At 36.3% G+C, this 144179-nt stretch overlaps 2 long non-coding RNA genes across 3 annotated transcripts; one reads left to right on the forward strand and one right to left on the reverse strand.

Annotated features, from left to right (window-relative positions):
* Positions 1–13009: 13009 nt before the first annotated feature.
* LOC140001821 (uncharacterized) lies at positions 13010–48209 on the forward strand. Of its 2 annotated transcripts, XR_011807371.1 has the most exons (4): positions 13010–13942; positions 32819–32892; positions 46222–46364; positions 47207–48209. It is a non-coding gene; the product is annotated as an uncharacterized lncRNA (long non-coding RNA). The 2 variants fall into 2 exon arrangements; XR_011807372.1 differs by lacking the exons at positions 13010–13942; positions 32819–32892 and adding an exon at positions 43371–43754.
* Positions 48210–51962: 3753 nt separating this feature from the next.
* Positions 51963–94553, reverse strand: LOC119715990 (uncharacterized). Its single transcript, XR_011807180.1, has 3 exons — positions 94255–94553; positions 57301–57437; positions 51963–54391 (listed from the first exon to the last, which is right to left on the reverse strand). It is a non-coding gene; the product is annotated as an uncharacterized lncRNA (long non-coding RNA).
* Between the last annotated feature and the right edge of the window lie 49626 nt (positions 94554–144179).

Here is a 144179-nt window from a genome sequence, read left to right on the forward strand (position 1 = left end):
AAAAAAAAAAAACTGACAATGGAAAATGTTGTAAATGTAGAAATAATTGTTAATGTTCCATAGGATTATTCGTATCAGCCAGAATAATTAGATGCTTTTGACAACATACATTGAAACAAATGTATAAATAAAGACTATAAAGTCTTTAACCATGGAGACTGCAAGCCCATCAAGCCAATAATTCTTCATAGTGGATATCCCAGCAATGATTTTTCTAGAAAATCAAAGCTCCACATTTTGTTCTATTTTTCTAAAAGTGCTCAACCCTTTTAAAGTCAAGCCAAATTTTATCTATGAACCTATGTGCTTTATTAAATTCTAATGTTAATGTTACATGCGGGGGGTGGGGGGGCGGGAAATCATATTGTCACGGTGAATATCAGTTGGTAGCGTTGATCTTGCAGGGACTAGGGTCAATGCCTAAAATGATTGATTTGTCAAAGTGACATAATCAAACTTATCCTTTTTTTTTCTGATTTAAGTTCTGTTGGATTATCCATATTCTTTGAAAATGTTAATATGTTTTGAAAAGGTACAGTAATATTAATGTAAGTATTAGAGAATCAGAAAACATTAAGAAACTAAATTGAACAAATATTATCTAGAAAACATGGTATAATTATCCCATAGAGAAAGCATAAACTCTCTGTAAATATACATCATATATACATATAGATAAACATATATATTCACACAAAATATATTGAATATTTTGACGTATTATCCTTGTAAATAGCAACAATATCAAAAGAATATTTAAGGAACAGAAATGATAAAAGAATCTGAAGTTTCATGTAACAAACAAAATAACAATAGTTTCAGTGTCTGTGTCAAGGTAATCCACTTTTCCTTTGCTATATAGCTTGAAGAGTTCTTTTCTAGGGAAATCCCACTGCAAATGACTATTCCATCACATGAAAATTATTGCTAGTTATTTGTGCTGAAATGTAGTTTCATGATTGGGACAATTAAGTAATTTGTTAACTAGAATTAGAAGGAATTCAGATTGGAGGAGCTGAGAGCCTCTAGGCTGAACTGCCTAAGACAGTATTGCCTGAAGAATCATTGTCTTTGTTATAAAGGAAGCTAACAGCAACCCCTGCATTTCTGCTGCTTAATACTTTTCATTATGATTAATGCTTTTGCCCTTCTGCTTGAAGTGTATCTCTGCTGTTTGGAAAGGAAGTGTCTTATAGGTAGTGATTTTTTTTTTCTTGTAATATAAAATGCAATCTGTTATCTGGTAATATATAATCTCATGAGAATTACCATTTTAATTTCACTATTTGCATTCCTTGTGAAGTGTCACAGACCTTGCACAAATGCTAAGGCCCAGATCACATCACTGCCACAATAAATTGATTATACCAAAAGTTACCCATGCAGTTGTAGTATAGTGAGAAGAAGAAGAAATATGGAATTGACTTCAATTACATGATTATATAGTGCTTTTCTCTACAGATTTTAGCCTCCTTCTGTACAGCGAGGAAACATAAAAGAGGACAGAACCTTGCAACATGAAGAGCTATGTCCTTATACCATGAACTAAAAGGACAGAAGAGTGGTGTTTTATTATGAGTGCATTCATAGCACATAATTAACATTCTGCTAAAATAATTATAACTTGAAATGGAAAAGATATTTTAAAGAAAAAAAAAATCCAGTTGATTCTTGATGGTCAGGGAGAAGTTTCTTAGTGCCTTCCATAGTGCAAAATCTCATTTGTTTATAGTTAATATTTAACATTACTCTACGGCTCACATTGTGCTTTGTTTAAAGCAACCTGAGTCACTACGTGTGACTAGAGTCACTAGGTCTTCTAGACCTAGACAGTTGGCTTTGTGCACCAGCATTAACAACTATAATTGTGTTGGTGCTTCAGAAGGGAAGAAGTCTGGGACAGTTTCAGAGGCACCTTCTTTCTTGATCCTATGTTCACTTTTTTTTCTGTTGCAAAGGATGGAAGAATCCCCTTGTTCTTCATATGGGTGGCTGATTATTAAAGTTAGTCAATCACATAGTAAAAATGAATTGCCAACATCATTGCTACGTGACTTTGTATAAAGGAGAGTCAAAATACAAATTTGGTCCTATATATTTATGTAAACTTATAAAAGAACATAACACAATTATATTTTCTAGAAAAAGTATCTCTCTTGGAGACAGGTGATACAAGTTCAATTCCTAGATGTTCTGCTTGATTGCTCAGGAAACTTATTTGGTCAGGTGGATATTAGTTTCTTCATAAAAGGGAAAGGATGCTTATTGCCTTCATGTTTTTCCTAATGTTCTTACTGAAGACTGTTGTCATTCTTTAATTGTACAAAGAAACATAATTAGACAGAAACTAAACAAGCGGACTTCTGAACCAGTAGACTTCTTATTTGTGACTGCACTTGTATAAGTGACTGCCTCCAAGGAAAGGATAAAAAGTTTAAGTATCTTTTTTCTCAGGAATAGACAAGATGTCAAAACACATGCTTAAAGTGAAACTAAACATAAATGTTTCAGCTGTTTTGATTTTTTGTTTGTTTGTTTGTTTGTTTTTCCTCTGAAATTAGAAGTCTGTCTGTTAGGATATGTTGAATTTATATATACTTTTAGCTTCTCTTCAGTCAACAATATTGTATTCATCCATGAAAAATATGTGTAAACATTAGTTTTGTAAGGTACTAACAAAAGGGTACTAAGGTATCCTGCTACTAAAGAGTGGAAATGGGTGAAAATGTTGGGTTGCTGGGACATAGCACATACTCACACAGGACTGATATTGAATCCTGTAACATGCTTCTTTCTTTGAACACTGGATTTAGCCAACAGCCTCATGAGAGAGGATGACAAACAAAAATACATCTGGATAATTCTTTAGGAAAGCAAATAAAATAACTATTAGTAGAATCTTATTTTACCATAATGTTGTAAATTTTTGCATCATTGTTGTGGTTTAACCTGGCCGGCAGCTAAGCACCACACAGCCGTTCACTCCCCCTCCCCATCCCTCTCTAGGATGGGGGAGAAAAACAGGAAAGTAAAGCCTGGGAGTTGAGATATAGACAGTTTATTAAGACAGAAAAATGATAATAATAACAATAATGATTATAATAGTACTACTACTAACAATGTGTACAAAACAAGTGATGCACAATGCAATTGCTCACCACCCACTGACCAATGCCCAGCCTATCCCCAAGCAGCCGGCCCCCCCGCCACCCCATATATTGTTTATATATATATTGTTTATATATATTGTATATATTGTTATATATATATCCACCCCTATATATTGTTTAGCATGACGTCAGATGGTATGGAATACCCCTTTGGCCAGTTTGGGTCACCTGTCCTGGGTCTGTCCCCTCCCAGCTCTTGCTGCACCCCCAGCCTGCCTGCTGGCAGGACTGAGTGAGAGGCTGGAAAGTCCTTGGCTTAGTTTTAAGCACTGCTCTGCAACAATTAAAACATCAGCATGTTATCAGCACTCTTCTCATCCTAATCCAAAACATAGCACCCTACCAGCTACCAGGAGGAAAATTAACTCTAACCTAACTGAAATCAGGACAGTTATATTCCACCTAAATATGAAATCTGCTAAAATTATGTATTTTAAACAGCTAAAACATCTAAAAGGTTCTAAATTTAAGACCTGTTTTGTTTCTTTTCGCCTTCATTCTCCCTATTCAATGTGATTGTCTCTGTTACCAACTAAAGACATTCCTGAAACTGTGCTTGAGAAGCCCTCAAAGCATCTTTAAAGTACTGATGAGTCAGAAAATAATGGGAAGCAAGAAATGAAGTAAAAATAAGGATTATTTTTTTTCAAGTGAATTGTCCTTAAACATGCCTCATGCTAGAAAAGCACAGATAAAAGAAATTTTTGTCATTGAGGATGAAAAAATTATAACACTTTTCTATGGGCTAGCAATCCACCTTTCAAGACTGCTATGTTTCTTGAAGGACTCATTATATGTTGGGATTAAAATGTTTCAGATCTTAGCATAGGCATATCTGAGGGATTCCCAAAAACCAGGATTGCTGAAATGTTCTCAAAATTAGTTGGAGAAGGATTGAATCTCAAATTTATTTTCCTTTTGTTCCAAGCATATATATGTTTGTATTGTTTTCCTGTTCTTTCTCATCTTTACATAAATGTCATAAAGGCCATTTTTACTTGTTGGTATAAGGGTATGCCTGCTCCTTTCTCAGTTTTTTCTAAGTGTTGTTAATAAAAGCCAACTGAATAGAGAGAGCTCCTGGCAATTCTAATTATAGGATAATTTGAATGTTATTGAAGGGAAAGGGAATGTCCAAATAGTGAATGACAGAACAGAACAAGAAAGGTAGACAACTGACCTTGATTACAACCTAGAATTGTCACTAAACATTACACAAATCCTTACAAACTGCTGTTTCATAAATTATTTGTGACACTTACAATAAATATTTAACTAGATCTCCTGTGGTGTATTTAAAGCAAAGTGAAAATTTCTTTAAATTAATAAGATGAAATGGTACTTATTATGGTCCTAATAAACTCTCATGTAGCATTAATATGATACCTTACATCTATACTGAATTCCCATAGGCTCATGTACTTCTGCAGATTTCTATTCATTTTTTCAGGATTTTGTTTGCTCTTTGGAACTACATTAATATGCCAGTTCATACATTTTGAGCCTTCATGTCTTTCTTTTGAGTCTTATTTATTCTTAGATGTTTATAGCATCACTCATGCTATTAATTTAATTATTTTCTTTAATATTGGCTAGAAAAGCAGTCAAAATCAGTAATGTGGTGTTTGTTTTTTGTTTGTTTGTTTTTTTAATGTAACTTCAGAAATAATTTTATAATTAGCATATTGCTATAACTAGCATGCTGACCTGAATTACTAGACAACATGTGTTTTTGATGTTGTTCCATCTGGGAGAAGAAATTAACAATTAAAACTTGGTATCATTAGTTCAGTTCTGTTTCTTTCTAAGAATAAATAAATATGCTCAGATTGTGAGAATATTCTTGTTTACTTGTTAAGAACAAGTTTTTGTTTGTTTGTAGTTTTTTGACTTTTTTTTAATTTTCCTCAGCATAACTCTAAACTTCTGCCTTCTACAATTCTGACCTTTTTAGGTTTTCCAAGAACCCCTGCTATGTTGGAGACTGCCCACACAGTTAAGCATTGCTCCCTAATAAACTAAAATTAAAATTTAAGAAAAAGGCTTAACTGTTAGTTTACCGGTAGAATCTTTCTAACAGTACAGTCAAAGTACAATACAAATCAAACAAAAAAGTCTTGCTCACTCTTAAGGTGGAGGTTGTAAAGGAAGTGATTATATGATAGGATTTCAGCATGACAAAAATTTGAGCTATTGCTTTTAAAGTCAGAAAATTCTGAACAGAGTGGTTGATTCACCTAGGTTTTAAAAGTAGCATTACAGTGCAGTCTGGCACTCCCACAATAATTATTTTTCTTCCTAAATTATGCTGTAGTATAATAAGAAAGTAAGAAGTAGATGTCTTGATGTTTGAGAGTTGTCCAAAGTGGATACATATGTATCTTCTTTCATTCCCAGAATGTCTCACCAGAGCATGCTAAATATCATAACTCGTTTAAAGAAGCCCAACTTTAATTTCAAATTGAATGTTATCTTCTTTCACAGTTCTTTTAAAATCTCATGGCTGTTCCTTTTTATATATCCAGATACAGTCCAGAATGCCTCAGTAAGGGATTACCTGGATGCATTGAAATGTGTTAATGCTCAGGTGTACCGAGAACTCATGCTTTTTATTTCCTAGGCAAATGCTCTAATCACAACTGTTATGCAAGAAATTTAAACACTGCAGGCGGTAGTGTTAGTGCGGTTGTCTACAGGACAACTCTGGCTATATGGTAATTTGCCTGGATACCTTGTAGCCTGGGAAACAATAAAGTCTCTTTCATATTGCTTTGTAAGTCTAGCCACTTAGGCTAAGTTGGAAGTACTAGCTCTAGATACCAATTTGGGACTCATGTAATTTTAGGTATTATCTAGACAGACTAAATCTCATGTAAAATGTATAACTTTGCACAAAATGACAACCTGAGCCAAATGACATTTTCAAACCCCATGTAATACTTTTTGCATGTCTGACAGTTTTGGATACAGCCAGTTTTTCCACAGGATGCAATAGTAATTTTTCACATTACATTGTACATTATTGGCAGCTTCTGTCATCCTACACAACAAATGTATCACCTATTCAGTGTTACTCAGCAAGTCAACACTCCTTAATTAGACAGAAAGGTAATTACTATAGATCTCATTGTGATGAGTTTCCTCTCTCCTCTAATGAATAACTTAATCTTTTAAGGCAATCCTTCAAGGAAAGTCCCCACCGCCATGGCAAATGTGGAGTTTGGATGCCCTAGGAATGTCTGCCCCTACAAATCCAATGTCAGTTTGGCCAGGAAAAACAAGACAAGCTTTGTTCTCCCAGCTCTTTGCTGTGTTCTGTTCATCTGACTAATAAAGCTTCTAAATGGATGCACAAGAACTGTACTAGTCTTGTTAAATAGCTTTTTTGGGGGGAAATAAATTTCTTAGAATTTGGAGATGGACAATTCTGATAAATTATTAAAATTCCAATTTCTAATCTGTTCTACATCTCAATTATTCAATTCTACTGAGGTTTCTGACCTTATATTATTTTAAAGTATTGGTTCCTTTAATCCTTGGTGAAGTTCATCTCAGTTAGAATGCTCCAGATTTTGGTGAGTTTTCCTGGTATCTTACCTATTCTGTGGAAAAATATTTTGTTTTAGACTGCCTTTCATCTCTGACATCTTAGATGTTAAAAATAGCTCTGTAAATTGAACATTTTGTAGTTGCTGGTCAAAAATAAATAAAATAAATAAAATATATAATTGATTATATCTATCTTTAGGTCCTTCCTGGGAAACTTCTAGCTATTGTCATAGGCTTTGTTTTAGTAACACCTGTAAATTTACCAGATATTTTCTTACATTTTATTTTTCAGTTATTTTCTCAGACTGAAACTACTGGTGCCTTTCCAAACCTTATCCCATCATCTTTTGGTGATAACACAAACTCAGAATGTCTTCACTGAAGTGTAAAACACAGGATTACTACCAAAATTTTGAGTGCAAAAGACTCTTTTGGTTAAAATAGTGATAGTCTGATTTTCTTTATTCTCATCAATGAAAAAAAAAAAAAAGCAGAATTCTTTTTTTTTTTTTTCATCGCAGAATTCAGACAGCGGAGACATGTTCTTTCCAGTAATTTTATACCTTTTTCAGTCAGCATCCAAATCTTAGACTTCAGTCTTCTTCCATGTACTGCAGTTTTTTGCTTTCTTATGTTTCCTTGAGGTTGCGTCACATTTGTGTTTTCCTTCACTAAATGCCTTCTTTTTAAAACAAAGAGTGACCAAGCCTCCTTGCTCACTCTTACCTCCAAAGACTGGGAGGGATCGCTGTCACCATGAGACTGTCATTTCATTCTTTCTCAATTCAGCAGAAGTCATTTTTTAAGACTGTAACAGTAGACTTAATTGTAAAGTTGCTTTTAACCATGACTGCCCTTGTTCTGCAGACTCTGCACAGTGGACAGCTGTAATGTGAGGATGTAAATGTAAAGAGAAAACAAAATATAGAGGTTCATATAGTTGCCAGAAGCATGGCATGAACTCAGTTGTTTGTTTTACTTACTGCTGTTCATTGGAAAGTGATTCAGCAGAAGACTAAGCAGGTATGGTGTTGGCCAGCGGAAAATTTTGGAATCCAGCTGCATCATTAAAGCAAATCAGAAATACTGAATAGATATTTTCTGAGTAATCAAACAGGAAGAAATATTCAGGTATTGCATTACTCACTGCTGACTTGAACTGTTTGGGCATGATCAAAATGATTTATTTTTCTACTGCTGTTCTGCAGCTGCCTGGTCTCAAAGATATGCTTTAAACTGTTTGACAGGAAGAATTGTTTGACAGGATTGACTGTATTATTTTGAATTTTAATTCTGAAGAATTGGAAATGCTAGAAAGGGGCTAGAAATAGGTTATCAACAAATGAGTAGCAGTATAAATCTTCCCTGCATCTTCACACAACATGTACCCATTGTGTTAGCTGCAAAAATTATGTGACCAAGAAAATAAATAAATAACTGAGGTTGTCAGATCACTTGCAACTTATGTAGATTTTCATATTTATAAACTAGCCTATACCTTATTGAACCAAAGAGACTTTTGAATTCATCATCACACAGACATGAATTTACTGCTGGATTTCAGACACTTACAGAATGGTGAAAATTCTTTTCCTGGAGGTTTGATGGACTGTATTTGGCAGCACAAAGCTAGAGCTGCTCCCTGCTTTATCAGCCCTCTGTACTCTGAACCATGGCTTCTCTTCATCTAAAGCCGTGATGATGAACCATGAACCTTTACCCCACCTCATCAGTGCAGGCAGAGCTGCAATTGCAGTACCGTGTACCATGGGATCTTCTTTTCTTTTTTTCATTTAAGGTCTCCTCTCTAAATTGGTGAAGAGCGAAGAATAAACCAAAACTGTGAAATTTACTAAATGCTGTGAGGCAGTGGAGCTTCCACTGTGTATTGGTGAACAGTGTTGGGGAATGTGTGTATGAGAAGAAATACATGTGCAAAAACTTCAGCAGCAGCAGAGAAAAACGGTTGTAAAGTGCAGACATTGTCTTTCAAAGTTCAAAGTATAAGTAGGAAAATATTTTCTTGCTTCACTTTTCTACTGCTTAAGAACACTTTTACAAAATCACTGTAGAAAGTATGACTCCATCAATAAATTTCTTTTTGGAGGGGATCTATGAAGCCCTCAGAATTTGTCTAGCAACTGAATCAAACAGGATAAATGAGAACTGTGGATCATTACAAATATGCATGGAGAGGCTGTATCCTTTAAACTAAAATAAATCTTATGGTTTGTGTGCATTTGCATGTGTTCTTTTTTGAATATCTGCCTTAATATATATATGTGTGTAAACAGTGCAAGACTCAAGTGGTAAAAGATAGAATGCATGTTCATGTTATTAAAATATCAAAGCAGAAGACAATGACAGATATGAGTATCACCAGTTTTCATAAACCTGAGATTTTTAGTATACATATTATCCACAGTCACCAACTTGGAGAAGAAACATAACTTAAGCTGAGCCACAGCTATATTACACAGAGTTGGAACAAAATCTTGACACCACCAAAGTAAAGGAAATTTGGTAGAGAATGCCCTCTTCTTTCCTCTTGCACTGTGACTCAGTTAGGAACTTTGCATCTAGGTTTCTTTTAACTGAAAGAAGTCAGCTTGTTATTTGGTCCAATTGTTCTGCTTTTCACCAAAAATAATGATATAAGAATTGAGACATGGCTCAAATGTAGTTAATGATTCTTGAGGCCAAATAAAATATTCTATGTATTCTGTTCTTCTCCAGTTTCTCCAGTTATAACAACAGATAGAGGGGATTTAAAAAAAAAAAAAAAAAAAAAGACATCCCTATTTTTCCATTTCTTCAGTAAACTGTCTGAAGAAAGACATATGAGATGAAGATATGAAAATAGAGCAGTTGTTTATTATTTTTTTCTCAGAGTTTTTTAAACTTTTATTTTGTTTTTATTTCTGTATAAATTAACAGTAATGCTTAAGAGACAGAACTATATATGTTTTTTGACTTATAACACCAATGTGAAAATTCACAATTTTTGGAAATGCAGAATAAAGATTCAGGCTCAGTTTCCAGTATTTTATATAAAGCTGTTCTTTCCATTTTAAATGCTTGCTTTCCTGTGAATGGTTCCTTCTTAGAATATATTTTCTGAATACAATGAACATAACTTTTTTTTAATAAAAAGTGTTCAGATTGATAGACTGTGATCTTTTGCTAACACTGTATTTCACATGTAATGGAGATATCAGCTTCCCATGTAAAACTATAACATTTACCAGTCTTACTTTGTTAATTTTTCTTTTTTATTCCTGATGTTGTTGTTCAGCACAATACAGTTCCTAAGATCTGTTATACGGGTTTGTTTGTTTGCATACAGGTAAGGTACCAACCACATTGTTCACATGCTTAGCAATCATTCTGTTCTTGCATATTTACAGGGACTGAGTGTTAAAAAAGGCCCCAGTCTGAATAATGAAACCACTTGGTACATAAAGAAAACGGTCTACTGTCCTTTCATTTAAATCTTTCTCAAATACATCCCTTTATTTGACATGTTTCTTTTAATATATGTTTATATTCAAAGAATAGCTGTAGATTCTGAAAGGTCCCATACTGGTTGTTTGATTTTTATGCTTTTTAATGGGCAGTGTTAAAAAAAAAAAAAAAAAAAAAAAAAAAAAAACATTAAAGAAGGTTGTGTATAGAGATGGAATATTAAAAAAAAATAATAATAATCTTTAGATTAAAATAAAAAGTCCATGGTAATATAAAGTGGAGGGTTACACCCCTCTCTTCATGTAGGAATCATTCCATTTGCTCTCAGATTAATAGTACTCAAATTTGTTTTCACTAATCTCTTCAAGACCTTCAACTGTCCAGTTAGGTCTCATGTTTTCTCTGGCAGAGAAATCAGGTCTCCTGCTATGATCCTGCTAAGATTTTTATTTCCTGTCAGTGCCAAGTACAGCTAGTCTCAGGATAGGAAACTGACCCTCAGACATAGAGATAAACTGTTTTTTTCAAAACCTTGTCATTAAAGAATAATTAATCACAGAAGAATATCACTACTCAGTAGACTCCTAAACTACCAAAGATGAAAATGTGCATATCTATGGAATTTAGGATGGAGAGGAATTTATGTAACCAGTAAAGCAATAAATTTCTTAGAACTTCTTTATAATACTTTAAACAAGAAGACAGAAAAATCACCTGGTATCTGAGATAAGACAGTTGATGGCTTTGATATTAATTTAAGGTTGGTAGAGATGGTTTATTTTGAGTCTTTGGCATGAAAGACTTCAAAGGTTTCTAGCTATTCCTACCACAAAATAGTTTTCCCATGATTCCACAAGTGATTTTGGAACACATTTTTCTAACAGAAATGGTACTTCTCATCCAGCTTATACATACAGTATATGCATTCTGCCATACGCTACAGTGGTAGAGTAGAGATATATATAAATCCGATGGGAAAAAAAAAAAAAAAATCCTAATGTCTTTCTTTTCTTGAACAGCCTATTGAAAACAGGAGAAAGAATATGTAGGGAACAGAAGTTCAGCCTTCTGACTGATGCTTACTTTTTCTACAGGTGTCTACGTCTTCTAAATTTTCTTGTACACTTGAATCATATGGTGTGACAGCAGCGATTCTTTTGGTTCAAATAGCTTTGTCACATCCTTTGACCATGCCTGACAGAGGTCAACATATGCAAAATAAGGACCTATGTCTTACAGAAGAAGGTGAGCATTTGGAAATATATATATATATATAATTTCCAACAGGTTCCAGTATGCCACTGGGTCACTGTGGATCAAAAACTATTTTTGTGTTTAAACCTGTATGAAAGTGCCTGTGTATCAGTAATCTCCACAAAACAGTGTGGCTTAAAAGAGAGAAAGCTTTTCAACAGGGTTTACATAAAAATAAACAAACAACAACAAAACACACACACACACACACACAAAATATTTCTTTTTCTCCTATGCTAAACTCACAAACTCACAAAGGTGTTGTTACAGAGCTTACGGAGAAAACTACATGTATTCAATATCTTTTAAAAGCAATTTTTGTGATTGCTTCTTAAGCATTCTGGGAAATCCTTGAGGATCATGGTGATGGTCATTCCACAGCGTGTCACAGGTTGTGTCTGTCTCTTTCCTCCCTCCTCAGCTATTACTCTCTCTCCCAATCTTCCCGTGATTCCCAGATATTCTTCTTTTTCCTCTCCTGTCTTGATTGTCCTTGCATACTTATTTAATAATCTTTATAGATTTCTTAAACCTTTACTTGAGTACAGTTTAGCTCTTACGCTTGTCACAGACCACTTTATCTGTTTCTTTGTGTACTCATAGCTACTTTAAATGATTTATTTTGCATAAGATGGATATGAAACCTGTCTCTGAGCCACAGCATCATAGGCCATGTTTTTTATTTTACTCATGCTGAATACTGAAGTCAGTTCATGTATATAGGTAAGAATGGATATTTATACATACATTTGAACAAAACAAGGTATTCTGACTGTTCTGTTCTTCAGCTGGAATACAATGCTTATCTTCCTCTCCAAATTTTTGGAGCATAAGGGTTATAGTTTCCATGGAAACTTGTGACAGTGTGTTTGAGCATCAAATATTTTCCTTGTTGAAGAAGTTAGCTCAGCAAAATGTACAGTGGCCCTGGATAAATTGAAAATCCAGTCTGCTGAAGCGCATATTTTAATGCAAAGGATTGCTTATTTTTACCCGGTAAACAACTTTGCAGTATCATTGCCTGTAAAGGAAAAAGTTTTAATTGTGGAGTCGTTACCAAAGACTACATGTATTTGCAGTCACAAAATTAAAAACAAAACAAAACAAAAATGCAATTGTCATTGTTGTCTTATCTTAGATATATGATCAACATGGTTTACTATAACATTTTGTCAAATAAGAGTAAGCTGATTTAGCCATGTTATTCTTAATTCATTATTGCAACTTCAGAAGTATCTGAAAGAATAGCACTTCTCCTGAATTCATTAAATACTAAATATTTAATGCATCTGAAATCCTATAAAAGTCTCCCATAAAGTTCAAGAGACATAGTGTCTCCCCTGTAAAAAGCAATACTTTGTTTTACCCAAGTTTTATGACTCTTGTGCAAACTACATCTACAACCTAGCTAACAAAAGGAGCATGGCAACCTACGAGTAACACGCTGAATATGGCACTGCATGCCTGCGGACAAAATTGCGATTTAAGTCAAGAAGCAATTTATCGGGTTCTAGAAGTCTACTTTGCCACTTAATGACAGGCAAACCCAGAAAAAAATGCAGTCACCTCAAGTCTGTTGTACCAGGGAACACTGCATCTCCAATAGCAGGCGTAAATGACAAAGCACAATGCAAGGTAGTGGGTAGTGTTTGGTTATAGGCCTTGTTAGGAAACTTTAGGGGAAATATTTGTATTGGGTTTATAAGGCAATGTTTTGGTAGCTGGGGACTGCAGGAGTGGCCTCTGTGAGAAGAATCCAGAAGCTGCAGCATGGTAGTTAAGGGCCAGTTTCATCCGGCTACAAAGGGACATACTGCTGGCCAGAGTCAAGCCAGTGTGCGATGTTGTTTGCACCTCTGAAAAGCAGATAAGAGAAAGCAGAAAGAGGTAAAATAAAATTACTGTGCAACATCAACTGGGAGAGAAAAGAGAGAACTATCCCTGCAGCCCCCAAGGTCAGTGCAGCAGGAGGGCAGGAGGTGCTCCAGGCAGGCAGCAGCAGTTCCCCTGAGGCCTGTGGAGAGGCCCCTGGTGGAGCAGGCTGTCCCCCTGCAGCCCATGGGTCCCACATGGAGCAGATCTCCACGCTGCAGCCCCCCCATGGGTGGAGGAGCCCCCGGTGGAGCAGGTGGACGTGGCCTGGAGGAGGCTGCAGCCCATGGAGAGCCCCTGCAGGAGCAGGCCCCGGGCTGGAGCTGCAGCCCGTGGAGAGGAGCCCACACAGGAGCAGGGGGGCTGGGGGGAGCTGCCACCCACCCATGGGGGACCCACGCTGGAGCAGTTTGCTCCTGGGGGATGGAACCTGTGGGACGGAGCCGTGTGGGAGCAGTGCTTGAAGAGCTGCTGCCTGTGGGCAGCCCCCGCAGGGTCAATTCAGAAGGACGGCATCCCGTGGGAAGGACCCCACGTGAAGCAGGGGCAGAGAGGGACCATGAAGGAGCAGCGAAGATGAAGCCTCGGGGATTTACCACAGTCCCCATTCCCTTTCCCCTGCGCTGCTCAAGGTAGGAGAGGGTGGATGGGGGGAAGGTATTTTCAAGGTGTTTTGTTTGTTTGTTTGTTTGTTTCTCACTGCTCTAGCTTGTTAGTAATGCATAACATATTTTATTAATTTCCCTACACTGTCTGTTTTGCCAGTGATGATAAATAGTTGAGTGGTTTCCCTGTTTTTGTCTCGACCCTTGAGCCCTTTTCTTTTTATTTTCTCCCTCTTTTACTTTGAGGAGGGGGAGTGAGAGAGTGGTTGTGGGGGAGTTCAGCTGCCCAGCTTCCTTGCTAACTACAACCACCAGAATAATAAACTAATGTTTAAATAAACTAATGAAAAAAACTAAAAAACTAAAAGTAAAAAAGGCTAGGACTGATAGGATGTCAAAGAAAAATACCCTGAGTATTTTGTTTAAGTATTCCAGCATCCTCAGCAGCTGCCATTCATCATTTCTAGCTAAGCAGTCAAGATTTAAAAGTAGAATATTTGTGAATTATTATTCACATCGGGAAACTTAAAATTTTGTGGTTGTATAGATTTTTATGTATATGTGTATATAAATAATGTGTTTATCGTGTAATTGCTTTGCATGACATTCAGAACAGTCTCTTATGCTTCGGCAAACTGAAATTTAAAAAAAAAAAAAAAAAAAGAAAGGAATTGTAACATTTTAAGATGTTGCTATATAAACAATTTTTGAAAGGCCTTACTTTCCTAAGCTCTTTATTAATACACTCAAAACAATGCAAAATCTATTCACCTCCATCATCATATCACTGTATTGGTAGAAAATAACATGATTTGGAGATACTGCCTGTTTCATAGCTACTAACTCTTCTCACAGGTTATTAGTGATAGGACTAGAGGGAATGGTCTCATGTTGCACCAGTGGAGATTCAGGTTGGAAATTAGGAGACATTTCTTCTCAGAAGGAGTAGGCAGGCATTGGAACAGGTTGCCCAGGGAGGTGGTGGAGTCACCAGCCCAGGGGATGTTCAAGGAAAGGTTGGACATGGTGCTTAGGGACACAATTTTGTGTTTGACATTGGTGGTAGGGGATGGTTGGACCAGATGGACACTGAGGGACACCACTGATCACCAGCCTCCACCTGGACCTGGAGCCATTGACCACCACTCTCTGAGTGTGCCCTTCAGGCCAATTCCCTACCCACTGGATGGTCCACCCATCAAGTCTGTATCTCCCCAGTTTGGAGATCAGGATGTGAACTTTATTCTATAATTACATTAGAGCAAGGAAACAAATCTGAAAGTGGTCTTGTGATGGATACAGATTCCACAGATAGTTAAGAGATTAATGTTGTGGGTTTTTTGTTATGTGTTATTTATTTATTTATTTTTGTTCTAGTGTATGTTAACATAGGCTGACACTGCTTAAAGTGATGATAGGACAGAAGATTAGAATGAAATAGAGGGAAAGGTTATTAATTATACAGTCTGATACAAGCTGCTGAAGCCGAGTTAGAAGCATACCTCTAAATGGAGAAATAATATATTTGACATAGAATACCTTGATGAAGTCTGATTTACATTTGAAAGCCAGTTGAGTACTGCCAGAAGGATTATTTTTTTACAAAAGAGAATAAACAGTAATGACATTAGAAGCATGAGAATTTCAAGCTATGCAGGAAGAGTCACATCAGAGGATGAATTAATTTTAACATAATTATTTTAATTTCTCTCTAAGCCTACTGAAGCTACTGACTTGATATTGTTGTACAGCTGTGTTTACTTTTTAACTCAAATTAGCTTGTAATCCCAGTCTGTCCATGACTAAAAAGCAATCTCATTTTGGCTGTGAGGTAGTGAGGTTATTTTGGGAGGCTTATTGTATTTTTATTAATCAGTGACTTACTCTCTGAAGTTATTGATATATGCTTCCTTTCTTCCCAAGACATCAGGGGGTTCTCATGACATGTATGCTGTAGGTTCAAGAAGTCACCCTCATCCCTTCCAGTCAATAGTTCACTCAATGAATTCTCTTTGCTTAGAAACATTTCCAACAACCACAAAGACCACAGTGTGCTCCATGCTGTGGAGCATAGGGGAACAATCACCTCAGCCTTCTGGACATGCTTCTTTTGATGCAGCCCGAGATAAGGTTGGCTTTCTGGGCACCAGGCATGCATCACTGAGACACGCTGAGCTTTTCATCAACCAGTACCCCTAGGTTCTTCTCCTCAGGGCTGTTCTCAATGTATTCTCTGCCCAGCCTGTATTTGTGCTTGGGATTCCCCTAACCCAGGTGCAGGACCTTGTATTTGGCCTTCTTGGATTTCATGAGGCTCATGAAGCTATACTGACACGATAAAGGTAGGATTGAGTTAGAGTGGCAAGCAGTAGCAAATTCCAGCTACTTGTAGGACAACTGAACGGATCTTTCTCAGTGGTGCTAGCAGTTGTGGAAGTGATAATCATGTGTGACGTATTTCTTTTATTTACTGGGAGGTTATGCTGTGATCTGTTTTGTGCTATTACACATAAAAGGAATCAGGAAGGCAGGGTGCAAGTAAAGAGAAGGGCTTAAAGGAGGACTGCAAGAGACTGCGAGAGGGATGAGAATAGCAGGCAGAAGACAGGCAGCTATGATTCAAAAGGAACAAAAGGAAAAATAATAACTTTTTTTTTGGTGACTGTATAAATTTGGTGCAACTTAGAAATCCACTCAGCATTGCTGTACTGGTAGGAGACTGAAGGAAAGAAGCCACCCTAAAAGCTTGCAAGAGAGATTTGCTTGTGTGCCTCCAACTTCTATTGTGCCTTAGCAGACACTCCAAGTTTTATTTATCTAACTTAACTCATTTAGAAGACAAAGTTCCAATAAAACACAACTTTTAAAATTCTACGATATTTGGTGTTTTGGTGTGTCCTGTTATGTGGTAAATATGGAAACTATCATGTCTTAGACCAACCCTGACCAACTCAAGGTCTTGTCTCAACATGTCACCAGCATGATCTGTACATATGCAGTGTATGCACAGATTAAGTGATTAATACATTTTGAAAATACAAGTTTATAATCTCGTAGCTGGTGAATACTTCATTTGAAGGTTGTTTACCCAGATACACGCCAATGCTGTGCTTCTTGCCTGAGACACAATCCCAGTTATAGCTGAGTGTGGTTTATGGCACAGTTCTGGGGAGGCCAAGATCTCCCAGCTGGGGACAGAAAAAGATTGTGCTGTTACTGGTTTTTCTTGCAATGTAGCTGAGAGTGCAGAAGAAAAAGTAATTGATTCAGGAATGAATGCCCTAAAAGTGGAAATATGGAACCAGAAGCTTCCCTGCAGTCTTAGAAATGTCATAGAAGTGTATAATTAAACAATGAACATAGCTTTGTTTTATTATGAACATAACTTTTTTTATTATTATTATCGATACTTATTTCTTCCAACCTGCATGATTTTGAAGATTATCTAATGGAATAATTATTGGAATATATTTTTTATATCTTGAAATACTACTAAATTCTGAAACTAGGATACACTTATGGAAGTACAGATCAAGTTAATACAGCAGACGATGAGTGTTTGGGATATGTAATGTAACAGTTATTTTCTACTATGAACTCATTTATTTGCTAACAATATATTTATTAAAATTGGAAGCACCTTGTTTTGACTTTATTAAATTAAATCAATTATTCTTTGGATGTGATTCTGAGAAGGTTGAATAACACCCCACCCCACCCCTTCTCCAAATCCCCTATTTTTTCTTTTTCTTTTTCTTTTTCTTTTTCTTTTTCTTTTTCTTTTTCTTTTTCTTTTTCTTTTTCTTTTTCTTTTTCTTTTTCTTTTTCTTTTTCTTTTTCTTTTTCTTTTTCTTTTTCTTTTTCTTTTTCTTTTTCTTAAGAAAAACTTCCCATGATGATCCTCCTATACATTAACCTCAATTCATACTCAGTTAATAAAGCACTCTCAGTTTATTTTTGTCTTTAATTATGTACACACTAACATGTACCAAATATGCTGCTATTTGAGTTACTCTTGTTTCTGTTTATTTCATGAATCAACTAACTTCCACAAACTCCCTTCATGTGTATATTTACAAAAGCCTCTCAGTAATTATATGCTGTGTAATAGTAGAAAGACCGTGCTTCCTTATCCTTATCCTTATCCTTATCCTTATCCTTATCCTTATCCTTATCCTTATCCTTATCCTTATCCTTATCCTTATCCTTATCCTTATCCTTATCAACATTCCACCATTACCATCACCACCAATTAATTTATAATATAATATTTTATATTTTAATTTTTGTTTGTTTGTTTGTTTTTCTCCAATATGATATTACTGGAGGGAAGAGGGTAAGAGAAAATAGTCTCCATGAAAAATCTATTTTTATTCTGTTTTTTCTGCAAAAACAATGTTTTTGAGAATCTTTCTGAATTTCTTTGCACCTACTATCCTGTAATCAGCATCTTTCCCATATTAGAGAAACATAGTTGTATGGTTGTCATCATTAGGACTAGTATATACATATATTTTACATGATAATGATTCTAATCAGGAAAGAAATGCTGAGCATATCTTTTTGTTTGATTTACCCCTTATTAATATTCTCACACAAAAAAGCATTACACAAGGTCATTAAGACTTCTTAGCTGATAGATGATAACAAGCAATTATAAGCAGGGAATCCTCACATCATAGAGAAAACTCCTTTGATCTAGTTTTATATTTATATTTGTAGTGACTTGAAAAAAGTTTGAAATGTTAATGAAAAGTTTCAGAAAATCAAAATCCGTGATAGCTTAGTTAATAAACAATAGGTCAGTTCAGAAATGAGTCTAAACTGATCATTAAAATAAATTTATGTTAATGCTGTGTGTTTTAAGAAAGCAAATCTGTCTTTCACCAAAATTGAAAGGTTATGCAAGAAAAAAAAATCTGAAAGTACACTTTCAAGATAGTAAGTTATACCTGAATAATAAGATACTGAAAAGAATTTAGGGATTATGATAATTATCACATTGAAGTTCTTTGGTGTCTTTCTTTAGTTATACAGTTTAGTTATCTAGTTTCTTGCATCAGAAAAGGAAAACTAGAGAACAATGCAGGGATGCTATTCCTTTTAGATATAATTAATAACACTGGTAAAAACATGATGTCTAGACCAGTTAAACACATTTGAAAAAGGATGTCAGCAACCTGTAAGAGTTTCAGAGAACAATATAAATGTAATCAGAGGCTTGGAAACATGTCTACTTCTAAAAATACAAAGCAAATTAATAGAATTTATCCAATAACAAAACATGTAGTTGTTCATATATGTGCATTGATGGAGAAAACACTTCAGGTTTTAGCTCATATCATTCTCTAGCAGAGAACAGGAAGATACATCTTTCCAGATTATCAATAATATTTATATCTTATAATACATTTATGTAACAAGTATATGTCAAAAGGCTGGAATCTCTCCCAGAAACCATTTATTTATGATATAAGTCAAAATGATGAAAACTGAACAGAAATGGAAAAGTAAGAAGCATATAACAACATCTGAGAAACAATTTTAAGAAGACAAATTGGGTGTACTTCTTAACTGATACTGGTGAACATCTGTTTAACTGGCAAACGTGATAAAAGTATGCTGTAGTGGACAAAATCATCCCTAGAAGAGATAATGGTGATTTAATGCCTTTGTGCAAGGTAATAGTGAGATCCCATGTATAGATATAATTGCACTTGAAAGTCAATTTCAAAGCATTATTAAATGCAGAGAAAATAATTGAATGTGATGATTAGATAGAGTGGGTACCAGAAGACCCTGACTTGCTGAACATGCAATTGATAAAAGACATCATTGTTTTCTGTGATTTTCCTTTTCAATACTTTCAGGGATGGTGACTCAAATCACTTCCCTGGGCAGCCTGTTCCAGTGCTTCACAACCCTTTCAGTGAAGAATTTTTTCCTAATATCCAACCTAAGCCTCCCATGGTGCAATTTAAGGCCATTTCCACTTGTCCTTTTGCTTTTGCTTGGGAGAAGAGACCAATCCTCACCCCACTAAAACCTACTTTGAGGTAGTTGTAGAGAGTGATAAGGTCTCCCTTGAGCCTCTTTTACTCTAGGCTAAATAGCTTCAGTTCCCTCAGCTGCTACTCATAAATCTTGTTTTGTAGACCCTTCACCAGCTTCACTGCCCTTCTTTGGACACACTCCAGCACCTCGATGTCCTTCTTGTATTGAGAGGCCCAAAACTAAACACGGTAGTCAAGGTGCAGTCTCACCACCAGAGCTGAGTACAGATGGACAATCACTTTCCTAGTTCTTATGGCCTATTGCTGATACAAGCCAGGATGCTGTTGGCCTTCTTGGCCATATGAGCACACTGCTGGCTCATATTCAGCCGGATTTTGACCAATACCCCCAGGTCCCTTTCCACCAGGCACCTTTCCAACCATGCTTTTTCCAGCCTGTAGCACTGCATGGGGTTGTTGTGCCCCAAGTGCAGGACCTCACACTTGGCCTTGTTGAACTTCATACAGTTGGCCACAGCCCATTGACCCACTTTATCCAGATCCTTCTGTAGAGCCTTCCTGCCCTCAAGCAGATCAGCATGTGGTGTAATGAGATCAGTTTCAGTGACACAAGAACTAGATGCTCGTTCCTTAAGCAGTCCTGGGTAAGTTGAGTTGTTTACAGGAACAGTTTAAATCAAAGGACTATGTTCAGCTTCATAACATATGTTCCTAGATGTGAACTGATAGAAGAATGAATTTCAGATTTGTACAGTTGACATAGGCAAAAGATATTTAGAGGTCAGTTGCTTTTAAAATATCATGTTATATAGAGAGTGATGAATAAATATGAACACATACAATGAGGATTGAAATGTTTTTGCCTGGCTTTATAAATTAGGTAAACAAGGTAATAGCCTTGAGGAGCACAGGCTTCTCTGATCTTTCTCAGTCTGTGCCGTCTGCATTCTTATTAAATAATCAGTGGGAAACAGATGGAGACTGAAAAACAGCTCATCTTCAGTGACTATGAATATTTGTGCACTTTTTTATATTTTATTATTATTTTTTGAGTGAAGAATGACTACTGAGCAAGTAGCATTTTTTTAACTGGCTCATGTTGATCAATGTAAGTGTATCTTGACTCTCAAGGAAACTGAATTATAAACACTGCTGCTGTCCTTCCTGAATATACTAATAAACCCAGCAAAATAAATTACTACAGTCCGTGGCATTTGACTTAACCACCCCAAATCGTCTCAGTCATTCCATATCTAAAATTAACAATGTCATAAGATATTATTCCTTTAAAAGTTTTGGACTTTTTTTTGGGGGGGGGGGGGGAAAGGGGACAGACAAAAATGTGAGTTTGTTTACCTAGTAAATGTCACATATATGAAAACTATTAATTGGAAAATGAGTTTTAATTTAATTCATTCCGTTTTAATTATATTTTTAATATGCAGTTTTTCTTTCCATGACAGTAATCATGTCATAGGAAGCAGGAGCAGCATTGATAACAATCTACATTGCTGTATTTCTTGCTAAGGCTGTACTTGTATTTTCAAGGTACAATTTGAAGTAGCTGTTGTGAAGGGCAAGGAAAAGATATGCTTTAGGTAACAATTCTCTCTGATTTTCTTTCATTCACTTCATTCTTCTACATGGTTCTGCAATATATTATTCTGGATGCAAGGTCAAGTATCCAGAAGCTGGAAACACCACAGTTATAGTTGCTTTTATAACTATAATTAGGCGTCTTACACATGAATTACTAAGGGGATATTTGATAAATGATTTTCTAGTTCCATGGCTGTAAAGAACACTGAAAAAAAACACTTAAGAGAAGGGAATTTTGGTAGAGAAGGTACAGAATAAACCATTCTGAAAACAGGATAATAACAGCATATATATATATATATGTGTGTATGTGTGTATATATATATAGATAGATAGATAGATAGATACAAAGTTGTAGACTAGAAACAATGAATGCCTTTGCCAGGTACTCAATGAAAGAGGAAGGATGATTATATATAATGACAAGAATGCCAAGTTTTTGAAGTTTTTCTTGCTGAGTTTGTAGTTTTTAAGACTTTCATGCTTAGTAAGTTGCTGTGATCAGAAGCTTAGTACAGCTAATGGTGTATATCAGTGTGGAAACTGAAGTAGAGATAGCTTAGATTTGCTAAATGGTCTTAGATTAAGTGGATTTACAGAAATTCATATAGGCTACCTAAGGATTTTTTCATCCTTGTGTACTTAAAAAAATAATCAGAGTTTGTAAAGGAAGGGAAAAATTCCAGAAAATTAGGCAGTAATATATATTTATACTGCTTTTAAACAAAAAAAGGAAAGAAGAAAAGATATGGGGATATTAGGTAGTTCAGCATACTGTTGTGTTTTTAACCCCAGCAGAAAGCTCAGCACCACATGGTTGCTGACTCATTTCCCCTAGGTGGGATGGGGGAGAGAACTGGAAAGGTAAAATTGAGAGAACTCATGGGTTGAGACAAAGACATTTAAGTAAGTAAAGCAGAAGATGCATGCACAAAGAAAACAAAAACAGGAATTCATTCACTGCTTCCCATTGGCAGGCAGGTGTTCAGGCATTCCCAGGAAAGCAGGGCTCACAATGTGTTACGGTTTCTTGGTTTCAAATTCCATCACTCCGAATGTCCCCTCCTTCGCCCCTCCTTCTTTGCCCCATTTTTTATTGCTAAGCATGACACCATATGGCATGGGACATCCCTTTGGTCAGTCTGGGTCCCAGCTGTGTCCCTTCCCAGCTCCTGGTGTGCCCCCCAGCCTCCTCGCTGGAAGGGCAGCACAAGAAGCAGAAAAGTCCTTGGCTCTGTGTAAGCACTGCTCCGCAGCAACTAAAAATAGCTGTGTGTTATCACCACTGTTTTCATCAAAAATCCAAAGCACAGCTTCATACAGACCTCCACAAAGAGAATCAACTCTGTCCCGGCCAACTCTATCTCCTACCTTCATTATATAAAAAATAAGTGAAAAACCCCAAAACCTAGAAATATGTATATATAAATATATATTAAGTGGGGAATGAGTAACAGCCAACATGCACCTGTCAAGAGCAAAACAAATCAAACCAACCCAATTTCTTTTTGTGATGGTAAAAAAAGTTATTTTGAAAGGAGTTACAATTGTCACACACCTTAATGCAGAATCAGAGGACAGAATGACTGCAACCTTTTCATAAGCAACTCGGACAAACACTATCTAGCTGAAACCGTAGTAGAAGGGTACACAGATGGTTAAATAGTGTTGAACAGATAGTCCTCAGACTGAAAACTGCATCAAGCAGGGCAGCAAAGGAAATCTGTCCTACGTCTTTTACTCAGTATTGTAATTAGCAATTTAGACATGAGACGAGAAAATTGTTAAGCAGTTTGTAAAGGATATGAAAATGCAAGGAAAAGCATTGGACCTTTGAGTACATTAAATGACTTGGAAACAGTCCAGTGGAGAGTAACAAGGTTGCTCAACAAGGTTGCTCAAAGAGATGAGAAAATGTTGAAATAATTGGGATTGTTTAAAACAGAGAAGAGAAAACTGAGAGGATGACATGATAATGATCATCAGGTATGTTTAAGGTTGTCACTAGGAAAAAAAATAGACTGCTGTGACCACAAGGAATAGGACAAAAAGTAATGGTCACAGAGCCATCCAAGCACATACACTTTAAATGATTCTATTGATCCCTGCAGTTACAGACATGCGCTGCCAGAATTTAGAAATCTATCACCTACTTACTAATTGAGACACGTAGCACAGCACCTATAAACTAGATCTGAATCTATTAGTCAAACCAACATACTGTCTGTGTGGAAAGAATTTCACTGCGTGAGATATTGTCTCATCTGTGAGATCTTTTTATATTCTTTTTTTTTTTTTTTTTTTTTTTTTCTGGGGGGGGGAGAGGCGCCGCAGTCCTCTGACTGATCACAGATACAGCAATAACTGCAGCAAAAGAATCACTTACGAGAAGTTTGTGGTTTAGAGTACCATGATATTCAGATTTATTTTGAAAGCAATTTATATACACCTCCATTTATTTCGGAGTAACTGGCTATTTTCAATGTGCTTTAATGGGCAGGATTAGTCATGATGTGCAAGTGAATGTCAAGAAATGCTTGTTCTTTCTGCTAGATTTCACTAATGTAGAAACAATCAATCAGCACCGCTCACTTAATTCCTAGTCTACAATCTGTTTACAGTGGAGCATTTGTGATGTTGCCTGTCAGTTCGCATTACCTTTTGACCAGTCGCTTCCCAAGAATGGCACTGCCAGAAGCAGTTGACTTTGACAGTAGCAGTATATTCCATAGGCCACTCTAATGCGTAAGTTAGCCTTTTCACAGTAGCCCCAGTGAACTATGCTAACTTTTAAAGACAATTAAAACTAGGCAGCCTCTAGGGTTCTGTGACTTAAAGTAGATTTGATCAAATATAATGAGCTTTTAGGGCAATTTCTGAAATGTAGTTTCAAGTAAAATTCAACTGTGATCAAATATTACATTCTGAAACAGAAAGTAGCCTAATGGTTTAAAAATATTATATAAACCCTTTTTATTAAACATCCTCAGATCCCCAACTGCCCAAAAATTTGAAATATGATTTTTCTTTGAATACGTTGTACCTGTTATATTCTTCAATATAGCAAAATCTATTATTTGTTGAGCCAGGATAGATGAAACTGAGCTGAAATTTCATGTCATCCTGTTCATAACTGATTTCTCTTTCAGAAATAAAATATTGTTTGTTCTTGAAAATTCCTCTCACATCATGATTCTAACTATATAAATATTTTAACTTATTGAAAGTTCTAATACACATTCTGTTTTTCCAAGGTACTAACATTCTTTGTAAAATAAGTTGCAGACCAATTACATAAGAGTTACATGGAAAGATTTGTGTCTAGGTAGTACCTAACAATATAACCTTTAAGTGATTATTAATTCAACAGTGTAATTCCTGCATAAATGCTACTACACAATATCATAAACGTGTTCTGAAGAATGCTGTAAAGCACTGCACCACACTGCTGGTGTGTCAAGCTCCAGCCTTGGTGCTTACACTAGCAAATCCACTCCATCAGGTCTGCATTTTAAACTGTTTTCTTAATAATGGTGGAAACCAGAATTCCCCTACATATTAACGAATGTGCTGCTAATGACCTTTACATTTTTGTGGGCTTTTGCAAACTTTGATTCAGTGGCAGAAGTTAAAAAATAGGTTTTTCTTACAAGTTTTGTGAAAAAGCAGGTAGGAGGACATGAGTGGTGTTGGAAAGGAAATAATCCACCTTATACCCCAAAGACTAGACACAGCAGTCATTGAAAACCAGGATCACAGTTTTTTGTATAAATGCAACAACTTATTTAAATTTCCAGAGATATTTTCCAGACAGTTTACCTTTTGTCAAACTTAATTTTCATCTGATTTTTTTTATTTGTGTACAAGTCATTTTCTTTTACTTCCTTGATTCCAATTATATTTCAGGTGGAAAACAAATTATGAAAACTTATTTGAAACAAAAATTTGAAAATTTGAAAACAAATTTGAAAACTTATTCAAAAAACAAGCAAACAAACAAATAACAAACAAATAATAAAAAAAAAAAAAAACACAAAGCAAACAAAAACTCACAGAGAACTTTCCTGAAATTTGGCAGTAATGCAGTTTGCGACTGCCAAAAGTACCTTTCAGATTTCTAATGAAAATCTGGTTTGGCTTGTGTAAGTTATACAAGCTAAAAAAAATTAAAAAAAAATCCTTATTTAGTAAGAAATGTTTTCAAAAAATGTTGTCTCTAAAATGTCATCAGACCTCCTTCATGTTACATTTAGATGGGACAGTAGCGCACCATATTATAAACCTCCTCTCTGTCTTTGGCATCCACCCATGCAATGGAATCCTCTTTATTGCAGGATTTGAATAGACACACAAATAAATGATGCTGAAATCGTGGAGAAGAGAACTGGTGCAAGAGTGTGGAAGTGACATGGAGATGCAAATCAGAAAGAAGCATAGAATGGAAAAGGATAGCTTCAAATGAAGCTGGGATTGTTGTCTTTCACAGCTCTAGCATAAAGCTGTCTAAGAAATTTATGTTTATCTGTATTCCGTTTCCAGCCCATAGCAGTTTTACATCTACTTGTTCTTGTCCCAACAGTGTTTTCATTTAATAGCTATTATTTCTCCCTGGGCTTATCCCTCTGACATTCTAACAAGCAGCAATCGTCTCTTTTCTCAACTTTTCTTTATTTAAATATAAATAAATAATAAAATTTAATACAATAAACATTCATTATCATAGGATAAGCTCTGGCTAGAAATTATTTTATATTTTTTTATGGAGAAATATACATAGAATGAGACCATAATTTTCTTTAACCTGTTTTTCTGAATGAGATGCATTTGGGTATTTTGACTTATGGAGTTCACACATTCCAAAGTAGAGGGCATGCTGTGGCTATCTGGTAGACATTATTCTAATAGCAGTTTCAGATAGCAGTCTGTCAAATATAAGGAATCCGCACCAAAACCATTAAATCTCTACAAGACAAAAAGAAACAGCCAATTTGCCAAAGTTACCACAATTAAAATAACAGATATATTTTTTTGTGATCTCTCATATGTTGATGAACATATAAGTGAGTAATGTTCATGTTTATTCTCTGTAGATAGTTATTTTTTTTTTTCAGGAATTAAATGGTGGAGGAATACAAAGGCTAATTATTTATACATATTGATCAGCTATTTAATTTGTCATTTTTATACCATATAAAATGAGTTAGGGCTACATACAGCATTAGGATGAAACATGACAGAGCATTTTGGAAAAGAAAAAAGAAAGAGAGAGAGAAGGTAGAAGAGAGAGGGAGAGAAAATGAAAGAAAACGGAAGGGAAGGAAGGAGGGAAGGAAGGAAGGAAGGAAGGAAGGAAGGAAGGAAGGAAGGAAGGAAGGAAGGAAGGAAGGAAGGAAGGAAGGAAGGAAGGAAGGAAGGAAGGAAGGAAGAGAAAGAGAGAGAGGGGAGAGAGGGAGAGAATCTGGCTGGAATTATAAAGTCCCTACCTTAGAAAAGCTTTATATACTTCAAATTTACCAAGGATAAAATGTGAAAATTTATGCTATTTAACCCTGTTCTGCTTATCTTGCCAGACATACTCAGGTGAAATGTAATATACTTCTTGGGCTGGCTTTCAAATAACCTGGGGCAACCAAAACAGAAGCACTCAGAATAACAATTTGTTTTGCAAACAAATTCTGAATGTAACATCTGGAAGTGAGCACATTTGTGACCATGTCCTTATGATTTTAATGTTTTTCTTTTTTTTTTATATGAAAACATTTAATTTAAAATAATTTATTACCATAAGGAACTAAAATATTTATCACAGATAAATTGCTTACAAAGGGGATAATTTGGCAATAACTGCTTACTGTGTTAATTTCTGATAAATCACGAATAGTCTTTTTTCTTGGATTTTTAATAAACTGCATGCCGTTTCATAAATATTCTGGATGATTAATCCCCCACACTCCTGGGAGAAAGCAAATTCAGTTTTGACTTTTAAGATATTTCTAAAGGTTTGCCACCATTGCTACATGAAATACTATTTAAATTATTTGAAAACTCATTCAACTCTAATAACTTCTCGTATTTCATCTAAAAGGTGTGACACATTTCAGATAAAATGAAATGCATTGAAGTGTTTCTGTTCTTATATATAGTATATAAATGTTTCCTTTACTTACTTCTTGCTTCCATCTTTTGATGTAAATAATTTCAGTTTTCATATGTGGCTATATAATATGTATGATATAAATCTTTATTAATTTTATTTTAAAAATTGGAGCTATACTTGAAAAAGAATGTTTAAGCACTTTATTAACTTAGATAAAACCAGATTTTAGGGTCATTAGCTAGAATATCAGTAATGATCAATAGGACTTATAATTACTCTAGAAAAACATGTACATGGAGAATAGGAAAAATGAAACATTGTTTTAATTAGGGAAATCATGACCAACCTTCTATACAATCTTCTTTCATTTCTGAACCAAAGGAAATATGATAGCTTTGTTATCATAAGGAGAAATTATTCAAGTATTGTAACATGTATATGAAATTAGGGGAAGACAAAACTTAAAGTAGTTGTGTTTATGTGAATTATTGTGATCTAGAGATACTCCCGGGGAACTTTCCCTCTGTTCAGCTTGGTTTAAGGTTCAAAGTGATTTAATACAACTTGACAAAACCTTAGGCAATCTCAGAACAAGAGTATAGTTCCTTAAAAATGTTCAGTCATGCCTTGATGCCTCTTAAAGTATTGCTTAAATGATTTTCAGGCTTTCCGAAAGTTTAGCCTTGTTCATGAAGTTTCATAGATGATAAGATTTAAATCTTAATCTGTTCCTCTCTTCATATAAATTCAATTAGTTGTTCTGCTACTATGACTTTTCCTATCCTTCCATTTTGCTGAAATTCTTCACATACTTCTTCTTCTTTCATCTACTTAAGTATTATTCTCTTTGCTTTCGTGACCTTTTTAATACTCTCATATGGCCAAAGGGATGAGTAAAATTCCTCATGACTTTGTAGTCATACATGAGCTCTAATGTTAGTTTCTTTTTTTATTTAAAAATCATTATTTCTGTCAACAAGCTGATCAGAGATAACAGTAAGCTTATACTTGTCTATATCAGTTTCTTACAGTGCTTAAAACAATTAAATGTTATTTTTTCAGAGCAAATTTCCATTTTTTAAGAAGTGGCATTTAAATTCCAGCAAGCAGTGGATAATACAGACTGTAAGACATATCACTTTTGAAGACTGAAAAATAGAATACATTTGAGGGTTGACATGTATGCAATAACTGTGTAACAGTTCTAAAGTCTGGAGTTCATTCTGTAAACACGGCTGAGAGGCACAGATATTGGGTGGAGGGAGGGATTCACCCTCCTCCATTACAGTCTCAGTTAGGGTGCTGGGTGCTGTGTTAAAAGACCAGTCTTCCAGCTGATTCATGGCAGAAAGGCCAAAATCTAATTCGAAGAAGAAAACTGACTTCAGTGCCATGACTAGCCCTTTCTCTATAAAACCATATAAGGATATGGAAAAACATTTCCGTGATGAATCCAGCAGGCAAGCCTCTGTTCCAAGGCTGACTTTCTGTATGAACTTGTGCTAAACTTCTGTATGAACTGGCGCTGAATCTAGTTACCTGTGATTTAAGTGTTGAAAGTGCCAGACAGCAATCACATCTGCTTACTTCACAAGGCTGCTCAGCACTTTACAAAACGAAGTGAGGTAAACTCCAGAGCCACATCAATCATTTGAGTGGCCGTGTCCAGTCTTCCTAAGAAGACCTTAGGAAGCCAGTGTTTCTCTTGGGATTTGATACACCTAATTTCAACTGAAATTGTATGTGGCAACTTTCCTTCTTTTGTTCATCTTCTGGTTAGAACATTACTCATGTCCTAGGAAGGTTCTCTACATTATTATGAAACCCAAGTACCTCCTTTCTTCACTGTTCTTGTTAAAGCTGAACCATGTAGAAGCCTTAAGCCAGGAAGAGAAAGGAAGAGAGTAAACCTGACATTAATCTATGAGTCCGAATTTTCAGCTGCATCAGAATAAGCAAGACTGAATTTCATAGAATTATAGAATCATAGAATGGCTTTGGTTTAGAAGGGACCTTAAAGATCACATCACTCCATCCCCCTGCCTTGGGCAGGGACACCTCCCGCCAGAGCAGGTTGCCCAAAGCCCCATCCAGCCTGGCCTTGAACACTTCCAGGGATGGGGCATCCACAGCTTCTCTGGGCAGCTTGTGCCAGGGCCTCACCATCCTCAGAGTAACTTCAGTACGCTTTTTAAATTTTAAACCATTGCTCCTTGTGCTATACTATACTCCCTGACAAGGAGTTGCTCCCCAGCTTTCCTATGCGCCCCCTTTTTTTGAGATGTCCTTTTTTTTTTTTTTTCAAAATGTTTGCAAAGCATCAGGGCTTAGCCTTGCCAGGCTTGCCCTCTGAACTTTTTTTACCTGCCTAGAGCCTTGTTTTTGCCATGTTTGTTTAGCCTTTCTTTAGCCATGATGGGATTTTTTTCTAATTGATGAGATAGTTGTTTTTTGTTTGTTTTGTATTGGTTTTGTTTTTTCCTTTGCTTATCTTGGTATAGTAGAATCACAGCTTTATCTAGACAATAGTAACAAGCATTTATTCTATGTAAAATGAGATGTTTTCAATTCCTGAAATCACCTCCTAGTGATGCAGGCCTGGTACAATAGCACACAGGATGTGATGTAGAGCAATGCAGGCATGGGGTACAGACTTTGCTGGAGACCTTCTGGCTATAAACAACATAGCTATGGTCATTTAAAGAAATGTGAACCTGGAGAAAACTGATTTTAGGGCTAGCAGAACAAATTAGAAACAAATGTGTATTTTTTTACATATAATGGTTAATTACTTGCCTACACTAGAAGCATGCAAAAGTGGAATACTGTGTTTAATATGAAAGGCCCAGTTTTATAACACTGTGACAGCATGTTCCCACCAAGTTCAAGAACAGAATTCATGTGTTACTGCATTATATCTATCATCCTATGTTCCGGACATTGTCTTGGATTTTCCTAAACAATACTTCGTAATAACAGAAAGAAACATAAATTTATCTTTTTATGAGGACTTTATTAAGCTTTCAAACATAGACAAGTACAATACCGTGAACAGAAGGAAAAAAAAGAAAGTGGCAACCCCAAACTCATTCAGGTGGTGCAGTAGACGAGTGTTGCATACCAAATCAATCTCTACCTCCGCTTCCTCTTTTGAAAATTTTGCTGTCACAGGACACTGTCAGTTTTTCAGTAAATGAGTACTTACAGTGCTCTATATGACACCTCACCACAGAAATAGTACGGCCTTTGCGGTTTGGGAACATACTGATTTAACGAAAACAGAATATTATAGAATACTCCAATAAAATTCCACTGACAAATGCTTATACACCATGAGTAGGGTACAGCCATTTGGTTATACAATCTGCTGCAGCATTAATGATGTATTATTGATTAGCTGACCATGGTGAGTAGACAATTGCTTTAAACAGTGTAAAAATGTTCAGGGAAAGAAAAATCATGTCCATTTGTGACAAGCAGTTATTTGGACAGAAACACTGACTGAAAAAGTCAAAGAGGGTCAACCAAGTTTAGTTTTAAGTATAATGACAGAGACCTAAATTTAGTCTGTGGGCTAAATCCCAGGGTCAAAAACATTTCCCTTGAAGGACTGAATGGTATGTTCCAGGGTGACTAACATTCCTGGTACTGTTCCTATGCAAAAATTTTTGCTCTATGTAGGGTTACAACAACCTAAATCCCATGTTCCAACTTATTTGGTATAGCAAAGATGGAAAAATTACTTAATGTAACATAAAAGTAGCAATTCTGCACAGAGTCTATAGGAAAATGGAAAGCCATTTAGGCCACTCTTTAGGCCACTCATACTTTATGTATACTCAAATATTTCTGGACTGCTTGTGCTGCTGATCACTGAGATACAGCTATTTTCACAATGCAATTTGAACAATTGCAAGTATTAGCCAGCTGTACTGTGGAGCAATCTGGTTTTCATCCTTGTTGGTGCAGATGGCTCAAGTATTGGAGAGTACTTATAGACAGCTAAACCCAGAGATACATATATCTGGGAGACTGAAATATTCTTCTCAACGTAAAAAATGCCAGATTGTTTCAAATGATGAGTGTATATTGTGATCATTGGGAAAGCTCAAAATTACTTAATAATATCAGAGGAATGAAAGAATGCAGTGCAGAGCGTTACCTAAAAGATCCGCCACCCTGAAGTGGAAATGTCACAGAAGTAGTAGGTGTGGGCTTATTTGTTTTGTTTTGATCTAGAAAAATTCCTTTAGTAGAGAATATTTTTTATTTTTTCCAAAGAGAAAGTATTGCTTGGAGCTATTAAAAGTTGGAAGAGCATCATGTTTTGATAAGAATGGTAATTCCAGATTATACATCTCTCTGTCCCAAAGCCTATCTTTGGGACAGAGACAGGACAAGAGAAGGTGTTGGAGAAAATACAAGAGTTGGACAAATATGTGCTAATTCTTCACTTCCCTGAAATAATATTCTAGCCCCCAGTGATGTGTGTTTGTGAGACTTTTAGAACAACAGGAATTGTCTTTGGTATTCAGTAGCTTCCAGCCATACATTATCAGTTATGCCTGCATGCAGCCCTTGATGAAGGGCAGACACATCAGGTATCGAAGGACTATCTATGGTTTTGTCCCTTCCTTGCCTTCACTTTTCAGTAACAGCATCACATTAAAATATATATATATATATATATATATATTTATATATAATAAAATATCCCCAGGAGTTTTCATTGTACCTTCTTGTGTTTGCCATATAATAGTTTTCTACTTCTCATGCACCTGCAATAATGTAGCTGTAGACTGATCTTTGTGAGCAATTATTTCATGTTCAAATGGCTTGTGAGTGTCTTTAATTTTAATGACGTTTGTATGATTTATGTTAAATCCTTGAGGCACACCCTGATTGTATCACAGGTATTGGTACTTCTGTCAGTTTAAAAATTTTATCCCAGCTGAAGTTTAATGAGGTTTGTAACTCCCTGGAGACATTTCCTGGCTATTCATGGTTTGAAAGCTATAACTATTTTAACCATGTGCTGAACCTCCATTTCACAAATTCTGTGTGCTACAATAAACAGAATGTGAGGGAGGAGGTGTGTGTGTGGGGGGGGGGGGGGGGAATAAGTTGTGGCTTTTGGGTCTGACTTGTGTAATTCTCCTGGAACTTTTTATTTTCTGTCTTCTCTTGTTTCAGAGTTTTAATTCATCAGTCTTCTCATTAAAACTCACAACAGAATGCAGCAGAATGCAGCAGAAAACTCCAGGATGGTAAAAAATAGTGTTTTCATTATCATGTAAAGCTGCCTAATATGTTAAAATTCAGATTAGGTACTCTGGGAAGAAGTGGTAGTTTTATACACGAAGGTTCGTGATTTGTTATGGCAGAGACCAATTTGTCATTTATGGCTTATCTTGTATCATTTATCTTTATTTATCTTGTATTTTTCTTTTCCCTTCTAGCTGAAATATAAAATGACCAGAGAGGAAAGGCATTAAAGATTTGTTTGAAAAGATCAATTGCACTTCAATACACTTACTTTGCTTATTAAAATGAAAGTTTACAGTTTTATCAGTTGTTTGACATATGCAAAAAAAAAAAAGGTATTCCAAAAAAATCAAAATAAAATAAAAACCTCACAGAAGCATCACACTTTTTCTGATTATTACACAACAGTAGACAAAAAATAAAAACAACAACTTTTTTACAGAGACAGAATATGTTGCAGATTAATGATTGTTATTTGAATCTACATTTTAGTTCATTTTGCTTCAGGACATAAGTTAATAGGATATTGATGGCATTTGAACTCAGAACTACGTGTTCTGTAAACAAAGACTGTGTAAATTCGAATAGGTCATTTTACCACCTGATCTCTATACCTTCTACATTTTGTGAAAACTATTACCAAAAATAGAAATACCTAAAAAAGACACATGTTTTTTTTCGTTTCCCAAAGATGAATTTTCCTCTTTTACAGAAACTACGCCTTTGGTCCTGTAAAGACTTAAACAAAACAGTATGGTTTGTTACTGCATTCTTTTGGCCGATATTGAGCCTTTTTTTTAATTATAATTTTCAAGTGGATCAATTCATTATAAAAATACTGCTGTTCAGCCAGCTAGATTCTTAACATGCAAATTGGTTAGTGGGTTCTGTTCCTTTTGCCAAGGAAATGACTAATATATTTAATAACATATATATAATCATTAGAATAGAGTAGAATAGAATAGAATAGAATAGAATAGAATAGAATAGAATAGAATAGAATAGAATAGAATAGAATAGAATAGAATAGTTCAGTTGAAAGAGACCTTCATAGATCATCTAGTCCAACCGCCTGACCACTTCAGAGCTAATGAAAAGTTAAAATATATTAATGAGGGCATGTAGTAGATGACCAACACATATAATAAGTTATTATAAATATACATGTTAATTATGTAATATATTATATAATAGTACAAGTCTGTATTTTCATGAATAAAAGCAAGATTTTGGAGGTTGGATCAAAAAAAGTTCATTTGCAGAATATATTACTCTCCCACTGGGAGTTATTGCAAAGAGTAAAAATAGTACTAAAAGTTTACGGTTTTTTATGTTGTTAACTCTTGGAATTTGTTCTAAGCAGTTAAAAAAATAGTACTGTTATTTCAGTGGTATAGTTTACAGTATGAATCTGTATGCTGTATGAAAAAGATGATAAAGATTCAATTTGCACTCCCTTCTTTTAAAAATATCCCAATTTTTTAAAACCAAAAATAATAGCAAATATATCATATTTTTCAAGGCATACTTTTATTCAATATGCAAAAGTAAGTTTTAAACGCAGTGTGACATCATAATAAGAAAATATCCTTATTAAATTCTTAGGATAGTGGGAAAAAAAATTAAAAACTTCTACCTCTATGTATGCTTTCTTACTCTTCCATCAGATCTTGCTTTTTGTATTTGTTATTATCTCTCTTATTTAAGAAATAACCCTATTATGTCTACAGGTTCTTCTGTTGTTCCAGTTGTTTGCAATAATTGCTTGTAATTGCTTGCGGCACTATTTTAATAAACCTAAGTTTCCTGAGTTCATAAATTTCATTAGAGAACTTATAGTTCTCTAGTAAAGAAATGTAGTATGAGTAGTTTAGAAGCCAATGATCTGTCCTGTTTTACACAACACTAATGCACACGTTCAAGGTCCACTGAATATACCAAAACTGAAGCATACCCTTTCAAGTTTTATTATACCTATATCTTTTTCAATCATAAAATATTAAATATATATATCTACACATATGTTTTATATATATTTCTTGACTTCCCATTAAAGCTGATATTGGCCGTCATCGCAATCATTTTGCAAGGACACTCCGTGCAAAAGAAAAAAAATAAATAAATTCTGGGTGACTGGTGCTTTGGGGCAGAGTTTACCATCTCAGTACCAAATTAGGAACTACTTCAACAAACAAGAATTTGTTGAAACACATTCCCAGAATAAATAAGGAAAATGAAAATATGCCACACTTTCAAGATAATGTGCTTTGAAAAACAAAATATCACTAGACCTTGAAACTAAAATTAGAGTTGCTAAGTTTTTAGGATTGGAGAATGGAAAAGAGATGAGCTGTGGTGGCAACAGAAACCAAAGTGTCTGATTCAGTCCTTTACAAAAAATTGTGGAAACTAAGGATTGAATAATGGCAGAAAATGATACAGCTGGTGACTCACTACATCTAGGAAAAACACGCAAGCTTAGACCTGTTTGAGGTCAGACTAGTAATTTTCACATTCTGAATTCCTTCAACAATTGTGGAGGATTTGTCTGTTTTGTTTCAAACCTTGTGAAAAAAACAGTGAATTTGGAGTGCCCTGCCTAATGGTTGTACACGATAGAAGCAGTATTTGATTGTGCTAGGAAAACATCTCAGCTAAATGTGCTAGTTCAAAATTGCTGCAGAAAGGTGCTTAGCTGCATGTGAAATATACAGAAACAGTTCTAGCCCAAAGGCAACAGGATGAAATGTTCTAGCAAGTTATCAGTTTGTAGTTTCTCAGTATATCTGTGGTAATACCAGCAAAATCAAAGGAACAGACTAGAAGCCCTTTTCAGTTCCACGTTCCTAAGTATACTGAAATGTTTACTCTGTAATTTATGCCATGTTTGGTCTTTTAGGAGAGCTGAATACATCAGACACTGGTCAAGAAAACTTATCCATGCCTACACTGCCCCAAGGCATGAGAGGCAGAAAGCAGCACAAAGGCTGCTGAAACCATTTTGCCTGTCTGTAAAATGTTGGTCGTTAATAACTGTATTGTAGGCAGCCTCACAAGCACTGCTCTCTGCCTTTTGAAGTGCCACATATTAATAGTCAGTCTATTGAAAGGCAAACACCCTTCTCCACATAAAGTGTGCTCAGTATTTCAATGAACTGAATATATTTTAATTTTTCAAAGATCGTTTCTTTCAGATTTTTGATAGTGCTTGTGATTTATTCATGACAATAGCATAACATATAAAAGACCATTTTAATGAAGGTTAGTTAGATTATCTTGGATTATAGCACTCTGGTATGTAGAGTTTCTGCTGCTTTTTAAAATAAAGCAGGGGGGTGAAGATGGAATCAGGCTTTTTTATTTGTTTTGTTGTTTGTTGTTGTTGTTGTTGTTTGAAGGGCTAACACTGATTTGGCAGTCTTATGCAAAAATTGCTACATCTTATCATATTGTTTTCTTGTATCTAAGACACCAGCTAGCTGATTCACCACTGAAAAGGGTGAAGCACACCTTTTGGCTGACATTGCCTCTGATATTATAATACGGGAACAAAAGAAGAGCAAGCCCCATCTATAATGATTTGATTACACTTTCAGAATGTGCAGATTCCTCAAAGCTTCATAAAGAAAAGAAGCTGATTTCAATTATTCCTCTGTTAAAAAGAGAGAGAGAGAGAAGCTTTCTGCAGTACTGGTAAAGTTCATGTTTTAATCAGGTTGCACAAAAAAAATAAATAAAATAAGCCCACATTATGTTTAACTACATTTCTCTCTTCATTCTTTTAAGGAAAAAATAAAAGACTGACTTTTTTTTTTTTAATTGAAAATCTTTAAACAAAATCTGCTGTGGTTCTTTAATTTAAGGCACAGACATCCATAACAATTATTTTTGTAATCCTATTAGCTTAGAGACAAATTTATCCCAGATTGGTTTTGTTTTAAAATTAACTTGACACTTGTACAGATCACAAACCTAATCTCATTCAGAGCTTTTTCTATCTCTTTACATGATCAAGCTTATGCTACAATATAAATCTGATGAAATTCTTCACTTTTACTGAAGCATGATGTAATCAAATTCCAGCTTCCTTTGCTTTATTTTAATGATTGGTTTTGAGCAGACACATCTACTGAAATCTCCAGTGAAATTGCTTATTTATGGAAATTCATGTAAAGATTAATTTTTACTCCTTAAGTCAACAAGCTTGCTAACTTGTTAATTTTGCTTTATTATTCTTTTATTTGGAAGTTGGTATTCTATCCTGAAACAGACAAAAGGCATATTCACTCAGTTCATGTATTTTGGCAGACTTTGTAAAGACTTGGGGCTATTTTCTGAGGAAACTCTTTATATCCAAGAGTCATATATTGACCTTGTCTATCATCCAGATGCCCACCCAGCCTTCCCTCACTCCCACTTCCTCCCCTCACTCCCCTTCCTCAAAAGCACGAGGGCTGAAAATAACACGGAAAACCTTATGGGCCAAGATAAAGACAGCTTAATAAGAAAAACAAAAGCTGCATGAGGAAGCAATGCAGGAAAAGATGCAATGGGCACAAACTGGAAAACAAGAGCTTGAACATCCAAAACCACTTCTTTAGTGTGTGGGTGACAGAGCACTAGCACAGGGTGCCCAGAGAGGTTGTGGAGTCTCCCTTCCTGGAGGTCTCCAGAAGCTTAAAAAGTCCTGGGTAACCTGCATGATGGCCCTGCTGGAAGAGGAGGGTCACACCAAATGACTTCCAGAAGTCTTCCAGTTTCAACCATTCCATGAATCCATGAAGGCAAGCAAAAACAAGAACTTCATTGACTACTTCCCTGGAACTCAGGGCCTCAGCATGTGAAGTGGTTGCTTTGGAAGGTAAATGCCATAACCAAGAATGCACCCACTTCATCCTTTCCCTCAGCTTTTATTGCTGAGCAGGACATCACACAATAAGACAATCCCTTTGGTCACTGGGGTCAGCTCTCCTGGCTGCGTCTCCCCCCAAGGCCTACTGGCCTTTGGCACAGGGCCTGGAAATACAGCCTTGACACTGTGTGAGCAGTGCTCAGCAATAGCCAAAACACTGCTGTGCCATCAGCCTTTTTAGCCACAAATGCAAAGCACAACGCTATATGGGTTGCTATGAGGAAAGTTAACTCTATTCCTGCCAGGCCCAGTACACCAAGGAACTGTAATTATTTATGTATTCAGATATCTGACCTTTGTGTGCCGTCTTCTATCCTCCTTAGTTCAACTGAATTGTAAAGTGAGGCTGTGGATCTCAAAAAGCTTTAGGGGATAAATTTGCACAGTAACATAGTAAGCTCAGCCTAATTAGATACATTAATGATCAGGCTTTTGGTACAAAGCAATAGTGATTGTTTTGCTAATTTTTGTCACGCAAATAAAATGCCAAAGATCTTGGAAACAATTCAGAGGAGGACTTATTAAGGATAAAATGGAAAACATTAAAGTGGTTTTGGGAGGGGGAGGGAATTAAAAAGAAAAGAAGTTATTGTAGGCTTCCTGGCAGTCTTATTAATTTTGTTTTCTGCATTGTAAATTTAATTAACATAATCCCATTTGAAGTGCAACATTTTACATGGAAGAAAAATATCCTAACGATTGATCTTAAAAAAAGGGAGGAGGGAAGGAATTAAGTTAAATTGTATTACAAAAGCTTAAGCAACATATGCTCACTGACTTTTCACTGAATAAAGTAATAAGATTAATATTTAATTAAAGAACATCAAGAAAAAATTAGCTTCTTTGCATTTTGTGGCTGTGTCTACATTCAATGAAATTGATCACTTATTTATTTTTTTCTCATTGAAAGGCCTGGGTAAAATCAAGCCTCTGTTACAATTATCTAAAAATGGCTGATTGTCAACAAGACACTGCACTGGTTGGGGCATTCTTCCAGTCCCACTGTTGTTCAAAGTCATGGGACATATCCACCAAATGATGTTTTGTGTCACACCTTGTTGCATGTAATGCATGCCAAGAGATTTTTGTTTCATTTTCTTCCCCATTGCAGCGCACAAATTGCTTAGAATGATTCTGTTAATTTTCTGGATAAAGAGAGAGTGTATGGAGGTTTGTGTATATATGAGTATTTACTTTTAACTTTTGTTCTGAGGTAGTTATATTTTGAAGGATAGAAATGTGTGTGCTTAATATATCTTGATCTGTCATTAACTGAGTGGAAGTAAGGAAAGTAAAACTTCATAGAATAAAATCTCAGCCTTTACAGTTATGAACATTCAAACATTGTGCTCCTAGAAACATGACATTTGATTTTAAAGTTCTCCATTTTTTTTAATGAAACTGTTGAAAGTCTCCTATATCTGCTAAATTCATATTTGTGTGTGTGTTAGGCACCTTCTTAAGCTGTTCTCTAAACCATGATAATCAGAAAATTATTTAATAAGAGCTTAGATTTGTATCAGTTTTTGCAGAACTATAGCCCAAGAACTGAAGCAAGAAAATACTCTTAAACTCAAAATAAAATTAAAAGAAATTATTTTGATAAAATAATCCCTTACAATATTTACTGTAGAAAAATTCTGCAGTTGCACAGAATGGCTTTGAATTAAGGGCATCAAATTTCATCCAGATGCTGTCAAGTTCTCTTTGAAAAATACCATAATCAATCATCCATAATGTTCCCGTTAATCTTAGAATCAGAAGAGACAGAAATGGAACCACTTTAATCAGATGCTTACTACTGAGTAGTTCATGATAATATATTCTCTAGTATCATAGCTAGAGTAAATGCAATTTTAAAAATACTGCAGTAAAATGAATAATAAAGTACAGGAAATCAGAAAGTTGGGCAAAGTTCTGTAACAAATACTTACCCATCAAATATCTAATGAAATTTAATATTTTTGTGATATTTTGGTGTTATCCTCAGAATGACATGCAAGAAGAATGGTTTAATCAAACTAGTAATAACATGAACATCAGTTTAGAGATCTTTTCAGAAATATACTTGGAATATAAAATATTATCTTTGAACTATGAAACCGGGGGTATCCCTTCCTGGAAAAAAATAATCCAAAAGAGTTCAACAGATAAAATTTATAGTAGCCCTTCCCTTTCCAAATATATTTTTTTAATTCCCACTGCTGCACATCTATATTATTTGTATCCTTAGTATTTTTAACTTATACACTGCTTACATATACATTGAAATAATGCAATGGTAATTTGGGAATAAAATATTTGTACTTCTATCAACAACAGGAAAGGGAAGGGAAAGAGGAAGGGAAATGCATGCAAAATCTTCAGCACTGCAGTAGTACCCAGACCTGACTTGTACAGGTCAGCATAAAAGAGTATGACATGAATGGATCAGATTTGCCCAATGGAACCGAGGAAAGCACAACACTAATGCTCAAAGTATTAATGGTTAAATAGCTACAATTCCTAAAAGAGCACTTCTGAAGGAAGAGAAAGTTAAAAGTTGTCTCTATTCATTAGTATTGAAAAACATACATAATTTCCTTAGAGATACCTTAAGGGAAATATATTTTCTCTAGTCCTTCCACATTTCATGCACACAGAAACCTGTCACCAGTTTTCACCTTCTAGTTTTTTTAATTCACTTTTGCATATAAAGTAATGTATTAACAGCTTCACAGAGTAGCATTTGAACAACAGCATACCATTGGTAAAGCTTCACATTCAGTCCATATATTCAGCAGACAGTGTTATGAAGCTAGTAGGAAGGGCACATACTGCACTGAAGAAGCAATTTTGGTCCAAGTTAATTAATTCATCACAATAAATCACTGCAACAGAGCATATCTTGTTAGCTTCAGTCATACTAATACTAATCAGTGGTTCATTAGCTTTAAAAATATCAACCTGGTTGAGCCATCATTGCTCTGCACAGTAGACTAATGAGTCACATTAGACAGAATGCTACATGGCACATATCAAAATTGCTTTTGTCCATTATCCAAGTTACAGCACAAAAACTTACAATAAAATAAGTGGTAAGAACACTCACTTATACAGCGATTTAAAAAAAAAAAAAAAAAAAAAAAAAAAACACTGGAACTGACCCAAATTTTTGGTGCCTTATTTTGCTGCTAAGAGCTACTGAGCCCCAGTCCTCCATACCTTGTACATGCAGTGTTGTGATTCGTGCTAAACAAGGGAGTTCAGGTTATCTCAGAAAAAAAGAGTCAGGACCCATCCATCTTTGGTTTGCCAATTATTTGCTCACTCCCAAGGTGTGAGTTTTACTGTAAAATTTAGACAAAGAGAATAAACCACAAATGCAATAATAATTTGTTATTATAATGCAAAAATTAAAAAGTCTATGTCATATCAAAGAACACGTCTGAAGCATAAATACATTCAACAACTTCAATAAATGTGTGTCCTGCAATTCCTGCAATTACTACGGTCACATTAAGGTGAACTTTAGCTAGTTCAAGATGCTTTTTGTGCTCCAAAAGGACTGCAATTTTACAATGAAACAATGTTTAGTTAGATTCATTTCTCCAGAGGTTTCCAGGTATCTAAACAAATTAAATTAGAAGAGTACAAGCAGAGCAAAGGGGCTCAGCATTCATAAAATGTGCTCTTTATACCTTTAAAAGGTACTCATTACATTCAGCCAAATGCATTAGATGTAGTTTTTTGAAAGACACAATTATGCTTAGTCTATAAGTGCGGGCCTAAAAGAGACTTTGCTAGTTTCTCAGCACAGAGCATCAAGTTGATTTAAATAGAGAAAACATGTAAAAGAAGTATACGGTTCTAAATTCAGGGGAATTTAATGAGAGAAAGAGGTAGCTGAACATCTAGCTGTGTTCACAGCTTGCAGACTAGTCAATTCTCAAATTAAGGAGGAGGTTTGCTGGGCATCCACCTCATGTTTCTTCACATGGCACCTGAAATGAAATGCAGCTGGGAGCATGGCATTTGTAACAGAGGAAAAGGCGAGCAATCAGCAGAAAGAAAATCTCCACCAGTAACCTAGTACTTTGCATGTATGTGTGACTGGGTGTCTCCCAGTCAGACATCGCTGTGTACATTCCAGTCCACCAATACCTGCAATGTATGAATTTCCCATGTTAAGTTTCTGTTAACTTTAAGGTCTGTATTTTCTATCGGTATAATTTTTATTGCTATCATTAGCAGCTACTAATGAATGTGTAGCATTCGAACAATTCTATGTGAGCTATTGCGTGTTTAAAAACATGCAGTGATTTAAGTACATGTCATTGCAGTGTGGATCTTAGTGTCTTACCAATGATTCTGATCTTAGAGAAGCATTGCAATTATGGGATATATTCTGACAACCTAAACTACTCTTCAAATTGAATGTAAAGCCACCATCCTCAAAATAGATGTATCTAACCTCTCCTAGGATACATGCCAGCAGATGCATGCCAGTGGACTGTCACTGAATGTTTCTAATTATTAGATTATTATCAGATTATTTTGTAATTGAACAGTTGTGGTGGTATGCAGAAGAGCTTCCAAAAAAAAAAAAAAAAAGTCGTGGAAATTGATAGGTTAGTTACCTCCTATTTGATTTTATTTAGAATTTTCTATTTTTGTTTTCTTTGATTAGCTCAGTTCAGTGGAGTATTCCTTTGATCTCAAACATTCAGAACTGAACTGAGCATAAAATCCATCTGTGTTAACCTCCTCCAAGGCCAGAATGCAGGTTGAGCAGTGAGTGCCACAGACCTTCAACTCAGTGCTTCATGCAAAGGTCAGTCTTTTCCCTTGCTTTGTAATTCTCTATTTTTCTCTTTCATTATCAGGGTACCAGGACTGGTCATTTTTCTCCTAAAGTGTAATTTGTATCTACCTGGAGTTAGATGAAAATACTTACGTGACATGCATCTACTTCAAAAGATTTGTCAATCTGTAATCACAGCTTTGGATCTCACATGACTTTCAGAGATGCTGCCCATACTGCTGTTAAAGGCTGTCTGTTCAGTAGTTTGGAAAGTATCCTTCATCAGTGTCTAACACTAACATTTTATACAGTATGAACCCAGCCATTGCAGGAAATGTGAAAGAGGTGAGAGCAGTAATCATGCAAAAGGTCCCATACAGCTGGAAGTGTATGAATCACAGTGAAGGTGTGGCATCTACAACCCTAAGTACAGCACACCTTAAGTGCATGTTGACACCTTTCCTTTGGGTGACTGGAGTATCTTAGTGTCTTATATCTTCTTGTCTTTATTCTTTGAAATGTTGCCCTTTACCTTAGTGGCTTTGCTATATTTATCAACCACAGAAAAGATGATGAACAAAATAGAAGGAGAAATGAAAATAAATCCTATCCTGACAGCTCTGTGACATTGTTTCTATCTGAATTTATTTTTAAAAATGCCGCATCTTAGCTTGAGTATATATATATATATATACTGTTAGAGTAGAATAGAGTAAAAAAATAGAATAGTTCAGTTGGAAGGGACGTTCAAGGATCATCAAGTCCAAATGCCTGACCATTTCAGGGCAAACCAAAAGTTAAAGCATATTATTAAGGGCATTATTTAGGTGCCTCATGAGCACTGACAGGCATGAGTCATCTGCCACATCTCTAGAAAACCTGTTCTAGTGCTTCACCACCCTCATGGTAAAGAAATTACTTTGTTGGTTACTGGAGAGGCCAGGAGGTCCAACCAGCTCCTGGAGGTTGGTTGAGAGTCCATTTGTGTGCGTGTGCACACATGCAGCAGGTAGTGAGGGGCAGGTAATCCCCGCTGGGCAAGCTGAGTGTCCAGCTGCTGGAAGGATCCTATCCTAGCACAAGTGTGTACATTCTTTTCCACCAAGGGACCTCCATCCTGCTCAGCCAGAGAGAAGAGAAGGATCAGGCCACTGGCACTGTTTGCTCATGTGAGTGCTGTGTTTTCTGTCTGCCATCTGTGTGTACATCCATATATGTACTCCATGTGTGTGTGCCATTAGGGAACACATGCTCAGACTTGCTGCCGACCAGACCTACATACTGCAGCAACTGCAGCAACCTCACTTCTATTGGGCTTTGGGATTTGCCAGCTACTAAAAATTTTACATAAATCTGACATATGGGGTGAGAAAGAGCGAAGGTGTCAGTCAGAAGGAAAATTTCAGGCTCTTTTCTTTTCTGTAACAATGTCTTAGGTGTATGCAATGAATCAGACATCCTCCACCTCAAAGAATAAGAGTATCACCTCTATGAAATCTCCAGGTACTAATGAGCAGATATGACTCATGCAATTGCTTGCCAAAGAATAGGGTATGTCTCTAGCAAGCCTGATGACAGAATTTGGATCTGTATGTAATAAGACAATAGCACCAAAGACTCACAGCAACCCAGACCTTGGCCTCTGCACCACTATTAAAATGTTCAAACTCATAAAAGAAAGATCTATATTCTCTACTTAATGCCCCATGGAGAGTAAATAAGGTAGAGCTACAGCAGAAACAGCCTCTACTGTTGCCGTACACTTATGTATTTGACATTTTTTTCTGTCTGCTCACATGTAAAGAATCATGCTCAGTGTTTTGCTGTTTTGTTGTTTGTTTGGTTGTTGTTGTTGTTGTTGTTTTGGCTGGTTGGTTTTGTTTTTCTTTCATATAAGACAGTTTTTGTTTCCTGCCTACATAAACACTCTCAGTCTGCAGGAATCTGTCAGGTTGAAAGAAGGGGATTCAGGGATTTCTGTGTTCAAGTAGATGAAGATTGCTGTAAAAAATATTCCTGTTTCATTGGTCATATGAGACCAAAAATTTAGTGATGCATGATTCTGGCACGAATTATGCTGTATGGTGCAAAATGTTTTAAGAGGTGTAAGTTCTGACCACATTCACATCCCTTTCTATGTTATGCTTAGCAAGGAAAAAGAAAGAAAGAAAAACAACCTGTGTAAACATAATGTCAACTACTTGTCACTTTATTGCAAGACTGATACTCCCTGAGCCCATTATACCCTCCACATTGTTTACACAGTGTTCCTGGAGATTTTGAACAAATTATCCTCATCATATTAGAATTTCTGTAATGCTGGTGCATGCTCAGTAAATTATAAGAGAAATCAAAAGTAAATGTAAACCTAAATGTATAAAAGATGAGTAAATCAAAGATAACCACTGGAAAAAAAAATGCACTAGTGAGTAGACTTTTAAGTATATGCAATGCATAGCATTAATTAAGCTTTTTGGAGGAAAAATAATATTTCAGCATCAGATAAAAACAAAATTAATGCTGTAGCAGAAAGAACAGAGCCATCTGCCTGCTTACTGATGTAAAATGGGGTCTTAGACAGTTAAATGGAAGATGGGTTTAAAATTTTTACTGGAACTCTAGCACATTGAAATGGATTGTTTCTCTGACTTCCAGTACGATTTAGTAATACTTCTTAGTGCTTTGTTAGAAAGACTGAAAATAATGCTTAGGAAGCTATGTATATGGAGGTCTCTATTCTTCTTTAGAGACAGAACTTGTATTTGGGGTCCAAACTCCAACTAAATAATTATTCCTTCAGATAGGAGATACCATGATGGATCATGCATTACATGTAGAAGAAATAATTAGCATTTTAAGATAAAACAGTGCTGTTTCTTTAATCATGAATGTTTACAGTTAACCTTCTCTCAAAAAGTAGCTATAAGAGCTAAGTACTTTTTAAGATCCCTAAGGATTATTCTGTTTAAGGACTCCCTGGTAGTAAAGACATAATTCAGAGCAGGGTTAGATGTGCAAAATTCTGCCACTTCACCTAATTCTAGGCTTCTGCTACAGCAGATATCTATATGTGAGATAGTGGTCTAAACTCCCTTCATAGTCAGAGGAGAGTAAAGAGTACTTCCAGAAGGTGATTCATCTGTCCTGTTTTAGATGTCAACCTTGGGAGGAGATGAATCACACTTTGGAAGTGCCTGTTTCTGTCCTCTGACTGTAAAGGGAGTTTAGATAATTAGCTCAGATGTGGATGTCTAAAGTGTAAATTCACAAAGCGTGGTGAGTTTAATCCCACCCCTATTTAGACATTGAGTAGTGTTTTCCTGCCTGTATTGTCCCATTGAAATCAATGTAAGTAGCAAAACAAAATACCAACGTGCAGACCCTTTACTTCTGCAGAATTTACAGGAGCTGTATAACCTTTGATTAAATATACCAAAGCTCCAGAAAGAAGAAAAAAAAAAAAAGCGAAAAAGCTATGTACAGTTGAAACTGCAGGGAACTCATGGTAAGCAAACAAACAGTTCTATTGGAAGTGGAATTAATGAAGCTTAGGTTCCTATGGATTTGTGTCTCGTGGTTAATTTATTTTATAAGTGAATTTTAATAAGGCTGCTGTTGAAATTCACTTCTCATTAGGTATCAGAGATTCTGCAGAAACAAGAACAGTTATGACTACCTCAACCGCAGGAAAAGCTTCAGTGAGAAGACATGCATTATTGACATTGGAGCAACTGTGCAGGAAGGAGCTGTTGTCTGAAAAATTGATTCTCTGGTGTCTAGTAAGAGCAAAAGGCTTTTTTTTTTTTTTTTTTTTCCTGTGATTTAGCTTTGCTCAGGTTTTGATGGGGGTCTCTCCTCCTTACCTGGACACCCAGTAACATGAAATACATGGGGATTTTGAGAACCTTACTGTTCTGTCAAATTTAATCAAAATTTGCCAGCTGGTATTTGTCAGAAGTTATTAGTGGTAAACCAACAAACACACCCAGGGGTTTGCTTAGATATACCTGTGCATTAACATAAGAAATCAAGGGACAACTCAGGAAGCAATTTGTTTAGGTCATTCTTAAGATCCTTTTAGAAAGCTAATTACTGAGGACTTCAGTTTTACATCTTATTTGAAAGAAGGCTCCTCAAGTCATTCTACATCCCCTGATACCATGCTGAGGCCATTAGTTCAGCACTAACAAAGCAAGGTGCCACCTGCTGCTCTTCAGATCTCTCGCATCAAAGTTGTGAAATGACCTGACCCAGGATGTTTAGTATTTAACCACTTGATTTCAGAAAGGTCTAGGAAAAAATATACTGCTTTCTGTAACATTGTATTCTCAAATTAAACAAGCTTTCTCCAGCTCAAGCTTTCTGTTCATGAGCATTCAGATATATATTTTAGATTTGTGTTTTTTGTTTGTTTGTTTCTTTGTTTTTGTTTACTTGTTTGTCTTTTGTGTTTTGTTTTGATTTTTGGTAGGGGTGGTTTTTTTCTTTTAATCATTATCAGCTATTTTCACAGCATCTTATTTCTTTAACTGCAAGGATATAGAAATGGATATATTTTGTTATGGTTTATTCAATGTTTCTGAGAAAACAAACTGAATGTACTTTTCTCTTCTCTTCACAGCTTCTTGTTCTCCTGTTTCTTAATCAGGGAAATGACATGTGGTGGCTGTGATAGTCTAATTACTGGAATAAATTCATGATGAAGCTGTTACTCCATGCTGCAATTCACTGCCTTTGTCAGACACTATGGCAGCCTACATGATAGACTCCAAACCACAGGAAATTTCAGGCATCTGTATGTGTATCTAGGTATTTTCACTGCATGCTTCACTAAGGTAGCAGAGCACTTAGACTGAAGTAGCACTGCAAAGCTTAGTGATTCAGGCAATAAGCAGACAGCTTTCTGCTGATGCATGGAGAGGAAAAAACATTTTAACAAAGATAAAGTCTGAGAGTAGAATATAGGCTGGTATAGTGAACAATTGCTCTTGAAGCTATACGACTAAAATGTTACGAATACTGTTCGGGCATGTAAGTATAAAAGTGGTATATGAGAGTGTGACATTGTGACTCTTCACAGAATCACAGAATGTGTGGGGTTGGAAGGGCCCTCTGAAGATCATCTAGTCCAACCCCCTGCTGAGCAAGATCACCTAGAGCATGTTGCGCAGGATGGCATCCAGGCAGGTCTTGAATATCTCCACAACCTCTCTGGGCAACCTGTGACACAGTAAAGTGCCCCCTCATACTGAGCCAGAACCTCCTGTGCTATTTATTTGTGTGGCTGGACAAGCACCTGCTAATAAACATAGAGTATTGTTTAAAATTAGTTCACCCTACCTTTAAACAATTTTATAGATATGAACTCAACATTTGTTCTTTGATCTAATTAAAAAAAAAAAAAGGAAAAAAAAAGGAAAAAAAAAGGAAAAGGAAGAAAAGTCACTTTACATATAATGCTGTGGAAAGTTGGATGTCTGTCTTTAGTAACATATTCAAGAGCTAAAATCAATTGCAACTCAGCACTTCACTAAATCTTCTTAGCTGTAGTGATCCATGCTTATTCCACATGAATCAAAACATGATGGAAGAAGGAAGGAAGGAAGGAAGGAAGGAAGGAAGGAAGGAAGGAAGGAAGGAAGGCAGGGAGGGAGGGAGGGAGGGAGGGAGGGAGGAAGGAAGGGAGGGAGGGAGGGAAGGAGGAAGGAAATGAGGGAGGGAGGGAGAGGACATGCTGAAGAGAGAAATATCTTCTGTAAGTGCAGCCTACAAGTTACCATTTGCCCCATCTTTTCTTCATGGGGACAATATTATTTTTGCATCAATTTAAAAAGCTACAAGGCATCTTTAATCTTGTTTCTAGATTAATTGTGGAGTGTTGTATTTGTTCTTGAATTTTGTGTTCTACCCTGAGAGTTCATTATTTGCCTTCTTTGACACCAGAACTCTGTGCTTTTAGTTTCCACTGAAATGAGTATCATAGAATTTACTGAAATGCAATTACAAGATTCTCGGTTTTATGGACCAAGACTGGCACCTTCTGGTGAGCCAGAAATTCACTGCATTAAATTCACTGCAGAAATAAATATCTTCAACCATTCTCTCACAGACTGTGCTTTCAACCAGTTATTATTTAGAGATATTCCAATTTGTTACATCCATTTTACACATTGACTTTAAACTTTACAAGTTATAATAAATCATGACATATGTGCATGAGTAGATTTACAAGTAGGCACATGAGCCTGGAAGTTTAACACTTAATTTATTAATTAATGGTCCTCAGTTTCAACAAATGATCACAAATAAATCAATATTTGTTACTAAGACTAGCAAGTTGGATAATGTAGTAGACTGATGAAAGATACTGAAAAGTATTTCAGTTTATGGAACAACAGAAATACAATGTAAGCTTGAAAAATACAGTTACTGAAAAACTACAATTTATTTCAATTTTTTTTACCATTATGCTCTATAACAGTACAGACACATTTACAGAAGCTGGATTGCTGGTTATTTTTACAAGCAGGGGATGACAAAGAAGATATTTTACATGCATTTAGGATTTGTTTATTTGAATTACTGCCATGATTAGAATGCTTCTGTCACAGGTTATCAGCTGCCAGCAGATACTGAGATAAACCTCAGTATTTTGCTGTGCACACCAGAATAACCCATTAAGTATCTATGACAGCACACAGAAACTCTTCTGTGGAGTTATTCAGATAGATTTATTATTATTATTATTTATTATTTAATGTTAAAGTTATAAATACGAGGGAGAGAATAAACATTTCTTGTTTTGTGGTCAGACATTTTAGCTTTTTGTGTTCAGTAGCCATTGAAAATGGGAGCAGAACATAGTCTCCTTGAAAAGTTGCCCTGGTTGTCTACAGAAGCAGCTTTCTAACATTTCAGGCAGAGATTGATTTATGCCCTCTAATCCACCCCTACTGCACTATGCTATAGGCAGAAGATGGCTTGCATTACAAATAGAAAGTGTCTGTAGAATGTTTAAAGGATCCTGAGGTATACCTGATTCATTCCCTGATACTTATTGTGGTATTGATACTACTCCATGATCTAGTATGCTGCAAAAGTTGTATGGGCTTTTTCCATTCATTAATTTGCTCATCAAAATTAAGATTTTTTTTTTTTTTTTTATCATAGATAAATTTCAATTTCTTCCTTCCCCTAAGCAGTAGAATCAGCCACTCATCTTAAAGGTGATTTCAATTAACCCAGTTATAAAAACTTAAGTTATTCTCCAAAAACATTTTATTTTTATCTTACTTTACTGCCAGTTTCATCATTGTTTTTCATCATTGTTTTTAAGACTTCTGAGAATTACTTGTACAATATAAGAGGTTAGCAAGTATACCAGCTTCTTTCACATAACTCAAGGAACAGTCATCTCTTGGCAATTATATTTGATGACTACAGACCCAATTAATCAGTCTAAATGGTTCCATGTCCAGTCTTCCTATCCCTTGCATCACCCAGTCTCATCAGATTTCTGTTGAATTGCATCCCACGCTCATTCCTACTACCTCTCCTTCCTGCTATGCCTGCTTTCCACATCTATTCCTAACCATGTCAGAACAGAGAGATAAAGAAGACAGTATACTAATTTGTAGTTTTTCCATCTCATTCAGACAATACCTGGCAGGAGGCCATTCACATTGAGAATAAGGCAACTTTCTGTCCTTGAAATAACAGCATAAAAGCTGCCAACCAATTGTGTTTGATGGGACATTATCACTGGATAAATTGTTTTCCTACAGCAACACAATTCACTTTTAGGATTTACTGCAGATAAGTATAATGGGAAGGTTGTGACAGTAATAGGGAAGAAGAGTATGATAGTATTAATTTGAAATATTTTTGTTTTGTCAACATAAGAATACTTGATGGAGATCATTCCTTTGGGTATGCAGTGTATTTCAATATTAAGAACTCTAGTAAAATCAAGCCATGCTTCTAGAGGTGATTAGCTAGGAGACACAGTTTTACCTGTCCTCTTCTGCATCATTGTCTTCACTTTTTACTATTGCTCTCAAAAACTTACAAGCAGCTACATTTATACTGTCTAAGAGTACACAAAAATTACCATAGCATGCCATCATGACAGCATTCAGTATTTGTGTTTCCTTTTCAATTATTATGGACCCATCATTATAAACAAGACATCAAGCATTTTATTCTGAAAATAAGAATCACATCTTTTTTATGTCTTATTTATGTACATCTTTTTATGTCTTATTAGGAGAACCTTTAGAGCTTAAAATAAATATCTGCAGAAGGGTTTAATGTTGTTAGGAGGTGAAATAATGATGAGTGATAAGCTTTGTTTGTTACCTAGACACTGCTCAAGAGCCTAGTGCCATAATTGCCTGCAGCAAGAAAAAACACGTTTGTCTCTATCTCTTCAAGCAACAGTGAAAAATAGTCACAGACAAGTCGCTAAGTATTTTTCATAACCATTTAACATCTGCTTTCATACATGACAAAGGTTTTAACATTCATTAGAAGGGGTAAGTAGGGTGTCACAGGATCACGCAGAATCACAGAATGGTTGAATCTGGAAGGGACCTCTGGAGACATCTGTCCCTGCTCAAGTCAGGACACCCAGAGCCAATTGCCCAGGACCACATGCAGATGATGTTCTGAAGAGGAATGTCTGTTTTGACTGTTTCAGCCAGTTAACAGACATGCCCTAACATTCTGGCTACAATGTAGTTCATCAATTATTTTTGAAAATACTAAAAGATATAGAAGTTGCTCCAGATGTTTCCCCCTTAATTCTTCAGCCTCACGGGACATGTCAATGCCCACTCTCCATGCAACTGTTCTAGATATCTCAGTGACAGAAAGAAAGAGAAGGAAGGAAGGAAGGAAGGAAGGAAGGAAGGAAGGAAGAAGGAAGGAAGGAAGGAAGGAAGGAAGGAAGGAAGGAAGGAAGGAAGGAAGGAAGGAAGGCAGGGAGGGAGGGAGGGAGGGAGGGAGGGAGGAAGGAAGGAAGGAAGGAAGGAAGGAAGGAAGGAAGGAAGGAAGGAAGGAAGGAAGGAAGGAAGGGAGGGAGGGAGGGAGGAAAGGAAAGGAAAGAGAAAGAAAGAGAAAGGAAAGGAAAGGAAAGGAAAGGAAAGGAAAGGAAAGGAAAGGAAAGGAAAGGAAAGGAAAGGAAAGGAAGGAAAGGAAAGGAAAGGAAAGGAAAGGAAGGAAAGGAAAGGAAAGGAAAGGAAAGGAAAGGAAAGGAAAGGAAAGGAAAGGAAAGGAAAGGAAAGGAAAGGAAAGGAAAGGAAAGGAAAGGAAAGGAAAGGAAAGGAAAGGAAAGGAAAGAGGAAAGGAAAGGAAAGGAAGGAAAAAAAGAAGAAGAAAAAAAAAAGAGTGATGAGGAGCAAAATGGAGCAGAAGAGACTTTCTGTTGTGAATTTTAATGCTATATAAGCATTAGCAGCCCTGAAGACTACAGCTCTCTGTCTGCAAAACAAATATAGTACAGGCAGGAGTAGCATATGTTTTTTACATGTTTCCTTAGAGACTAAACATACTGGAGAGTGCTGTCATTAAGTGAGGCAACAAGTGCTAGTGAATAGGACATGGGACTGCAAGACCTGACACTGATCCTCACTTGATATAAATTACTGTATTTGTTTTATACCTCTGCTGTCTCTGTGGGACCAGAACAATTTACCATTGTTGAAAACTGATCCAAGAGACCTAAGTTTGTTCCTGACAATACTTTTGAACTGCTGTATGTGAATTTGGATATTTCAGCTTTCAATCTAAAATAAGGACACTGCTTTGTAAAATATGAAAATATATAAAAGGAACTGTGTGAGAAAGACATCATCATTGCTATTTGAAGTAAAACCATTCGAGTCCTAACAAAGGATATCTGCCATTTTTGTTACCATGGAAAACTTAGAGCTACAAAGTGAGCTCATATGTGTTCTCCTCACCTGAGCCTAATGGATGCTCAGTGAAAGCTGGGGGAACTGGCCATGCCCTGACACTCCTTTCTCCATTCATATTGCTTTCTTTTCCTGTCCAGGCCTCAAGTGTATCATAAAGTTTTGGCATGTATTTTGCAGGATGTTAATGGGGAGTCTGGAGCAGAGGCTTTGTGCATTTTCATAAAATAAAGTCTGTTTTTATTTTATTTTTTTCAATTGTGGGAATTGGACTAGATTTGGACTAGAGTAGAATAGATGGCTCAGCTAGTTCTTCTCCAAAGTCATGCTTTTATTTTTCAAAATACATATTTATGACTCATATGCATTGCACATGACAGCACTGTGACTGTTGTGGAAATCATGTGAAAAACAAAACAAAACAAAACACAAAAACATTTAAATGGTTGTGGTAAAGATTTTCATAAACCCTGAGTTATTTTTCATATATTCTATTTCCCAAAAAACATGTAAGGAATGTCTGCCTCAGTGGACAGGCAAGGGTAGATGTGTACATGACGATGTGTAGAAAGAGAAGTAATAAATAACTACTAAAATCTTAATACAACCGCCTTAGTTCAAAGAACAGATTCTGTGAGTAGACTCTGATCAGCTTGTTTTAGGCAGGCAATTTTGCAGACTGACACAGAACAGTCACTTATGTATGCCAGTGTAATTTAGAATACAAACATGAATTATGTAACTCTTAACCCATTCAATCTATATTTTTACAAGTCTTCTCTCTGTTGTAAATACACCAGTATTTTGTCCACTTTTATTTAAATTTTCCTAGCAACAGAACATCTATTGCTTCTTTTGTGAAATCATTCCCATGGATAATAAATCTCCCCTTTGATTATTCAGTCAATTTTTTTCTTTTCATAATTTGATCCCTATGCTCCTTTTTACAACTCTTTTTATTATGCTATAAAACTTTGCTGTGCTCCTGGTTGACTTCATACTTTAGTGATAGACTAGTAGTGTATGCCCTGTTAGCTACTTTTCAGCCATGTTATAGGACTTTGACTTTCTTGTAAACTAGCCCCTCAGTTATTATTTTTACCCGTCACTAAACATTCTTGTGTCCATCTGTATATTATGTTAACTAGGTGCCTAGAAATGTGTTATATAAAAATAAACATTTTTAATACGTTCTGTTAATATTTCTATTCCTGTAAAAGCTGCTCTTTCTTGGACTGATAACTAATTTGATGGTTTGTATTTCTTCAGGACCTTTCCTGACATTACCATTCCTAGGTATCTCCTCCCTATATCCTGGATTCTGTTTTCTCCCAGAGCTTATAACTTGATCCTGTTTCTAATGCTTCCATACGTTCCTTCCCTTAGCATTTTCTGCTGTTATTGATGACTACATTGCTAAGCACTGTAATAAAATCTCTACACCTACACTTTTTCTTTTTTTTTTTTTTTAATCTCTATTTGCTGCCTTTGTTTCATTAATGAAATATCTTCTACCACTCCTTCAGTGGTCCCTGTGTTCTCTATTTGGAAAATTCTGTAGTGTGATTTTATAGTATGTATCCCATAGAAGTCCACCTATATAAGTTAAATTGATTTTTTCTATGATAGCAAGCTCTACTATTATTGCACTACTTTTCTTTAATACGATTTCTTTTTAATTCTATATTTTAAAAAGCCAAGCACAATTTTTATCCAGATGTTTTCTTTAAAATGCATGTTATTTATTGAAGGCAAACATGTTACTTTCCAGGAGCTATAAAGTGTGAGCCTTCTGTTGGGAGAGAGGTAACACTTCTTGGGATGCCAGCAGGCAAACACATGTGCTATATCCAGATTCTTTTGGTACAAAGGATTCCTTCCTCGGAACATGTCTGATAAGAAAAAGAAAAAAGAGGTCAAGGAGGAAGCAGACATCACATCTTCACTGTGTACCAGTCTATAACACTGTACAATGTCAAGGATCCAAAGACTTCATAACCTGAATACAAGGAGATCCATTATGTCCCCATGGGGATTTCCAGAGGGAATTACACCCTCCCAATGCCTCTGAGAACTCCACCGGGAAATATGGAAATATTTCAGTTTGACCTCCAAGGAAAAGGTCTGTTATTCTCAAATGTGTCATCAGTAGCTGTCATTCAGGTAAGATCCTCCTTGTATCCAAAACGAAAATCTGAATCTATTTGGAAATCTGAATTTCTAACTTTCTTTTCATTCTCAATACATATATATACACATTTATATACATACATATATATATATATATATATATATATATATAATAGGTATCAGCCTCCATTTCTTTATTTTTAAACATGTAATAGCCTTGGTTTTGCAACTTTTTCTTTTTTCTTTCTTTTTTTTTTTTTTTTAATAGAATATGCAGTATGGACATGAGACATTTATTTCAAAGTCTTATGATTCACTGGTTATTTACAAGAAGTTTCTGAATTCATAATGTCACTCTGAAAGTATTTGAAATATGAGTCTTTACTGTTAGCAAGGCAAGAAATATATACTGTATCTGGATATGAAGTTGTTAATTTGTCAGGACTTTAATACTCTTTACCTCATATGTAAATGAACATATTAGGCACAAGGACCAAGATGTATGCCAGTAGCCAGGGGTATTTATTTTAATTCATTCAATCATCCTTCATCTAGAAATTTGGCTGATTTATATAACATGGGATGATTTTCAAAAATTCTTGATTATAAAGACATTCTTGATTATAAGGAAAGTTGTTAAGGGTTCTCTGGGAGTTGTGATTCTGAATAAAACACAATGATATGCAGGTTATTTAAAAGCATTACTTGTAAATATTGAAGCTTTCATGTCAAAAGCTGAAGCTAAAAATACATTCATACTTAAACTTTGCTTTTGGCGGGAGCTGAAGTGCAGGAAGTCTGTCATTACTTAGTCATTCACCCTTAGGAGCAATCAAAGAACAAGGTAAGCTAAAATGACTAACAGGAACAATGGCACAATTGAAAGCCAAGTAAATATAACAAGAGCATTGACTGTTAATAATTATTGTTTGTTTGTTTGTTTGTTTCTGTAATTGATATGCTATGGAATAATAAAAGCATAATCCATAGTTGTCTATTGCAGAAGGAAGAGCTGAAAGACAAAAATTGAATTGCATAGCAATACCTGTATGTCAGATCATCTTCTAGCTTACATAGTTGGTCTGAATTTATGGGTAGAGTTGGGCATTTTTACACAACTTAGATTTTCAAGACTGTTTTGATTTAAAGAGGTTATGAAAACAATGCCCACAGCATCTGGAATCTGGAACAGTTGAGCTAAAACAAGGACAGTGAGCACTGTGAATCACTAAGTGCCAACATGTGATCTCATAATTAATATTGTCTATATGAGGCCACCTGCCTATTGTCAGCTGCAGAACCCATCCCTCATTCAGTGCCTCCGAAAGTGAGCACATCCTCTGCTGGATGAGTCATCGTGACTTCATGGAAGTGAGTGAAGCCATGGCAGTCAATACCAGATACGTATTACTCCAATCAAAATACTCCCCTTCTTACTGCAATGGGATTTGGATCAATACCAGAGTTAATAAGTGAGCACATTATACTTGGAGCCAAAATTAGAAAGAAATCTTATAATTAAAGCCATGTATTTGATCATAAGTGCATTAGAATTCATTGTCAATAATGGTAATAGACCTAACGAGCACACGTCTTACTTCACATTAATAGAGATGCAGGTTACTTGCTGCTATTTGTAAGTAGTTGCTGATTGATTTCCAGGTCAAAAATGGAAAGGAAGGTGGAGGGGTGGGGTGTTACTTACTCCAGAGATTTCAGAATCAAATTAAACTGAAATTTAGGTTAACTCTAACATTTATTTATTTATTTATTTACTTACTTATTTTAAAGAAAGAATGGCCCAAGTACTTAAGAAAACCTAGCAACTGATTTACCAGTGCAATCACTCTGCTTTTTTGCTATGGTAGTGCTCTACTTCCCAGTCCTTTAGTAGGAAGTAGAAATGTAGCCTACAGCTATCTGCAACAGAGTCAGTCACTTCAATTTAACTTTAAAAAAATCTGGCTGGCAGACAGGGAGCTGGTCTCCACAATGGTGATTTTACAACAAAGCACGTGTGTCAGGTAAAATTATATCTGGCAACTAGATTTCTACCACATTATTCATCCAGCCAGACAAATAGAAATATTTCTACAGTCCATTCATTAGAGGCTATTCATTTGCAATTCACAGTAATTTTTCATCTGTTTCGTGTAGTTTACAGCATTCTGCTACACACTGTGATAGAAACCTACTCCTGTGCTTTTAATTTCAAATTTCCCATTAAGAAACATTTGCTCTTATTATCTCTTTGTTAAAGGGAGTCTGTTAAGGTTATTGTAGATATTATTCCAAACTACAAGAATGCCATCTGATAGAACTGAACCCCTTGATCACTTGTCTCATTCCCTTAAAAATCTGTGCCTGGGTGGTCAAGCTGTGCCTCATAAGCTCAGTCATAAACAGGTCCACAGCAACTTCTATCAAATGAGATAGCAGCTTGCTTTGCAGAGCACTGAAAGATCTCACTGGAGACAACAGAATGTACAAAATTAATGAAAGCAAATGCATTTAGCAGATAATATGTACATTCTCAACCCACAGTGAGATTCATCTTATCAAATTTAGCAATCTAAGATTGTACACTGAAATCTAAGATGGTGGTCTAGAGTCCCTTTACAGTCACTAAAGAGAAACAAAAGTCTCACTAAAAAGAAATAGGTATGCCTACCTCGAATCATCCTAGAAGATTGCTGGAAATGCCATTTAATTCCCCATGCTAGGTGTTTTCTTATGGTTGGAGTAGTTAATTAACTTCTTATGGGAAGTTAATTGGTGTCCTTGGTGAGCAGACATCTGCAGCAGCACCTGAAAATAAGTTATTCAGGAAGAAGTTAGAGGAAAAAAAAAAATGTGAGGGGTTTATGAAGTGTTAGGGGAGGAAAAGTTAAGATATAGGAAACACTGGGAACAGGAACATGTAATTACTGTGCTGGGGTAGAAATCTAAAGCCAAAAAAAAAAAAAAAAGAGATCTATAAAGAACTGGATTGTGTTTGTTCTGCTGCTCAGGGAACAGCAAACATCAAAATGGCCTCAACATAGATTTCCCCTGAACCTTCGAACAGTTCCTTTGAATAATAGGCCCTTTATAGATTTCATAGAATCAAATTCTTTCAGTAGTACAATATAATACACCAACCTTTCAATATTTGGCATGGCACTGACTTTCATGAAACCGAGCTGTCTAAAGCCCTGCAGCAACGCTGAATCAATGGCAAAGACTCTTAGTGAAGAAAGCAGACACAGCTGCCCCTATTGACACTCTCAGCTTTTGCCACCACCATTTCAGGTCTCTTTGTCCTCATAACATGCACTGGGTCACATGCTGCTGGGTCACCTCTGCTGGGTTAATCATCTCCTTTTACCTTTCTCCTATTTGTATACACCTTCAAAAGACTGTGCCAGAGGAACTGAAGACCTATGACCTGGTCAACAACTGGAAAAAATAATAAAAAAAAAAAAATCACAGTTTTCCCAACAAGAAGTTTTCCAAGCAGCAATAAAGAAGAAACAGCAAAAAGATCTGGCATAACCTGGCTACATAAACACTAGCAAGCAAATCTCATGCAAACAAAACAAACAAAAAAAGCTGTATACAACTGGGGAACAGGAACTTGGGCCACAACCATAGTTAGCACAGCTGTTCCTATATGTATCATGCTACAGAACTCTGGTGCTGGAGGTGGAGCTCCTCATGCTGATGCTAGGCTTGAGGGATTTTATTGTGCAGGCAGGTTCAGGACATATAGTCACAGGGCATCCTGTCATGGCCATGGCTCTCTACTATAGACTTTGAGGATTCCCTGTGTTTTAGCAATCTACTCCAAAGTGGTATTCATGATATAGTTGATGAGAGTCCTCTCAGAAGAAAAAAATATAATCTGCCTTTTTATATAGCAGGTATTCTGGACAGTTCTTATCCCATGCGAATTAGAGTATTCTACAGAATAGTACAAAGTACATGTAACTGCTGTGTCATCGCAAACATTAATCCCTTTGCCAGGACCACACATGAACACAAAGACAAGAAAAGACAAGTGTGAGCGCTGGACCTGAGCACCTGCATACATACACACTGTTGTTAACTACTTTTATTTATACACTATTCTGCTTGGGCCATAAAGCACCAAGCAAATGAGCAAATGAGTTAAGCCTATGAGTTTGAGCAAGGTATGTACTAGGGAAGCATGTGTCACTGAGTTGCAAGTGGCTGTGGGATAGCTTTTCTGCCATGGTGTGTATCTATTTTTCAAGACAGACACAGCATAAGTGACCTGACACTTGATCAGTTTAAACATGAGCTTGTGGCACCACTTGACCTGACAACTACAGAACACCCTTTAGGATAATTATCAAAGACAATTATCACAGAAGCAGTCTCAGAACACCACAGGAGCATTCCTGTTCCCATCAGTAGTACATCACTTTTTATATTTTTTGCATGAAAAGTTCTCTCCCTTGTTTAATTCACTGCTACCTCCCAGTCTTTCCAGACATCCCTGTCACAATTTTTTCAAATTAGCTCTATTTCTGTCTGCCATATTTCCTTTCTTTTCTTTCCCATCAATGGTCAGTCTCTTTTTTCCTTTTTTTTCTTCCTTTTTTTTTTCCCTCTATCTAAATTTCGCTTTTTATTTCCCCATTCCACCATTCACTTAGCCAAAAAGACTCAAGGAACATGACAATGACTAATATGACATTAGTATGATTACTGTTTACTGCTTTGTTATATTTTATGTCATAGAACCATAAAATCACAGAATATCCCAAGTTGGAAGTGACCCACAAGGATCATGGAGTCCAACTCCTGGCTCCACACAGGACCACACAAAAATCAGACTATATGTCTGAAAGCATTGTCCAAAAGCTTCCTGAACTCCAGCAGGCTCAATCACTTCCCAGAGGAGCTTATTCCACTGCTCAACCACCTTCTTGTTGAAGACTTTTTTCCTAATATCCAGCATGAACCTCCCCTGTCCCCTGTCTGCACGCCATTCCCTCAGGTCCTGTCACTGTCCCCAGAGAGCAGAGCTCAGCACCTCTGCTCCCCTCATGAGGAAGCTGCAGGACACCATGAGGCCTCCCTTCAGTCTCTTCTCTAGGCTTAAGAAACCCAGCTCCTCATACATCTTCCCCTCCAGACCTTTCATCATCTTCATAGCCATCTTTTGGACACTCTCTAGTAGTTTTATATTCTTCTTAAATTGTGGCACCCAAAACTGCACACAGTACTTGAGGTGAAGCCACACCAGTGCAAGGAGAGTGGGACAATGATTTCCCTCAGCTGGTCAGCAATGCCATGCTTGATGCACCCTAGGACGCAGTTGCTTGCTGAGGCATACTGTTGATTATTCAATCTGCTGTCAACCAAAAACCCCTCATTCTTTTCCACAGGGCTGCTCTCCAGCCTCTTGTCCCACACACATACAGCCAAGGTTGTCCCATCCCAGGTGTGGAATCTGGTACTTGTTAAGCTTCATGCGGTTGATGATTGCCTAGCCCTCTAATTAGTCAAGATCTCTCTGCAAGGCCTTTCTACCCTCAAGAAAGTCAACAGCTCCTCACAGTCTAGTATAATCTGCAATCTTCCTCTGACTTTGTCTCAGTTTTAGATTATAAACTCTTGGGACAGGAACTGTCATAGTTTTAACTTTTCATAGTGCTTGCTTTAGTGGAAACTTGTTCTCCATTTTCCTTACATGGTGAAATTTTTGAACAGTAAATAACATTATTGGGAAGATTAGGTCTAAAAAAATAAGGCAGAAAACCTACAGGCCAATGGGAAATGCAGGTTCAGTTCTCTAGTCTACCATAGACATTGTGTGAGCAAGCTACAAAGGCTGGAAAAGTACTCATATCAATCATTTCTCAAACTCTGGAGAGCAACATACTGAGAAAACTGTCCTTAAGACTGTCATCATAGAAAACCAAAAGAGATCGCTATCCCACAGTATGGAATTAATTTGAATAACTTAGGGGAAAGAAGTGTGAGACTTTGAAAATGGAGAAAGCAACATTTAAATCTACCCACTATTCAGTAAGTTACTAGTGGAAGAAATGGAAGCCTTGAGCTGCAAGGCTTTAGGAAGGCAGGTAGGTTGGTGAGTTCAGAAAAAATTGTGAGCACGTTGGTTCAATTAACATCAGCAGATGTCTACTGACACAGGAAATTAATGCAACCAAGACAAAGGTTACAAATACTAGCTGAAGGACATATCTGGCATCAGTTCTTTAAGTCATTTGATTTCAAAAACAGACTACTTTGTCTCTGGCTCTTCACCAGTAAGAAACAAGAAATGGCAAGGAATCAACAGTACTGCAAGTGTTGCAAACTGTACTAATGATTCGTGGCCAGATGTCTTCAGTGGAAGGAAGCAGGAAAATGACAACTCTCCCACTGTCATTTATGCTTACTCTAAACTTTTCATGCAGTTACTGATTGAAAGCCATGAGTTTTTATAACCAGTATAAACTACAAAGATCCAAACCCGGTGTAGATAGCTCACTATAAGTATGGATAATCCACAGAATTTCATTTGTTACAGTGATTTTATTGTGAACAGAAGATGAGCACAGCCCATTCAAAATCTAGAGCAAAATTATCGTGTAAAATCAGCTCATTCCATCTGGACAAAATTTTATACTTCCTTTAGACAGGTGCTGGTTTAGGTTTATTTAAGAGCTTTGTACCTAACTAGATATCTTGTTATAAAGTGTGAATTATATACATTATTCTAAAACCTATGGGAAACCTTCTTCAGTGTTTTCTTTATATTGGCTCTGTATAATGCTTACAAATAATTAAATTATGTGCTGTCAAGAAGTGCTCCAATAAAAGATGGTCTAGTTATAAATAAGTCTTATGCTGATACAAAATGTCATACCAACCAGATAAACAAATCTTTTGTAAAGTTCAAAAGTCAGTCAGTTCCATATTAGAAGTGAATAACTTTTTTTTTAATACCCGTAGAAAGTTATATGCTTTCCAAAGATAAACAAATACTAGTCAAATTTTTGTAGAAGATTATAATTCTACAAAATCAAAACATTTCATAGAAATTACTTCTTTTTTCCAGCATCTCCGATAGGAAATAATAAAATTTTCATTTAGGATCCTATTTTTTTCTTTATTAACAGTATTTTTCATCTTGTTTTTCTGAGATATAGAAAATTATATTAGAAAAATATAAGACATCACAAAATACCCCAACAAATTAGTACTATAAAATTCAAAGGAAATGTTCTGGAATATTTTGTTCTATTTTTGATTAAATACTTTGAAAGTCTAGCAATTCCCCTAGAAATGTACTTTTAAATATATACATATATACACACTATCTAAATGTATATCTATTTGCATTGCTGCCATTTGTTTTCTTCCAGAATACATCCTTGTTTACATGATGACTTAAGAGCCTTACTTTTGACAGATATTAGTCAAATGCCAACCTTTGATGTAAGTACAAATAAAATGGTTTCACAACAATGAAATCAAGTAATCAGAATGCTGTGCATGATCGTATACACTATTGCAAGCTTTGCTATAGAACAGTTTGGTCACATAATTCATTATCATTTGACAATGACATTTTATTACTACTGTGCTGAAACATTTTCAACAGTGCATTTAACAGCGTTCTGACAAATAGTCAAGTACAACTCTTTTATTTTTATTTTTTTTTCTTCCCAGCTCTACCTCTATCTCAGTGATGCATTTAGAACCTGCTCTAAAGCCCAAAGTTAATCAAAGAGGCTATACTGACCTAAGTGCTTTTGTGGAATTGCTCTTAGAGGGGTACTATAAATACATATCTTGTAGGATTAGTGTGGGATAAATGTGAACTGGTGACAGAGAGTATTTTTACATTAGTTTTGATTGGAATGTTATTGGAGGGAGGGGGGTGTATTGCCACTGGCAAGGATGAAATTGATTAATATAATCTAATTATCAAATAGTTTTATGGCCCTTCATTTTTGAAGTAACATGTCAACACTGTGGATATTAGAACATGAGTGATTCCAAAGTATCTCTCTGAGTTAGCCAAGGAAGTATTTCAACAGAGGATGCTCTTGAAAACTTTCTGATTTAACATGAGAGCAATGCCAGAATTTGTTTTGTTTCTGTTGATGTGTATAAGCTGTAGTTTTGAAAGGCATATGTGGAGTTAGAAGCAGCAGGGATGTAATCACTGATGAGTGCAAGATGCCTGAGGCAAATAAGGGCTTCAGTGCCTGTCCTTCAGGGATAACTGAGGCAGAGGTGTAGGAATGTGCCTGAAGGCTGACAGGGAGAAGGTGAGAAGGAAAAGAGGTTTCTGAATACATGGACCTGGTATGTGAACACAAAACCTGTACCATGCACAAGGAAAAAGAACCAGTTAGCAACTTTTTGATGTCACATAACAGTGAAATTTGTTTCTATGCTAATTCAAGCATGATAAGCCTTGATTTGTCGGTATCCTAATTAGTTACACTGCTATAGCCATTGAAATGTTATCATGTTTACTTATTTCAAAATAATAATAATAATCGAGCCTGCTAATGCCATGAGTGCATGATTAAAACATGAGGGGAAGGCAGCAACCTAAAATGAAAATATGTAAGAAATACAGATATACTAGAGATGTCTGTTTCAGACATCTGAAAATACTTAATAAAATCTGAGTATTTCAGTGTTACAAACTCTCAATCCAACAGCTCTTTTCTGTACTAGAAATACATCACACTCAGATTCCTCCAATGGATCTGGAAATAAAAATGGATAAGAAAACTGATGGTCATCAAAGTGCTCACACAGAAGTATGTTTTTCTTCATCTTTATTTAGCAACAAATCCTCATCTATCTATGTTTTCATGTTTGCTCTTCAGTAGGCCTGACCTAGAACAACTGTGACCAAAAGATACAGAGGTTCTCTTTCAAGTCTGTGAGTAAAAACCTTCTCGGCTCAAAGTTATTGACCTGAAATGCAACTTCCCCTTACATGTGCAAACATAAAAGTGTTCTAATATTATTTGTTCTATCAGTACCTTCACAAAATTCCCAGAGTGGCACTGGCATCAAACATCTCCTCTCTACTTCTCCATAGGTCACGATTTTTCTCTGCTATAATACACAGTTATTTGAAAGGAAGTCCAAGTAAAAGTATTTTCATGCTGCTACAAGTAATTTTGTTATCATAATTCCTGATCCCTCCCTTGTCCAAAAGCATTTTTAGTGCCCCCCACTCTGAGGAAGAAAAAATAGTAAGGCAAATTTAAAATTACAGATGAGTTAAGGAATTTTAAAACTATAATATTTAGAGTCATTTGATCCAGATGGATATTGTTTGTTTTTCCTCCATTTTACTTAGTTTATTTAGAGGCGAGATAGATAGATAGATAGATAGATAGATAGATAGATAGATAGATAGATAGATAGATAGATAGATAGATAGATAGATAGATAGATAGATAGATAGATAGATAAAGGCATTCCGCAACTACACAGAAAATAAATATTTCAGCAAGAACTTAATCCAGGTGAGAAGGTAAATTTTCTCTTTAGAGGCACAGGAATGTCAATCAATGATTAAGAAACCTCAGAAAAATACAAAGAGCTTTTAGTCAGATTACAGAAGAAAAAAAGTCAAAAGCTTATGTGACAATTCTTTCCTGGTAGTTAAGTTCTATGTTAACAAAAAAGTTACAAATTTGCTCTTAAAGTTCTCAACCTGTAAGGTTTAATAGTACTAAATCTGCTTTCATTATCTGCTTTCATTTCAGAATTCTAACAGATGATCTGTAAAAGCTTTTGCAGTGATGATTTAAAAGGAAAACTGTTCAATAAAAGTATAAGCTCTATTGGATAATACAAGAAGAATACCTAAGCTGACTATATATACAATGACTCAATACAAGATGTAATATTTTACAGTAACATTGATTAACCATTTGAACAAGCTGCTAAAAGATTTGACAAATATTTGTAATATAAATACTTTAATATCCAAATTAGATGTCTGTTTAAACATAGATGCTCAAGTTCCCAGGCTCAATGTTGTTGCTATGTATGATAGGGAAGATTATTCGCAGCATGAGTGCTGTCAGAATTCTCTGGTCTGTTTGCCAATTTTTATTTTTATTTTTTTCATAGAATCATAGAATCATAGGTTTGGGTTGGAAGGGACCTTAAAGACTAGGTAATTCCAACTCCCCTGCCATGGGCAGAGACACCTCGAACTTATTGAGGCGCACCTGGGGGACAAAGCAGTCATTGGTCCCAGCCAGCATGGGTTTGTGAAGGGCAGGTCCTGCCTAACTAACCTGATTTCCTTTTATGATAAGATCACCCGTATGGTGGACCAAGGGAAACCAGCTGATGTGATTTTTTTGGACATCAGCAAGGCTTTTGACACGGTTTCCCATAGGATCCTACTGGACAAAATGTCCACCATACAGCTAAATAAAAACATCATACGATGGGTGAGCAATTGGCTAACGGGCAGGGCCCAAAGGGTTATGGTAAATGGGGCTGCGTCAGGCTGGTGGGCGGTCACTAGTGGGGTCCCTCAAGGCTCCATTTTAGGGCCGGTACTTTTCAATATTTTTATAAACGATCTGGATGTAGGAATAGAAGGTATTTTGAGCAAGTTTGCCGATGACACCAAACTTGGAGGAGTTGTGGACTCGAATGAGGGTGGAAAGGCCTTGCAGAGGGATCTGGATAGGTTGGAGAGCTGGGCGATCGCCAACCGCATGAAGTTCAATAAGAGCAAGTGCCGGGTCCTGCACCTGGGACGGGGAAACCCTGGCTGCACGTACAGACTGGGCGATGAGACGCTGGAGAGCAGCCTAGAAGAGAGGGATCTGGGGGTCGTGGTAGACAGCAAGTTGAATATGAGCCAGCAGTGTGCCCTGGCAGCCAGGAGGGCCAACCGTGTCCTGGGGTGCATCAAGCACGGCATCACTAGCAGGTCGAGGGAGGTGATTGTCCCGCTCTACTCTGCGCTGGTGCGGCCTCACCTCGAGTACTGTGTGCAGTTCTGGGCACCACAGTATAAAAAGGACATGAAACTGTTGGAGAGTGTCCAGAGGAGGGCTACGAAGATGGTGAAAGGCCTGGAGGGGAAGACATACGAGGAACGGCTGAGGGCACTGGGCCTGTTCAGCCTGGAGAAGAGGAGGCTGAGGGGAGACCTCATCGCAGTCTACAACTTCCTCGTAAGGGGGTGTCGAGAGGCAGGAGACCTTTTCTCCATTAACACTAGCGACAGGACCCGCGGGAATGGGGTTAAGCTGAAGCAGGGGAAGTTTAGGCTTGACATCAGGAGGAAGTTCTTCACAGAGTGAGTGGTTGCACACTGGAACAGGCTCCCCAGGGAAGTGGTCACTGCACCGAGCCTGACTGAATTTAAGAAGAGATTGGACTGTGTGCTTAGTCACATGGTCTGAACTTTTGGGTAGACCTGTGCGGTGTCAAGAGTTGGACTTGATGATCCTTAAGGGTCCCTTCCAACTCAGGATATTCTATGATTCTATGATTCTATGATTCTATGACCTCCCACAGGACCAGGTTGGTCAAAGTCCCATCCAGCCTGGCTTTGAACACTTCCAGGGATGGGGCATCCACAGCTTCTCTGGGCAACCTGTGCCAGTGCCTCACATCTCTCTGAGTAAAGAATTTCTTCATAATACCTAATCTAAATCAATCTATCTTTTTCTTTTTTTCTTTCTTTCTTTCTTTCTTTCTTTCTTTCTTTCTTTCTTTCTTTCTTTCTTTCTTTCTTTCTTTCTTTCTTTCTTTCTTTCTTTCTTTCTTTCTTTCTCTCTTTCTTTCTCTCTTTCTTTCTCTCTTTCTTTCTTTCTTTCTTTCTTTCTTTCTTTCTTTCTTTCTTTCTTTCTTTCTTTCTTTCTTTCTTTTTCTTTCTTTCTTTCTTTCTTTCTCTCTTTCTTTCTCTCTTTCTCTCTTTCTTTCTTTCTTTCTTTCTCTCTTTCTTTCTCTCTTTCTTTCTCTCTTTCTTTCTTTCTTTCTTTCTTTCTTTCTTTCTTTCTTTCTTTCTTTCTTTCTTTCTTTCTTTCTTTCTTTCTTTCTTTCTTTCTTTCTTTCTTTCTTTCTTTCTTTCTTTCTTTCTTTCTTTCTTTCTTTCTTTCTTTCTTTCTTTCTTTCTTTCTCTCTTGTTTAAAACCATTACTTTTTGTTCTATCACTACACTCCCTGACAGAGTCCTTCTCCTGCTTTCCTGTAGGCTCCCTTTAGGTAATGCAAGGCCCCTGTGTGGTCTCCCTGGAGTCTTCTCCAGGCTGAACAACCCAACACTCTCATCCTGGTTTCAGAGGAGAGGTGCTCCAGCCTCCTAATCATCTTTGTGGCCCTCCTCTGGACTTGTTCTAATAGGTCCATGTCCTTTTTGTGCTGGTGGGTCTGTTGTTTCTTTGTTTGTTTCTTTCTTTTGTTTGTTTGTTTGTTTGTGTGTACTTTTTGGTTTCAGTCAGTGATTTTTATTTGAGAAAACTGTATTCACATTCAGTTTGAAAAGAGGTCTTCAGAAGATTCTCAAAACATATTCATTTTTACTATGATAAGTAAAAGAACTATAGTTATGTATATGTGTAGTGTTTTAAATATGTTATGTATATATGTTGCCTGATATATCATAAATGTGAAATGGAATAATCTACCAAAGTAAATTGGCTGACAATGGACATATGGTTATTAAATCTGCACATTAAAAAAAGAAAACAGAAAACACATTGTAAATCAGTCCAAATGAGGCACTAAAACTTAGATCATCTTAAAGAATGGAGAAATAGAAATTATATTAAATAAATATTAGAAGATACATTGTCACATATATAAATAGCATTAAATTTTTTTTGCTGTCACCAAGAATCTTCACATTAAAGCACAAGAGAAACACCTCCTATGCTAATCAATCATGGAATGGTAATGATTCTTCAGCGTGATATCCAGATAAGGGAAAATTCAATCCAAAAAGTCATCAAGTAACAAACTAAAGTATTAATAGATATTTGAAAAAGAAAACACCATATATGAAAGCCTTCACACAACTGTGGCTATTTGCTATCAAGATACATTTTATTAAGAACAGTAAGAACTGTTGGGTTGATCTTTGGCTCAAATTGCTAAAACATTTTAAGGTACATGGAATTAAAAATTAATCTAAACCCAGCTCTTCAGGCTGAAATACTTCCTTTATGCAGGTAGGTATCAGTGGTAATTTCAGACTGAAAGGATAGTATTTAGTGAATGTGAGGTTGCTTTTCTGACCACTTTCTTCAGAATAGAAGCAAATCTCAAGTCCCATTTTAAGTATCACAATGAACTGAGACACAGAATCTCACCACGTGTCTTGTAAGGAGATACTCTTTTTTTTTTTTTTTTTTTTTTTTTGAGAAAAGCTTTAGTTAACCTTCATTTTCTTCATTTATAGGATGACTATGATTCAATGATTTAATATTTGTTTTATTCCTTTTGTTCAAGGGGAAAAAAAAATGTTTAAGTTAAGGGAAAAATGGATCCCAATTCACAAATGCATAATGACATAATGCCAGAGTTAGGCATAATTAAGGTATAATTATTTTATTAATTTAGCAGCTATTCTTAGGCACCAAGACTTCCCTGAAAGATCTGAATGCCAGAATACTGCAAAGCCATGGATGACTAATTTCACCTACAAACATCCAGATTATAATTGAAGTAGCTGCCTGGGAGCACAGTCTCTTCTGAATTTGCACACAAAACCATTTTCTTCAGCACAAGCTGAAAGAAATTCCTGACTGTGAATATTAAGGGAAAGCTTCTCTAGGGCTAAATTATGATCAGCGCTAAGTAAGCTCTATTGGCCAGGTAGAAAAATAAATAAATAAATATATATATATATATATATATATATATATATATATATATATATAAAAGAACAATCCTAAAAATTGACCTAACTGGCCACTATGTGATTATCCTATGTGAAGTAGCTCAGTATTTTTAGAGTTTCTGTGCAGAGCAGCTGTATTAATTATTCTGCTTTACTCTGTCCCCTAGATGCTAGAAGAACTCCTTTAGGCCTCCAACAGGCACAAATTACAATGGCTTTAGAGAACTCTATATTATACCAGGTACTCATATTGGAAAACAGCATTATTACCATTTTCACCAGCTCCATTAGTATTACATCAATTGTGATCTGTGAACCAAGAGAAGTTGAAGCAGTTTGCCTCAAATGAACATGTACCTCAAAGTACTAAGTAATAAATTTTACTGGCTACTTTATATGAGGGCAACAAATACATTCAGAAAGTCAAGCACTGAATGCAAGAAATCTGCTCACTACAGTATGTATAAACTTTACAGAAACAAAATAATGCATATGTGTACATTCTAACATTTTAAAAAATAAAAATCTATCAGATGAATAGCCTTAGAGAGAAATCTATTCCAAGCTCACTAAACTGCACTTTGGGGTAGCAATCTCAGCATGAAAAATTGAACGCCAGGGAAACTCAGCTGTCTCAGGAAGAGAGATTTTACCATTTAATTGCTGATCTACAGGTGCATTAATACAAAGAAGGCAAGTTAATAACCATAATTTTGTCACTTGTCTTTGGGCTGACTTGATTAAACTCGGGTTTTATTTCAATTTGCTGCGGGTTGCCCGAATCAGCTTGATTTTTTGTCTAGAGATTAAAACCCAAACCAAGCAGTGCAGGCAAAAACTTCATTGATTTTACACTAATTCTATGACCACTTCCTTGGTTCTGGATGTTCTTTTGGCACCTGTAGGCTAAAATAATTCAACTTTTAGGAGGAGGTAGAAGATGTTCTGCAATAGGTTGTGCAATAGCATAGACATACAGAGCAGAACTGCTGAATCATACTGAACTCTATGGTGAGTTCCTTATTAAAGTAAGAAGACTCAAGAAAGGATAATAACAGACTGAATTACTTTGTCAACACTCTATGCCACATTTCTTTTCTGTCAGTCAATTCATATAAGATTTTCACTGGTACATCTACTCCAGTTTTTTGGTTGCAATATAACTTGAAGTTGTTCGCTGAGAGCTAGACTGGGATTTCCTGAACAGTGGTATGATAATGTCTGTTTGTTACACTTGCTTTCAAATGGCCTGTTCAGTTTGGGTACTTGCTACAGAAGACAGAATCTTTAGTCAAACTTAACACATACCTTAACACAAGAGGATAGTCCTGGCCTTCTAAAGGCAAAGACCCTTAATTTTGGCACTCCAGATTAGATAAGGTGCAATAAACATACACTTGATATCTTATATCAAAGAAACAAAGATAGATAGTACTTGCTAATACAATCAAATAGCTATATACAGCTAGTTTTAGACTGGAGATAAAAATTGAAATAAAAGTGGAATACAGCACAATTTTATTAATAACGACTGAAGCAGACTCTGCTATAAATTTTCCACTTTTTCTCTGAAAATATATGTATATATAATATGAAAAATAGACAGGACGTCCAAGGTGTTAGATTTTTTTGTTTCCTTAACAAGAAGGCACTGACCAGAGCTATGGCAACATGATTAGAAAACATTTATTCCTTAATAAACTTTTCCTTTCCTGGTCAACTGCATCCCCTTAGTCTGAGTGATCAAGTTAATGTTACTACATAAATAACAAATACATAAATAAATAAATAAAATTTCAGTCAGGGATCAGGTTTCAAATCACTGTACATATATCAGCATCCTATGTTCATCAGGATTTGAAGCATCTATTGTTACACCAAGTAAACTTTGAGCAAACATCTATTAGGCATACAGTTATTTCTTATATTCTGTATTGCACTATTATTCATAGTTGCAGCTTAATAATTGCAGTGAGATGTCCATGTGAAATCATGCAACGGAGAGGTGTGCTATACTATCAGTCTGATCTCCACAAGAACTCTGAATCATTTCTCTTCCTATTTTTTACCAAATGGTTTCTATCTTCATATGAAGCAAACTTGTAGTGATGTTATTATCAGTCTCAGTTTTTGTTTCAGTTCACTTCTAGCTGTTTTTCTATTCATATTGTTCAGTCCTAGCACAATATTCAAATCAGTTTCTGTTGGAGGACATTCCTGAGTCTACTGGATTATTGAAACAAACAAAAAACAAACAAACAAATAAAAATAAAAATAAAAAAATAATAATAAAAAAGAATTCTTAATTGGTCACAAACAACATATATTCTTACCTTCTTACCAGCAGTATGGAAACCTACTTTTCAGCTGCACTCAAGTCTGATAACATCTTCTTTAAGTTTCTGTGTAATGGCTTGCAAAAAATATTATCTTCACCTAAATAACATCTGTAAAAACATTGTTCTTTTTATATATTACCTTTGTGCTGTAGTATAGATATTTATACAGGACAACAGTACAACATTGCTCTTCTGCAAAATACAATCATCTACATCATTAGCTTTATTTTACAACTTCAAGAATCAATCAGAAAATTAGATTCATATTACATAAAACACAATAACAGGTATTCAATTATCCTCTTCCTGAAAGATATTATACAATATTTTCCACATCATATTTTTATTATCCAAACTGACATTAAAATCAATGTTGTAAGAATCTTGCTAATTCAATGGCACTTTGCTGCTTAATAGAAATGTGAAAAGTAAATATTTAACCTAATAATGCTTATTAATAGTAGAAATAAATAATAATAACAAAGATCAATAGGATAAGTCTGTTCTCTTATATTAAATCTTGTCAGGGAATGTTTCCAGACACTGGAGCTTGATCTTCTGTACTCTTAAACTGATTGAATGATCCCTGACACAGTTTGACCCCAGACAGCTAAGCAGTCTTGCCAAGTAAAATCTCAGGCAGTGTTTGGGAGTTAGCATGAACCAGGAACTATCCTCAGTGGGCACGCTGCATGAGTTAATATTAGGGAATTTAATACCATGTATGCAGCTGCTCCACATTACTTGGCCTCAGTGCCAGAGAGCAGTTCCAGATACACTGAGGCTACAACTTCAGTAGTAATTAAACACAGCTGGGATTGTTTCTGACCATATTGGACATAATATTCAATTAACTTCCTCAGTGAAATTCTATGTGGTGCTTGTGTATGGGCATCATGGTCCAACTGTCTTGCTCTTTTACTTGTTCTGTATATTTTAACTTCTACTTCTTCAGACTTGCAATGAGAATTGGGAATCTGGTGGGGAATGTGCAGGCTCTCTTTTTGTAGCTTGTAAGGGGGTCAGCCTAGCAGATCTCCCTGAGCAAAGGGGTATATCACTTTATGGCATGAAAAAGGATGAGGAGGATGAGAATTTCCCGTCTTCCAAAGATATCAGTCAAACACGCTATAAAATCATATCCTTCTATTTCTTTATTGTACGTTGCATGAAATACTGGAGGAGTATGTTGCTGAAGACTTAAGAAGAGTTAACTGAAAATTTTCTTACTGATATATTTTTTTTCAAATAAAAAGACTAGTGAATAGATACATATTAGCTTTCTTTTTAATCCCAACATTATTTTTAAAAGTAAGGTTTAAATTTGTATTTAGCTATTTTGAGGGAGATAAAACATATCCTAAACATATTTTAAAAAATCAGTTGTTTAACTCCATCAGAAAATAATTGGCATTTTTCTTCCAACTCAAGATTCAAGCCACACTATTAATGCAGCACTAGGGGAACTAGAAAATTAGTATCAGTGTCAAAAGAGACTCTAACAAGTTAATAATTTCACCATATCACAAACAGAAGTATCCTATTTAATAGACTGGAGAAAACAGGGCTTGTGTTTTTTCTCCTTTCACCAGTTCTGAAAATTCATTAACCTTTAGGGAACAACCAGATGGAGCCTTGCTTTAGTTGTGTCTTTTTGTTTCCACTACATTTTTCTAATGGTTAAGCTATTTTCTCAAGTGATTGCTTGTATAGATAGAAGCCTGAATCAGTTCTATATGAAGCCCCCTGTAGAGAATACCTTTGAAGCTGAAGTTTGAAGTGAAGCAAAGAGCCTAAAATTACTCTCAGCAGACTCAGAATTAGACAACGTTGTGAGGTATGAGAGGGAAAGACCTAATGGAAAGATCTTAGACAGTAATGAAACATTTTATTTAAGTGATTTCATTGTCTGTAGTATCTTCTGGTATTACTGTATTACTCTTTATGTATTATTTTCTGAATTTTAATATTTCTTTTAATTTTTCTATTTCTATTAATTTTTCAGGGTGGAGTCCTCTTTGGAAGACTGTCACTCCTTAGCAACTTAGTGTCAGAGGGAGGATGCAATTTCCATGAAATACTAATTAGAATCAAGATTTTAGGATGCTTAATTGTTTTCTGATTTAAGTGAGATATAAACGTTCATATCAATTTAAGGCTTGATCCACAAAGATGAATTAGTGTCTAAATTACCCCAAGACCAATGTGAGTGGGACATCTACATAGGTGGTTGGGTCTGTTTTCTGAGGACTAATGTGTTGGGTTTATTTGGCAAGGTTTTGGTACAAGGGGGACCTGCAGGTTTAACCTGCAAGAGATGGAACAAGTAACTGCCCCAATGTCAGGCGAAGTCAGTTCCAGCCTTCTCCAAAGCAGGCCCCTGCTGGCCAAACCTGAGCCCACTGGCAACACTAGTGGCAACTCTGTGATAACATTTAACAGAGCAACAGAGGTTAGGGAAAGGATTGAGACAACTGTGAGATAAACAGCTCTGCAGACACCAAGTGAAGGAGTGAGGTCTGCAGAAGTTATGGGGTCTGTGTGGTACCCCAAATAAAGTGCGGCAAGCTTTAGACATTTTAACAGAGGCATTGTCCCAGAGCATCCCTAAAGCACAGAATGGGCAAACTGCACTTGTAGCTGGACTGAAATCCATCACAAGCAGTGCTTTACCCCTGTGCATTCTGGCTGGTAAGAGGGCAGAGGGGGGATGGTAACGTATGGGTTGGAAGCTAAGATATTCTCTGCCTTATGTGTTCCAGATAGATCACACAGACACCTCTGCTGGCCAGATCACACACATTTCAAGCCCAGACATGGAGGAGCATAACCTCTTTGTCAGACACACAGGAAACAACCTTAACTGATGAGCTGCCATCAGCACCACATAGCTTTACTTGCTTGGAAGGCAGAAGTCAGCAGCTCAGGAGTCAGCCAAACATCACTTGAAGTAAATGCAAATCTTTCTTCTCGTTTCATTGCATTTTGGATCCATTAATAGACAAGTCGGAACTGGATCATAGTCAAATCTATACACTAAACATATGCCTGCAGTGCATGTTAGTATTTGCACTGCAATGAGAAAGTGAGTGATGTGTTGGAGAGAGGTTTTAGTGTGGGTCAGATGATTGTATTCAGAGCTTTATAGAGAAGTCTCCTTATATTTATACATATTTATTCCCATTAAATAAATAACGTCTGGCTCTATGCTTTCACAAGCATATTCACATGCAAAAATAAAAATAAAATTAAGAACAAGCACTACAAAAACAAAAAATAGATTTATCCCTCACATTTTTTTTATTATTGTTCACAATTGTTTTTATTATTGAATAGCAACACTGCTTTGTAATGAAGAATACTTGCAAATTGAAAAGTCCCATACAGCCTTCTCATACCCAATTTTTCTACAGGTTACTGCTTCACTAATCAAATTATTTTATTTAAAAATATCCATTTTCTCTGTTATACACTGTTTGCAATGGGAGGTCACTGACCTACCTCTGTGCTATTGAATTTTGGTATAATGCTTCATTTACCTTACACAACCCACACACATATTCAGAATGCTAGTTTATACCCACTTTGTAGAGCTATCCTTTGTTCACCAAGCTTTTATCCAGAAAGCAAACTGATACTACAAACTTTAATTTATCATTATCTTATGGATCCCAGTGAGACAGAGTCCTTTGAGCAGGGAAGAATAGTTGAAGGCAATGATCTAGGGAGACTGAACTTCCTAGGGAGAATAAAAGCATACAAGCAGGAAACAAAGATATGTCAATATTTTTCATTTAGAAACTTTCTCATATTTCACACACTTCCCCCCAAACAAGAATAAAGATGTAATAAACTTAAACCATCATATATTCACTTTAATTGGATTTTTTTTTTTTTTTTTTAATATAGGTAACATTTCAACTGTCTTTTTAAGCTTAAATTTTCTGTGGTTCTTAACCCTCTTTATATTAGAAGTGATGTGTAAAATGCCGGTCCTGGTGACAATATAGAAAATCAGAGGGGCCAAATTTGTCATTCACAGCTCTGCACTGACTGACATGAAAAAAAAAAAAAAAAAAGAAGACACCATAATATACTAAGTGTTCATAAAAGCACATTTGTACACATACAACAGAGTTATGTTAAATATGTTGTAGGTTATATGAAATTAATGTACATTTTTTGCTAGAAATATTGTAATAAAAATGTTGGTTTAATAAATATTTTAAGTAACTCACAGTAGTGGTAAGATGTATACTATTCAGAGCTATAAAAACTGGATTTAAGAAAGCTATTAAATGGCAATATTAAGTCCTTTGTCTAGTTCTCAATATATATATCCCATAGCATTTGTCAAGCATTCTGTGCTTGGCAAAGGTCCAGACTGGAGTAAATGGCTGACTATCCAAAAATAATTAGTGCTTCTTTCTCCATTTGAATTTAATTCATCTGTTTTTCCAGTTCTTCCTCTCCTCAAGATGTACGAACTGATAGGAGTGATGTTATTAGTGAAGCTCACAGGCAGGTACTTCACAGGAGGGACTGTGATCCATGAAGGACCCAGACCAGAGCATATTAAAAGAGTGAGAAGGAAGGAGCAGTAGAGAAAAACTGCTGAACCTGACCTCCATTGCCAGCAATAACCAGCAGTGATAACAAGTGGACAGCCGAAATGTCTGGGGTGAAGGAGTAAACTGAAGATTAGGAAGGGGGAAGAGTCTGAAGTGAAGTTGAGGCCAGGAAAGCAACATGAAAGTGCTTTTACTTAAGTGTTTTAAGTGTTTGTCTCTTTTTCTTTCCCAAAACCCAAATTAGTAATAAAATATTTATGCTAATTGGCAATAAAATAAATTAAGTTCCCTAAGTCGGGTTTGTTTTTCCCACAACACTACAGAAGTTGGTAGGTAGGTGATTTATTTTCTTTATCCACAAGTTTTCTCACTCTTGCTCTTCCTAGGAAGAGCTAGGAGCAGCAGTGATTTGCCAGCTGGGCCAACGTTTTAGAGCTCCAAGTAAACATATTACTTCTTCCTCACTTCCTCCTATTGATGCATGTGAATTTACCCGTCTCTGAGCTCATCCTCATCATCCTTCTCTTTCGATACATAAAAAAAACATGAAATCCAAAGTCAATTGCCTGCAGTGCTTAATAACAGAACTATATGTTTCTCTGTTAGTTCACTTTTCTCCAGTAGCTCAAGCAAATGGAGAAGAGCTTGTTGCTTTGCATTCTGTTTCATTATTTTAAGGGAATGCATTGAGATAAAATATATTGGATAAATTATATAATCTTTCATCAGCAAGGAGAAACTCCTCCAGTGTTGATCTACAAGATCTACAGGATCAACAGCAACCTTGAAATTCAGCCATTGTGAAAAGCAAAGTGTATCAGGCTTTGATCTTGTTAAAGTGAATAGAAGTTTGACATTAAACAAAAGAAACTATTGCTTCGGTTTTGTATTCACAGGAAAAGCCAAAACTGGGGGATAAGAGTGAACAAGAGAAAAAGTGAATATAGTTTTGCTTGGCTACAGAGCTAAATGTACAACATGCATACATATTAATTAAAACACTGCAAAAATTTCATTTTGGAAATACTTATTACTCTTAAAAAAAAAATCCATTGTTGCTCCTTTAATAAAAAGGAGGGAAAACTGTCTTCTTGCTTCAAGTTTTCTGATATTTTTTTTTCATATGCTGAAAGCAAATTCTATTATTATAAAATTAACTATGAATAAATCCACAAAATGTTAGAAATTACTTTTTAATATTAGGACAGAATAAAAAAAAATCAGCTATGATAACCAAAGGAAAACATATTTGCATTTCTACTAGTATCTGTCCTTTTTGTATTAGTATTTACTTTGAGTATTGGTCTATAATTGACTAAAATACATATTTATCTTTCTAGGATCTGAGAATCCCGGGATCAAAACTATCTACTACAGCTAGGTAGGTTACAGCCCCCTGTGAATAGAATGAACTTTTATAAATGATATAAATCTTATATTTATTTTAAGTTTGGAATAAATTTTCAATTTGCACTGAAATGTGTCATTATTGAGGTCATGAATTTAAACTGATATAAATCTAGACAGCTTAATGAGACTGGTGCATTTGTTAGATCTTGTTCACTGGTGCAACAGGAATATTATACACACTGTCTAGAAATTTGCTTTTTCAGTATTTCATAGTTTTATCTCAGTATTGTTAGCAATCTGAATAGCATTTGGAGTTTCATTTCACCCTCATTTTACACCTTCCTCAAGAAAAATGTTTGCCCTATTAATAAGGGTTAAATGAAAATAATTTCTTCAGGAGAATCTGGATCTGTTGTAGAGATGTTGACAGATATAAATGCTCACTGAAATAATTATCTGAGTACTTGGTCTAAATTTAGTATGCCAAAATAATTTTAGTGAAATGTCTAAAGATTCCTTAACCATTTTCTCTTCCATGTTCCATTCCACAAACACATTTTTTTCAAGCTCTGTTCTTGAGAAACTTACTTTCTATGGCAGTAATAGGATTGAAAACTCTCCTGAATGCAGTTGAAGACTTGCTACTCAGGTTAGGGATGTTTAGTATTGTGTGTCTACAACTACATAACAATATGAAGTATATGGAACTTTGAGAATAATGTAATGTAGAAAATATTTACGTAACATAAGACAAAGAATCTTAAAGATCAAGATGTTAACAAAATGTCAGTGTGTTGTGTATAGTCCAGTGGCAATTCTGTTTCTTTAGAAAGACCTGTATCAAGACTTTTTAGTTCTACAGAGGACTTACCACACTCAGACAATGATCTATATTATCTGATACCCTGCTTGTAGGAGCAGCCACAACTCACTCTGAAAAACATCCTACAGTACAGAGCCAGCAGGGATTTATCTTTTGGCAAGCTAACCTTCCTAATTTCTGTCAGTCAGGCTCTAGGACTCCAAAAATAAACTGAGCTGACTCCATTGTACTGGGCATAAATGGCAACAATTAAGCCAAAGGCATTGTATCAGATTTACATGGAAAGGTATGGGTAGCAGGGAGCTGCAGGGGTGGCTTCTGTGAGAAGAGTCCAGCAGCTGCCCCATGTCAGAGCAGAGCCAGTTTTAGCTGGCTCCAAAGGGACGCGCCACTGCCCACAGCTAAGCCAGTAAGTGATGTTCTTTCTCTGCCTCTGTGAGAGCATATTTCTGTAAATCTGCTGTGAGAGCAGATTTAAGAAAGGAAAAAAAAAAAAAAAAAAAAAAAAAAAAAAAAAACTGCTGTGCAACAGCAGCTGGGAGAGAGTAGTGAGAACCAGCCCTGCAGCCCCCAAGGTGAGGGCAGGACGGCAGGAGGTGCTCCAGGCAGGCAGCAGCGGTTCCCCTGAGGCCTGTGGAGAGGCCCCTGGTGGAGCAGGCTGTCCCCCTGCAGCCCATGGGTCCCACATGGATCCATGGATCCATGCAACCCATGGATCTCCACACTGCAGCCCGTGAAGGAGCCCCCTGTGGAGCAGGTGGATGTGGCCTGGAGGAGGCTGCGGCCCATGGAGAACCCCAGGCTGGAGCTGTAGCCCACACAAGAGCACAGCGTCTGGGGGGAGATGACACCCATGGGGGACCCGTGCTGGAGCAGTTTGCTCCTGGAGGATGGACCTCGTGTTATGGAGCCACGTGGGAGCAGTTGTTGAAGAGTAGCTGCCTGTGGGCAGCCCCCACAGGCTCAGTTCGGGAAGGACGGCATCCCGTGGGAAGGACCCCATGGGGAGCAGGGGTAGAGAGGGACCATGAAGGAGCATTGGAGATGAAGCACCAGGGTCTGACCACAGCCCCCATTCCCCGTTCCTCTGTGCCACTCAGCAGGAGGAGATAGAAGATGTGGGGAAGGTGTTTTTAGTTTGCTTTTAGTTTTTCACTGTGCTAGTCTATTAATAATAGGCAATAAATTACATTAATCTCCCTTATAATTACCTAATTACCAGTTTTAAAAATATTATGGAAAACCCAATGCACTGGTGTCCATTATATTAACAATTGATATATGGTTGGATATATTAATATAGCCATTATATTATTCCTTGACAGAGGAGATTAAAGAAGTCAGGAGTACTGCTTGGGAACTGTGTGTATTAAAGACTTATACTTTTGAAGGTACTAAATATACAACTTATAAATAACAGAATGTTGGGATTGAGTTAATAGACACCATTATTTAAGATTAAAATATAGTAATAATAATCACCTATTTCTTTATCAGAAGAGATGGTTTTAGAAGCTTATAGGTGCATAAATGTCAATATTGCTGCAAAAGTATCAAGATTTTGCAAATATGCAGCACTACCATTCCATGAAAGACATTTGGACAATGAACTGATAACCTGTTTACTAACAGTCTGTAGGCTCTTAAAATCTGCGTTGCAAGATACATGAAAACAAACAATCAAAAAAACAAACATATACCTTAGCTGTGTTTCTAATGCCATCAGATGGGGAAAAGTCACCTTAGTGCAAGAATCCACATGAAGAATAGTAATGGTGGTCCTAAGCATAATACTTGAACCATCCTGCTCTAAAATTATATAAAGTCATCAGAAATTCTAGTGTCTTATTCTGCCTTTGGCGAGGGGTTAATATGAAGTAGCACAGTTACAGCAGCCGTATGTTTCTTATATCACTCTGGATCATTCAGCTGCTCTCCATTTCTCATCTACAGAAGTCACCGCCTGGTTACACGGTGAGTAGTCCCTTCCAGACTGCGTCCTAGAAAAAATCCTCATGTACTTAGTCATTATAACATACAACTCTAATATGGTCTGTACTAAGATGTAATGGGTTTAGCCTTTAGGCTTAGTAGTTTAATTTCACTTAATACCATACACAGTGTACATATACATGTACAAGTCTTTGAATCTGTTGAGCTATGACAATTTGTACTATCTGACTCCTGGCCAGAGGAGCACATTGTAACTGGGCATCAGTTGCATCTACTTAGGATGTTCCACTCTGCAGGCACCATAATGACACATAGACATAAAATAGGACAGCTTTAAATTAGGCAGCAGGAATACTGAAAACACAAGGCCTTAAGGTTATTTTCTCTCATAGCCTTTGAAAGTAGCTGTTAAGTAAGGAGTCGGGTAGAATGCAACATAGTAAGTATCTGCAGCCCAGGCTGCATTATAGACACCTTAACAACGTCCTTTCATATCTGAGGTGTTACTGTGAACCCATTCTCATGTGTAGATAATGGCATTGTCTACAGCCATCTTTTTCAATAATTCCCTTCTTAAGGTTGTGTTAAATAATAGCAAATTTGGGTATTTTTCCCCCTCTAAACAACCTTTCTGAATATCATTAACATGAAGTGACAATACAAATATTACAAAGTCAACCACTTAACCACTTTTTTTGAGCTCACGTTCCCTTTTACCCAGTAAATATATATAAATGTTTTAATAGTGCTAATATGACAACAAAATAAGAGGGAAGAATACCATTGTCAGTAACTGGGTTGGATGTAGTTTCTAGATTCTGTTGTAATATTAACAATTATTATTATAAATTGCTAAGTCAGGGTCATGCTGTCATATATGGTAATTCACCTTCTGTAAGAATTTTTGTTTTGTTTTGTTTTAAAGTCTCTAGCAGTTATCTTGAGTTCTTTCTATGATTTTATCTATGTTTTTATGTCTCTAGTCTATCCAAATTTTTGCTCTGTCTCTACTGATATATCTGTGTTCTTAAAGCAATCAGAATGATTCCTCATAAAGAGAATTGTCTTGCACAGTAATCACCATTACGTTATAAACTTTGCCAGCTGTGCACCTCAGTCTCAACAGGTAATTAGATCAAAGTAGCTCAGCAAACTTTCATGTTTATATACATTACAAACATTACTTTTTCTGATAGGAGAAACTCAGCAATTACTGCTGGTAGTTTCCCTTCTCTGCTTTGACATGAAAATACAAATACCGTTACAGAACACTGAAAAAAGAAATTAAACTGTGCCTCTGTTCAGCTGCTCCACAGAATTTAAACCTGTGGAATTCAAACCTGTGGAGTTAAACCATCTCAGACATTTGTCTCTGAGTACAGCAAACAAACCTTGTGAGATACCATTCTTAATATAAAACATTTGTAGTTTCTTCCTGTTCTGTTCCTGAGTTTATGAGGTATGCAACTTAAAATCATTATGGAAGTTCTACTCATTACTCTGGAGATAATTTAACATAGGTTGAAATACCTGAGTGTCTCTGCACTGAATTTGTCTTTTCAAAGGAAAAAAAAATGTGAAAAAAATTGGGGGGCAGGAAGACTGGCTTTCAGATTATATTTTTTTTTCTTTTTAGCTATCCATGATTTCAATGTGTGCCTTCATACTCCAACCAAGTGCCTTCACTGCTGTCATTTTATTTGTTCTGGTCTTTCTCTTCCTTGCATTTGTCCCTAACAATTTTAGAAGACCTACCCAAAAAGACACATGAGGAACATAACGAATACTGGAAATTTCTGTGAAACAGAAGAATCATTCCCACCTATCTCTCACTAAACTTTGATCCTGCAAATCAAATGTGTGGGCTGCACATGACATCTACCCAGTTGTAACTCATTACAGGATCCAAACGGAAATACAGACTGAAAAGGACTGCATGAGACCTTGCAGTCAATAAAAGAACTCAACTATTTTCCACAGAGCGCAGCTGAAACATATTCTGTTTAACAAAATCAGAAAGCTGTCCATCCATTTAGACATTTAATAGGAGAGAAAATGATCCTATGTATTTTATTTTTTATATATATTTTATTACAGGGCTAGAAGAAAAACACTGATAATGTTTTTATTAGCTTAACCATTTTAAGGAGAAGCCACTTCATTATTTTGGGACATTCAGTGACCATCTTTATTTTAAAGTATAAAACATTATATATAATAAATGTCAAATTTTGAAAGGCATCAGCTTAGCAAATGCAGAACTTATATTTTTGAAATTAATTAAATTCAAACTGGTCTAAAAATGCCAATGGAAAAGAGCCTGAGGTCTGATGTCCTTATCTGAAAACATGCAAAAATATTTTTATTGCCATGCTGGATGCATTTCCAAAATCTATTTATTTGTTATGACATATGATGCAGTATGCACATTTTCCATTCTCTGAGAAAAATGAGCAAACGAGTCATTCTTATTTACATCTTGCATTGCACAGCACCAAGAAATCAAGTCATATTCCACAACGTCTATGTGGAATTTGGAAACAGAAGAAAAAGATAATCTGTGTCTCAAAACTAACCTAACAATAAAGCAAAGAAAGTAGACTGAGAGCTTCTGGACAGTTAGGCAAGTAACAAGAGATGTTCAGTAGAAAATAGAGATGTAAACATACCATGCATAACCTGTCACATCATAGAATAACTATCCAGAAGTTGGGGACTCTTTCACACAATTTTGTCTTTAAAACAGATGTCAAAGTGTTGCTATGGTGCTAATCTGTATACTAAAGTGTTTATTTTCATGAACAGGTCAATATTCTGTCATCTTCCCTGAAAGTGGTCAAGGCCAGGTTGGATAGGGCTTAGGGTAGCCTGATGTAGTGAGAGATGTCTCTGTCCATGGCAGGAGGGATGGACTAGGTGATTCTTAAAATCCCTCCCAACGCAAACCAATCTATGATTCTATGAACTTTATTTACACCAAACAAGGCCACACTTCTAGAGGAGTCCCACTGAATTTATTGTGATGTCTAACAACAGTGAAACAGAAAAGTCCACCTGAAATGAGGAGAATAGTTAGTTTTCAATGACAGTGCCTGAGCATTAAAATCTAGTTCAGTGATAAAAGGCCTAGAAAACTACAAAATAAGGAGGAGGTTGTTTTAAAGATCCTATCAAGAATACATGTTCAGTGAAAGTCAGTGACAGTGCTTTTGTTATTTCATTCTCTAGAAATGAGAAATAGAAGACTGCTAATCAGGACATGATGATACTGAAAAAGAGTGCATGAGAAATAAATGGTAATGGGCTGTATTTTAGCAAATCTTACCTGAGAGAAAACTAAAGAGGGGAAAGTTACATTTGCAGGACTGAAAAAAAAAAAGTGAAATAAAAAATGAAAAATCAGATAAGTCTGCTGAAGATAGGAGATACTCAGAAGAAGACATACACAACAGCTCTCTTTTAGATGCAAATCAAGGATAACAATTGTGATAAGATACACTATCATTATGCTGACATTTCAGAAAGTTTCAAGATCAATTGGTAAGATAATTAGTAAATGGATGAATAAAACAATTAGTTATGTACTTATTAAATTAGAAGTAAATAACTAATGAAATCAGCTCTTAGGAAGAAAAAAAAAATCAATTAAGCGAGGCAAAATCTAAAAAGCTTGGAACTCACCAGCCAAAGTATTCAGAATTCCCCTTGCCTTGATGCCTAGGACCAAGGCACAAAGAACACTTGAACTGTGTCTTCACAAGCAAGTAATTTACTCTCTCTGCTGCTTGCCTCTTCTGGGATCTGAATGTGTCGGTGGCTAGGGCACCAAAGTCTACTATTTATGGATTTTTGAACTGGAGGAGGATTTTGAAAGTAGGGTCATAATGGTCAGTGGTAGATAGAGCTGTTCGTTACATCTCCTCTCTAAATAATCTTAATAATCAGCCCCATCTTACTGAATAATATAATGAATAAGTAGGAAGAAAACGTTAAAATATCCTTTTTATACAGGCAGCTAAATATTACTAGTGGGAAGAACAAGATCAAGGTAGAAATAGAGCACAGTGCCCGTAAGGAAAATAAAATAAAAATAAAAATAAAAACAATTAAAATAAAAACAATAAAATAAAAATAAAAATAAAAATAAAAATAAAAATAAAAATAAAAATAAAAATAAAAATAAAAATAAAAATAAAAATAAAAATAAAAATAAAAATAAAGTAAAGGCTTTGACATTCTTGATGAATTCATTGATGGCCACTAAGATGATCAGATGATAGAAGCACATGGCACATGAGGAGAGGCTGAAAGAGCTGGGCCTGTTCAACCTTGAGAAGAGTCTGAGGAGACCTTAGCTATCTGCAGTTACATCATGGGAGAGTGTAGAAAAGATGGAGACAGGTTCTTCTCACGTGCACAACAAAAGGATAAGAGGAAATGGATACATCTTCCAACCTGGGAAACTCCATCAGATTTCAAGAAAAATCTTGCCAGGCTGAGAGTGGTCCAATATCAGAACACAGAATCATAGAATGATTAGGGTTGGAAAACACCTCCAAGATCATCTGGTCCAACCATCACCCTATTATCAATGTCACCCATCAAACCATGTCCTTAAGCACCATGTCCAACCTCTCCTTAAACACCCCCAGGGACAATGACTCCACCACTTCCCTGGGCAACCCTTTCTGACTCCTGACTACTCTTTCTGAGAAGAAATGTCTCCTAATTTCAAACCTGAACCTCCCCTGGCGCAACTTGAGGCCATTCCGTCTAATCCTATCACTAGTTATCTGAGAGAAGAGGCTGACTCCCTGCTCCCCACAACTTCCTTTCAGGGAGTTGTAGAGAGCAATATGGTCTCCCCTGAGTCTCCTCTTCTCCAGACTGAGTAATCCCAGTTCTCTCAGCCAGTCCTCATAGGACTTGTGTTCCAGACTCTTCACCATCTTCGTAGCCCTTCTCTGGACATTCTCCACGGCCTCAATGTCCATCTTGTAGGGAGGGGCCCCAAACTGAACACAGTACTCGAGGTGTGGCCTCACCAGAGCTGAGTACAGTGGGAGAATCACCTCCCTGGTCCTGCTGACTACGCTATTCCTGTTACAAGCCAGGGTGCTGTTGGCCTTCTTGGCCACTTGGGCACACTGCCAGCTCATGCTCAGGTGAGCATCAATCAACACCCCCAAATCCTTTTCCTCTGCACAGCTTTCAAGCCCCTATATGCTGTCCTTCCAGATAATCAGACCTTAACTGGACAAGGCCATAAACAAGTCCTAAACTATTTGGTCCTGCTCTGAGTGGGGATTTGGACAACATGACTTCTGAAGGCCTCTTCAAATCTAAATTATGTTGAATCTATATTTCTGTGCAAGTGAAAACTGGTTTTGCAGCTTTTTCTCTAAAGTAATAAAGAAACTAGCCAAAATGATATAATGATATTTTCAACATCAATTACTTTTTTTTTTTTTTGTAAACACATGGGAGAATTGAGAGAAGGAAACTTGTAAAATCTTTCTTTTATAATTCATGTAATGGGATGGAAGGCTAGGCAATCCAAGAAACCATGTAGGAAAGTTATTGGAAAACACTTAAATACAATGAGTTTGCAAAGACTTTGAATAAAAATGTGTTACATAAAACAGACAAGTTGTCAAAAACAAATCCTGTAGATTGTTATGTTTTCTTCCATGGACCAAGATAACTACCATAGCAGACAAAGAGAAAAGCTGTAGATATAAGAAATTTAGACCTCTGATGAAGAGGTCATGTTGACTGGGCATGGTGTCTCATAGAGGTCTTTCTTTGCCACATTAGTATATTCATATACTGACCTGCATCACCAAAGAGGAAGAGGGCTGTAAAATCTGATGGGACAGAGCGCAAGGATCCTAGAGAATATGATCAAATTCAAAATTCTCTAACCAGCTGAAAAGGTGGTTTGGACTCATATGAAATTTCTTAAAGGAGAGCAGTAGAAGAGATATACTAATGTGTTTTTCATAAATACTGATGGAGGATGCACAAAAGGGGCCCCCAAAAAGTGAAATAATTGTCTTGGCGGAAGTAGAGTACATTCAGGGGATTATACTGGATCACAAAATAAACATAGATGCATTTTCAAAAAAGGTAACATTTACTCTGGAAGGACTATTTTATTTAGTATTGGTGACACCTTGGCTGAAGTAACAAAGTTTACAGAACAAATGTTATGAATAATAATAGCAAACTGGAAAGGATCCAAAAGAAGTATGAAAGAATGCAAAAAGATTAGAAATTATGGCCTGTGAAGAAAGATTAAAGCTGCTGTGTTTCTTTAGTCTTAGGAAAGAGATGATTGAGTGGGAATACGATAAGCAGTATACCATGTAAAATGCCAGCAGAAAGAGGATGATAATCATGTTTGCTCTACTGCCAAGGCAGAAAAAAAGAAAAGAAAAGAAAAAAAAAAAAAAAAAAAAAAAAAAGGAAATGTCAACCTAATCTGCAGAAAATGTAGGTTGGATATTAAGAAAAGACATCAAAATGCTGTGCTGCTGAAATACAGAGACAGGCTTTGTAGAAATGTTACAGATTTTTCTTCCTTTGTGCTTTTAAAAAGAAACAGGATATGTCAGTATTTACCTATGTAAACTTGATCTTACCTTAGTATTGAGGGTAAACTAAACTGGCAATGTACACTTAAAACCTCAGACCTGGACAGAGCTTGTCACTTCAGTCCATACAGCCTGCACCTGTGGGGCAGCACATGTGGTGTGCAGTGTGTTTGTACAGAGACTACCAAGTCCATGTAGGAGTTTCCCTTTTTGCTGGCAAATAAAAAGTTTCTTCACAACCCAGTGTTTCCCTACTGTGTTTTCTGTTACTAAATTCTGCAAGGTTGACTAGAGATATAAATAGATGCTCTTTAATTTGTTGTATATTCTAGTGAGTTTAAAGTTCAGTTTTGTGGGTTAAAACTCTGAGAAGCAAGGAAATCATTTAGGATTGAATTATACAGATTACATGGCTAAGAAATGAATAAGAACTGGAACAGGCTCCCCAGGGAAGTGGTCACTGCACCGAGCCTGTCTGAATTTAAGAAGAGATTGGACTGTGCACTTAGTCACATGGTCTGAACTTTTGGGTAGACCTGTGTGGTGTCAAGAGTTGGACTTGATGATCCTTAAGGGTCCCTTCCAACTCAGAATATTCTATGATTCTATGATTCTATAAGAATATTTTTAATAGAGGAAAATTAGACCAGTAGGTAAAGTGACTCAAAAATAGCTTAGCAATTAATCTGAACAGCAGACAAGCCATTGAAGAATGGATTAATTAAGCTGGCAAAAAAAACAAAACAAAACAAAACAAAACAAAACAAAACATATAATTAAGTTATGAAATGAGTTGGATAGGAATTATTAATGAATTAATTAAGTAGTCAGGCCTGTGGCTTGTGTAGTAGAGAGCAAGGGTGATCTGTTGTGAACAGGACATATAGTTACGAAGACAGAATTTTAAAATATCAAGTTACAAAAGGAAAACATTTATTACTAACAGTGTTACCCATTGAAACCACAAAGATGGAAGTATAAGAAGAATTGATTCTTTTTGCTTATATTGTCAAATTAAAATAATAATAATAATAATCCTTTGTCTAAGGTAGCCATAAAAGTGCTTTGCTGTTATTGTTCATTATTACACACACACATATACACAAAGTTTTAAAAGTTAAAAGATTTTGAATTTTAAAACTTTCATGGCTCATTAAAACAGATATGTAGGTGCAGAAAAATAAGCCAAGAGGAACTGTTGGTTAGCCAGAGAGAACTCTCTTCTGGTATCAAATCTTCTCTATTGTTCAGGATTGTTTATTATTATTATTATTATTTTATTTATTTTTCTTTTTCGAAATGATTTAGGAACTAAAGACTCCAAATTACAAAATAACAGTCTACCCTCAGAATCCAGAATATTCATGTAGGGTCTCTCAGTCACAACTTTTGGAGACATTCTAGGTTTTGTAAATTATACAAAGATTGCTTGCTGCCAAATGGAAAATGTACAAACATTGCTGTATCCTGATGCTTAGGGTACTCCCTATTAATGTAGAACACCTTCTTCCAATTCCTTATAAAAAGTATACTTCTTCTTGAGTGTAGAGGAGGTATTTTTCCTATTTGGCATAAGTTCTTCCTCTCTTAGGATGTCATTCACCATCCAGATAGTCTGCAGATTTCTTCAGAGAATGGTTTAAGTCATCTGAATTAGTCTAAAGAGATCACATACTTATGAGGCACCTTTAACTTACTCAGACCACCATCCCTTCTGAATTCTAGACATCTGGTATGGGTTGGAGAGCAACCCAGGTAAATTTTAGAGAGGCAAGAGTCAGCTGAAAGCTGACAAACACAGCCAGAAAAATAAAGCAGCATAGAAACAATACAGTTATTGAAGTGCCACAAAAATTAACTTCCAGCCCGGAGATGAAATCTAATAGCTGTGTTCAGCTATGATAGCTGATTTTCATTTATTACAGATACACGTATTTAGTGGCCAGGGACTCAAAGAGTGAGGTGACCAATCAAGCTGAAGAAGGACATGTAATGATGGAAATTCTCTAGGACATATTGCAAAGTGTTAGCCTTCTTTGATCTTTCCACTGTATTTATGTAAATTTAATGTTCATAAGAAGCCCCCAGAACTAATAAGAAGAAATGCTGTCTTAAGACAGGTGCATATGAAACATTTGCTTTAGACAACAAAAGATCATATTAAATACAACTCATTTGGTAAAGGAGAATTTTTGTTTCATTCAATATTTGTACCTATTTTCCCAAGAAGCATTCCTCAGTCACTTGTCAGTTGGACTGGGACAGGTCTGGGACAACCTGTCTTGACTTTTACTCCAGCCATAGCAGCCCTTCAGGGACTGAGCTGATGCCTGATCAGCTTGTGTGGGTTTCTAGAGGTCATGCTGGATGTTCACAAAGCACTGCATAATATTTTTTTTTTTTTTTCATGGACTGCATTCTGCAGACTTAAAATGAATTTAATTTTTTTGACATCTGAAAAAAGTCTCATTGCATGGGGCCAATAATATTACAGAGTTCATGTCTTTTGAGTACATATTTTAAAGGTGTACCTTGAAGACTTTTGCAAATCTCCTGTTTTGAATTTAGTATTAGGATAGTACCGATATAAAAAGAATTCATGAAAATATTAAGCTTTTGTTCTGAACCCGTATTCAGTTAAAGGCTGTTAGACCTTCTATAATATCTCCTGGCATGCATAAGAAGCCTAACTGATACAGTACTCTATGGAAAATGTTCTGCACTTCTGTAGACACGCTTCTTCAGATGTACTACAAAGGCACCAGTGGCAAATTTCTTCTCTCCACATAATAGAAGAGTGTAAGGAAAAGATATTCAGATGTCACCATGGTGGCTACAGTGTAGTCTCTTTTTAGACCCAGACTGGATCAGTCCTTTTCTACTCAGTTGTGTGTTTGAAACTGTTCCAAAATTTCAGCAGACCAGTCAGGGACAGAATTGATGTTTCTCAAGAAAGGTAGAGCCAACAAGTCTTTTTTTTTTTCTTTTTTTCTTTTTTTTCCCCCTGCTAATCATTGGCAATATTGCTCTAAACTCTACTGAACAGCCATATGTGTTATTAATCTGAATTACTGCCTTCTCCTTTAAAGCCAAAGATTTTCACTCGTGCAGTACTAGAAAGTTATTTCTTCAGGTTTCCATGTTTCACTGCTGTCTTAAAGATAACAAAATATTCACAGTGCTCTACCATAGTTACTTGTGAGTAGTTTGACAGCTACTTTTTTAGTCCTACCTGATATGTTTGGTTGCTACTGAGATTTATTTTCATTTTACCTTCATTTTTCTCAGTATATTTTACATAATCATTACAAATTTTCTCTAATTATGGAATTTGATTATACAAGCACAACAAATAGATAACAGCTGTAAAAATTCATTCCTATTGTTCTATGATAACTTATGATACAAACACATTGGTATCCAGATCACCTTTCAAACATTATTCATGTCAAACCCTGACACGCTTTATTTAGAAACTTGCACATAGAGAAAAGCACAGGAAAACAGTGGAAGTGGATAAGAAGCAACTGCACCATTTCTTTTGACTGCTGGGTCTTCATTCAGCTCCTTTTATATATACTGGCTGCTTGCCAGTTCATAACCACTGCACCTCAATTTTTGTTCCTTGCCTCATAAGCCACGCAGTAGTCCATGCAGGACCACACAAAAGACAATACTGCGATTGATCACTCAGATCATGAGTAGCACAGTTGACACCAGAGAAGGAAGAGATGGCATTCAGAGGGACCTGCCATTCACAGGCTGGAGAATTGAGCCCATGTGAACTGCATGATGTTCAACAAGGCCAAGCGCAAGTTGCTGCACATGGGTCAGGGCATGAGTACAGACTGGGAGAAGAACTCATTGAGAGCAGCCCTGTGGAGAAGGACTTGGGGTTTCTGGTGGATGAAAGGCTCAACATGAGCAAGCAGTGTGTGCTTGTAGCCCAGAAGGCCAACTGCATCCTGGGCTGCATCAACAGAGTATGCCAGCAGGGGAGGAGGGTGATTGTCCCCCTATACTCTGCCCTCATGAGGCCCCACTTGGAGTGCTGCATCCAGATCTGGGACCCCAGCACAAGATGTGGACCTGTTAGAGTGAGTCCAGAGGAGGGCCACATACATGTAGGTCATCAGAGGGCTGGAGCACCTCTCCTACAAAGAAAGTCTGAGAGAGCTGGGTCTGTTCAGCCTGGAGAAAAGAAAGCTCCAGGGAAATGTCACTCCTCATTGTGACATTTCAGCAGTTAAAGTGGTCTTATAAAAAAAGATGGAGAAGGACTCTTTGCTCGGGTAGAAAATTATAGGACAAGGGGTAATGGTCTTAAAAAACGTAAATTTAGACTAGATATAAGGATGAAATTCTTCACTGTAAGGGCAGTAAGGCAGCTGGAACAGTTTGCCCAGAGAAGTTGTGGCTGCCCCATCCCTCAAGATGTTCAAGACCCGGCTGGGTGGGGCCTTGGCCAATCTGGTCTAGTGGGAAGCCTATGGCAGGGGTCTGAAACTAGATAATCTTTGAGGTCCCTTCCAACCCAAGCCATTCTATGATTCTATGGTTCTGTGAGTAATGAGCCAGGAGGGTAGTGGCTGTACTCAGGACTGCCATACCACAGTGTCTTTTCATTTTCCTTTCCTGTACAGGTACATGCCAGGCTGAAACACAGCAGCAGGGCTTCAACCTGTTAAACCTAGCATTGGACTCTTCCAGGTGGCTAAGCCCCATGGTGGGGAGCTGCAGTGTGGGAGAAAGGTGAAGTTATCACCCAGTCGATGCAGGCACCCACGCTCCGATGCCCAAGGTAGAATCTGCTCATTCTAGTGCTGACAAGGGACTTGTCCAGCAAGCAGGCCCAAAGGCAAGTAAGCCTCAGGTGAGACTTCTGTACATTTCCAGCAATTTAGGGAAGTACTGGAGAAAGAAGTAAGGATCTGTGATTAGAATTAGGACTATTAGGACAGACCAGACCATGGGTAGGCTCAGGGGGACCATATTCTTCTCATTTAATTTTTAAAGTACACTTTGTCTGTTTTTATTCCCCTTCCTCAGAAACCGAAGATCACATTATTTTCAGAGCAATTTATATTTGGTTTAATAATTTGCTTTAATTGAGGATTATATTTCTCTCCTGGAAGAATGATAAAACTGGGGAAAAGGTACTGTCATACAAAATATACATATATATTTTACTATATTCTATCCCCTCAGGATTACAATGAGCAGATCTATTAAAAATATACACAAACAAAATACTATATTACTGGTTTCATTCTGTAAATAAAACACGATCAATGTTGGTAATCCTGACATTTGTAAACTCAGATTAAACACAAGTCTTTTGATTTTTCTTCTAGTGATCAACACTATTTCTGAAATGTGACCTGCAGCAATGATGATCTTAATCATAGAATTTATTTAATACTTTACAAATTTAGATCTTCAATAGTATATCTGACTTGTTCATTGTTTTGGTTTTTATTCTTAAGGTGTTATACAGCAAGTGAAATTATGAAAATGTTGATTTCCAACCTTATTATCTTTTTATCTGTGTTCAATTACTCCACTTTTTCAAGTGAGAACAATATAGAACAAAAACACTTGAGTCATTTAGATATCTGGAAAAAAAAGTAGCAAATTTTGCTAGCAGTAAAAAATTCTCTCCTATCTCTAACCTTTCTTTTGTGTCTATGCATTAAAATTTGATCCTTTAAACACTTGCAGAGGTAAGTAGTTTCATAAAATACAGCATAGGCATACTTAACTGCAGGATTACTACAGGCCCCAAAATCCATTAAAAACAATTGAAAAGCTCCTATTCATTTTAGTGGCTATTAGATTATGCCCACAATAATTATTACAATATTTATCTTCTGTACAATTAAGCAATAAAGCCACAACAACCAATATGGCTCAGAGTCTAATATGTATGGTTAATACCAATTTAATATATACTATGTTTATAATTTATAAGCAGAATTATACATGTCAAAATTGCTATTACAAGCATGCCACAAGGCTATTTTTGTATATTTAAATATTAATATGGTTATATATTTGATAAACAGAAAAATTTGCTGCCATTTGTTGTTGACATATTTGTTAAGTATCTGCATAGCAAATTCTTTCACTTTTCATTAAATGAGAAAAACCTCCCAGTTCTCATGTGGATAACAAGATGTATTCTTCCAGCAGTCCTTTTTCTCACACACACAAATAAAATAAAATAAAATAAAATAAAATAAAATAAAATAAAATAAAATAAAATAAAATAAAATAAAATAAAATAAAATAAAATAAAATAAATCTGTTTGTATTCCCTGGTTCTTATGACTTTGCCCCATCATAGACAACTTATATGGGAGTTCAGAAAGGTTTGTCTCCAAGGTGGTACCACACTCTCATCCTACATTTCATGGACAGCTACATGAAAGTTGGTAAGCACTGCTTTCCCAGACTTAGAAAAAAAAAACTCCAGATTAGAAGAACTGAGCCCAGAGGGCTGAACACTTCTCATCTGTTAGATAATGCAACGTCATAAGGTATAGGTGTGTCTGTCAACTTGCATGCAGCCTAAATTTGGAGCATAAAAATAACTTTTTTGTTAACATTCCAAGAGTTTGCTGCCTTTTCCATAATATTTCCTGATAGCTGATAAATATATTTTGTAAGTAAAACGAGATCTCTGAAGTTAATCAAGCAGCAATTTACAAAAGAACTATTGAAACATTTCTCATCTCATTTGGCAGGTAAATAATAACACTATAAAGGTAGTGAGAAGTGAGGATAGCATGCCTGTCACAAATAATATAAATTCATCTACCCCTCTGATTAATATTTGATGTGAGCAATTTCAGACTACTGATTAGCTCTATTAATAATTAACACAATGTTATTGTGGATGATTAAGGCTATTTCTTTTAATGGAATTCTCAAATCACTTCTAACACCTCAATATAAATTCTTTATGATATCTAGTCATGCATACATTCCAGAGAGTCTGCTATGAAATGCTTCGTAATTACAATTCAACCAACCCTGCAATATCAACAAATAGAAGTTGTATTCCAACTGATATATAAGAAACAGTTGCAGAGGAATGCTTTAAGCAGCTGAATATCATTTTTGCTTGTTTGTTTGTTTTTTAAGCTGTTGGTATTAATTTTATTCCATGAGTTTTCTCTCTATTGCCTACTTTCCTGGATTTCTATTTATGACTAATAAATTCTTGGCTAAAAAATAAATTAAAAAAAAAAATAAAGAAAAGAAAAAGTATTTTGCAATGCAATAGGCAAGGTATTTAAAAGTGTTACAATGACAGCAAAAATCAAACCTTGAAGAAAATACCTGTCAACTACTTCACTGAAAAGAAATCAGAACACAGTTTCATCTGAAAACTTTGTTTTTGTCTCAGCTTAGACTGTGAAATAGGCCATTTTTTCATGCAGTTATTATAACTGTCTTTGCTGATCATCTCAATCAATAGGTTGTGATATAGTTTTTATGTTCATTTTAAGTTATTTTATATTTTTTGTTGGGCCAAGGAAGCAAAAAGATTAGTTTTGCCTAGCCATAAAACAGTTGATGATTACAGTATTCTATTACATCATCTGCTTTCTGTATTACAGCTTCATTCATTACAATATATAAAGTTGTTGAGGTGAGTTGGCATTGGCTGGTAGGTGAAAGCCACCCAGTCATTCACTCCGTCTCTCCACAAGAATGGGAGGAAAGAATCAGAGTGCAAAAGCAAGAAAACTCTGAGATAGAGGTAGTTTAACATGTGAAACAAAGCCATGCATTCAAACAAAGCAAAAATGAAGGATTCATTCACAACTTTTCATTGGCAGGCAGGTGTTCAGACATTTCCAGGAAGCAGGGTTCATCATTGTTATAAATGGTTCAGTCTTCAAAATAGGACTATAATCAAAGTTTACAATTTATTAAAGGAATAGAGGTAAGCAAACAGCGTTGGGTGCGCCGGAAGTCTCTGCTCCACCAAGACACACACCAGCTACATCAAGCAGCTGATTTTTATGCTCCTAGGCTGATACATATTCATTAATACTTCTAAAAAAAAACAGGGTTATTATAATTAGTTTCTGGAATCCAAACCCTCCTACTGGAACATGCGTATCAGTCTCCGGTGGTCCCTCTGGGGTCTCTGGGGGTCTCTCATGCTGAAGGCTCATAGTCTTCCTCCCTCTCGTCCTTCTCCTTTGTCCAACTTGGCTGTATGTCAGAGACTTGTGCAGTGTCCCCTGCAAGCTTTGTCTTTTAGTCGTTCTTCAGCTCTCCCCGTCTCCTTAATCTCCTGGCCAGATATCAGAGACTTGCATAGTGTCCCATGCAATAGTCATAATAGTTGGCAGTTATTCTGAAACCACCCCAGATATCAGAGACTTCAAGGAAAAGCCTACAAATACATTTCCCTTCAAGCTCTCTATTGACACAAATTACTAAAACATTCCTTTGCAACATACAAGAACTATATACATTAACCACTCTGTTTTTCTTAGATTTGTGGTTATACAAGAGTATGTAAGACAGAAAGTCACATTCATCATACCATGCGGCCTTAGCATTGTTCCATGTTGAGACGAATCAGATGAACACATTTCATAATCATGCATAATGGTTCCTTGGGAAGGCAAACTTTCCAAATGTCCCTCTTTTCTTCTTTCTCCCAGTTTTAGCATGACATCATATGCTATGGAATATCCCTTTGGTCAGTCTGGGTCCTGGCAGTGTCCCCTCCCAGCTTCTCTCACATAGCCCAGCTTCTTCACTGGTGGGGCAGCATGAGAGACAGACAAGGCCTTGATGCTGTGCAAGGACTTGGTCCTCCTTTTTTGTTCTGGTTTTACATAATACCTATTCAACTATTATTGAGGCTCCAATGTGCTATTGGAGCATTAAAGTATATTTAAATCTCTGTGTGTTTGTATTGATACAGAGAGAAATAAAAATGTTTCTTGGTAGTGACCAGGTTCTGGACAAGCTTCTGGAAAATTCCGCCCTTACTGTACCCTCAAAGATTTACACAGACACTGAGAAACTTCTGTCAATCTCCTCTTAAGATATCTGTAAATTTTCTTTCAAACACATGCCAGTGAGAGCATTCATACAGATCTAGCCCAAATTTAAGCTCTGTTTACAGAAAACAAACTAGAGAAACAAATCAACAGCTACACCAACCTAGATCAGGTAGTAGGTTTGCAGGAGGAGGGGATTGCTGTTTGGTTGGCTGGTGAGTTGGTTGTTTGTTTCCTCAGCAGATGAAATCGAAGGGCACATGGAGCTAATCACATTTTACTACAGTGAGTAGTATTAAAATGAAATATTAGCTCTCAAAGCAATTACAGCAGCAGCCCAGACTTTAAAATAAATACATAGATTAAAACAAACAAACAAACAAAAGAGAGAGGAAATAACAAACAGAAATAAATACACACAAAGGGTTCATGTCAGTCCATATTAGGGTTAAACTGTTGTCCCCAACTTTCACTTGCTGACTAAAATCCATGGAATTATTATTAATGCCCTGTGGATAGCATCACTTTCTGTGTTTCTGTCAAACCACAGGAATATATACTATTTGAATGTGAAACAAAGGACTAAAATGTTGAAGGACTTCACAGACTACATCTTACATGAAAAATATGATCGGTTTCCCTCATTTCATCCCATGGTTGGAAATGGCAGCAAAAGGCAAAAAAATGTCTGGTGATAACGGTATGTGAACCAGTTTGTCATCAAGAGCTAAAACATCTCATCTATTAATCACCATGCATCTTTTGGAAACTTCATCTTTCTGCGATTTGACTCTTTGTAAATAAGAGTCATCCTCACCATGCTGAAGAGATATGTCACATGAATTACTCTGAAAAGGCCTTCTGTATCTCAGAAAGCTGTAATGAAAATCTCATATGAAGGGAAGAAATAAATGAGGCAGGAAATATATAGTACCATTTTTCCTCATTTACACTCTGGTTATTGTTTCTTGGTTCTTAATTCAGATTCTCCATTTTAAAGCTAAGAGAATGTGAAATTATTTTAGAAGGTAGGTTACTGATGATTAAAAGTAATTAAGTCTCTAAAAAACTAATTATACCTGAAGGGCCTGGAACTTGTGTTGTTTATCAGTTAAAAATGCTGTAGAAATAACAGTGGATTTATTCATGATACTAATAACTGACCCAGCTTTCTCACTTCCTAATAGCCTATGCCCCTCAAGTTTAATAGTCTTATATTAATTTATAAGATTTTTAACCAATTCTTTATCATGTAAATCAAATACAGGATATATGACATATGCATGTTCAGCTGACTGAAATACACTCTTTTACGTTTTAGCAAAAAGAGATGGCCTCAAAATGGCCAGAATCCTTATCAGTGAGAATGCTAAACTCTTTTCTGAGTTTACACATTCCTTTGTAATAACCCACAAAAAAAATAAAATAAAATAAAATAAAATAAAATAAAATAAAATAAAATAAAATAAAATAAATAAAATAAAATAAAATAAAATAAAATAAAATAAAATCTGCTTGTAGTGAAAGTTTAAAAATCCAATAACCTGAAATACCACAGTAAGTATTGATTATGTTAACCTTGAGCAAGTATGTGTTGTTTGTATACTCGTTTATTGACTATTATTCTCATTACTTAATTTGATATGTCTATAAACTATTCTAATAAATGAAGTTCTAGAAATATAAGAACATAAACCACACAATAAATAAATTTATATTGCAAATGCTCAGTATAAATGTACAGCAAAACAGGCAGATAATGTATTTTCCTCAACCTACGCAAGTTATTTCCATGATACATAGCACATTTTTGTCTTCCTTGAAAGGGTAAAAAAACAAGACCTGACAGGAAAGGAGGCCAACAAACCAACAAGCAAGATATGGGCAGAGAACTTACAGGACACACTTAGATGTATGTATTCATTACAAAAGGTTAATGCAGATTGTAAAAAGGAGTTGCAAAAGTTACTAGTGCCCCAAGGCAGCTGTAACTTCTGCACTGAACATTTAGATGTTTTTTACATGTCCATTAAATCTGTTCTGAAATGAGCTGATATTTTAACAGCTTTCCCTTCATTTGAGCAGTTGACAGTCTCAAAGGCACAGAATTTCTTTTTACATCTTCTTGTACCTCAAATGTCACTTTTCTTTTTATATTTTCATCCATAATTGAAGAAGCTTCTCATATTAATTGCACAAGACTATTTTCTGTGCTAAGCTTGGTTAAGACATTTTTATTTTCTGTTCTGAAACAAAGGGCTAATGAATACTTAGGGGAAAAAAAAAAAGAGAGAAGGAAGAATGGGAAAAAAAAAATGAGGGAACATACAGATTTGTGTGTATTTGTCTGGAATAATATCTGTTCTGGTACTCACAAATCTTATGCACAGCATTAGTTCAAATTGACACAGACATCAGCACTTAGTGAATTAAAACAGGATCAAAAACCGTAAGGAGGAGATGGTAATGAATCTGGTCAAATGGAGAATGTGCCTGGAGGATTTGAAATTAAGTTATGTCTTACCTATTTAGTGTTGATGGTCTGGAAAAGAATGAAAAGCATGTTAGTATTAGTTGAAAATGCCTTAAAAAGAAAAAAAAATGCATTTGCTAGTGGGGTAAGAATTAATGCAATAGCAAAATTTGACAAAATGCAAGATGAAAACTAGCATGCTGGCTGGAAAATAACCTGAATCAATGGCAAAGAATTAGAGTTCTGGCAAGCAGCCATATGGAAAAATCCTAACATGCACTAAGAGCTCTATGATAAAATGCAATCTGCAGGAGATACAGCAGCAGAGACAGATGAAATGTGGACTGTTCAACAATATTATACTTTGGATCACAGACTATAATTATTTGCTATGTACACATCTTTACCAAATGAATTGGAAGGATATCAAAGTGCTGTACAAGGGACCCCTGATTAATTAATTATTAATCACTAGCCTTACTTCAGGGTCATCTGAACACAAGGATAACAGATGTTCTGCTTATCAGTGTCAGTACTATCTTTAAGAATACCCTGACTAAATAAATTAGTACATAAATTGATTGAAATACATACAGAAACAAAAATTATAAAGGTGCTTTGTTTAGGTAGCTCTTCAAATTGATACCAGAAGTCCAACAGATCAGCAGATAGACCTAGAGACATTACACCACAGTAAAAAATTTTTCTCTATACATGAGACTAGTTTAAAGGTCAGAGACTCTTGGAAAAATACAAAACATCTCACATATAAGTTTTTATTTTGGTTTTGTTTGTGTTTTAAAGAAGAACACCTTTGAATAGAGGGAAAAAAAAAAAGCACATATTCAACAAGGCTGTTTCAATTAAAAAAAATGTAGAAAAAAGTCAGTTCCTCTTAGAATGTGGTAAGGGGATTATTAAATTAAAGGGATAAGAATGACAGATAGTAATAAAATTAAAAACAATTCCCATTTTCATTTCATAGACTGTCTCCAGAACATGAATTTTCCAATATATTAGTAACTGAAAGCTAAGTCCATGTATTCTTCTCCAGAAAACAGGCCCTTTTAATTCACATGTAGCAAATTGCTAAACAATATTTATTAAATATGGTCCTGATTAAACCACTGTAGTAATATGAGCATTCTATCACTTTATTTTCAGACTGTTTCTGTAAAGTGAACAATTTCTACAATTATATATACAGTAGAAAATGATTATACATTTTTGACAACTAAATTTATATTAGTGTGTGTTTTCATCCACCACACAGCTCCAAGACTGTTTGCGTAAAGCTGCTTCCAAAGACCTTCATATAAAGAAATACGTTCTGTGTCTTTGTTTATGAACTAGTGTTTTCAAATAGGAAATACTTCTAGAATATGCAGATGGAGCTCACCATGATTTAGAACATTGGCTTTTGCATTAGTAAATGCTTTGTTACATCTAATTGTATTTAAATGTCTTACCAAAGAATATAATAGTTATAAAAATTTCCTAGTAATTGTACAATGGATATTTAAGAGATTTAAAGGTCATGAGCCATGATGATATTTTTTAAAACTTTCCTTTCCTTTAAAAATTAAGGTGATATGTAGATAGGGTTTCTCATTAAAGTCAAAGGAGTCATCTCCCACAGAATACATAAATAAGGCATAGAATTAAAAGCTTTTTGCTGTCCCACCAAAATGCTGCTTTGTTATCATTAAGAACCCCATTTCAGAGCAAGACAGCACACTTACATCCATTTTTAAGTTATGTGGTCAGAAAAACAGTGTGTGCTCTTTGATTAGCATTCCCATGCATTTCATCATGTATCTGCTGTCTGAATAAAATTTCTGAAGCCTTGCAAATGTGAGCTCAGATTAGTAGCTTATTACACTCCCAAGACCTTTGTTACTGTACTGTGATGCACTAGACATGCATCATGTCTGAAATATATTGCAGCCATGTCAGGTACTGAAAAAATCACACTAAGAAACAAGGTGTTTCACCAAGACAGCTCACCCCACCCCACTTTTTGCCATAGGTAGTCTGTTTCCAAGGATTGAATTAACTAGGTCTATATTCATTCCAGTTATTTGAAAACAGTGCTTTTGATGCACTGCACCACAGGGATAATCTGTGAGTGATTACCTTTAGAGCCTTTACTCTAACTTTCTTCATCTGAATATGGAAGTTTACCTGAAGAATCATATATATGTCTTGCCCCATCGTTAACTTCTGCAGTAAGACAAGTCAAATAAAACTGAACAGAATTGAAACATTTAATCATCCTCTTCTCTTTACAAAATTTTGTGGATCACTTATAGGATAAAAAGTGCACTTTTTTTTTCAATTTAAGACCAAAGATAATTTTTGAGGAAACTTAATATATGGAAGGTCCATCCTTTAACTAATCAAAGGGACTGGATTAAATAAGTCTTAAATTTAAGAAATCCTTCTGTCTGACATTGGATAATGGGTAATCACTTTCTCCCTGCATTAAAAAGGAAGATACCATGTAAACAAAGACATGTTTCAAATAATGGCAATGGACTTTTGTAATCAGCCTCAAGTTATGTCAGAAGAAAGGATGGGAAGAGTTATTTTCAGCAATTCACATATATTAACATACAAAAAAAGGGAACATTTTAAGAAAACTGCTTAGTATGGGATGACATTTTACTGTTTTCTACCCTTTTGAACTGTTTCATATGATGCTTTACCAAGAGACAACACCTGGAATATATCTCTTTGGGCAATATCTTTATTACCATAAATGAACTGTGTATGAACAAATAAATAAATAAATTATATACCCATAAGTTGATAATGGCTTTCGTTTGGCAAGTAGATAAAATCAATGATTAAACATGCATTTTCTTCAAAATAATCTTTGTAATGTTGCTGTACATAGATTGGATGGTCATGCATTATGCTGTAGGGTAATTATTTCGTTAAAATGATTTAAAAGCTTGTGATTAATGCACTTTTTTGACTAGATTTTTACTTTGTCATAGCTGAGATTTCAAAAAATGAAGAAAAACAACTGTATATAATTTGATATAATATTAAATACTGAATCTTGTTTCTCAATTTATTTTTAATATTCTTTATCAGCTACCTTGACAAAATATGCCTTTTTCAATAATTTTATTTCATTTGCCTAAGTTATTTCTGACAGATATTGTTCATGTTAGTGCATAAGTTTTGAGCTTACAATTAACATATAGCCTCTGTACAATAAAATATACAGCTATTGAAGGAGTACACTTCCTTCTGTTGATCTTGCTATCCTGCAAATACCCCAACTGCTGTATATTTCATTTCAGAATGTCCTACAATTGGAAATCACCTCTATCTAAAACTGTAAGTTCAAACACTTAAAAAGTTGGAGAAGTTTGGTTCAGTACTATCATTTAAATTTGCTTTTCTAACAAAATTAGTTCTAGCTAGTTTTATTAACTGTTAGCCTCAGAAAGACTTTTCTAGATGCCTCCAAAATAAATTTTGGTCAAAGTTTGACACAAAAAGCAGGAAATAATATAAACTCAATGTGTCAGACATATTTAAAATAAAATTCTAGCTGTGATTCATAGAAAAAAAAATCTTAAAAAAAAAAAAATAGTTTAGAGAAAGACCATACTTCTCAAAATCAACTTCTTGTTACAATTTAACTAAAACGTATCATTTCTGTAAGGCAGAAATCAGAAATTTGAATCAAGAGAATCAACAGAAGTCACACATCTTTTTCACTTAATATCATATTCTGTTCTCTCAGTTTATTATATTTTAGTTATTGATAGATGTATTTAATCATAATTTATTAGGTATTTTTCTTCAGTAGGCTTAGATCAGGCCCTGATAATAATCAGTGAAAAAGCTTACATGTAAATGAAAACAGAATTTGGTCAATAGCCATGAAGTTTAAAACTGAACTATAGACTTAGTACTTTGTATAAAGTTTAAGTACTGTGTATGAGAACAAATCCCATAGTATGAAATAAAAACAAATTATTTACAGGAATGATTAAGAATTGCCTTTTTCCTTTCTATATTTTATAAGCCTGTTTTGCAAACAGGAGATGGAAAGCAATTTTACTTTCAAAACTGAAATATTATACACATTAACCTTTGAAGAAAGCTAAACCATTGAGAATGTGATAATGGGGGAAAAACAATATATTTCAAATGGATAACTAGCTACTTGTCATACATTTAGTATATTGTTCTGTTTTCTATCTTCAGTAGTTTTATATGATTCACTATGTATTTTTAATGAATATATTTTGTCTTTTCTTTAATCTCTTAAACTCTGAAGCAACTTCAGTGTGAAATCAGCATTTATCAATATTGATCCCTTTAAACTAAGAGTTATCTTCCTTCTTGAACAGAAAATAAAAGACTAATAATCCACTTCCCAATTCATCCCCCAAGGTATGGTTGGCAAATATTGTCTGGCTTCTTTCAACAGCTTCACTAGGTAACAGAGATGCCTACTGACAGTGGCCACTCCCTTCTGTGGTTTGGACAATGATCTCACCAGCCACATGAAAAGGTTCCTAATTAAAGACTTGGAAAATATTAAAGATTTGCTTTGTTGTTCATTGGGTAATTTTTTATGTCAAGTTTATTGAACATAAGATTCAATAGAATCGTCTAGGTTGGAAAAAAAGACCATCAAGATCACCAAGTCCAACCATCAACCTGACCTACCGAGTTCCCTTGGTAGCACATCCCCAATTATCTTAAATATCTGCAGGGATGGGGACTCCACCACTTTCCCAGGCAGTCTGTGTCAATGCTTGGCCACCCTCTCTGTGAAGAAATTCTTCCTAATGTCCAACCTAAACTTCCCTGGTGCAAATTGATACTGTTGCTTCATATCCCATCACTCGTCACATGGTAAAAGAGACTAACATCTACACTTCCTTTCAGGTAGGTGTAAAGCCTCAGCCTCCTCCAGAATAAACAACCACAGTTTCCCCCAGTCACTCCTCTGATGTCTTGTCTTCTGGTCCCTTTATCACCTTTGTTGCTTTTCTCTGCAATCACTTGAGCAACTCAATATTCCTCTTGTAGTGAGGGGCCCAAAAACTGAACACAATATTCAAAGTGTGATCTCACCAGTGCCACATACAAGGTAACAACTACTCCCCTAATTCCCCACCTCTGGGGTAGCTTAATTTTGTCTTCCCCTTATGACTGAGCCTCAAAAGGTGAATACCCTGGGAAGGTATTCATCATTTGCCCTGAAGACAATGCAGTTCATGTTTTCTTAAAGTGAGGAAGAAGATGAACTTTCAAATGATGCATAACCCCATGACCTTACAAAAGATATTTTGCTTTCTATTAAACTCCATCCTTGCTATACACTCAAACCTCTATGGCCATGTTGCTTCACAGGCAAGAGCACAAAATGATCACTTATAAGGAAATCAGGTCTTTGTCCATGACTCTCCGAAGGGTAACTAGCACTGGAATGAAAACCCACAGCTGACGGTGTAGATACATGTCTGAATTAAATATATTTTACATTAAAATCAAAGCACGTTTAAACTCCCTTTATCTCTGATAAGATGCAAGGCCACAACTTTGATTGCTTTTGTTGATGACTAAAGGAAAAAAAAATACGTAATTTACAGTTCATTTGCTAAGCTGTCTCATAGCTCTGATTCCCATTGGTAGCCTCAGGTACACTTTCCAAAGCCTCCAGCTGCCTTTCTGTTCACAAAGCCACTCTCTTTAGTAACTGCACTTTAGTAACTGCACTAATGACTGCGGATGGGCAGCCAAGCAGGGAGCAGATGCATCAGCGTGTACAGATAAAGCTTGTGAAATCATTCCCAGGGTTGATTTGAGTACCTCCAACAATCATCTACATGGTAGAAAAATAAGTAAAATACAAAGTTACACATCATTTTTTTCCAGCTTTTCAAGGCCAAAAAAATAGCAAAATATTCTGTATTTGCCTCTCTCTGCCCTCTGAACTAACAACCCAAAAACTTTTTCTTCAATGAATGTTTTGAATGATGAGACAAGAAGTAGTGTGACAAGATCCAGTATAGTGTTTTCACTTACAATTTGACATTAGATGCCTGGTGTCCATAATTCAGGAGTTTTGAATTGTACCCAGCAGTATAAATTCAGGGCTAAGGAGATGATTCTCTAGAAATTATCATTTGAACTCCATGTCTGTAGAAGCTACTGGAACAAATACTTAAATATGAGAAAATAGTAAAAAATAAAGACAAAAGTGTATTTTCTGAAGAAAGAAAAAGTAATGTCAGTGAATCTCTGGAGAGAAACACAAGCATTTTACTTTGAGTAATGACTAATTAGATATATGAGTTCAATGAAAAGGATACCCTGAAAGGATACTGAAGATGAGAAAAAGAAAGTCTGAAAAACATGGCAGGTCAAATGCAAACAGGAAATTAAGAGAGCCAAAAAAGAAATGGAAGAACACCTTGAAAAGAACACTCAGTCTGAGTAATAAACTCTTTAAACACCTCAAAAAAAAAAAAAAAAAAAAAAAAAGCTTATTAAAGACAATGTCTGGTTATAAATTTTTAAAGGCTTGCTCAGGAACAAGCATGCTTTAGCACAGAAGCTCAAGGGTATCTTTGTGCAGGTTTTTAGCTAATGTTGGACTATTTCCTCCATGCAAAGCTTTTTTTTTTTTTTTTTTCCATTTGGTAGCAGATGGGTAAAAGGGACTAGACAACCCGAAGAAATTATACAGGAATTATAAAACAAAATGAAAAGGTCATAAATCACCATAACTGGATGGCATCTACTTAAGACCTAAGGGACTCGAGTACTAAATTGAAATTCTGCTGCCAAAAACGTGTAATGTGCCATTGCAAACTAACACCATGCCAGACTATTGGGAGGTTCCTGCATAATTCTCATCTACAGAGGAGTCTAAAGGAGGGACCCTGGGAACTACAGCACAGAAAGTCTGGGTTTAGTCCTTGACAAGAAAGCATCAAAACATAGAGTGTTACCAGACAGGGTACTAAGGACAAGACAGTGACACCATTTTTTTTCTACTATGACAAACTTGGTGTTCCCACATCTTTACTGTTGTGTACAGTTCTTATCCCTGCTCCTCAAAAAAGAGGTCACGAAGTTAGAGCATGGATAGAAAAAAAAAATAAATAAATAAAAATAAAAAAGAGAGAGAGAGAGAGAGATAGTAAAAGCTATTAAAGGCCTGGAGCAACAACCTAATAGGAGACAACCAGATGCCCAAGGATGGGGCAACTCAGCTAGGAGCAAAAACAGCTGTGGAAACACATGGTCAACACTTAGAAGAGACTGAAATAAGCTCAGCTGTTATATATCAAATCCCATAGTATGGGAACTGGGAGCACTTGAAGACATGAACAAGAAGTTTAAACAGGTCAAACAAATCACTTTCTTAGAGTGTTTATAGGGAACCTCTGTAAATTGTTGCCATAGGTGACCATGAGGCCGAACAGCAGCACTCACCTCAAAAAGGGTAAGGTGGATTATCCATAAGCACTGGTTGGAAGGTCTGGATGAGAGATGTACTGACCAGCAGCCCAGTTCCAGCACTTCAGATTGCAGGGGGAGCAGGAAGCAGCCAGACTTTTGTGCTCTCCCTAAACAGAATGTTCTACCACCATCAGAGACAGAATTCTGAGCAAGAAGAATCACTCCTCTGCCCTGAACATTTCTTATGTAGACTTCTACAATTGTGACTGCACAAAGTTTGAACGTTAAAAACTGCTAACTATAGGTGAAATTCAGGGGCTTCAAGGTGAACCTTATTACTTATTTGGACAATTAGGCACTACCATCTCACTGTTTTTCAGCTTTGTTCAATACATTGTCTGAAAAATGTCCTTTAAAACTGTCAAACAACTAAATTCTTATCCTCTCTCTAAAAATATTATGCATTCTTAAAGAGCTTGATCATTTACAAATGTCTCAAAATGCCTAAATGGAAAAGTAAATATATTTGTATATCTTTAAAAATAATATTAAAGATGTTATTTTGGGGCAGTGGTACTACTTAGCACTGTATTGGGTGCAGAGTGGGGAATCAGTCAGGTATGTGCTATCTTCCTGAAACCAAAAATTAAACTTTCAAGGCCTTGGGAAAGACCTACGCATGCTATCCATTGGGCAATATATATTGTGGAAATAAACTATTAAGCCTGTCTTATTGAAGAAAGAAATAAAAGAAAAAAAGAAGAAAAAAAATATTCTTTACATAAAAATATTAGAAGTTATATTTATAAAAAATATTTTTTGCTCCTTAGAGGGTTGCAGATCTTTTCACTTTATCTCTGCATTTAACCATTTTTGGTGAAAATATATTTAACTGTCAGCTCTAGAAAAAGAAGTTCTCTGTTGAGAGAGAAACCAGGTTGGATGGAGGCTGTTGAGGCTCTTGTATTATCTCCACTCAAAAGGCCTAATTCTACTGAAAACAGTCAGGCTCAATCTGCTTAAAAGATAAATCAGTATAGATCATTCCCATCTAAATTACTGCAGTTTCAATGAAATCAGTCAAATGAATATAAGTAGTCCAGGTTGACAGTAGTCTCTACTTGCTACAGCAAAGCCAGCCCAAAATGCAAATATTAATTTGCTTTTTCTTTCCAAATAATTACTTTAATAAATAAGTGTCTGAGTTGTATGAAGACCTTCCACAGTTTTTATTGCATGGACTCTGAAATTCCAGCCAGCTTGCAAAGCAGTCCCCAGCTCTTTCTAGGTCCCCTTTCCACTCATTAGTCTTGTAGTAAAATTTTAGGTAAAAGTCTCAAATTTATTTCTTCAGGAGCTCCTACTCTGGGTAATGTGTCTGGTGACCTGGCTGATAAAACACGTGTTTTTGGCCTTTTGCCTACCATTAGGCAAATGAGAGAGAGAGAGAGAGATTTAAAGAGAAAGATAGGTAGAGGTATTTAAAGAAATGTGAATTTGGGTGCCAAGAGGGGTTGATTGCTAGGCAACTACAGCTGAGCAGGAAACAATATGAAGCTTCATTAAAAGATGGAGAAAGAATGAAGGAATAAAATGATTTCCCAGAAATGATATTGTAAGATAGGTGGTGAACTCCCTTATGGGGCTGATGTAAGCTTTGGGATGTAAAGAGCACTAGAAATGATGGGGAGAAAAAATGTTAAAAGACTTGATTAGGGAGTATAAACCAATATGTATTCTGGTAGAAAGTCTATTCTCCTGGAGTTATTTTATTTTAAATATCTGATTAATCTGCAGGTTTGGGAAGGGACGGAGAATTGTGTAAAAATGTGTCTAGTGTTTTCACTGCACATTATAGAGCTTATTTATTTCATTATCTTTAATACATGGGGAAAAAAAATGGTTTGCTAATTAACTTTCTTCTTAAAAATTAGGTGATTTTTGAATTCCAGAAAAATCTAGAAATCAAAATGATTTTGCAGACCCTATTGTAGGTTACAATATATATTATATGCTCATATTTGAATTGATATAGCTTCTATATCCATTTCTCTGGAGAATTCAGGTGGATTTCCGCCTCAGTGAGACAAGATAGCTCCAAGGATGTAATACATCAGAGCTAAGGACAAACAGGCTGTGATTGCAGACGTGAAAGATATTAACAGATCTACAGAGCTTCTGGCCTGAGGACTAAGACTGGTTGTAGACTAAAGAGTCTCAAAGATCTGTTTGTTTCCTCAGAGTCAGCCTGAGAGCAGGAACGAAGGAACTGAGCCAAAGAGAGGAGCTATGGAAAAGCTTTTGAAAGGAAAGAGATCTAAATAAAAGAGAAGATAAAATTTAAAAATGTAAATAAATAAAAATAAGGAAGGTGGGACAAGCTTCATTAAAAACATATATTGTATTAAAAATATTGTACATATTATTCTGAGCCATTTACAGCAACCTCCCCAGGAACACTGCTCTGGGCATGCGGGAGGAACCATGACTATCTGCAGTAGCCTTACAGCTCTATCTGGACTAGGAGATACAAAAGGAGGAAACTGGCATATACACAGAAAATGAAGGAGAAGGAAATTAAGGCACCAACAAAGAGAACATGAATAGCTGATTCCTTCACATTGATTTCCTGGACATTTTTGGGTGTCTATACGTCCTCAGTTAATTTACACAAGACATATTCCATATGTGGGTTTGTGTGTACTTTTACAAGTCATCTATGTCCAAGCAGCTGGTTAAGAGCAGGTGATGTTAAGAGCAACCAAAATATTGTTATGTGAACAACATCAGAACTGTACTCTCACACAGTTAATAACCTGCCTGATTCTACCAAAAGAAAAAAAAAAATGTTTTCTGAAGTTTTCTGTGTCAAGTTTCCTTGAGATGAGGGAAACTTGGCACAGAATGGAAGAAAACTTCCAGCCATCAGCATGATGATACAATGGATAGAATAATATTTTTCTTTTAAATTGGGAGATTGATCTTTGGTCATTTCTCTGATGCTATTTCTCTCATGTTGATGCACTTTGCAGTTTGTGGAATAAATTGAAAGTTTTAACAGCCCCTTTAGAGTGGAAGGATGGATTCTGAGGTCAGGATTCATCCCACCTATTTAGTGTACATAGCTAACATAGGGAGAACAGAGCAATGCCAAGGGGCAATTCAAGTCTGTTGTGTTGCCAAAAACCCAATGATTTTCCAGCTTGACGTTGTCAACAAAGGGTCCTACATCAGTTAGACTTCTGACTTAGCATCCTCAAGTTAAGTGTCAAAAGTCAGGATGAAATCTGGGGATCAGTCTGAGTTTTACTTTTTTAGAGACCAATGAGTACTAATTTGAGCAGAGTAAATATTTCCTATGTACATAAAATAATTAATATATATATAATAATTAATAAAAATATAATATAGATACTCCATGAATATAAAATAATGATGATGGGTTAGAAAATCTTTTCCTTTCATTAGCCACTGCTCCTGGCAATACTTTCAAAGTAATGAAAGTGAAAATTTGAATTCAAATTTCCACATCTCTTCAAGGTTTTTCACTTGTCTGGTATGGCAAATTCTGTTTTTTCCTGAAAGCTTAATTTATGCTAAGTTACCATGGGCTTGTTATAAATGAAGTCTCAACTCAATCTGAATTTAGTAATATTTATAAAAGGAATATTTATAAAAGGTATAAAAGGCAAGTAAACAGCGCTGGGTGTGCGGGGAGTCTATGCCCCACCAACACACACACACGAACATCAAACATTCTAAATATACAGAACATCGCTTTTACATACTAAACCGAGTATGCCTATACATATATACAATCAGAAAAGGTAACAAACAATACTTTAAGTTCCATGACTTAAAAGTCTCCATTTTCCATTCCTTTTCTTAATTACAAACAAGTCTCCATTTTCAATTCCTTTTGAACAATATATCTTGCCTTAAGTTGTCAAGCAACTCAGTCTTTGGGCCTTATGTATCCCGTTCTTCCCGAACTGAAGAAAAGCATATCCATCTCCTTTTCAAGGCCAATAGGGCCTGGGTCAAAAGGCACGTCCAGGTCACCAGGGGGCGTAACAGCAAAAGCCTTCGATGGCAGTAGTGGTGGGGGGGCAGATGGCGTAGCAGTCGGATCTGTAAACGAGCCCATAGCTCCCTCACTGTCTGGCAAACCACACGTGTCTGACTGTGGCCCCACATGGCTCTTTAAGGCCTCAGAGACTGCTTGCCAGATGCTCAGCAATCCCACCGCTACCTTGTCATTTTTAGTTACAGAGTCCCACACCTTGACCTCAGTTTGGTCCCATATTTCAGGATCATAAACTTTCTGATTGTTAATGAGGAGAATAAGCTGTAAGGTTAACAGGACAGTGTTTGTTTCTAAGGACGTATGATTCCCCATAACGCACAGCTGCTTACCAGCAAGGGGCAGTTGTGTGCGCGGCTCCATTTCTCTCAGCTTGAGCTTCTTGCCAGCTCCGGTGCGCCCATTTCCAGCGACTTTCTGTACGAGCTTCTCTAACAGTTTGCTGAGTCTGGCCAAACCTATCTTCATGAGGCAATCAAAGTACCTGTTCCCATCCTGGTCTCCGTTCTGCTAGCCTGTTCCTTTTCATTTCTTCTTTCTACTTCTTCATTGATGACATAACTTCATTACATTGTGTTGCGGCCTTTTTTTTTTTTTTTTTTTTTTTTTTTTTTATCTTAAGGACAGGCTCCCCTCTCATACCTTTCTCCCCACAGCAGTCCTTTTCAAAACAACTTTTCATTGGTCAAACAACTTTGCAAATAACAGCAACAGCAAATACCCAGAAACTTCCATGCCTTAACGGCTGGAGAACAAGAAACCTAAGACTGCATGGCGCCTCCTGAATCACCCTTCTTTGTTCCCTTTACATTCCTGATGGCCTCATCGTTAAGAGTCTGGTGTTATCATCAACCACAGGGTTTTCCGACCCCCATGGCCACACTCCCAAATCTCCCCCTTCTTTATTAATATCAACCATTTTCTCGACAGGAATTACCACTCCATATATAACAGGCTTATTCCTTCTTCAACTCTATGGGAAGAGCAATCAATCAAACAAGCAAAAACAAGGTGTTTTTATCTCCATCTACATATGGGATGATGTGATGTATGATAATTCAAGTACCTTGTACGAAGTCACAGAGAAATTATGTAACAAACCTGGGACACAAAGCCAAAATATCCATATATTAAGTCCAAAGCCCTATGAAGTTTTGTTTTCTTTTTGGTTTGTTTGTTTATTTGTTTGTTTTTAACAGTCATATTTCCATAATGTTTCTAGGTATTAGGAAAAGGAAGCTAAGGCTTTGATAATGATATTAACAATGTAACTTATATATTATACTTTTCAAGTATTATTTCATGACAGGAATTGCAAGAAGGTATTCTCATGGCCAGTCTTGCAGCCAGTATGTGTAAAATGTGCAGCTGGGAAGCTCTGCAGGTGCTTCACATTCATACAGCTTTATGTTTCATATGCATGCTCAGGTTATTATGAATTATGAACATTTTATATTTTGTGCGTGTTTACAACCTCAAGGTTCAACAGGTCCATCAGGTTACCTTGTTCAGTATAAAACAGACCAGTACTTACCCGGTCATTGACAGATCATTACCATTCATTATATGTACCTTTCTAGCTGCAGAGAACATTTCAGCTAATGTCCTAATGAGAAACCTCAGGAGAGAATAATGCCTATTCCATCCTTGCTGGTCTTTGTCATGTTTTCATGTTTCTTAACTCTAAATATGAGATTTTTGAACACGTTAAATGCTTACAAGATAAAGGAGGAGTATGGGGAGTTCTCTCATTAGTATATACTCGAACATTTATTTGATTTCCTGGATATTGAATAAAGATTGTCAAATATTTATAAAAGTTAATGAAATGGGTAGACCAAACACAGCATAATACTCTAATCCTCCATCCTGACATTGCACTAATTAGATTTATTATAATTATTGCAAAATTTAAATGCTTGGCAAAGAACACATTCCAAATGTCACCAGATTTGACACAGATTTCAATCCATGTCTATTCACATAGATTTGCATCTCTGTAGACCTCATTCATTACTGTAAAATCTATATTGAGATGATAAATAAAGCTGCTGTAAGAGACACATACCTACCAGCTGAGCTTTGCAGAAAGCTTACCATTAGCACAGGCAGTATAACAAAGCAGGACTGAGAACCCTAATGTTATAATCCAGCTGAAAGTGATTACATAATATGCACTTATACTATATTTTCAGCAGTATATATATTTCATATACTAAAATAACTACAGAGTATATGTATTATTATACAGTATAGCATATTTTACATTACAGTATATTTTAGTTGTAATTGATATTAATTTGAAAGCTTTTTCTTTCCATGTCATGTCCTATGATTCCTTATGACATTTGGTTACTCAGTATTATATTGGAAGTATATATAACCTTCAAAGTTATAAACTAAAATGTTTTGCTGTATTGAGCAAAACAGAATAAGAGGGGACTATCTCTTCATTTCTTTTTTTTTTTTTTTTTAATATTTTCTTTTATCCCACTTACTACTGAGCATAATAATAGCTTTAATTTCTATCACACTTTTGCTCCTATAATTTAAGACATTGTCATTAACATGATGGCTTTTTTTTTTTTTTGGCTTTTTTTTTTATTCCTGTTTTTTAGACACTGGAAAACCAGGGTAACATCACTGAACTTGAACAGCATAAAATGCTTGCAACACAGTTACATAGTTACATTGCATACAGGGCAAAACTGACTTTCTAACTGTTCTCATACATTGCTCATTGTGAAGAACAGATAAAATTCACAGCTCCTTAGCTCACACTCTCAATGAAATGACATCGAAGACAACAGTCTTAATGACTGCTGAAGACATTGTTTCCCACAAATTGTACTTCATTGTACATTTTACAGATGAAGACACAGATGAAGACTATTCGTATTTCTTGCTAGAGATCCAACCCATTGGACTCCAAGCATATATTTCTGTGTAGTTACATATCAGCACAACATTTGAGTGGTATTTACATGTGATCCATATATTTGCACAGTACTGAAAGGTCAGAGACTTTGTGGATACACAACTCTTGCCAAAAGGACTTTGAGAGCAGAGGTCAGTTCAGGTGATGTTATAATATGATTTTCTTGCTGCTAGGAAATTTACTTATTAAAGTGAATATTGACTGTGCATCTGTGCTCACAGCCTGCAGCGATATCAACTAAAGAAGCCAAGTGATCAAAAACATAAGTCTGTGCCTGGCAAAAGCAGCAAACGTTGATGATATGAAATAAAGCCCAGTTCTACAAGTTGAAAGTGCCCGTAGCTCGTGTCAGAACATGTAACTCTGATTTTCACAATTTTAACACTGAAGGGCTACAGAGATGCTTACAGATGTGTAAGGCTACAGAGGATGAAAATAATTGATTCTCTCCCCCTCACACCATCTCCAGTAATCCCAGTATGTTCTTTCTCCCACAGAATGTGCATCATACTGTTCTTTGGTACTTTGTATCCCTTTGCTGGCTTTCCTCACATCAAAGAAATGGTTAAATGCATGGTATTAATAGCCATTCTTTCAAGAGATTTTATTTATAATCACATTAAGTATTCTCTACCTTACCTCCTGCACCATTAGTTCAAGACTTTATTACTGCTGGTTTATTTCAGAAGGGAGGTGAGTATAAAAGGAAATGGGGAATAAATTCTATGGTGGTGAATGGGCAGCAGTTTGTCTCCAAATTTCCCCATACCTGGGGGCAACAAACAGTTCCAGCAGTCTCTGTCTGATGCCCTGCCATTGCCTAATGATCAATATAGTCATCCCAACAGACAGCTGAGGCACAGCTTCCTTTTTGTTTAATGATGAGACACATTGTAATTAACACATCTCTCTCTCCATGTTCCCAATGGCTTCCATTTTCTCTTATTCCTTTTTTTTTTTTTTTTTTTTTTTAATTTATATATATACTCATGGTCAGCCCATATTATGTAGCTTAGTAACTCTCACAAGTCAGGCTTTTAAAAGTCAAGTTTACAGCTCGTCTTTGGCCACTTTTCAAAACAGCTTTTGGTCTTTAAGATTTTGCTTCCTCTTCAGATCTTTTTTTTCTCACCCTCCACATTGTCTCACCTTCTCCCCATTCTCCACTCACTGTTTAGAATCTCTTTATTAGTAGAAATTTCCTTTCAGCATTTACATAACTTGTTAGCATTTGGGCTTGTTTTTTTAAATATATTCCCTTGTTGAAACAGCTTTTTCAGTTTTCAAGCTTCTCAGTTAAAAATACTCCAGGCGTGACCTGGAGGTAGCATTAATTCCTACAGCCCTAAAGAAATAATTTAGAGAAGGGGAATAGTGAAATAAATAAATACATCTCCCTAAATCCATCTTCCTTTTCAGGAAAGAGGAACTCCATGAAATTTACATCATTCTGGAAAACAAACAAACAAACCAAAAAAAAACAATCAATCTGCATTTCAATTACAAGAAAACCCTCTCCCTGCCTCCCCCAAACCAAAAAAAAAAAAAAGCTCCCTTTTTCTTTTTTTTTTTTTGACTCATCTCATAAGGTACACAAATTAAGTGTACTACAAAAAAAAAAAAAAAAAAAAAAAAAAGTGACATGAAATTGCTATTCCTGATAAATTGCTTTTGTCTTCCTTTTGTTTCAATATGAAAAAAACATTATATTTTTAAAGACAAAAATTGAAACTGTGTTTGTAACCATAGAAACTACCTTTAGTTACAAGTAAAACAAATTTAAAACTATACTGCATAAGGTCCAAAAATATCTCAAGCTACTAGTGTGCAAATATGAAAAACATGAATGTAATTCTATCTTTAAATAAACTGAATTGGGAAGGTAATCACTGTCCTTAAAAGACTTGCCTTACAACGTGCAAATCCTTAATCTTTCTGCAACAACAGACACACAAATACCTGTCTTCTCCTTTTCACCCTACCACATGGCAGAAATTAAACATCCCAAAGTCAGAGCATCTGACATTTGACAAAAGACATCCTTCAGGTTGTGAGATATGTTCATCTGATTCGTGTCAGTATGGAACAGTGCTAGGGCCGCATGGTATGATGAATGTGACTTTCTGTCTTACATACCCTTGTATAACCACAAGTCTAAGAAAAACAGAGTGGTTAATGTATATAATTCTTGTATCTTGCAAAGGAATGTTTTAGCAATTCGTGTCAATAGAGAGCTTGAAGGGAAATGTATTTGTAGGCTTTTCCTTGAAGTCTCTGATATCTGGGGGGTTCAGAATAACTGCAAACTATTATGACTATTGCATGGGACACTATGCAAGTCCCTGATATCTGGCCAGGAGATTAAGGAGACGGGGAGAGCTGAAGAACGACTAAAAGACAAAGCTTGCAGGGGTTGCTGCACAAGTCTCTGACATACAGCCAAGTTGGACAAAGGAGAAGGACAAGAGGGAGGAAGACTATGAGCCTTCAGCATGAGAGACCCTCAGAGACCCCCAGAGGGACCACCAGAGACTGATACGCATGCTCCAGTAGGAGGGTTTGGATCCCAGAAACTAATTATAATAACCCTGTTTTTTTAAGAAGTAGTAATGAATATGTATTAGCCTAGGAGCATAAAAATCAGCTGCTTGATGTAACTGGTGTGCATCTTGGTGGAGCAGAGACTCCCGGTGCACCCAATGCTGTTTGCTTACCTCTATTCCTGTAATAAATTGTAAACTTTGATTATAGTCCTATTTTGAAGATTGGGCCATTTATTACAAGGTTCTTCACCCTTGACACCCACTGCTACTCTGAATTTAATGCTTGATTTTCCTCCTTCTTTATATTATACCGGACACTAATGGTAGAATGTGCAAGTATTCTCCGGGGGAAAAAAAAAAATAAAAATATTATATATATATATATATATATATATATATATATGTATATAACACAGATCCAATAATCAATTATCTAAGTGTCATGGAGCCAATGTCATGGTTCACAAGAACAAATAAATATTTAAAATATCCCCCTTCTTTCATTTACACTCTTCTGTCCCAATAATTCATTCACTTAACACTGAGTTTCTCTGTTTAACTGTTGAATAATTTGTATTTTTCTTACATTGGTATTATCTTTTTCTTCAGTTGCTGTGTTTTTTTATACGTTTATTTCATATTTTCTTAATTCATGTGATTTCGGTAGTAAAACAGATGGGAGCTAATGGCAATAAGCATCAGAAAGCCTGGGAGCAATTTCCCTGAAAGAGGAGATTAAAATGTGGGATCTAAGGCTTCATCAGACACTAAGGCTTCATCAGCCTTACCTTCTAAGCAGCAGACCTGTGCAAAAAGAGTGATGCTGTATGCCTGGAAAGAGTACATCATCCATTTGTCCAGCCAGCTCATCCAAATTTCTCTGTAGACCACTGTGCTTCAAATCGTGTTCCTCATGGAGCACTATGCTTTGTGCTTGCCTACAGGCAACTAGCTACACTCTTACAGTGGAGAGAGTGGGAGTTGTGCCATTGGCAACAAAAGATGCTAAGTCCTCAGACAGTATATCAGCATTACAGAGAAATAAAATGCTGAAATGCTGTTTCTTCTCTCCATGTTTTTTTTGGTTTTTTTTTGAGCTATGTAAGCTCCAATAGCTGCTACCCGTTTTAACATTAATGGAACTAATCTTCCTCATTTATAGTTAATCAGGGGGGATCAGCCAAGTATTAACATGACTGAAAGTCTCACTAATGCTCCTGTAAATACAATTTAATGCCTTTGTGGGATAGACCTAAACTGCTATGTGCAGTATTTGAGCAGGGAACCTCAAAGGCATTCACCTTCCAGAATTCTTTGCTCCCCATGAAGTCTGAAAATTCCACTTTTGATGCCCCAGACACTCATAAATAGAGTGAGAAATGTCAAAACTTTGGACAGAGATGGGTAAAGTTTGCATTTTATCCAAAGTCAGTTAGACATCTTCTAAGGAATAGCATGAAATCTCAGAGGGTGCATAGGGGACCACAGGCGGAGCAGATGTAGAGGATACAAAACTTTCAGAGAAACCTAAGCCAATTAGGAAGTGGGAAAGGAGGTAGTGGAAAAGGTCACTGTGTATCTGTATGGAGCATTAACGTAGATCATCACAGCCTGCTAGTATACATAATGCAGCTTCCCAGCTTCTGGACCTGCTTGTGTCTAATCTTAGGGTTGAATTGTTCTAGGTTTCCTCCAAGGTGAAAGCTGTCACAATAGCTGGATAGGTGGGCCCAAAGAGTCGTGGTGAATGGAGTCAAGTCCAGTTGGAGGCTGGTCACTAGTGGCGTTCCCCAGGGCTCGGTGCTGGGGCCGGTCCTCTTTAATATCTTCATTGATGACCTGGATGAGGGCATTGAGTGCACCCTCAGTAAGTTCACAGATGACATCAAGCTATGCGCATGTGTCGATCTGCTCGAGGGTAGGAATGCTCTGCAGGAGGATCTGGATAGGCTGCACCGATGGGCTGAGGTCAACTGCATGAAGTTCAACAAGGCCAAGTGCCAGGTCCTGCACCTGGGGCACAATAACCCCAAGCAGAGCTACAGACTGGGAGAGGAATGGTTGGAAAGCTGCCTGGTGGAGAAGAAGGACCTGGGAGTGATGGTTGATAGTCGGCTGAATATGAGCCAGCAGTGTGCTCAGGTGGCCAAGAAGGCCAATGGCATCCTGGCTTGTATAAGAAGCAGTGTGACCAGCAGGTCTAGGGAAGTGATTGTCCCCCTGTACTCAGCTCTGGTGAGGCTGTACCTCGAGTACTGTGTTCAGTTTTGGGCCCCTCGCTACAAGAAGGACATCGAGGTGCTCGAGCGGGTCCAGAGAAGGGCGACGAAGCTGGTGAGGGGCCTGGAGAACAAGTCCTACGTGGAGCGGCTGAGGGAGCTGGGCTTGTTCAGCCTGGAGGAAAGGAGGCTCAGGGGCGACCTTATTGCTCTCTACAGGTACCTTAAAGGAGGCTGTAGCAAGGTGGGGGTTGGTCTGTTCTCCCATGTGCCTGGTGACAGGACGAGGGGGAATGGGCTTAAGTTGCGCCAGGGGAGTTTTAGGTTGGATGTTAGGAAGAACTTCTTTACCGAAAGGGTTGTTAGGCACTGGAACAGGCTGCCCAGGGAGGTGGTGGAGTCACCATCCCTGGAAGTCTTTAAAAGACGTTTAGATGTAGAGCTTAGGGATATGGTTTAGTGGGGACTGTTAGTGTTAGGTCAGAGGTTGGACTCAATGATCTAGAGGTCTCTTCCAACCTAGAAGTTCTGTGATTCTGTGATAGTTATGTGTATTCAGAGGAAATGACAGGAAGGACATTGGAGAGATATCTAAACAGAAATGTCTTTGGTCTAACTCTTCATTAAATTTGAACATATTTTTTTCTAAATTTGCCAAATGTACTGTAAAATATGTCTTATGTCAAAACATTCATTAAATAGTTTCAATTGAGATAGAAAGAAGACTCATCTCTCACACCCTAAGTCATTAAAAATAAAAGAGAAACATGGAAAATGAGCCCCTATAGAAGTACAAATTCTTATTTTTTTATCTGAATTCCCAAATTATAAAATTAATCTAGTATGCAAAAAAAAGGGGGGGGGGGGGGGAGAGAGATGAACTGTGGGGGTGTTTTTAAAGTACAGCATAAAATGTACTTCATTAAAGTATTAATATTAGGGATGGTATCCATTCTTATTAGTTAGGATTGAAAATCAAGTATTTTACTGGGTTATAGTCTTACTTTAATAAGTAACTTTAGATTTTAGATTAGATTTTGCTTTTTCCTCTTTCTTTCTGCACCTTTTCACACCAGAGCAACCACTTGTAAACTATTAATCTTGTCTTTGAATAAAAGCCAGATATCCAAGAGATAGTGATGAAACATTAATCTTCAAATGCTCAAGTGGAACATTGTACTTGTGAATTTTACTTCTGATTAATAAGCATAGTACAGGAGCAGTCCTGTAGCTTCAGGAGTGACTGAGAACAGCAAACATCTCCTTCCCACGGCACAAACAAAGATGAGTGCAGAAGTGCTGCAGGTTATGCAGTCTTGCCCCAAACTGACTGGCTGTGCAGAAGCACAGAGAGGGCAGGAAGAAGCAAGGCAAAACCAGAAGAAATAGAAGAGGAGAAGGAAGAAAGGCAAGCACATAGGCAGGAAGAAGATCCATTACTATTCATTTCTTAGTAGAAGAATAGGAGAATCTTCCAGACCTCTTGCTCCCAGACCCAAGGGGAAGGTAACTGATGTCCACAGAAGTATCTGCCCTGCTTGGCACTTCATTCCACTGTATTGTGGAGCTGTACCATAATCTTGAAGCATACTTTCTGAAGGGGAGCGAGAGAAATTAGTATTTCTTGCTGTTCTTGTCTTTGCATGTAGCTAAAATGAAAACATCAGTGTTAAGATATCATTATTTAAGTAATTTTTTAATTTTTTTTATTTTTTGGACAATAATGTCTTTTTCTTCCATTACCCACTGAGGTTAAAGAAACTGAAATATTATAAAGTGGTCAGCCTCATCATTCAGTAATATGCATAACTGAAACAGTCATGTTCAAATGGTGGGTTAAGCTATTGTTCATATGACAGTCTAACTCCCAAGACACATTGGATTTAGAGAATTGCACTTACTTCTGAAGGAAAGCATACTGTTTATGTTCCTGCTACTGTTTTTATTTGTCTTTGTTTTGTTTTTTCTTCAAAATTCTGTTTCACAAATTTTCATAGGATCAACATTTCACAGCTTTGTTTAAAGAAAAATAGAGTAAAGCTGAACAGTCTCCAGCAAAAATATTTTGTTGGTTTTGTTTTTCCACTTTTCCTTTTTCTCAGTCTTAAAAAGCTAACCACTCATTGTCTTTCTGTTTTGCAACATTGCAATCAACTCCTACTATCAATATTAACACTTGAAAAATCAGATGAAGAAGACTACATGTGATTAGATTGCCTAGACATCAGCACTCCTGCTATCTGAGATTTCCTAGAGCCTCCAAAACATTTGCATCAGGAAAGCAAAACACAGGATACCCAGGTAATATGCCTTCTTCTACAGGTTTACCTGTAGACAAGGTGAGTGATTTGAGAGAACCTTGAGCAGCATTCCTTTTTATGTTTTTATACAAGTGAAGCGTATCCACAATATCTGTCACATATTTACTTTTGATTGAATTGGTAAACATAAAATGCATATCCTCTGCAAATGTTGCTTCTGACTTCTTATTTCTGGACTGAAGACAGGCCTATGTCTTCTGTTTAGCCACACCTCAAAGGCACCAGTCTTTAAGTGACTCTGGAAAGATTAAAATATACAGGAACCAATATTGGGGGCACCTTTGGAGAGCTTATTTTTTGGTAAAAATTGAAACTTTCCATAGGAATGCACCAAATTGAGGGAAGAGCCATTTCCAAAGATCTTAAGATCTACAATTTATATGGAGATTCAAGTTAGAACTGGACACATTGTTTTCTGGCTGCAAAGAAGTGATGCAAGTTGTGCCCTCACTCACTGTTATTGATAACAAACAAACAAAAAAGGAAACAGTGTTGGTTTAATTTCCATGTGAGAAGGCAAAAAAGATGATAAATATTCTTAAGGAGTAGTTAAATGTCTCTCTGCCCAGAAGTCCCCAGAAACTCTGATTTCTGAATCCTACTCACACTTTGAAGCACATTCACATCAAGCTTTATTGGAAGAAATTGTTGGCTTTCTGCTCAGAGAAATTTAATAAGGGAAAATTAGTTTAAAAACAAAAAGGAACAAGTCAGTTTCTTCTGAACGATGTGTATAACGAACATCACATTTAAATATTCATTGGCAAACTTTTATGTGTCAGCCTTAGTGTTACTAATTTAATCTTACACAATTCAAAATTAATGGATAAATAAATAAACCTAAATTCCTTAGACAAAAAAAAGAATGTATGTTGCTAATACCTTATAGAGTATCTTATTAAAAAAATGTATATAACACTGATTAAAAAATGTGGCTACAGGCAAATAAATAAAAACTGTTTTGGCAATAGTGAAAGTTCTGTTTAATTAAATTTATTTTATTTTTGTAATGAGGAATGGTAATAAGACATTTTTTCCTCTTCCTTTCATGCACATAAAGCTTAGTGAATCAGAAAATGCATTCATATGCATTTTTAGGGTTGATCTCCATAACCATGTATCATTCAGGATCAAAACAATGGAAGAGAAAGACTGTATTTTTTACTCTTTGTTTCAGCATTTTCATAAATTGCACACTGTGGATCTCTATTTTCAGATCCAATTCTTCCTGCTTCTGTGGAATGCATTAGCTTCTTGTTTATTGATCTTCATATTTGTTACATCCTTAAAAGAACCATAAAAAATGTAAAGATCCTCTTACTTCACTTCAGTGCTGATCTGTGAGATCTTTTCATTCTGCATTAGAAAGCACTCACTTCCGGAGTATGCATAAAAGAGGCATAGGAAGCACCAACACACAGGATTAAACTTTTATAGAGGCTATCAAGTTTGCAGGTTTTCACATCTTGCCAGTACTGGAGACTGACTTTAAGATAGCATGCAATTATTTCAACCCCAAGTAATCCCCTCTATTCACATATGAAAGCAAAGGAGCCCTTTTGTAAATTTTGGAATGGCTCCATTTGAATAACTGCAAATCTTTTGCCTGTTTCCAGATGAAATACAAAGCAACTACCACTTAGATAGAATCTGAACATGTGCTATGGAAATGCCAAATTAATTAATTAAATGCCACACCAAAGGTGCAATAAAAGTTCTAAGTGCTTTATATAAATAACAGCCCCTAGGAAATTACAGCTGTTAAATTAGCTACAACCTTTGCTTGAATTATATAGCCCTGATCTTCAGTTTTTAATTAAGTTTTTCCTTGTGCAATAATTTTCAATATGCTTCTGTTGAATTCAAGAACCAGTTGAAATACTGTACAAAGAACAAATGTAATTTAAACCAGAAGATTGAGGCTACATAACTCAAACAAAGGCTATTCTCTGGATAGTACAAAGAGTAAGATGACTTGGTAAACCAGACTCTTTCAAACAAAATGTTTTTTAAATGCAAATTCATGTACCTAGGAATAAGGAATACCTGCAAAATTAGCAACAACATCCTGGAATCGATGAATGCAGAGACATGTTAGTACTTAAATGTAAAACCATCAGAACATAAACTTCTTGGATTCTGTTCTGAAAAAAAAAAGGGGTTAATGCCAATTCAATCCCCATATTCATCTCTTGTAGCCTCAGGCCTTTTGTCTGTTGTTTCCAAAATATAGGGTTTGTCTCTGAGTCATTATTTAGGCAGTGCCAGGAGACAGGTATCTCCAGAAAGTAATGCAGATGTTCAGAGTTGTTACCCACAAACAGTCTTTATCTTTCCCTATTAATTACTGAACTCCTAGCTTCAGCACATCAATTAAGTTGCCTAAAACAAGTCAGATAAATCTGGGCCCATGTCTTTAACAGTGGGGCTGATCATTAGCCAAGGAGCCTGCCATATAAAATGGTTGATTTTCAATATGGTATCTTCAGAGTAAAGTGGGCTGTTTTCAAAAGATGCACCTAGAAACAAGTTACATATTGGGCAAGGAGGAGTTATTGAACTCACTGCAGAGCTGAGGGATGTTGTATGGCCTGCGGCATACAGCTGATCAAATCCTTGATGACCTATGAAGCAGTAAAGTGTGATCAGAATGGTGTGGCTTTGTTAAAATCCTTCTTTGCTTGTGCTGGCTAGCACTTTAGGCACCAGTCCAGTGCTGTGTTATGTCCTGCCTCAGCAATGTCCTTTCTCCTACACACCAGTCAAAGTCACATGTCATTTCTGAGGAATATCCAGACCTAGAAAATACTAGCTTAAAACGATGATGGTTTTACAATTGTATGTCTCCTTGAAAACATAAATTTGAGTTAGAAATCTTCTGCTTTATTCTGACTGGCACCAGCCCCTGCCCTGCTGCTGTGTGTCATCTCTGTAGTGAGCTGCTGTGTCTGTGTGACAATGCACAGGACTGAGAGACAAGAACAAACTTTTTTCATCTCCTTTGGGAATACCATCCTACCAGCACTGTCTTTAAGGCAATGCTAAGAAATTTGACCAAGCACTCCTTCTTAGGTAGGTTTTTACAACATTGCAGTTCAAATTCATGTATTTTAAACTGGATTTATCTTGGAGTTTCAGTTGTATAACAACCTCTCTTCTTAATTTTAGGATTAAATTATTTTCCTATTTCATGGGCTTCTCTAATTGTTACCATATTGTTATCATGAAATTGTTACCAGGAATAATGATAGAAATCAGTCACCCTAAGCTCATTCGCATCCCCAACTTATGAAGGACTTAGTCAAGAACTAATAACAACCTACATACAGTTAGTATAACGAGTTTTGTTTTTGTTTTTGTTTTTCCAGTATGCTTTTACCATTCAGCTAAAAGTATAACACAAGGTTCACTGAAAGATGTATTGCACAATGAATCATGACATACAGCAACCAAAGCATCTGGTAAAGCAGATTCTACCTTTTAAGGAAAAGAATTGTTTTTACTAGTCAGTTAAGCTGGGATAAGACTCTTGGTCTAAAGCAAAGTGAGGTCTGACAGTCTTTCAGCTCAGGAGGGAATAAATGGCTTCTGAGGAGAAAGGCTGATGCAGATTCTAAATCTGTCTGATGGTGTGATTGCAGAGCTCTGATGGAAGCTTTTTTATACAGGTGAACTCCTTGGTGAAAAATCTCTGTTCATGTTTTAGATGCATCTTGAAATATATGGCAAGCAAAAAGCTATAGCTCTTTGTCAGAAGGGAGGAAGTCAACAGAATGAGGGAGAGGAGACTGTTGTGATATAGACCTATGATAAGTAGTCCGTTATGTTTATGACTGTTTTTAACTGGTTTGAATGCCACAAATTAACTATTATATTTAGATTTTATCCAATTGTAGTAAGCAAAAAAAAAAAAAAAGTCTTAAATTTTGAATGCTAACAATCAACAGATAATTGGGTGTACATCTGTCTGCATGTCAGTGCTTGAAAGTGAACTTTTGCACTCCCAAGCATAAGCCTGCTAAATGCTAGATACAACAGGTGTTGCCTGGCTCTAAATTTTGTAAATTATTGGACAAAACAAGAGACATGAGACAGAAGTGTGAGTTAGGAGGCTGATCATGCATTTTGCTTCTGCACTGTGACTACTTGGACTGGGAAAACCTATGGGCTTGGGCTGAAAGCAGCACTCCTGAAGAGAACACATCTCAGAAAGAATTTCCATAGTGGTGAAAATGCTGGTTGAAGAAAAGATCCTGGAAGTTGGGGAAGATCCTCAAGGTAGCAGAGAAGCATCAAGACAAATGCAGGAGGAAACACCAGGACCTTGTCCTGTAACACCAGAGGCTGATAAATGCCAGCAGAAGCACAGCACAATCCAACACAACTTTGGCCATGGCATTCCCTGGCCAGCAGTGACCTTCTCTGCTGGGAAGAGAAGCCAAAAAATACTGCATATAAAGCTAGGGCTCAATGAATAAGTGTAACGGAGAATCACATAGAGTACCAGATCCACTACAGCCTGCTGTTGCTACTCTGTCTTGCCTATGACAGCTATCCCAGCTGGAGTTAAGTGCAACTTAAATAACAGAATAATAAATAGATAAGTATCTGGAAGATAAACCTAAGCCTATAGAAACCTTAAGATATACCACAGCTTCTCAGTACCTCCTTCCACTATATTCAAAGAGTAACAAAGTGTGTCCCCGTCTGAGATGGATGGGCCAGCCCACGCAGGGTGGGAAATGCAGGGCAGCTGTTCTCTGTCGGTGACTCTGAAGGCTGACTGGTATGGTAAAAGACAGTGAAACACAAACCTCAACTCTGAAGGTCAGAGGAATATAAAGGTGCAAACTCTTCCTTTTCTGAATTACTAATAACACTATATCTTTTACACAGCCTTGCATTTATGGGAATATAATATTGCTATTGTAGTTCCTAAAGTATAGCACTAAAGCAAATTACGGACAACCTTTTTTTAGACTGCTTAATGGATCCATTAGGGATCCATTTTCTTATCAGAGTTGGATGACAGAACTGCTGGTTGCTGTCATCACAATACCTGCCTTTTGGCCACACTTTTCTCAAACCCTTTGGTCTGTGCAGTCCAAAGCTGGGGGGCAGCTGGCCATGCGGTCACAGGCTGACATTCAGGACTGAGCATGTACAGAAGTGATAGTGAATTCTCAAAGAACCTGGGTGCTGCAGGCAGCCCTAGGAATACCATTTTGATGATGTCCTAAAGCCTCAGCTGTGTATGTCCAACACAGCAGCATGTCTTACAGCTTTGAACTCTGCAGTTTGCTGTTTCTACATGCTTTGATATGCAATGAGGTCATAATATGTGTTTATGACAACAACACTCACCGAGGTGAGGACTGTGATATCAAAGTTGAAATATTTTGACTTCACTGCATGATTAAACATTCAGGAAAAAAAAAAAGAAAAAAAGAAAAAAAAAACAACATATATAGGACTATCACAAACCTTTAAAGCGTATTTCTCTCATAAAGATAAAGGTTACCTCTACTATGTTGCCGCTGGAAATGTTCTGCCAGGTTGCTATAGCAACCCCTGCTATGTAAATTAGCAAAAGCCTTATCACAAGATTTTTAGATTGTTGGATTTAGAAAAAAAAAAAAAAAGAAAAAAAAGAAAAGGAGTGAGAGCTGGAGTGAAAAATAAGCTGGCAGAGCATCTAAAGGGACCAATTAGTAGTTAGTCGTGGTCTACCAGCAACTAGATGCTAAATGATTTTTTAAACTACTGCCCTAGTATGTCCATCATGTGTGGAGAACTACAGTTTCCAACATGATTTTATTTTCCCTTTATACAGCCTGTACTGGAAAAGGTGGTGGCACTTTGAATGAAGAAATTCCCTTCTAGGCTTAAAGCTAGTTTAGATAACCCACTTATGCCACAGAGAAGGGCACAGCATCTGCAAACTTAAGATACTTAAGAAACTAAGAGACCAAATAAGGAACCATAGAAGAGATATACCTAATTCTAAGAGTATCCCTAAGCTGTTGAATCTCCTGAACTTATGAAAATCACTGGAAGGTCATTTTTAGCACTCTGTTCTGCTTACAGATTGCTGATTAGAATACCAATCTGAATGTCAGGGGAGTCATTTTCTAATCAGCCTCTCCATTTCAGAATGGACCACACATTTCTGAATTTTCAGTGTCTGATCCAAAGTCTGCTGAAAGGCATCTGCTGACTTTAGTAGGTTTTGGATTACTCTCTAGTGTATTTAGAGATGATCAGTTACTTTAAAGAGAGTGATGACCTACTGGGTCAGAGATCCCATGCCTATTAGCTTTTTTCAGTGAAATTATTAGGTGTACAGATGGCATACGGCAAATGCCATATACTTGCTTCCAAAAGGGAAACAGACCAGTCAGAAAGTAAGACAAAATGTTAGGGAAAAAAAAAAAAAAAAAATCTCTTTTTCTATGTAGAAGCAATATGTCTGTAGTTCCCTGATGGTAATTTTCTATTAGCTGTCACTACAATTGACACCAGGAAATTACACAGCAGTAAATGGAAAAGAATATGGTTTTGGCCCTCGTGAATGAGTTAGCAGGTGACATGGGCACCAGGAGTAAAAGGATAGGTGATTCAAAGGACTATCTGTCTGATAATGTGTCTGTTCTATGAAACATTTGAAAACTCTTACATTTAGATCATTTGAGAGCACATTACTGTTTTCCCAATAGAAAATATTTCAGATGGAACACTTATGCTGAACTAGCTCTTTGACAAAAGTCTGTTTTTCATTGAAAATAACCACTTTAGAGGTATGCTTCTGTGCTTTCGCTGTGAAATAAAAAATATGATGAAAAAAAATAACATGACAGAGGGGAAAAATGAAATATAACAACAAACTTTCTAGTGAAATAATTTGAACAAAAACATGTCTTCAATGAGGAATGGGATAGAAAATGAAATCTTTGATGTGTATATATCTATCTTAATGATGCATGAAAAAAACACTCAGATAGAGTTTGGGGTTAGGTCATAATAAATGCTTGGCTGCTTTTTTTTCCAGAGAATTTCATAATGAGTGATTTTATTTTTTTATTATTATTATTATTTGCTTTTTCATTACCTATTCAGATTTTGTGTAAAAAAATTTTACCATGAAATATGGCATGATTATACACCAGGAAACCTGAGATTACTAGGAAAATGCAACAGTCAGTCAACATATAATATCACAATCATATTTAATTCATTAATTTCTATTTATTTTAACTTACATGTTTCATCTGCTTGGTAGAAAGATTGCTTATATCAAAAATCTTTTAGGAAAGGAAAAACTGTATATTCCTGATATTTTAAGCTTAAAAAAAAAAAAAATTGATCAGAAAGTCTCTAACATTTGTACTGAATCTCAGATTTCACCAATTTTTAAAAATTGAAATTAAATTGAAGTACTCTTTTATTCTGATTTATATAAGAAAAGGATAAGACTGTATAGAAAATAAATGAGATGAGACATTTTTATTTGGTATCTGATGAGAAATTCTAATTTTTCAGCCTACTCCTTTGTTTGTATACCAGACTATGATAATAAGGAAGGAGAGGGGAATAATTCAACATTGAAGTTTTTTAAGGAGAAAGTAAACAGAAGATATTCACTTTCTTTTCTACGAGACGTGCAATATAGAGAGCAACATTTTCCACTAGACACTTGGAGGAAAGGGGTGGACTTAGACGCTTCAAATCTTTGTCAAGTTACTTGAGCTATTTAAACAATGTCCCAGCATGGAGGGCTTTGATATTAGGAAGACCAATCCAGAAAAAAAATGGTGGGAAAATTGGGAGTGAGTATCAAAATCAAATTTCTCAGGCAGCAAGATGAGTAGAAGACTGGAGAGCTTTGAGATTTTGTGTGGCCCGTTAGAACAATACCAGCATAGAGATGACTAGCATCATAAACCATGAAAATCACGTTTCTGACCACACATACACTAGGTTTATATTTCAGTCAGCAGATGACATCGTTCACTTTCTATGTCTTCCATGAAATCATCAATGTTCTCTGATGACATATGGTACTAGTAAGCCAAATGACAGACCAGCAAAAACCAGATCATCTGATTTCAGGAGAATGACTTGTCAACGTGAACCAGACACCATCCCAGGCTTTCAGTGACAGACTGCAACTTTCTGGGTATCCTCCTGGACATCAAGAGTCCTAAAGGTAGAAGCCAATATGTGTTTGACATTACTAATCCCATAAAGCTTGGAGTGTGCTCCACTGAATATTCAGATATTGAAGTGAACTTTCATTATTTTTCCATGTAAACCTGGACTGCTCCAAAGCTTCTAAAGCATTTCTTTATGACTTGTGGTACAGTTTTGGTGCCAGTCACACTGGAGCTCTGTCCAGGGACGGTTTTTAGGCTCACTGTATCTCACTTTAATATCACAAGTTCTTGCATGTTTCCTCTATTTCCCCATCTATGTCACTGCATAAGTAATTCACCTCACAGCTCAGGTAACTACTCTCTATCTCATTGCAAATTCTCATAAGAGGAAATTGTGGCTGTATTGGGTTTACATGGCAAGGTTTTGGTAGCAGGGGGCTGCAGGGGTGGCCTCTGTGAGCAGAGCCCAGCAGCTGCATCATGTCAGAGAAGAGCCAGCTCCAGCCTGCTCCAAAAGGGATCTGCTCCTGGCCAGAGCTGACCCAGTGAGTGATGCTGCTTGTGGCTTTGTGAGAGAAGATTTCAGAAAGGGAAAAAACTTCTGTGCAACAGCAGCTGGGAGAGAAAAGAGTGAGAAACATCACTGCAGCCCCCAAGGCCCATGCAGAAGGAGGGAAGGAGGTGCTCCAGGCACGCAGCAGCAGTTCCCCTGTGGCCTGTGGAGAGGCCCCTGGTGGAGCAGGCTGTCCCCCTGCAGCCCATGGGTCCCACATGGAGCAGATCTCCACGCTGCAGCCCGTGGAGGAGCCCCCGGTGGAGCAAGTGGATGTGGCCTGGAGGAGGCTGCCGCCCATGGAGAGACCCCACAGGAGCAGGCCCCGGGCTGGAGCTGCAGCCTGTGGAGAGGAGCCCATGCAGTAGCAGGGGACCTGGGGGGAGCTGCCGCCCATGCAGGACCCATTCTGGATCGGTTTGCTTCTGATGGATGGACCCCATGGTATGGAACCATACTTGAGCAGTTCCTGAAGAGCTGCTGCCTCTGGGCAGCCCCAGTAGGCTCAGTTTGGGAAGGACGGCATCCCGTGGGAGGGACCCCACGGGGAGCAGGGACAGAGAGGGACCGTGAAGGAGCGGTGGAGACGAAGCACCACAGACTGACCACAGCCTCCTTTCCCTGTTACCCTGTGCCACTTGAGGGGAAGAGGTAGAAAAGAGTGGATGGGGGGAAGGTGTTTTTAGTTTGGTTTTAATTTCTCGCTGTTCTAGTCCATTAATAATATGTAATAAATTATATTAATCTCTCTATGCCAAGTTTGTTTTGTCTGTGACGATAATTGTTGAGTGATGTCCCTGTCCTTATCTCTTCCCCTGAGTCCTTTCCATCATATTTTCTCACCCTTTCCCTTTGAGGAGGTGAGTGAGAGAGCAATTGTGGTGGAGCTCAGCTGCCGAGCTGGGTAAAACCTCAACAGTGGCATACCCTATTGTTAATAAGCTAAAGTAGGTTCTGACTATACAGCTATATTCTCTTTACTGATTAGGTATGTAATTATGAGATGTTCTCAGCTAATTATTGAAAAGCTATAACTCTCTGTATTGCTCGAGGAACTCACTGAGCCAAAGCCCAGAGCAATCAAATAAAGATAGTGCTAATAAATGTAGCACTAATTCCTTCTTCCACACTTTGAAGAACACTTCCTATCAGCTTTATATCCTGTATGTTGCCAGTCATAATCTCCTTTAGTTTATGGCTCCATAATCGATTTTGAATTAATGTGATCAGTGATCCTCTGCAGGTTGGTCTTCTCACATGTGTGTGTCTGCTGCTTATTAGCAGAGGTCCTTATTCAGGACAGAAAGCTGAGAGAGGTCAGTGCTATGCTCAGTTGATTTGAATATAAAACGTTTTGTTCTGACCGTTCATGACATCCTATTCTCTGACTGGAAATCAATGGAGCTTTACTGCTGTGAAATGGGAAGGCTATCTTGACAAATCAGGTCTTTTCAGTGTGCAATTCAATTAAAACAGTACAATGAATTATACATCAACAGTGAACAAGATGTTTGACATGGTCATAGAGCTGCAGATGAGATTTGGTAGGTGACCTACGGGCTCTGATCCTCCCACTCTCATTGCGGATTATGATATCCAGCAGACCTCACTGCTCTCCTTGGATTGGACCCCTGAAAGCCCTCCCTCTGTGTTCATAACTAATATGCGTTATATGTAACAGAATAATGTGTAGGATGAGCAGTTCACTTTTATTATACATGATTGCTTAGTAATAATAGCTAACAACTAAACAAAGCATTTATTACACCCATGAAAGGGTAAAGCTGATAGCAAGGTATTATTTTCTCTCCATATTTCAGCTTTGATATGATAAATATGATTTTTTGCTTTGCATTCCGATTAAATGTCCCATGATTTAACATAGAAACAAAATGCTACCATCTTTGTTTTAATACATGCAGGGCAAATAAATCTGACCCAAGGTCCCACCCTGCTCATTCAAATCTGAAATCAGAGTAAGAAACTGTACTGGCACAAAGCACTGAACCTCAAAAGCAGGAGCACCAAAGGGTGCCTAAGAGTATTAAGCATTAACCCCTGATTAGAGTTTGAAACCTGAGATGTAAAGCATCATCCAATGATTTCCAAGGTCTTGTTTACACCCAGATACTTAAATCAGACAGAAGTCTCAGAATTACTGAATAAATCTCTGTCTTGACCACAAGATAGTTCTAGTTCTGTACTGCTGCATGGTAACTATTTTTGTGTCCTTTTATGGAAAAATAATTTTATATTTAAGTGAAATGATTCAAGGTTTGGAAAGGTATATTTTTGTCCTTCCAGTTCAGGCAAAAAAATGATACAGTTAATTTTATTCTCACCTGTTCAAAGGCAACTACTTATGTGCATCAACTGGATTTCACACAATTTGTGATACTTTTATGATAAACAGACGTTAAAAAAAAATAGAGTGAATCTTTTGAATATACACGTCCTGTCACCAGTGTAATAGGTCTCTGGACCAGAGGAAGTTGTAGACATTCTTACAGTAAAAGTAATAAATAATATGATATTATTAGTATAAATTGAGGGATAGGAGAATGGAATCCTATAAAACATTAATTTTTTCTTTTATTTTTTTTCAGGAGTTTAACATTTCTCCTTCCATAACTGAATTCATAATATATGTTATATAATTTTCTACATCAAATCACTTCTGCAGCAGAATGCCAAGCTATGCTCTTGAAACAAATTGTTTCATAGGGGAACAGTGCTCTCCAGTGATCAAAGAAAGGAACTGTTTTAGTCCTAAAACGGACAGTTGTGGTCTCCTGCATTTTCTAAGCTTCACCTTCTTTTTTCCATGGTTTCCATGGTAGGATTATTTTCTTTGTATAATATTCACATTTTTGCTTCAAGCATTTTTTTCCTTTTCTTAATGAAATATGTCTTACAAGGCTAATTGTTTTATACATATAGATCAACTTGAAATTCCCACAGCTCTATTTTTTTTAAATCTGGTACAGAAACACAGACGTATGAAAACTGAAAGTATTTGTTGGCTAAATCACATGAGTATTAGAAAAGGTTTATTTGTAAAACTAGTGATCTTTTATTTTTTGTGAAAAATTGTAAACCCATGACTCATTAATCATTAAAGTTACTGGAAGTATCCAGTGTATTATTTTTTTTAATATATATATATATTATATATATATATATATATATATATATATATATATATATATATATATATATTACCAATATATATATATTAGACATAAATTCCTAGAGAACCTTCAGTTAAAGAGCTACAAAACCTTGTACAATTTTTTGCTAATTGCACACACTTAAAATGTAAGAGAAAAAAAACTATAAATCTTTGTTTTCATGTTATTCTTGTTTCTTTGTAAGAGAAATATTAAGAATGTATCCAACTCTTCATGGTTTTATTTCAGTCAACATTTATTCAAGCCAGTAGAGATATGTCAAAAGATTTATCTTACCTAATTTTAGCCATCTGTAAGCTAAATGTCTGGTAATCCCAGGTTCCTGCTATAGGATTGAAATACTCATGTGGATACCCCCTAATGTTGTATGAGTTTTGTTATACGTCAAGTTGCTGATGAGACATTTGGAAACCATCCAATTTCACAGAATGGTGGTAGTCTCCTTAGTTCATCCAAATGTCTATTCAACTACCTTTTAAGAATCAATATCAAAATACAAGCATAACATCCACTTCCATGTATGTGTATTATGCAACACCTTTGCTTTGCTGAGGATATTTCTATAGAACTATAGGCTTTGTGACGTGTACCTTTTGAAGCTTATGTGACGATTATTCACATTACAGAGCATAACTAACTGTGCTGATTTTCTGTCTACTCTATGATGTTACATATAGCGTCAGCTAGAAATATATGATGAACTTAAAAGCAATCTAAAATGTGCACTGCCAGTTCCACAAACTCTGGGTATATTTTTTACAAAACCCCTTGCCTACTTCTTTCCAAATGAGAAATGTTCCACAATACTCATAAGAATGATATATTGCATCAAGCTTGTGTTCTGCAGATCTGATGCATTTTAGTTGGCAGTAGAAAGTTTCAAATGTCTTTGTGTACATAATAATTCTTGGTGCCTAGAACTCTAGTTAAAAGACTTTGTGTGATCAATCTGCAGACATAGAAAAGACTTTGTATGACTGATAAAATGATGTCATGTTCCTAAACTATTAGTAATGAAGAATGTCTTTTAATTACAACATCAAGATTTTATTTCCAGATATCACAAAGTTAGCATATAGAAAAAAAAAATGTTGTTTTAGTCATGATTGCACCTATCCTTGCATTGTTTACACCCATTTTCTGCTCCAGTTGAACTGCTATAGCCTAGCTACATTTTTACTTTTAAATTGTTAACCTTCTAGAACTGTGGACACAACCAAGATTTTCAAGTCCTCAGCCCCTGAAACCTCCCATGCTGTAACTGGGTATTGATTAGGGAAATTATCTTTTTGAGTCCACGGCCAAAGATGTTCCAGGGTCCATTCTAAAAACTTAACAAAAAATGCAATAACATGGCAAATACATATATACAAAAACAAATAAACAAACAAACAAACAAAAAACACTTTGAAGAACAAGTACATGATTTCAGGAGTTCTTACAATTTCTGTCATCTCCTTAGGTTTGTAGCAGTAGTCTTTCTCTTTAAACAAAAGACCTAGAACAAGTGTCATAAATTGCACTGGTGGCCCAATCTATTGAGCTGCTTTAAGCTGTGAAATCTTTTCTTCCTGAATATTCAGCTGGTTGAAACCTGTAGATAAACATATCAGAAGTCTGCACAAACTGATTCAGACTTCCCTTCCCTTCCCTTCCCTTCCCTTCCCTTCCCTTCCCTTCCCTTCCCTTCCCTTCCCTTCCCTTCCCTTCCCTTCCCTTCCCTTCCCTTCCCTTCCCTTCCCTTCCCTTCCCTTCCCTTCCCTTCCCTTCCCTTCCCTTCCCTTCCCTTCCCTTGTGTAAATTCCACAGGTAGCTCAATACCACACAACCACTCCCTCACTCTCACCAGGTGGGATGGGGGACAGAATCAGAGAGGTAAAAGTGCAAAAACTCGTGGGTTGAGAGAAAGACAATTTTCTGGGTAAAGCAAAAGCCATGCAAACAAGTGAAACAAAACCAGGAATTCATTTGCTGCTTCCCATCTGCAGGCAGGTGTTCAGCCACTCCCAGGAAAGCAGGGCTCACCACGCATAATCGTTTATTGGGAAGATAGAGTTTCTATTCAGTCTGGGCCAGCAGTCCTGGTGACCAGCTTGTGGGGACCCCAGGCCCATTGCTAGTGGGGCAGCACCAGAAGCAGAGAAGTCCTTGGCTCTGTGCAAGCACTGCTCTGCAACAACTAAATCGTTGGTGTGTTATCACCATTATTTTCATCAAAAATCCAAACCACAGCATTGTGTGAGCATCTATGAAGAAAATTATTTCTGTCCCAGTCAAAACCATACACCTTTTTTTGCCTTTGCCTCTTCACCTTTTGTTTCTCTGACTATTCCAATAAGTTTAGTTTAGTCTATTTAATTTCTGCCTTCCTTGCTATAGAGGGGGTTATCACTCTTCATCTCTAAAGTTTGATGATGTGTGTGTATAAAATACTTTCTCTAAGTAGTGGTTCCAACATCAAAGAAGAGAAAAGTCTTTCTCATTCACAAAGTAGAATAGCAAGAATAAGAACTTAAAACAGTACGATAAGTTACATCATTTAGCAGTATCTTAGAAGCATGTACTAGAAAAAAAAAAAAAAAAAAAAAAAAAGAGAGAGAGAGAGACAAGAATCCAGACGTGGGTATTCTTTGTAGATTTTATTCCCAGAACTTCTTTGAATTTGCTGATTCCTTTGTAGAATTCTGAAATACTGCTCCTTTGAAGAAAGACACACTAAAGAGATTTCTAGGACCTCTACTGAGTATTTGTAAATCTGCCTCCTTGTTTCCAGTAAGAGATTCATTGCACCTTATGCATGGTATATCTTTGTGTTTTGTTGTTGTTGTTGTTTGGTTGTTTGTTTTTTGTTTTCACTTAAAAAACAAACCAACCAAACAACAACAAAAACAAAATGGGATTATTATGGATTTTCATTAGTGTTCAGCATCAGTCACTTTGATTTTGTCGCCAGCATAAGAATGTAGTTGTATGCTATCTGCAATTTTCAATCTAAAAATGTTACAGAACAACTAACTTCCCATGTAATGTTAATGTTAATGTTAATGTTGAATTAAAAAGCAAGATGGTTGAATGTTATATTTTCATAAATATATGGTACTGTGATTATATAAAAAAGTCTTACATCAAAAAGAAGAGTAATTATGTTAAAACTGTTTGCAGTATGTTTGTGTTTTTGTGTTGTTTTTTTTATTATTATTATTATTTTTTGTCATTGTTGTTTGTTTTTATAGAAAAAATAATGAACATGTAGCCTTTGAAAAAGTAACATGGATTTGAACAATAAAGTCTGGGGCCAGGGTCCATGTCCATCCATGTTCTTAGCACTCTTAGTTCTACTTAAATGTAAATTATGAAAATAATCCATTAAAGTCAATAGGTTGCAAGGCTGAGACTCTTTATTCCCCTTAGTTATTTGTGTGGAAGACTGATGGTATAACCTTGGTAAATTTAGTCTCTTACTCAAAAAGTGGCATCTTAATTTAAAGTGAGTTATTGAAGTGCCCAGGAATATTTCTTAGTACTTACTCGTCAATTTGGTGACCTCCCATTGCCCTGTGAATCATGTTTGAGGAATCATTTTTGGTAAAATACTAACTTCAGAATTTTTAATCACTTCAATTTTGCCACATTTCTTCCTCAGAAGTCACTCAGTCACCTGATTCATCTCTCTAGGTGAGCTTCTTTCCACTGCCCAATATGCACTGTCATCTCACAACTCTGACATCTCTAACAGCTCAGCGCTGGACCATCCTTGCGATATTTTTCTAAGTCTTTAAAGGGCCTGCAGATAATAATCACCTTTCTGCCTCTCTTCATGCTCTATATCCATACATTTAAGTGGCCTACTTGTCTTTAGCCTAATTCAAGTTAAAAATACTTTCAGTCTTTACTCACGCAGTAAGTGTCCTTCCACATCTTTATTCCTTCCTCCACATTATCCATTTCAATTCACCGTCTGACCTGTAGCTGTCAGCAGTAGTTCTCTTAGCTTTCAAGGCTGATAGTACTTGATAGCTATTGATAACTGTGAGTAACACTTTTTTTTCTTTTTTTTTTTTTTTTGATGGTGTTAAGAATTTTTACTCATGCTTCATTGTGGCTGGAAATAGAGAGAATTTTCCTATATTTTTTTTCTCCCATTCACTCTTCATGTTTGCAATACCACCAAAGTTCTCTGTAATGGGATATTTTTCTATGAATTTTCTGCCTATAGCTCTAAGACTGCTACTGATAAACTATTTGACAGATATAAAAGTCAATAGCACTTTGAAAATTCATTTTCTAATCTTACAGACAGAGCTTACATAAGTTATATTCCTTGGATACTCTGTATATTGAAAATCACATGACCTGTACAGAAGTTAGAAGTTATCATTCCTTTGTATCTTCTTTAGTTTACTAATATATACACCTTTTTTTTTTTTTGCATGACAATTCTTTATGCTCTGTGTTTGTATACATTCACTCTGTCCTCTTTATTCTAACAAGTTCAATTTCAGTTCTGTTTTGTTTCTTTTGCTTTTCAGCCATGATATTCATGTTCATATTTTGTTCCAAAGGCTAAAAAAAATAAGAAATTAAAAAAAAATAAAGCTTTATTTGGAAGATCTTAACAGTAACGCACAGTTATTTTAGAAAGTTTTTACATTTTTAAAACCTGAGGAGAGTTTTTTTAAGGGTAAAATTGAAATATGTATCAGGTTCACTTTTTTTAAGTACTTCAGCACTTGCAATATCAAATTCCATTGTCTTGCAATTAGACTGAGTTGCTGAAATGCCTGCAGCAAATTTAAAAATGCAGCACGGGCTCCCAAGTCACTTAGTGAGTATCTGTACTGCAGATGAACTATTCAGGCCCTGAAAGATGCACAAAGATCTAGTGAGGCTCATTTACTCCCCATCTGTTAAAGCAGCCTTTGTAGATCACCATGCAGATACAGCTAGACTGTTTATACTGGTTTGTGTTCACATTACAATCTGAAGGGCAGGTGACTCTGTCTGTAATAGATTAGAATAGATGCAATAGTCAAAGCAACTTAGAAGAATATTCTGAACAAATTCTTACTTCTCACAGTGAAGGGGTGATGTTTTGAAAGAGTCAAGAGCTAAATGTTCTTTGACAGAAGCAATTCTCTTTGTGCACACATAATTTTCACAAGAAATGAAATTCACTGATGAGCTGTCTTTGATTTCTGCAGCACTTGAATCCCATAATTTGGAGACCATTCATGGCCGTGTATACAATGCTGAACTATGGTTTTAATGTTTTAAATATTCTTTTATGTAATTGGAGGAAGAAATATTCCTACTGACTCCCAAAATATCGTATTGCTATCCCAGCAGTGGAGCTAATGAAACCTGATTTCTTATATATTTTCAGTCATATTTTCTTAATGTCACTCACATCACCCCAGTAAAGCTAACTGCTCCTCACCAGATGATCCCTTATGAAATACACACAAAAGAAGAGGAAAACATGTACTAGTTTTGAACTAAATGCATACGAGATGGCTGTCTGCTACCAAAGAGAATGTCTAAAGGCTGATTTCGCTCTCTCTTGCTCTCAAGAGAGGTACTAATTTGGGTCTTTCTCCTTTAGTCAGCCAGCCTTTCAGTAAACTTATAGGAACATAATTAAAGAATTCTACTCACCTCTCAAATGAGTCTAAAATTAACAAGTGTATTTCAAAATTTTAAAAGGGGGATTGACATGCAAATTAAGTAGAAGAGAGCTCAGATTAACCTAATTTCATTAGCAAAATATGCTATATTTTCCATTCATATTAACGGTCATTGGGAATTCTCCTGAGCATAAGTAGTCTAAAATGTTGCAGCAGATTGCACCCATCATATTCTCAGTTTATGAGGAATTAATACTAAGTTTGTCTACTAAGTGTTATAATTTTACAACAAATAAATAAATAAATAAATAAATAAATGACCCTGTTCCAGTATGTGCTCAATTTCTCTTCTCTATTTATTGAGCTCCTGAATAAGTTATTCATCTGCAGTTCCCAAAGTGCAATATTTTCCTGCCAACAGAACAATAGTACAAGAACAGTCTTTTTTCCCTGTTCTTTTACCTAAAAGCTCTTTATATGTTTTATTTATATTTTTGTCATCCTAAGCAACACAAAATCTAGCATTCATTATGTGCATTTCCAAACAGGAAACTGAAGAGGCAGTTCCCAGAAGCCTCTGTGTTAACATTTAAAAATTGAAAAGCCGTAGATATAACAGGGACTATTGGGAGCTTCCTCTTGTTCTGTTGAGAGAAATATGATGAACCCTTGGCTGAAAATTCTCAAGTTCTCTGATAGAAAAAAAATGTTCAGAAAGGAAAACAAAAAAAAACCAAACAAACAAACAAACAAAAAAAAACATGCCACATATTAGTATGGAGTACTTCACATTTAGTATCTCCTAGTCATTGTAGCCTTTAGCCATCTGGGATTTCTAAGGGCAGTAAAGAAAAACCTTTGGGTAAAAGAATTCCCTGTTTACAGAAATATGGCATTGTATGGCATGTATCACAGAGAACTAGATGACATTGGTATAAAACCATGATTTTTCCATTAAGTATACAGTTTAATCAGAATTTTCTTCAGGATTGTGGCCATTTTAGCAGCATGTGAGAATATTGCCCTTTTTTTAATTTCTCAGGTGGCTGAGGATACTGAAATGTACCACCTCAACAAGTTGTTTGTTTGTTGTTGTTTTTCTTAATCACTTATTAATTTAATTTCAGCCTTTCTGTTGTTTTTAATATTTAACTTTTTCTTTGATATCATCATCAAGATTGAGTAATTTGATATTCTCAAAATCAGTTCATGTATGCTTTCAAAATAATATTATTTTTGTAAGATCATATTCCTTAAAACCATTTCATGAAAAAATGTTACCTTTTGTGTCTTCTTTCAGCAAGCTGGGCTTTGGAATGTAGAAATTCCCATCAGGAAAATTTTTTGTTGTTGTTTTGACAAATTCTAGATATGAATATCTGTGATTCTCTTCCAGTGGGAAATGACAGACAGGTACAACAACCAGGACATTGCATTATTTTTATAGAAAGGAATAAAGACTACAATGAGTACTCCAGGAAAAAAAAAGGGTACTAGCATGACTCTGAAAATAGCAGAATGAAAGTGCGTGGGTCAAATTGATGGGGGAAGTGGGTGGAAAGGAAAGAAATGGAGACACTGGGTTGCAAGCAGACAGAAATGAAGAAATTCATTTTCACATGGGGAAAAAAAAGGTGAAATGTGAGAAAACTGAAGTTGAGCTTAAAAAAAGAAAAGATCAACTTGGCTGGCAGAAGGAGAGAACATAATGTGGAAGGCACAACAAATAATTACTAGAAAAAAATAAAAGGGGGAGGGTTGAGAAGGGACACGTCAAAGTGCCCTGGAAAATGTTGATTTACACATAGCACTAGCTAAACCGAGCACGGACTTTTATAGAAGCCTTACTGCAGGAAAGGTAGTTCTGCAACTTAAATGAAGCTTTTGCAATAGGCTTAGATGTAGAGGTCAAGCAGTAATGTACTTTTCTCCACTATCAGCATTTTTCACAAGTGCAGTTAGTTAATTTGCTGGGAGGTTGCCCTCACCACTATGAGTTCAAATAGCCAATATGCTGCAGACATTTTATTTTACACACTTTTTCAGACTAACTTGAAAATAGCCATGTGCAGGACTGCTAATTGTAAATGCTGTAATGATAACCATCACTCAAGGTCACAGTGTGTTCTTGAGCAAGCTGGCTGTGATATATCCACAATGAGGTAAAGAATGTGACGAATTTTCCTCCAAAATAATTATTATTAGAACATGGTAATTTGTTAAGATCAAACCAGAATGGGACCCTTCCAGCCCAGATTTACCCCATATAAATAAGGTCTTAACTAAACTCCCTGAGTTTACTTTTCTTTAAAATTCCCTGTGCAACCAGTGGAGTTCAGTTGATTTTTGGTCTTGCTGTGGTGCTTGTATTTTTCATTGCATTTGAAAGGTAACCAAAGGCTCCTCAGCTGGTGATGGGACACTTCTGCATCCAGTTTAGGTGAGCAGAAGCTCTGACTTCCCCTCCAGTTTCAGTTGAAATCGGTCATATAGTCATATAAGACTAATTCGTATAAACACATGAGTTATCAAAAGAACTTTATTAAAAATTGAAGATGATCACATTTATTTCAGAACATAGCTTGAAGCAGAGTCCATCAGAAGACATGTCTATTAATAATCTGATGTACCACAAAGCTAGTTTCTTTTAAAACAGTCATGTGGTTCTTGAAGTCTTATGTCTTTTCTTTCTTTTTCTAAGATATTCTTCCATATTCACAAGATTTGTAGTAGATAGATAAAGACGCATCTACATTTAAGTACTCTGTACTTGGAGTTTGAAAAAATACTTCAAAAGTCAGAGTAATTTTATTCATTAACGATGAACACCGGGAAGTGTTTGATTCACTCTTTCTGATAAAAGTATTTTCTTTATCTTTGTAGATATATAAGGATATAATATTCTATTTTTGGATCACTAAGGAACTAGAATGTCTCAAAATGATGAGAAAATGATAGGGATATGATATTTACCATTCAAATGGATGAATATACACTGAGTCTCAGATTTACCTAATGAAATAAGCAGTCTAGATTTCCTTGAATGATAAAGGCATTGTACAAGATTCTCCAAGGAGGAGCTTTATTCAGAGGAGTACTTTAATCTAATTTTGGTTAAAGCTCTTTTCTGCCTGGAGGACAAGTCTGGTTTATTAGCTTGTGAGGTGAGAATTAGCATTTGTGAATCACCGATCTAAATTTGTATGTATTCAGATGAAGGCTAAAGCTGTTCTGCATGAAATCTTTATTGAAATTAAGCCTTACTACATACACAAATTGTAAAAATATTTATTAGTTAGTGTGGGTAAGTTCAAAACTACAATACATTTTAAAATAAAAGCAGGATCCTGCGAGTGGAATGAGGGCTTGGGAGGCAGGTATTTTCCTGGGATATTGGAGAGACCAGAGGGTCTGTGGGCTTGTTACTGCATGGGCCAGGAGGTCCCAGACAGCTCCTCAGTAAACTATGGGGCTTGGTGGTTGACTGAGACCTACCTGTGCCTGTGTGTCTGAGCACAAAGCAGGGGGACCAGGCCTTCTGGGGCCAGCTGCAGTGGAAATCCAAGACCATAAGTTACTGGAGGGATCCATAATGTAATATTAGGTTGTGAAGTCATGTAACATGGCTCATGTAACATCCTGGTCATGGTCACATGAGGTCTGAGATACATGTATCTGTACTCTTACGCAAAGCTATCTTATGTACTAGATTTTTCTGCTTCCGCTCAGTTTGTCAAGAACTGTTTCTAACTATTGTAATGGTCCCAGTTCAAGATCTAGACTTTTCTTCCATGTTGCACAACTTCTGTATTCTTCTTTGCATACAGAATAAAGAAGCAAATTCCCTCTAAGAGAAGACTGTACTGATGCTTCTATGCCAGTCTTTCCCATTCCTCCTCCATTCTCATCTACCATAAACCTCAAAATATTCTTCATAGGTCTCCAAACATGCCCACCTTCTACCATCCTCAGTCATAAAGGAAACATTCTGTGGGGGGTTAAAGGATTCCTAGGTATTTGCAGAGAAACATTTTCCAAAGAAGTATCTAACACAGCTATGGAGACACATGTAAATTGTTACTTAAAGCAATGTAAAATATGGCAATATGTTAGAAAAGTTATTCAGCTTTTGAAGCTTGAACTCCATTAAGCCTATGAAAGGGATGCTAAAGGAGAAAACATTTTAACTTGCTTATCCTGTACAGTGGTTGTAGCTATGCTTGACAACTGGCTTTTGGGTACTGCATTATCATAGCAGTGCAGACACTGGGCTGCTTAAAGCCCTGTTTATCTTAATGCCACTATTATTTCTCTCAGTAGAAAGAACAAAATACATTTTGAAATGTGGATAAAACTATTTTTCATTTAAAATCAGTGATAGCTAAAACATATACATCCATTATAGAATAGAAATTAAGTAACAGTGTACAGCACTTGACAGCATTGCTCAAGTAGTTGAGAAGAAGCAGTCTGAGTAATTTGCTACTTTACATCTTGTCATCATGCCAAAAGTAACTCTCACATCCTGCATGCTGCTGACTTTACTTTGAGAATGCATTTTTCATTTTATCTGACATGGTCATCTCTCATAGATTGTCATAGTCTGTGTGTCTCCTTTTCTGAGTAACAATCCTCTACCCCCTACTGTCATCACTCTCTACTCCCACCAATGTCCAATTAAGATTATCTTGTCTGAATGCTTCCTTTCACCCCTACAAAATTCAAAACAAGCTACTTCTAAACTGAAAGACATGTGTTCACAGAAGAATATAATTAAATCCTTTAATAATAAACCCTTTATTTAAGTCAGTGCAATTTCTTATAAAGACAAGACCTGCAGTTCACAATTTGAAGAGTCTTAGTAATTACTCTTTGCAGGAAAACCGCTGTGCCCACACGAAGTCTTCTGCAAGGCAGAAGCATATGCAAAGATTTAGCCTGATCAGTACTTGGATATGTAAAGTACTGTACATGTAAATGTACATGGACCACACTTGAATCAGGGATTGATTCACTGAATTTGCTTCTACATCAGCTAAGCTTTAATGTGATTTTTCAGGGTATGGTGTTCTTGAAAGTGCTGTATTCAGATAATGAACTTTTATTAGAGAGGAGAAATATTAACAAAAAAAGATAAAGTGAGATTTTATCTGACTTTTCTAATCTTAATAATCTCAGGTCTTTTAAGCAACTTTTACCTGCACACACTTTCTGCAATTTCCCTTGCACATAGGATTATTCCTTGGCTCCAGCCCTACTCAGATCTGCAGTCTTATTTTCCCTGGTAGATAGATGTTACATTCCACTCCAGAAGATACTAGTCCACTTTGACAGACACCACGGTATTTCTGTATGAAGTTTGCTGACTGCTGTATGATTCTCTTGGGTGAAATGAGATATATAGACATAAAACATCAAACAGAATATTTGCACCTGAAAAGAGCTTTGATAATTTTTCATGGTGAATGCCCTAACTTCTGTTGCCAAAATCTTCCTCATGAGGCATGCTTATATATTCCATACAGTGCTTCCAATATTCTTTTTAATACTTCAGAAACATCTACTCTAGTAAATGAACAGTGCCAAGACAGAGTTGGATACCGAAAGGCTATCATCTGTAATATTGTTGTTATAGTGTTTTCTGGCATGCTTTTAGCTTAGGCAAATTATCCCTCTTTCCAAAGAATTTGCAGGTGCAGTTTGTGAAATAGCGTATTCAAGGTCCCCTCAGGTGCTTAAAACTACTGTCAGGCAAAATGGCCCCAAATATCAAGGATATCCAGTAGGACTGGTACAAATCACTCAGGGCCAATGGGACATGCTTTGTCCGTCTGGACCAGCAACTGGGATTCAGGAAGAATTGCTAAGCAAGTAGACATCTGTGCTCTGGCGACTGCATCAAAATCCATTTATCTTTCCATGTGTATTGCTTTCTGTGATAGTCAAATAAATTAGGTTAAATACATGAGTTAAGAGTAACTGGTCTGTGTTCTTTCATTTTCCATATAATTTCCAGATATCTATCCAGGACATTTTCCCTTTCAATAGGCTACAGAACAAACAAGAGAATGCACATGACACCAAGAGGGATGGTTGATACTAATCGGGCTATATAAATGTATTATATGGCCCATGGAAAAAAAAAAAATGCTTTTGACCTTCAGCATACTACTGATCAAACTTCAGAACACAGAGCCCAGAATAGAGGTAAATTTATGCTTCACAGTTCCAACAAAGGTTTTTGCCCCTTTTCTTCTAGGTTCAAATCTCAGTTAGAGAATATGGTAACCTGTATCAAAGGCACTGAACAATGAGCAGAAAGAATTCGAACTTTTCTTACTATTTTCCTAAATTTTTAATGTTCAAACTCCAGTGTCAGTAATGGTGGAGTGAAAGTGCGCATATGAGAAAAAGCTAAAAAGGCAGATATTTGCTGTTGAAAATAAATGTGGAAAAGATATATATATATGAAAGCCTCATTTTGCAGAAGAAAAAACTTTTTAACACAGTCATTCACTTCTAATTATTCTCCAGTAATAAGTTGAATAGAATAATATAAGTTAGTATAATTTCCTGTTCTTCAGGAATACCAAGTAGAAAGGATCACTCACTATTTGCATACTGTTGAAGTTAATGCCATTTTCAAGCTTTTCTGAATAAAATAAAAAGTTAAACATAAATATAATTGAAGACATAATTGACATTTGCAGTTTTCTCATCATGCTTTAAAGTCAGAACCCAAGCAAGTAGTGCAGTGCAGACCAGTAATGGAAACCAGAAACAACCAGCAGCTCAGTGACTGCCACAACCACAGCTCACAACTCATCTCCCAGCAGTATGATACAGATGGATAAAGCTACAATTTGAGCCCAAGCAGCCAGCATTCCAAGAGCTTGTAGATGCTCTCGGGGCCTATTTCCTAGAATATGTGTCATAAAAGAGAGAAAAAATAAGTGTATGACAATAGTCAGAAAACAGGTTACAGCATATTTTTGAAGCTTGAAAGATTAAAAAAAATAATACATTTTTGATATTACTCATATGATGTTTCCATGGTTTGATCCAGTGGGATTTCTCCCTAGATTGCTCCAATGAAACCCTGCCACAATTATTAATAATTAGAAGTGCCATACTGCAAGCACTCAGGAAATCATTTTTTCCCATCTAAGCCCTCTCTCCCTAAGGACAGGCAGCCACTTCCTCCTAAGTGGGTTGAATATTGATCACCACTTTTTGGAGCACTGTGCAAGTCAGAATACTCTATGAGAGCATAGGGAAGTACATGGAAGCAGCTGTAATGAGCCAGCTAGATGTTCCTTCACTGATGAAGTCAAGGAAGTTTACAGCTCATAACCTGGAGCTGTAGGGTACCTTGCAGCTGTATTCACTCCAGGACAATCTCATATAATGAACAGTTTTGTGAGATGTTATTTTACATTACAATTACTGTGAAATGAAAGTGGTCCCC

This window comes from Anas platyrhynchos, chromosome 2 (assembly GCF_047663525.1).
Source record: "Anas platyrhynchos isolate ZD024472 breed Pekin duck chromosome 2, IASCAAS_PekinDuck_T2T, whole genome shotgun sequence".
Lineage (NCBI taxonomy): Eukaryota > Metazoa > Chordata > Aves > Anseriformes > Anatidae > Anas > Anas platyrhynchos.